Source organism: Amblyomma americanum, chromosome 2 (genome assembly GCF_052857255.1).
Source record: "Amblyomma americanum isolate KBUSLIRL-KWMA chromosome 2, ASM5285725v1, whole genome shotgun sequence".
Classification (NCBI taxonomy): domain Eukaryota; kingdom Metazoa; phylum Arthropoda; class Arachnida; order Ixodida; family Ixodidae; genus Amblyomma; species Amblyomma americanum.
Window position 1 is genome coordinate 141,147,738 of NC_135498.1, and position 144,179 is coordinate 141,291,916.

The 144,179-nt window shown below is 45.0% G+C and overlaps 2 protein-coding genes across 2 annotated transcripts; one reads left to right on the forward strand and one right to left on the reverse strand.

Moving 5' to 3' along the window:
* Positions 1–37,082: 37,082 nt before the first annotated feature.
* Positions 37,083–62,255, reverse strand: LOC144120100 (cholinesterase-like). Its single transcript, XM_077652555.1, has 4 exons — positions 62,234–62,255; positions 54,645–54,881; positions 41,242–41,431; positions 37,083–38,094 (listed from the first exon to the last, which is right to left on the reverse strand). The coding sequence occupies exons 1-4, from the start codon at positions 62,253–62,255 to the stop codon at positions 37,083–37,085; spliced, it is 1,461 nt and encodes a 486-aa protein (XP_077508681.1).
* An 11,642-nt stretch (positions 62,256–73,897) lies between these two features.
* LOC144120101 (cytochrome P450 CYP12A2-like) lies at positions 73,898–98,159 on the forward strand. The gene is made up of 4 exons (XM_077652556.1): positions 73,898–74,028; positions 93,580–93,737; positions 97,069–97,147; positions 97,911–98,159. Exons 2-4 carry the CDS (start codon positions 93,619–93,621, stop codon positions 98,157–98,159), a joined length of 447 nt encoding a protein of 148 aa, XP_077508682.1. The 5' UTR covers positions 73,898–74,028; positions 93,580–93,618.
* Positions 98,160–144,179: the final 46,020 nt, after the last annotated feature.

A 144,179-nucleotide genomic window follows, 5' to 3' on the forward strand; every position in this document is an offset into this window, starting at 1 on the left:
TTCAGAATCGTGCCGCCAGGTTCATCTCATCTGTCTACTCCTATCATACCAGCATCTCAGGTCTGAAATCACGATTGCAGTTGCCTACGCTAGTCACCCGTCGGAACGCAGCACGTCTCTGCTTATTTCATAAGTTCTTTCACAACTTTCCAGAAGCCAACCGATTAATTCCACGTGTGCATCGCATTTCCCGCCATAACCACCCGAACGCTGTTTACCCTGAACGTGCACATACCACCACATTCCAGCAATCATTTTTCTCAAAAACTGCCCGTGAGTAGAATAACCTCTCCGCCGAAGTGGCCACCATCATGAATCATCGACTGTTCAAGACCACTATCGAGAAAGCCTATTCATCAACATAATTTTTTGTCCATTTTTCATTAATGTATAATATCTTTTGCCGTGTTATCCCCACCCCTCATGTAATGTCCCGAAAGGGACCTTTGAGGAAAAAATAAATAAATAAATAAATTAGATCAGTGGTAGATGCACTCAAGCCACGCTCTCTGCTCGTCTAAAGTGCGTTTGCCAATTTCTAGCGATCGCCGTTAAATCAAAAGATGATTTCCCCCTCAGGAAGGTACGACATAGGCGACAGCAGCCAGGCGGCATGGGACATGCGACGCCGGCTGGGCCCCATCGTGGCCGAGCAGCTTCCTGGCCGAAGGGTTCTGGTGCATCTCTTCAGCGCCGACGACATCCGCACTCTGTACCGGGAGGAAGGGCGGATGCCACGTCACGTGGGTTCGCTGCCACTCAAGCTCTACCACCGCAGTCGAACGCCCGAGTTATTTGCCAACGACGGCCTGCTCCACTCGTGCGTACTCTGAAGAATTTTATGGTCTCCTTACTTTTAATACATTTTAATGCCACAACATTAGAAGCCTCAACGGCAAAGTTCGTCGTAAGCTGATTTCGATTATTGGCTGGAGAGAGCTGACATCACCAGACGGAAGGATTTCCTCTGGTTTGAAGTGAATGGCGTTACCAGACGTCAATTCCAGTAAAGCCATTGGTAGCTGCTTGTGCTATCAGATTGGCGACATAAAACGCCATTAGATCTCAGCAATTTCATTAGAAATCAAGCTGAAACGCTTGGTTCTTATTTATAAAAAGGTTTCGCTGTTTCACCACTTTCATCGTGTGTAGCTGTTTCGTAGGCCACGTGCTAACATTTCGTTGTGTTTCGCGTGGCCTTGACAGTGATGCAACAATGCACCGCCATGAATATAGTCTATTCATTATTAGCACAGTGTTTTCTACGCTTATACTTTTTAGCTTTCTATGATTTCTTTATGCTGCTGCTCTTTTTCTAGGCGTTATCACAATCTAAGTTTATGCGGCGCTTGCTTGTGCTAAACTTGATCTGGGTAATTTTTGAAACGTCTCCAATATATAGATTTGGCGACAAGAATATGCCAGTTGTCTCCATTTTATTTTTTGAGTGCAGCTATGGTTTTATATAGCCGCTTTGAAAAGTGGAACAGCGGGAGTGGAACAGTTTTCTCAGTAATAATGAATTTTAGTCGCGTCTGGAAGACGAAAGCTGGTACATTTCCAATTAATCTAAGCTAACGTGTTGGAGAGCGGTGTTTTCGAAAGTTTGCTAAATTAAAAGCTTGCGTAGAACAAAACTTTTGGTGCTTTAATTTCAGACATGCAGACGTAAAACAAAGCAATGCATAATTGCAAGCTTTATGAAGCACATCGTCAAGATTATCAGAATTCTAGTATTGCCCGACACACTCGTCTATGCGACGTAACCGGTTTTATTGATACACGGCGTAATTTCCACGTGTTTGCGTAGCATACGTGGTGGGCTGATGACGCCGCACGCATTGGCTACGTCTTCGTCGTAAATGTTAAGCAGCCTTATTCCAGGTCTCTAAAGGGTTGCAGGGCCGCAAATACGCGAGCAAAAAGGAAGCATTTTGCTGCGACTCCAGGGCTGGTGTGCCCGCGGCTGCATGACGCGTGAGCCTGTGTAGAGAAGCTCGTTTGTGACAACATAATCCCACCGCATGCGGTAATAGTGCATCAGTAGGATTTGCAGATCGTTCTGTGGTGGCATCAATAAGGAATTTGTGCTTGAGATATTTTGTGCCGCACGAAGCGCCATTTTCAGAAATTTTGAATCGAGAAATCGTAACTTGGCATGCTCTGAGAATGATGTATTTTAGTCGTCCTGTTGCTATTCTTCCCCCGAAGAACTAAGAATAGTGCGATAGCAAGCAATACCAAACCAAGATGATACACAGGGTAAAAAAACAAAAAAAAATTTATCAGGACTGTTAAGCATTGTCTCATTAAAGCAATGTACCAGCACCGTATTTTTTCAACATGTAGCCTGTAGCCTTCATAACAGCACGATTTCGCGCCTTCATAACAGCCAGGGCGAAGAGTGGCAACGCCTACGGTCCAAAGTCCATGACGGCGTCTCAGGCCCCCGTACAATACATGCCTATGGCGAGGACCTGGCGAACATTGCGGATGACGTCGTTCTCCTCATCGCAACTTCGGCGCTGGGGAAGTGAAAGACTGCCACACCATTATGCGAAGATCGGCGTTTGAGTGTGAGTTCGCCTCATCGCAACTTCGCGGGACAGCGCTGGGGGAAGTGAAAGACTGCCACACAATTATGCGAAGATGGGCGTTTGAGTGTGAGCGAAGCACTGTCTTTCCCTATCGCTTTTTGGAGTTTCTTAAAGATTCCAAAAAAAAACTGTCGACGAAACTTACGAAATGGAGCTTCTCAGACATCTCAAATCCTTATATGACGAATGCTTGTAGTAAGCTCTAGGATACGGTACTACAACCTCATGTAAAACTGTGTTGATTGCGTATATCTTTCGTTGTGTTTGAAGTTCACCTGCAAGGATATATGGTGGGTTCTTTCCGCCCATAACGTTCTTACAGTTCAGCTGATGCCAAATGAGATGAAACTGGTGGTGTTCTCTCTTGAGAGCACCCCATATCTGTGTCTAAATACTGTTTACGTGCAGGAGATTAGCATTGAGTTTTTCTGCCCATTAACCGTAGAAATCAGACAACAGCTGCACTATCATTCGTTCGATAGCGTTGAGCGACAAGCGGCTCCACTCAGTGTGATGAACAAGATTGACAGCTTACCGGCAATAGGCAGCACACCTCATTATCCACAGAGTGCCGTAAATGAGCCGTGCGGTAGGCTGTGCAGAAAAAAAAACTGATTCAAACGAAGCTGCCACAGACAAAATGCTTGAATCAAGCGTAATAGCAACAGCGTAATTGGAAAAGGTAAAGCGTCAACGAGTGCAGAAATAAACAAATAGAGTGTTTCAAAGATAGACTATGTCGTGTCTCCGGCACATTTAAACGCCACCGGGTGAGCTCAATGAACGTCGAGATGGAGCGAGTGAGTCCAAGAGCACAAAGGGCTTCATCAGAACTCCTCCGAAATTGGAACTTACTGCACTTACTCGATTAGACGGTAACGGGAAGCAGATTTTACGCTTCCTGAAGAAATAGCGAACGGCACGGGACCAGCGCGCAGTATCCGCGTGCTGGATGAACCACGTGAATGGATGCGGGGGAAAACGCGCAGCGGCGAGCGTCCTAAAGAGCGCGCAAATATATTCGGTTGAGTGACTGATGCGTGGCTAATAAGAGCGAGATCTTCGTGCGTACCTAAGTTAATAGGAAAGAATGAACAGCCGCCGTCATCCATGCCTAGCGCGAAGCTAAGAAAAGCGGAGCAAATTAAGTGGTCGGACTGTTTTCGGAAGCCGGGTCCGTCCATTTTTCTTTAAGCCTGCCGTTTCGAGCACGTTATAGTAGCGTGGACAACTGAGCAGCATAGAATTCACGTTTGTGTTGTGTTGTGTTGGGTTTCATGGCACATAGGCAGCTAAGCCCATCATGCGCCAGGCTCAAGGTATAGAATTAGTTTTCTACATAATGTTTCGATTTATGAAAAATCTTCGATGGTGTAGATGGGCTAAAATAATTGTACTGCCTAGTAATAACAGAGAAGGAGAAATCTGGAATTACCTAATGGTAAAAGCCCCAGAGAAGGTGAGGTAGCCTCAGTGGCTATCCTTGGCTGGTCAAGGGTCCTGAGGCTCCCAACCAATCAAATAAGAACCTCAGCCTTCTTCACAGGAACGAGAAAGTGGCTGAGGTGTATCATGCAATAAAGCGAACCAGTGCTTCAAAATTTACAGTTTTTCAAATGACCCTGCTTCTTTTAAAAAGCTAAAAACGTAAGGTATGTTTTAAAATGGCATTATCATCTAAGAGCAGTGCTGGATGAAGGGGAATGCATTCTTTGTAGAACTGAGTGAAATGCTTTTTTCTTAGTGTTTCCAGTTGCACACATAGAAATAAAATGTGATTAACCACAAGATCATCTCCGAATTCGCAAACAGGTCTGTCTTGTTTTGTTAGCAGGAAATGTATCCTAAAGTGAGTGTGGCCTATCCGGAGACGGCATAAAATCACATCATTAAAACGTTCCTGCGCACACATGATTTACATTCACGCAAAACCGGATTTACCAAGTGCAGTTTATTATTCATTTAACCGTTCCATGCCGACTGCCATTTTTCTCCTGATGTACGCTGTACAAAGTTTATGCAATCATTAAAATGTATATTTACTTTTTTATTTCCCTGCCACGAGCTTTAGCTGCGCCGAAATCTGCCTTCTCGTTGCCCCTTATACCGACATGACTGAGAACCCATCAGAATTTTATGTTTTGTCCTCAAGCTCTGGCTGTTACTAAGTTGTGTATGATGTCACCAAGAATCTGAGTGACTGCATTTCCAGAGTGCAGAGCTATAAGTACAGAGAGGGAGTGTGTGAATAATACTTTGGTTAGGCTCTCTCTTTCAATTTTTTCTACGGCAACATACACTGCGTAACATAGTGCAGGGAAAATGGACGAGCACTGAGGAAATCGCACTGTTTTCTCCGACCTCACTGGTACCACTGCTCTTCCTACGTAAACACCCGTTTTTGAACCGTCTGTATGAAACGGCGTAAAACTACTGTATTTTTCTTCGAGTGCAAGGAATTCGTGTATTATAATTAGTTGTGGAGTTTCTTTTTTATGGAACTATGTAAGAGTGAGATCGCAGATTGCAGGAAAACTGTACCAATGAGGCTGTGGATCTCCTTCTCCGAGCAATCTCAGGTAATGTATCGAGTACGCCGACGTTTTGGCACACCTCTCCAAAACGCAGGAGGGTTGGCCTGATAGCTAGCTGTTTGTTGTTGAACAGTGTTCTAGTTGAGCTCTTTGTGACTATTGGGTAACATAGGTGTTTGGGTAGCGAACGGATTTTAAAATGTATGAGCATGTGAGCGTGGTTTTTCTGTCTCTAATTGACGGTTCGTTGATTTCTAAATAAAGACTATTTATGGGCGACGTCCTGTAAGCAGCAAAGAAAAGACGCAAACTTAAATTATTGTTTGGTTCCAGTCGTTTCAGGTTTGAAGATCTCACTGACCCGTAAACTATACATCCGTAGTCTAATGTAGACCGTACCGCGGACCGATAAATTTCTAAAGGACATGTCCTGTCAGCACCCCAACGTTTACGTGACAGTACCTTGAGTATATTTAGAAATCCGGAGGCTTCCTTTTTCGGTGCGTTTATGTGATTCAAGAAAGTGAGTTTTTTGTCAAGAGTTATCCTCAGAAATTTGTGCTCATTTTTGACAGACGGGTATCTGTGTTTCGTTCAGGTCTATGAATGAGCCAGTTGCATGCCTCGTTTCGGCGAGAAAAGGATGGCTACTGTTTTCTGTGCGGAAAACTGGAAACCGTTCTGATCTACCCATGTCAGTACTTTATTCATTGTCAGCTGTATTTGTCTCTCGCATATTGCTACGTTGGCGGATGTGCAGTCTATTTTGAAGATCATCAACGTACACTCAATGCAGGATGGACTTTGGGATTATTTTACTTATGGAATTCGTTTTTGTAATTAACACTGTCGTGCTTAAAATACACACAATTCAGGTTTGAGTGTGGTTATATTGAAACTCGCTTGCCGTGCTGGTCATACATATACACGGCCTCTCTTCAAGGAACCTTTCTTATTAAACGATGCGCGAAGTGTGGCGTATGAATGAGCCAGCGTCTTTCGCCGTAAGCTTACACGAACGCTGCCGGAACCAGACCGTCGTTTCGAATTATCCAGATTTTGTAATCAATGTGGTCCTAATCAGCGCGGTCTCCTGTCAGCTATTAATACTGAATAGAAAAAACATTTACAAGCTCTTGCCTTCAGATAATTACATAGGAGAGCTTGAGAATTGCGGGAATGGCATGCTTTTGAAAGCTAGAGATCAGGAAAATCGAGCTCCCCAACACACCTCTTTCAAATTCACTTCAGCTAAGTTTCAAAACTCGGCTGCAAACACTAAATTAAGCTTCATGAAATCGCTATTGAAACAGGCATCACTTGTGAACACGCACATTCTTCGCGTCATTCTGAGGCTCGTTAGTTCAGGTATGTGATTTCCTCCTTGCCTTAGCAGTCGTACAGTGAAATTGCAGGTAAAACAAGCAATTAAACCTCTTCTCAAAACTTGTGCGCCTCGGCTGAATTTCTGATCTCCCGCCAAAATGTGACATACACGTTGAAACTAGAGCGTTAGTTATCATCCGAAATTTTATCTGTGAGCTCGGTGTTTAGAGAAGTCAACCGCGGTTATTGAAAAGTCAGAGCCTTCGCCAACAGATTCCATATCACACCCGGCATTTAGAACAATTTCCAGCTATTTTTAAGTGCAAGCACGTGAACCGGCGCGAATTAAGGCCGTTGCTTTAATACAAAGGCTGATGATGTCCATGCTGGTTCAAGAGAACCCCTTCAGTGTAATGGCATCTTTTGTGCTTTTTCGCTTCTCTCACAGCAATTGTGTTCCTTACAACCAATAAGAGAATGGGCGTACTGGAAAGCGATCTGAATGCACGCTCTGATAAAGCTTCCTTGATGGAAGCAATCAACGACTTCTTCTCAATGCTCATCATAATGACGAGAAATTTCCCTTCTACCAATACTTCTCAACGCCTTACTATAGACGGTTCATACGGAGCGGAGACGACGTCACCAGGTGAAGCCTTCTTTATTTCTTTTCTCCGTATTCCTTAACAAGCACGCGTGTAAGCAGGGCTCAGGCGAGAGGTTTATTTTCTTTAAAAGAAAGAGGCGTCAAACGGACTAATAATTGTCTAAACTTCTTTTCTGCACTGGGAATATCTGTAAAAATATAAGGTTATTGATGTGACACAGCAGAGTGTAGGCCGATCAACAGTGATACAGAAATTGAGTGGAGATACCGAAAAGAACGGCGCTAGGGGCAAGACGAAGGTTGAAGATCAAGAAAGACGCAGGCGCTGCTCCCTTTGTGGTTCGTAGTGTTCATAGAACAGTTCTTTTAATTAAGCAGTGCCAACTAGCACGACACCTTGCTCTTGCGAGCTGACACGAGAGAACAAGTCGTGCTGTTTTCTTCTCTGTGTCTCGACCCTTGCAGTGTTATTCCACAACGCTGACGCTTCATGTGGTGGATACTTTTGAAAGGCTAGAACTGGTGATTGCGCCAAGAAATGGGCCCCTCCCAAAATGACTTTGGCAAGGAAATGGCTCATATCATTTTTTTCAGTAATAATAGGGAACGCACTAAATATTTAGTCACGTCCTGCGAAAATGGCGCTCTTGCTGCCAGGCAAAAATTTATTTTGGCTTTGCTAATACCAAAGTAACTGCATACAAAGTCGGTTAGAATTTGCCACATTCCGTTTCAACATACCAGTTATGCAAAAAAGTCAGTTGAGTGCAACAGTACACAGCACCGGGCAAGTTTGAAGCTTCTGCTAATATTTTTTAGTGTGATAGCACCCCCGGAGGTTCAGAACCTAGCAAACTCGTTTCACGTATGTGCACCTTGGCAGAATAGAAAAAAAAACAGGCTTAAAAATAATCAGATATATATCTACGGCTTGTACTCGAACCCGCCACGACGCGAAAAGATCAAATGCAAAGACCGCTCAATGACATTTATGATGAAAGAGACTTCCTACCGCCCTTGTTTCTGCTGTTGATGCGACGCATATATTGGCCGCCCTTTTACCCTTGTTGTTTTCTTCCAAGCTACAGTGCAGTGTAGTCGCTAGTTGCTTGCTTAGTAATTAATCTACATATATCCCCTTTCTGTGCTGAAACAGCATCGTGTAGTAAAAAGTATGTTGGAAAAAATACAACAATGAAAAAAATACTTGTCTATCGCCGCAGCCAAACACGGCCAGTGTTAAACTGCACCACCCTCTCGCTCTGCACTGTGCAGAGCGCCGCCTTCATAAACATACATCTGCTCCACCTGGAGGAACAGCCCGCACATCGCCGTCTTTTACGTAGAGCAAATCCGTGCTTTCGCACTGATCGAAATGTGGTAAACATTCTCTGTAGGTTTTTGTGTATATATTTCTTGCATCGCCGCAGCAGCTTCTTGATTTTTCGTGGACAGCAACACATAACAGCTATCACTAATGCTTGCGCCTAATAAGGAGTGTTGCTTGCGCAAATGGTTGCCACATAAGTCTGGCCTGAACGAAAAGTATCTTTGTTGCTACTCGCCAGACCTATTTATTAATTTTGTTTTGTGGTTTAGTAAGTGTATGAGTAGCAAAAATGTGAGTCCTAAATAGGAAACATACATTAAAGGACGAGTAAACATTCGTACTCAAGATTTTCAGGCATGACGCAGTGACTGCTTTCCTCACGTGCACAAATGCATGTATAGAGCAACGTGCAATGAAACCAAAAGTCCATAAAGAAGTTGTTTAAAGAACATTGGCCCGGGACCGCACTATCCTGCTGGTGCCAGATTGACCCACGGCCGCCGAAGCAGCACTCGCAGCTCCAAGTTGTGTTTCCTGCACACGGCCGTCTCATACTTGCTCTGCGCGAGATTACTCATTCACTTGCTATAAGTGAGTGATCCTTTGGGCTCGCCTTGGCAGATGTGCTCCAAAGCTCTGTGGCGTAAATTTTCAGCAAAATTTTTATGTAGCCTAAATGGCTCGTGTAGTGGAGAACACCTGGTGATAGTTATAACGACGTGGATGCTATATAATTATCAGTATTAACAAAAAATTACCCACTGTTTGGGCCGCCCCTGCCTAACACTATAAACTCGTCTTAAATTACCGATGTACAGCTTTTTCCTAGTAAATTAAATCTCCCGTTCAGTGCAGGAACTATACAGTTTGTAGCACAGTGGGCCATCGTAAGACTCGCCACGTGATGAACTCAAGTCGCCACGTTAAGGTGCAGGACCGCATTTTCACGGCCTATGCCCTGAGTACGCCCTGGGCGGGCTCCGTATAAGAGCTTTCGATATAATATTTACCTTCAAACAACCATCCATATTTCTGTGTCCTGTCTAAGGCTCAGGAAAGCTAGTAAAAGGGTGGCCAGAACCTGGCAGCAGGACAATAAATAAATGAACAAATACGCAGCGCGCCAAGACTGGGACGGACAGAACACATATACACACAACGCTAAGTTCATAAAAGGGGTTTTCCGCATAAAAAAGTTGGTTATCGTGGCAGACAGTCGCAATGGGGTAGTCAGTGTAGAAACGAGACTAGGTAAGACCTATTATCTCTGTGATATCCAAGTTGCAGATTATATATTTACTGATATTACCCCTCAGGGCCGGTAGCATTAAAGAGGGGGAGCGGTTGATATACAAAAAATAGAAAGAAAGTACAGTTGGTTACATAAATGTTAAATAGCATCTAAATATACAAAGTTAGCTAGTGCTATAGCTAGCTAATCTTAGCTAGCTAGTGCCAGCACCTTTTGCGGAAGGTGGTTCCAGTAACGTGAGGCTCGCGGCACGATTGGCTTCGAGAATTTCGTGCTGCACGACACAGTTCTGCCTTTGTGATTATGATCAATGCGGCGGGACACATAGACTGGCTGTGGGATGTGGCGACCCCGTAGAGCGGAATGATGATACAGCTTCTAGAACAGGGCGATACGAAACATTTTCCTACGTGATGTTAGCGTTGAGAGACCGAGATTAGACTTATATACTCTCTGTGCGGTTGTAGTTAGCAAGGATGAAACGTACAGATATATTTTGCACCATCTAAAGATAATTAATTACGTTGTCATGAGCAGGATTCCATATAGGTGTTGCGTAGTCAAGTTTGGATCGTATTAGTGTTTTATAAAGCAATAGTATCAGACTCGAAGGAAAATTAGATACTCGGCATGAAGAGGCCAGTTAATATTTATATGACCAGACTGATTGCAACAAAATGTTATTGATGTAGTAGTAGGACAGGCCAGAAGCTTTTCTAGAAACACGCATGACCTTGCATTTGTTAATATTTAGCCTCATTAACCAATGTTCGCGCTAGTTCCCTATTGGGTTGAGGATTGACTGAAGTAATGTAATGTCGTTAGCGTTACATATTTTTCTAAAGATGACGCAAACATCAGCGCGTAGGTGATTATGAGAGTTCAAAAGAGAGGGGAGATCATTAATGCAAATTAGAAAAAGTAGGGGCCCAAGAACTGAGCCTTGTGGAACCCCGGAAGATATTTCGGTAAAACTGGAGATATAACAGTTAGCAAAAACAAATTGTGAGCAATTAAGTGGGAAACATTCAATCCATTCAATAATTTGCAGTCAATATTCAGTTGTTTTAGTTTGTGAAGCAAAAGTTTGTGACATACGCTGTCGAAAACCTTCGAAAAATCTAGAAATACACAGTCAGCCAGTGATGCTAGGTCCAGAATACGATGCAATGCATGTGTAAACAATATGAACTGTGTTTCGCAAGAATAAGGTTTTTGAAAACCATTTTGCGCAGACGTAAAAATTGAGTTCGATTCGAGAAAGTTTTCAAGGCTGCTGGATATTATATGTTCGAGCAGTTTACAACAAGTACTGGTAAGAAATATGGGACAATAATTACTAGGGGATGCTATGCTGCCAGATTCGTAGACTGGAACCACCTTTCCGATTGTGCACTCAGTAGGTAGCGCTGATTGGTCAAGTGATTGCTGGAAAAGTTTGGTTAGTATAATGGAAGAATAAGATGAAGTGTTTTTTAAGAACTTTGGGTTAATGCAGTCATAATCCGGGGCGGAATGAACACGGAGTCCGTAAGTAAGCTTATTGACACCAGGAGTAGCAACAGCTATAGGTGGCATGGCAACATAGTTGAAGTGGTGAGTTTTAGGTATATGTACATCAGACATGGCTATAAAGTTGTCAGTGAATGCGCGCTTAAGAACCGTGGCGCAAATTTCGGAAGGAATCGGGATGCCTGATGGGTTAGATAGGGCGATGCTATCATCCGTGGAATGATTAATGACCCGCCGAAATTTTTTCACATTGGTGGTTAACAAAGAACACAGTACATGTGTGTGTAAGTTCTTTTTAGCGTCTTTGAGAGCCTGAACATACGTGTTGGAAGCCGCCGTATGCGGAGCCCATCGCTCAATAGTGGGCTTATTTTTGCGCTTCTTTTTGTTAGGTAAACGCTTAATGTCATTATTGTACCAGGGAGAGTTTGAGTGGGTGGTAGCTGTGAGGATTCGCCAGTTAGTTTGAACACTGCGGTTATCATGGTGATGAAGGAAAACGTGGATAAAAAGAAATAGTTCATTATTTATCATGTGAAAATGTTCTTTCTTTAGTCCCGTATAATTTTTTTACTACTATTGGGAAGGGTTAGGTTACTGTCAAACTGCATTCGCAAGTGGTCGCTGATGCACGGCAGGTACGTAATAGGTGAGGCTATCTAAAAATGGGTGCCGGTAAGAATGGGTGCAAGGTACCCCCGGCCCGGCGCCCGGCTTCTTCAGGGGTGTGTGATTGGAGGAGGCTCCGCAAGCACCGCTGCGCCTCTTGAGGGGCAAACCAAGTTTAGAACAACTCTGCCTGCAAATATGGTTCGCGTTTCACTCCCAAGTGAAGAGTTCGACTCAAGGCTTGTACGCTATAACTAGCGTCAAATTCACCACTAAGGTCCTTCGTCAGAAGCGATTCAGAGTATCACTGCGGTCCTGGGCAAGTCCGGTTTTTCTGCTGTCCGACTTTGTGAGAAAAAAAAATCGATTTGTCAAGTTGAAATCCAGTGTATTCGCCGTGTGGTCGGTTGTTCGAATTGCTTATGTGCGCATTTGCATTAGAGAGAATTCTGAGCAGAGATCTAAAAATTCGCGACCTTGAGACGAGAACGGGGACATTAAAGGGGAGTCGATAATCCATGTTATTCTCAAAAAATTACAATCGTCGAATAAGAACAGTGGAGTTGATGGAAAGCGTTTTGCGGTGATATTAATAGAATCGTAAAGTTCATTACTTAACGTAGGCGGCGAGGAAGGTGGACAGTAGCATATGCCTATTACTACTCTCTGATGATTAAGCGTGATTGCAGATCACACTATCTCTAGACTTGACTGGACATGTACATACAGTGATGGGTTAATAATGGGAATAACGAGGGGCACTCCGCCGCCTCTCTGCGTGCCATGATCACAGGGATAGAATGAAAAATGATGAGCATCGAAAAATATATTAGTGTCGCTAACATGCGCAGTGAGCCAAGTTTCTGTTAGCACGATGATTTTAGCGGAACAAGTGCCGAAAGCTGATGATGGAGAGACATAGTCGTTAAGAACGCTTGTTGGTCCACAGTATGTGATAAATAAAGTATGTGTGATAAATAAAAAGAACCGATACTGAAGCTGTGGAGGCCTGACCACTACCCCTCTCGCATGCCTAGGATGTGGTATCCGAGCTAGCAACAGAGGCTGAACTGGCATGTGCGCCGCATGCATCTATGTTAATGACGGTCGGTGTGTTTCAATCGTACATGTAACATTTCTTGTTAATAAGTAACTTGTAGCGCATCTTGTAGGCTGGGGCATCAGGTTGGCTTTTCGCAAAATTTATAAGCTTTTTGCGTGCCAGATGTGTTGAAAACAATTTAGCGCGTGATACTGACTGCAAGGTCGCCTCGTTTCTGAATTGATAATTAGCCTGATTATTTGACGTATAAACTTTTTTCTTACCTGCAGAAAACTATCGTTGGAATTTGGCGCTCTGTGCCTGTGTCTTGTATGCTCCCAGCTGTGTCTCGCTACTTATTTCTGTGCATCCTGCCTGAGCCAACCCAAGTGTCTACTGAAGATAATAAGTGCGCTTCATAAACTGCATATCAAATTATAATATACAAACAGGAGGAGTAAGAGCGCAATTATTTGAAAACACCAGCTTTTATAATTTCGCTTCTCAAGGACAAATACTAGTCAAGAAGCTTGTGAAGCACTAGTAAAGTTAATTCTCTGTGTTCATGTTGGTCGTTTTTAAAAGTCGTTGCAATAAAAGAGAATATCTTGTTGCGAGCGCACAGCAATGTCTAAAAGCAATGCATTAGGTAATCTTAAAAACTTTTGAAAGCATTTTATTTATACGCTTTAAGCATAATAAATCGATTTCGACAGGCATCCCTCATGAACGAGAACCGAGCTGTGGGGAAAAGATAATTTCAATTTTTTTTATTATTTGCTGCATTATATGGCAAATCATCTTTTGCAACATCTGTGAAAAATTTACAAGATTCACATGAAAACGAACAACCGCAATGTTAAAGTGCAACTAGCAGAACTATCAAAATTAATGAAGAATTGTAAGCTATGTGAGATTAGGGAATCTAATATGGAGAGAAGTGAATAAGCTAAACCCCTGACATATAGCTTCACGCAACAAAAAAAAAGACATGGACGAAAATATAAAATACAGGAAGACCTTCAGTGGCAAGCTCTAGTCGAGGCAAAGCAGGCAAGGAGGGCAATGTCATTGAAAATATGCATAAGATATTTATATTAACGCTCAACTTCTAGTCGGATTTTTTATTAACTGGATGAAAACGGTTTGTACAGCGCAGGAAATATTATTGCACTAATTATAAGAAGGAAGTAAAAAAAAACCTCCATACTATGGAAAAGATGAAAGGTCCCACAGTGTTGGGAATCAAGTAGCAGCATCCCACCATTGCCACCAGTTGTTAGGATTCAGGTAGCGTGGTCGGGTCGGAGAAGAAACGAGAAGCATCGGAAACGTGGTTAAGAAGGGAACAAGCAAGGAAAACTTTCTTTATACAGAATATTTACATAATGTACAAGTAATGCAACTGAGAATGCCTCTCAGTGAAAGAGAGTCTTAGGAGACGGGTGTCAATCCGCAATCGGGGTCACCGCTAGCAAAGGGTCGCTCCCGTGCCAAACCAGCAGTCGTTAAATACCCTTCGTATTCCCCAGATGCCTGACTGGGGAATGCGGTTCGAATTAAACGTGCAGATGATGACACTCATGGCACACCCGCCCACGGCAGGGGCGGTGCTGACGCTCTCTCAGCTCGGCGATGGAAAGGGTACAAGACAAAGTCAGGTTGTTGCCAACACAGCTGCCAGGTGGGGGCACACGTGGGTCCGGCATGCGCCCACGTGGCACCGGCGTGTGCCCTCATGGCACCCTCGTGGCTCCCACGTGGCACCTTCCTGGCACCCTCGTGGTACCGGCATGCGCCCACGTGTTACAGGAATGTCAAGTCGTTTCCCAGCAGGGGGGTGGTGGGAGGGGTGCAAGACCATGCACTTCCTCGCCTGTTGTCCGAAACGCGGAACCTTTGTCGAAAGCGCCGCTCTCTGCCAGTTGTCCGGCCCAGCGTGACTCCGTTTGTTGACCCGATGGCACGCATGACCACGTGGACACGCGATTGTCGTCGCTGCTTCTACCACTGCTTCACCAAACGCCAGGAAGCAGCGTTTCTTCAGAAGTCTCAATCGCCTTCATGATGGTTTTCTGGAAATCCTGGTCGGGGAGTCCGTGTCTTTGTTCATTTCGGATGGAAGGCGCGCCAGACATAACAACAGGCGAAGGCCAAGCAATTACTTGAAGACCTCTTGAGGGAAGGTAGAAATCATGCTGTGTGTATTGTGATCTTTCTCGAAAAATCAGACATGATCTCGAGTGTACTGAAAACTTGGATAAAGCCTGAGCTCATAATAGTCAACAAGAAATGAGAGGTTAAACGTATAAATGTTTGCCCAGTATCTTACTTTTCTTTCTCAAAGAGATATTCACTAGGCACCCTTTAATAGAATCAGTGCACAGTTAAAGCTGAAGCACCAAAAGAAACAATTTGGTTTTAAAAATTGTGCTCCACAGTGCACAATGCTTAATCTAATAATACTAATAATGTTCTGGCAAAACTGCGATCTGGCTACAGAAGATTTTCTGTTTGAAAATCAGCATATAAAGATGGCGTTTCACTTGCACCAGCGTCCTTTCAAACACGGTGCAGTAAGCAAAGAGCAGAATATTGCCCAGTAAGAAACAAAGATTAGGTACCTGTAAGAAAAAAGTGGCACGACGAGTCTTTCTGATTAGATGCATTGTGCGCTACACTAGACATTTTAGGGAGATCATGCAAAGGCAGCTTTTTGTGGCACGCGTTATTCCTTTTATAAAAATGAAAAACCTAGCCTTTTCTGCGGATTCTGATGAGCTCGAATGGCACATAGAATACTTGTTCTGATGAAACACTGATTGCCAGGGAGAGCGGGCTTCAGTCGGCTTAAACAGCAACTATCGCGTAGACCGAACTAAAGACATATCAAGATTAATGGCCCTTTCGTCTATCAGGGAAGCAAAAGCTTCAGTGATCGCTCAGCTGGGTAGGCTCGCCGCCACATATGCGCACACTACAATTTGCGCTGTTACAATGTAAAAACCTTGATCGTGAGGTTGCATGGAATAGAATTCTAAAGCAGGGTAAATGCAAAGCTTGACGCACGGCCATACTGTAGAACAAACGACACAAAGCGAAAGCACAACGAAAATAGCGAATTGTGAACAGGAAATATTACTTCCGTTTTAAAACCGTCAATCTCTTTCAGCGTGTTATTGAGGACTTTTCTTTTATATCTGTGGAAACTGTCAGTTGTTTCATTTCCTGTTTCTATACTGCCACCTGCTCGTAGAGCAGGGCACACCTGTAGCTATATATCTCTCTTGCTGCGTATCACTTTACGCGTTGTAGCAGAGGTGTAGAGAAACTAGTGCGCCCGGCAGGCTGTCTTGATGATTTTTTGAGCAGAGTGGCAGGCATCGTGCTAAGTCTTGTTTGTAGTTTTGTGTCGATTTGCATTTTTTCGAGTTCGTTTTTGTCTGCGAAAAGATTAAACAGCTAACAAAAGAATTAGTGTTTAAAATTATTCTGCCATGTGTGATTCAACGAGCACCGCGATGGTGACTCACTGGTTTAGAGAGATCTGCTGCTGATCCGGGTGACTTGACTCCAACCCTGGCTTCGGCAGCTGTGCTTCAGTGGAGGCGAAACGCAAAGCGCCCGCGTACTGTGTCAGCTCAGTGGACGTCAAAGAAGACCAGTTCGTATAAATTATTACGAAGCCTTCAACTATGGTGACCGGAAGATCCTATGTCGCTTATGGACGTCAAACACCATACACCATTCCGTAATTCAATAGAGCACTACTTAAACACATTAATAAATCAATAAATATAACGTTCACTTGGGCACGTTGGTAGAGCTGCATCTTTTGTACAACAGCGCGAGCAACGTCGGAAGAGAACAAAAAGGACACGGGACGAGCGCTGACTTCGTTTCGTGGCTGACGACACGAGCGCTTAGTTGAGAGTCCGCGCTCATCCCGTGTCCTTTTTATTCTTGTCCGACGTTGTTCGCGCTGTTTTACAAAAGATTAATGAATCGATTAAAGTTATTGCCCCTGGTATTTACTACGCAATACCCGCCGTCGAAAGTTATTACCACATTTGACGCTGTCGAGAGAGGAAGAGGAGGCGATTGTTAATGGAATTTAATGCCTTAAACTGCATGCGGATAGCGACGAAGGCCCCATTGTAGGTTTCCTGCTTAATTTCGGTCATCTGCACTGGCGGGATCAGCATGCGGCCGCCGCAGTCGGGGTTTGATTGTACGTTTTTGCTGGCTCTACCAGAGCACATTTAAAATAGGGCTCGCCTGGCGCGCTAAAACAGTGCACTTGCAAGGCACATTGACTTATCAAATTTTTCCCGTTCGGCGTTCTGACTTTGGGGTGAGGCATGGCCAGGCTGCAGCGCGCAAGCGAAAACAGGGTCGCAGTTTATTTCTTTGGCTAACGGTAATGAATGATATCATCTGTTGTATACTCCGTTTGTAATTTTTATGTTCTGTAGAAAAATGTATTTGTAAAAAATCGCTTGTTACCTTGCAGATACTTTTTTTCCAGTCGTGATGGCGGCAGCACAGCAAGCACTCAGAGAAGGCAGTCCCAAGAACAATACGCTTCTTGCGTACCTGCAGCGCCTGAGAGGCTTGAACCAAAAGAAATATTTTCATTTATCGCGGATTCCTTCTTTGCATGAAGTGAAGTGGTGAGTGCCCACAAGTAAACTGTAGAAATGTGAGCATAGAGGTGCTGACTATGAACCTTTCATAGACGCACATTATTTTTGTATATCACTTCTGGCTTGCCAATTTACGATGCTCCAGTCATCTGGTGTAGACGTCAGGCTTGATGATCTGCGTATCCGCCTCAAAGGCTCAGTGGTTGGGGCGCTCGGCTACAGAGCCGAAGTACCCAGGTTCAAACCCGACTGCAGCGGCCGCGTTTCGATCAAGACGAAATCCAAAAGGTGCCCTTGTGTGCGATGTCAGTGCACGTTAAACATCGCCAGGTGCTTGAAATTATCCCGGAGCCCTCACCACTGCAAACCATCTCTCTTTCTTGTCTTATTCCCACGTTCATCTCTTTCCTCACGGCACAGTTGAGGTGTCCGCCCAGAAGAGAGGGAGTTACCGCGGCTCTCATTTCTTAGTAACTAATCCTTTACGTTTTTATTAGAGGTGCTTCGTTGAAACCAAATTGGCTTCAAGAATGCATCACTGTGATTCGATTTGTGCCTTTGCCCTTATTCATGCAGATTTTCTTAGGCTTCGTTTTTGATGTTGCAGCCATTTGAATCACTGGGATAGAATGAGAGGTTAAAGGTAAGAGAAAAAGGTGGTAATCGCCTTACTTTCTTTCAGAATTAAGGCGGTTGGAGGCAGGCCAAAACGGTGAAAGAGAGGCACAAAATTATGGGCGTGCAAAGAAGGTCTGGGCAGTGAGACTACTGAAGCGCACTTGCTCGTATTCGCTGTGGACGAATTTGGACTACGGCTTCAGACGGCCTGTACACCGGAAAGAGAGTTTCACATGGTTCATGTGCACCGAAAAGTATGCTTGACCGTACACGTGTCCTCGGTCGGACCTGATGTAGCGTTAATAAGTGCCGAGTGCTGAACAAAATCTTCCGAGTGCTGAATAAAACTCGAAATAGCCTCGACGGCAAACATTGGCTGCACATATCTGCAGCGGTTCTCCTTATCTTAGTGGTTTTGGTTACGTGCAATTATGTTTTGTAATACGAGTGACCGGAAGCACTTCATGCGGCGGGACGAAAAGTTCGACGAAGTGCAGTTGGGGATCCTCAGTGGCTTATTACAAGTAGTCACCACCCGGTTATGTCCAATCGCCCTTGTGGGTGAGTGCTATTTTGTGAGGCAAACAACAGCAACAGCGTCTTATGGTAGTGTGCTTGTTGTGACGCATTTCCGTCCACGACCACCGACCTGTACTGCGAATAAGCACCTTTACGTATGGTGGAGGTGTCTCAGTTCCCGCCGCGGTCCTCATCCAGGAAGTTCGACGCCGAACGTTACACGCCCCAGCCACCATGACAGAAGGTACGAGCGAATCATCGCCGCTTATCCGTACCACCGTCCTCTCTTCCGGGTTTCAGTGCCAGCGTGACTCTTCTCTGTTTAGTGGCACCGACACCCAGGACGTCTACGATTGGCTGGCCTCCTACGAGCGCGTCAGCACTTACAACCGGTGGAACGATTCCGTTAAATTGATAAATGTCCTCTTCTACCTTGCGGATGTTGCTAACCTATGGTTTCGTAACCATGAAGCGGACCTTCAAACCTGGTCCTCATTTAAGACCAGCTTAGCCGAAGTTTTCGGCCGTCCCACCATGCGGAAACTCCGAGCCGAGCAACGTCTCCGTGCTCGAGCTCAGCTCCCGGCCAAAACCTTCACGAGCTATATTCAAGACGTCGTTGACTTATGCAAGCGCGTCAACCCTTCCATGCCCGAGCCAGAGAAAGTTAAGCACATCCTTACGGCCATCATCGATGATGCTTTACAAATGCTCCTGGCGAAGAAACCCACCTCCATCAGTACCGTCATCCAGCTGTGCTCAATCTTACACGAGCTAACAAAGCAACGCGCTTCTACGCGGCAGTCTGGCGCGTATCCCGAGGGTCTTGCTGGCTTCGCCCTTGGCTCCTCATCTACTGAGAAATCTTGGTTCATGCAGCGCGTCAAAGACTTCATCCACGAAGAAGTCGCCCACCATATTTCTCTTCTGCATCACGTCCAAGATGCTGTCTGCCCGACTCCCGACCTAGCGCTTACCCTCACGCCGACTATTGAGGAGCACGTCGCTGCAGTTCTTCCATTCTGTCCCCCGCTTCGTCCTCTAGCAGCAACGCTCACCTATGATGAAGCCGTCACCCGGACAACGTGCTCTCTCGCCCCTCCCGTGTATAGTAGCAGTCTTGTTTATTATTCCCCACACCAGTCTGTACCACCTGCCCCTGCCTCGTTTCCTCGCACCCGACGACACCCTACGAACCGTTGGCCCACCGCCGACAATCGGCCGATATGCTACGCTTGGGGGCTTCCGAGCTACGTCGCAATTTTTTGCCATCAGATTTTACCTTGCTCTGGGGATGATGTCGTCCCGAACGGATACGATCAAGAGCCGCCCTTTCCAAGTGGCTCTTCTGGCTCGTCTCTGCCTCGCCCACAGTTTTGACTCGCCGCTCGCCTACCCCTCGCCAACGTTCAATTTCCTCAGTGCTTTGGCGACTGGACCTCCTCACAGAAGAAAACTGAATGCCACAGTTCCTGAGACAAGCACTGCGTCTTTTGCTAACTCGTTATATCTTCCGTTTTTTCCCGCTGAAGTTATTCGGGGGTTTGTCAGAGCCGTCCCTGTTTTCGCGCTCGTTGACACGGCGCTGCCGTGTGAGTGATTGATGACTCTCTTCGCGCGGAAAATTCTCAAAGTGACGACGCGGCTGTCTGAATTTTCGCTGCGTACGGCAATCTCGCAGTGCACCCAACACATCGCATCCTGCGCGGTACGCGTTTGTGTGCACGACGAAGCATATACCATCGAGTTTGCTGTGTTGCGTCCTACTCTCACGATGTTATCCTCGGGTCCGAGTTCCTTTCGACCCACCCTGCAGTGATCGATTGTGCCTGTACCGAACTTGCGCTTTCTTGTGTAACGTTTCGTTGTGCGACCAGCCTGTACCCTCAGCTAAGCTTCTTGTTGCTACCAACACCCACATACCTTCATTCTCTTCTGCCCTCGTCTGCGCCTACGATTTATCGCCGTTTGACGTCCCTGATATGCTTTCCGAACAACTGAAGGATCCTTGGATCGCCTCACTGCTCACTTTCCTTCCTAATCTCTCGCCGTATTTTTCATCCCGGACCGTTCGTCGCCAAGCCACCATTTTGTCATTCATGATGGGCTTTTATAATGACGTCGCTGTTTACTGCCGAATAGCCCGTTTGACCACCCTTGCGAACTACCTCTCCGACGGGCGGAAATGGCTGTTGTTAATCCCTCGCCACCTCTGTTTTGCTTTCTGCGCCTCTTTTCACGCAGATACAAAATGCGGTATGCCAATATATTGAAAACGTATGCTCGCCTGCGTCTGCGCTACTATACTGGCACGGTATGTACCCCTTCATACATCAGTAAATTCTGCCTTGTCAAGCCTTCCAACGTCGCAAGAACACTCCCCGCCACGACACCGCTCTCTTACAGCCGCTACCCTGCCCTGGCCGCCCTTTTGACCGCTTCGCCATTGATCTTTACGGCCCGCTTTCAACTACCGCGGCTCACAACCGTTGGGTCATCGTGGCAGTTGACAACCTCACTCGTTACGTAGAAACGTCGGCTCTCCCATCTGCCGCTTCACAGGATGCTACTTCTTTCATCCTTCAACGTTAAATTCTTTGTCAAGGCAACCCGGCAGAACTTCTCACTGAACATAGCCGCGTTTTAGCTCGAACGCCGTCGAGGCGCTGCTAAAGCAATGGCAAATCCGTCATCGCTGTACCAGCGCATATCACACCAAAACCAACGGCATGATTGAGCAGATGAACCATAAACTCAGTGATATGCCCGCTATGTACGTTGATATCACCCACTCTAATTGGTACCAAGAACTCCCGCTCGTCACGTACGCGTATAATACGTCTGCGCAGGCAACGACGGGATTCTCCCCGTTCTATCCCTTATATAATACAGAGCCTGCATGTAATACAGAGCCTGCATCCACTATGAACACCATCCTTCTCTGTCGCCCTGAGCCTCCCGAGACCAAACCTTTTTCCGAAGCTCGCGTGTATGCTGAAAAATGCAAGCAACTTGCACGTTCTTTCAACACGGAGCTCCAGTGGCATCAGAAGCCACGCATGGATCCCTCGGACACCCCCACGGAATATCTCTGCGGCGTGCTCGTTTGACTCTGTGTTCCTTCTTACACTACAAGCCTTGCCACGAATCCGCTTTCCCGCTATCACGCACATTACCGCGTTCTACAGTAAACGTCTCCCATGAATTACATAATTGAGCGCTTTGACCCTTCTCCGGATCATCGTAACCCGGGCCGCGAAACGGTACACGTCGGGCTTCTTAAGCCCTACTATAATCCGCCCATTTTTTCCTTCCCGTAGGACGCAGGATGGCTGCTCTTTCGGCATGGAGGTAACTGTAAAGGAAACTACCAGCAGCACTTCAAGCGGCGGGAGGAAGATGTCGACGAAGGGTAATTTGGGAACCTGAGTGACTCCTGGGAGTGCGCTCGTCGTGACGCTCTTCGATCTACGACCACCGACCTGCACTACGAACAAACATGTTTACAATTTATAAATAGCGATGTCTTCGGAGCAAGTTGACGCTCTCTTCCGCATCGGTAAATTTAATCAAAACCCAGGGTTCGGCAAAAGCTCTTTAGGGAAGCGTGCTGGCATGCGTGAAAAAACACTGCATGAAACATGCAATGAAAAACAAGCACGCATAAAAAAAATTCCCCAGGAACAGATCAACTTTCAGGGCTCGTTCGGTTCTTGAAACGTAATGCATCTCAGCACAATTTTCTTTTGAGAAGTTTTTTATCCATGCTCTAAGGTACTACTGGCAAAAATACTTTTACAGGGTGTGTCAATGAAAGTTCATTACACGAAACTCGCACAAACCTGTAGCTCTAATCAATATTTGTCCATACTTCTACTTTTATTTCAAAACTCTCCCTATTCCGCGAAAATTCAATAGTCAGGTTGAATCGCATATACGTAAATTAGTTCATTTTTCATTTTAATAATGCGAACGGTCGTCGATCGCAATGAATTTTCTTTTGAATTTCTTATAGCTGTGACTGCAGGTGAAGCACAGTTTCAAGTTTTGTAAACAATAAAAAGTTATAAGAGATATAAAATACAACACATGCCATATCATGTCATGTCGCGTTTTCTTTTATGTATACCCTCTCTAACTGTAATGCCGCTTCGCACTGTTGGTAAAAAATAAGCAAAAATAAGTAACTAATAACATTAGAGGAGACGCGACAGCTCCATTAGCTGGTGCAGCACGGCACGACTGGATGAAAAGGCAACGCCGCAATAATTTTTTTTTATAACGCAGAAGTAATGAGTGTAATCTCCTTCCAACCCCTTGGTTATTCTCATGTATAATGAAGTGAAGCCTTCGCCCTCCAGATGCACCGGCAACATTGCTACAGCACCAAAATAGCTGCGGGGCCGTTAATCTTCTCTCTGTCAATCCACTTTCTCTCTTTCACTGACAGCCCTCCATTCGTTATTTCCTTTGTCTCTCCTGGGAGCTTTGATCGGTGAACGTGGACGAACGACATCCATCCGATGGCTTTAGTTGTGCTCAGTTACGGAGGAATCAAGTTCAGCGATGCGGCGGGAAAAAGAGCTGCACTACGCAAGCACCGCCTACTAGCCCACGCCCGTTAACCAGGAAGCTGCCGCCTACTTATCCCTACTCTCTATCTACTTCAACATACCTCCAAAGTCCAGAATAATCCTTCCACTTCTGTTCAACTCCGGCTAAGAGCAGAAGCATCAATGCAACCGTCGACAATAATTCCTATTGCCTTTCGAAAAATTGTCGCTTCAGATTAAAGACTCTACCCAAATTTTTTGTGCAACAAAAAAAAGAGCGACTGTACCCTCCCTGGAAGTTTAGCTTTGATTGAAGTGGAACCTCAGGCTCAAGCGTGGGAGCTTACCTTCCAACTTCCACTCCAGAACCAGACTCTTTTCCACCACACCTTAGTAGATAGGGGTTTGCCTAATCACCCATCGCCGCTTTCGATCTAGTGACTCTTCCCACATCGCCCCCATCATCTTCATCATCATCATCATCAACCTAACTGCACCCACTGCAAGGAAAAGGTCTTTCCCATGTCTCCACAGTTCATCCTGTCCTTTGCCATCTGTGCGCACACTATACCTGCCAATTCTCATCCGCCCACTTAAGCTTCTGCTGCCCCCTGCTACGCTTGCCTTCTCTTGGTATCCACTTCGTTACCCTTAAGAACCAGCGGTTATCCTGTCTTCGCATAGCTTGCCCTGCCCAAGCCCATTTCTTTCTCTTAATTTCAACTAAGATGTCATTAACCCGCGTTCGTTCCCTTACCCACTCTGCCCGCTCCAGGTCTCTAAACTGTACACATATCATTTCTCTTTTCATGTCTCCCTGCGTTACCCTCACTATAAGCTGAGGCCTTTTCGTTAGCCTCCACGTTTCTGCTCCGTAGGTGAGTACTGGCAAGATAAAACTTTTGTGCACTTTTCTCTTGAGGAATATTGATAAACTGTCATTCATGATCTGAAAGAACTTGCCATATGCGCTCCACCACATACTTATCCTTCTAGATATGTCCCTCTCATAATCCGGATCAGCTGTCACTACCTGCCCTCAGTAGACGTATTCGTTTACCACTTCGAGCATCTCACTGCCAATTGAGAACTGCTGTTCCATAGCTAGACAGTTGAGCATTACTTTGTTTTTCTGTATATTAATCTTTAAACCCAACTTTCTGTTCTGCCTATATACCTCATTGATCATGATCTGCAGGCCACCTCCTGAGTGACTCAACAATGCAGCGTCATCAGCGAATCGCAGCTTATTTAGGTATTCTCCATTACCTATTATCCCTAACTGTTCCTAATCCAGGCCTCCGTACACCTCCTGTAAACAAGCGGTAAATAGCATTGGCGAGGTCGTGTCTGCTTGCCTGACGTTCTTCTTTGTTGTAATTTTATTGCTGACTTCATTGATTTCGCAATGCCTGTATGACAGCTGAGGTTTTCACTTAGTAGAATGCTTTCTCGTAATCAACGAAGGCTATATATAGAGGATGGTTATATTCTGCGCATTTCCCTATCACCTCACTAATAGTGTGAATACGATATTTTCGGGAATATCCTTTACGAAAGCCTGCCTGATTCTTTCGTTGAATAATGTCAAAGGTTGCCCTGACTCTATTAGCGATTACTTAGTAAATACCTTGTAGGCAACGGAAAGTAAGCAGAAAGGTCCGTAATTTTTCAAGTCCTTGTCGTCTGCTTTCTTAAGAATTAAGATAATATTTGCGTTATTTTGAGCTTCTGGTATGCTCGAGGTCATAAGGCAATTCGTATACAGGGTGGCTAATTTTACTAGCGCAATCCCCCCTCCGTCCTTCAACAGATCTGCTATTGCTTGATCCTCAGCACCTCCCTTTTCCTATTGCAATAGCAATGCGTATAGAGGGTGCCTAATTTTTCTAGCTTATTCCCCCCTCCGTGGTTCCACAGAGCTGCTGTTCCATGAACGTCACCGCCTGCTTTTCTTCTTTGCATTGTCCATAAGGGTTCCTTTACTTCCTCTTGCATTACTGGCGGGATGACGCATTGCTGTTTCCTACCGCCTCTCACATTAACGTTCTGATTACACTGGATATTGTATAGTTTTGTGTATAAACAATCGGCCGGCTACATTAACTATATTCTCCATATTGCAAATGAGATTGCCCTCCTTGTCTCTAAGCGCATAAAACTCGTTTTTGCCTATGCCTAGTTTCCTCTTCGCCACTTTTAGGCTGCCTCCGTTCTTTTGAGCATGCTCGATTTTCTCCATATTAAACTCCCTTATGTTGGCTACCGTGTGCTTATTTATTAACTTCGACAGCTCTGCTAGTGCTATTCTGTCTGGAGGGTAAGACGCCTTCATGCGTTGGAGTTTATTAATCAGTTATTTGGTCTCCTGGGATGGCTTGCCTTTATCTTGTGGAATCATCCTACCGCCTACGTCTACTGCGTACTCCGTAATGATAGCTTTCAGATTATCGTTCATTGTTTGAACATTAAGATTGTCGTCCTCACTTAAAGCTGAATATCTGTCCTGCTGCGATAACCTGAATTCCTCTACTTTATATCTTACCGATAGCATGTCAATGGCCTTGCTGTTTACTAACTTCTTCCGTTCCCTCTACATGTTTAAGCTTAATCGAGACTTTACCATTCTGTGGTCACTAGAACGCGCCTTTCCGATGATTTCCACATCCAGAACTTTGTCAGGTTGAGCGCTTAGTATGAAGTCGATTTCATTTTTAGTCTCGCCATTTGGGCTCCTCCAGCTCTACTTCGTGTTCTCTCCTTTTTGCGGAAGAAGGTATGCATGATCCTTAAATTATTACGATCTGCCAACTCAACTAACAACTCTCCCCTCGTATTCCTAGAACATACCCCATAGCTGTATACCGCGTGGTCGCCAGCCTGCCTGTTGTCCATCTTCCCATTGAAGTCGCCAATCAGCACACTGTCGGGTGATTTAATTTGTTCATTGCCGATACCACGTCTTCATTCAAGCTTTCAATGGTCTGGCCATCATGATTGGATTTTGCCTTGTAGGCCTGCACCACCTTCAACTTGTACCTCCTATTAAGCCTATTTACGATACCTGCCACCCTCTCGTTGATACTATAGAACTCACCTATGCTGTCAGTTATATCCTGAATTATCAGGAATCACATAGTTCTCGTCTATGCGCTAATTCGTGATCACCCACATACGCAGTGTAGAAGAAGCATTGTGCGCCAACGCACTTAACTCTACCCTCCAGAATATCACCCACCACTAACCCCTCTTCATTAGCCCTTCACAAGGCCCTGAACCCGTAGAAGCACGCGTATCAGCACCCTGAAGAAATAATAAAAATATTTATCACACAAACTGTACCTGGTAACAGGGTATCCGTAGTAAAAGCTGCCTCTTGGGCAGCTTTACCTTGCCATATACACCCAGCCTCCCACCCAAAAACACAGACACCCCCAGAGACAGCAGGGATTTGGCAGCAGAAGAGTTGGTCACACTTACAAATTACAATACATATGTGTTAGATAATAATACACAGGATCATGGCAGCTACTTAACGTAAAACGAAATAAAATGAGACATCAAGTAATCAAGTTAATGATATAGTTAGATAAAGAGAGGGGTGAAAGGCAGGGATGTTAACCAGAAATGTTTCTGGTTGGCTACTTTGCACTGGGGAAGAGAATGAGGGGAATAAAATAGGAAGAGAGAAGTAAAAAGAAATACAGTCACAATCTGTCAGCTAAGGAGTCGTTCTTAAAAAACAAGGCAATGCCTTGTAAGCCTTGATGGTAGAAAACTGTTGTGACCATGGACAGATGACCTTGTACTCTGTAAAAGGGTGAGGTTCAAGGCGGTTTTTTTTTAAGTGCTTGCCTGCTAGTGATGCATCTTCATACTTTAATAGGCCGTTCATCGGCGTTTCTTGAGTTGCGTATTTTCTAGCTCGGCTAAGTGTTACACAATTCATGAAATTAAGACGTATCATTATTAACCTCGTCTTTTAAAGCGCGCCATCAAGTAAAATTGCATCGTGTGGTAACCCTAACTATTTCGCATTTATGAAAAAAGTGTTTGCGTGTGGAATCCTCCACGACCATTTTCAACTGCCGTTAAAACTTTTCTGGAAGATCTGCTACTTATGTATGTTTTCTTGTGACATTTTTCCTCATATAATTTGCTGTTACTAAGGCGAGAACTGTACAACGAATTATGCATTGCCAGCATTGATTTTGGTGGCAATAGCTGATGATATTCATCAATTATTTAGTTTGCGAGAGTTTGATGGCAATTAAGTGGATATTTTAAAGTGAACAAGCCGTATACACAATTAGTTCATTTTGAAGATATGCAAAAACCAACCCTTCCTTCAACTTACCCGTAATTCAGAGTGCCATTGTGCATTGGAGTTTTGTGACATCATCGTATGCACTTAAACACCATCAAGCATTCCAACCTTAGGTGCGGCTGAATATTAAGCGTCTTGAGAAGCAAACTTTTTGACCCTCGTCTTCGGCAAACTGGGCTAAATATGCTGAGGGGCTGCGTCGAGGTCAAACGATAATACGACGCAGAAAGTAAAGCAAAATTTGTGAAAACCATGTTCGGCGTCTAAAGTCATCGCTACGTTATGAGTTTAGAACCACTGTGCTGGCCTTCGAAGCTGTCACGGCGAATTATGGGAAGCTGGAAGCTGCATGCGTCACAACGATTCCATTTTTTGATCTCTCGCAAGCCACTCCAGCCGCTGCCATAGAAGTACTCAAAATATCAAGGTTTCGTTCGTTGATGTCCCAGCTTGCGGCTACACAACCATGGATGAAGACAGGAAATAGTCGCCGTGCTTATTAAGCAGATGTGCGGCTGGAGGTGAAGTGGTGAACTCTGGCTCACGATCTCGCTCTTAACAGGGATCGCAGATGTTATGAATATGTTTTGGAGGAACAAGGCATTGAAATCAGACGCAATTTGGAAGCCTCCGTCTTTGTCTCGTGAGCCTATGATTGAGAGTGCACGTGTCTCTAATATTATTTCCGCGTCAAAGGTTTTAGTGACAGAACTTCTTAGTGAGGTGGCGCAGTTACTAAAACTACTTCTTTCGCAATTTCATAACAAGTGAGAGTAGAAAGTTTCTGTCCGTCGCGGACGAATTCAGCAGTGTTGAAGATAGCATTAAAACTCTCATTTTTTTCGCGGTGTAAGACCAATTAATTTCGAAATCTAATTTTTAAAGAAACATTTTCATGACATGTGCATGCTGGAGTTTGACGATTTTGTTCAGTGTTTGGGTGTATAAAAATGACAAAAGCTTTGTTTCATGGAAAAAGCCTTTATTAATATATTCATACAAAAACTCGCATAATTTCTTATTATTAAACGTCCCGGTGATGACATTTGAGGAAAATTAGTTTTAATTAACCACTATATTAAAGATATCTTAAAACAAAACACACTTCTAATCTTATCAAAATTACATATTGAAGAATTTTTGGTTTTATTTCAAGAAGGAATAAAAGCATTTCGTCGCGTCCTTCCATAATTTTTTGAGCAGGCGGCAGTGGGCATGGCTATGGTTCCGATTAGGTCAGGTTCGAGGCCAGGTGAAATTTTGATAAATAATTTAACCAATAACAGCTAACAAATAAAAAGTCACTTTCGCAAGTGTATGAAGTGTATCATGGGGTTGATGGTTGTGATATTTCCTTTAATGCTAGGTTGTTTTATGGTTACAATGAAGTTCAGTTCTATGAACAGCAGCTACTAAGTAATCGTTTTGTAGCGGGGCTGGTCACTTATGGCGCACGAATTTTCATCGGAGGCCGTGAAAGAGAGCGGGGAACTTTCTATTTAATATTATTGTAATACTAAGCGCCTGTGTCCTAGAAAGAAAAGAATATTTGACACGTGAGACGTGTACAGTAAACATAAGCATAAGGAATAAAAGCAATCCAGAGTTAACAAGAAAAACAAGAACGAATAGTTGAAGCTTTGCAATAGTAACTGCAAAAAACTACGCTTCTCTGAAAAGAAAATATATAATACGCATACGAAATATGACCAGAATATCAGGAAAAAACATTTTATTGCCATCTAACTGCTGTTGTGTCTATTATGCTCCTTTAACATTTTCAAGCACTGGACACACTCATCGGACAATCGGAGAGGCGGTTCCAACCTGTTGCTTGGGCGCAATACATTTGTCCCGGAGGTATATTGTTTCAAAGGAACTGAATAAACCAGTCGGCTGTGCCTTGCAGAGTGAAAACACATAGGAAAGGAAGAAAAAGAAACCAACACAGCCATATTGAGGGAGCTGGACTAGCGCCGTTGTGGTATATCTTCGTATTTGGGCTTTTCATTTTTGCTTTATTTCTTCCAAGGGTCTCATCTTTTGGTTGATGAAGCACTTCCATCAAACGTATGTTGTCTGGGTGCCGAACTTTTCTCATTCTCAAATTCTGATACCCTCAAGCAACCCTGGCTTCAGAAGAACTGAAAAAATCAAGGATTAACGAACCCCAGCGCCAAAATATACCAGTTCAGCGCTCCTTCCGTTCCTTCATTCCGTCTGTGTTCAATTTTTCGCGCTTTAGTGTCTTTACAAAATCAGTAGCAACAAGCTCAGCTACAAGCACTTCTCAACTTTATATTGTGTCTCTTAAATATCAGCTGATGTGTGACGCAATTTTAGGCTTTAAAAAGGTTGAAGAATTTTTGCATAGGAACTCGCTCCGATTCTTGGGTAGAAAATTTGAACTGTGTTATACTGGCAGGCATAGAATCGGTGACAACGTATTTGGACTATATAAATGGGACATTAACTGCTATATCGGCATTACAAGCCACACGGAGTGGTTCAGAAGGCAACCACTTGAGCTCTGAACTTCTGACCAAGTGTCTGGAGCGCTCTATTGCTACCACGCATGCAGGCTGGATTTGTCACAGCTCTAGTAAAAGAGGCGTCACCAAGAGATGAGAAGTTGTGCACCAAAGGTTCAGCATACGCAGAATGCTAAGAAGCTTAGGACTCGATGCCACTTTTGCGAATGAGTAGAATGCAGACAGGCACTTAACGCGTTTTAGATCGGCCAGTAAGAGCACGTTCACTTCATGTGTGTCAGTGAGCGCGCGTCTGTTTTTCCCTAAGACATATTGCTCAAATATTGCTCGTCGCTTAATTGCAGTTTTTAGAAGTTCTGAGGATCTCAACGTGACCCCGCTTGTCTTTCATGTAAGCGCAACCATGATCGCCGGCCAGAGTGTGCAATTTATGCTTTATCTATGAGTTAAGGGGCTTTGGTCTCCTCATATTACAGTACTGGGGCCGTGTTCAATAGGCCGTCCATTTTCCGTTGTCCAATGGCAGCCAATGGTAGGGTCCGGCCGCCTATAACAATTCGCTGTTCTATGACAATTTTTCATCATTGCCACGCCGCCGAACGCTATGGCGACCACTACTCAACGTGGCTACGATCCCACTGCAGTGGCGTGGGCTGAAATCGACATTCAACAACCCGAAGACAGGCCTCCACCCATTGAAGATGGACTCTACGCTGATTTCCATGCGTAAGCGGACCCAGCGTTCCAAGATATCCAAGGACGGTACCATGATGGCGTCGCTCAAGCAAACACAGGCAGCTGGGCTCAACGGCTGCCTCTTCTCCGGCAGCGATCGCGCTGCGCTGCCGCTGGAAAACAAGGCTGGTTTATGGCGCCCGAAAGAGACGCCGAAAATGAGCTCAGAAGATATCATCGTGCTTCTCAAGCCAAAGCAAACCATGAAGCTCAACGAAATTTTCCAGCACGGCGAGTTGGGAGCGGCTATTGCCCAGTACGTGGGAGGAGACGCTGGTGCCGCGCTCAGCATATGGCCAGTCTGGACCAAGAACCTCGACGTTTGTGGGACCCAGCACATCGAAGCAGCCAATAAGCTGACTAAAGACTTTGACCTCAATACCGGAGCGGACTCCCATCCATTTTGGGGCCACGTAAAGCTTAATGGTGAGGTGTGCTGAGGTGTGATCAGGGTGCGGGCTGATGAGACGAAGGCTTCCCTCAAGAACAAGGTGAAGTGGCGCGAAGGTGAGATAGAATTTGTGCGCAAACTGGGAAAATCAAATATAGCGGTGCTCACCTTTGTGGGCCGCAAGGTGCCGCGCTACGTGCACTACAATTGCGAATGCACGCTTGTGCGAGAATACAAACGGACGATCTCTGCATGCTTCCGCTGCGGGACCATCGGCCACCGGGCTGACAACTGCCCACACCCGGACGTCGTAAGATGTGGATATGGCGGGCAACATGTGGGCGCCACCGAGCAGCGTCTTAACGAACATGACTGTACCCATGCTGCATGATCTGCGGGCAAGCGCACCTGACTGGCTCCGCTGACTGCAAGGGCAAGTTTCGGCGTCTCCAGCGATCGAGACCGCTAGCCCAGCAGCACCAAGGGGAGCAACCAAACAAGTCAAGCAAGTCCCCTGGGAACAAGACGGGCAAGTCCGGCCAAGCGGCTGGGAAACAAGGCAGCAGGAAACAACCACCTCCCGCTTCCAAAAAGGCGAAATTCGGGGCCGGTGACAAGCCGCCAGCTTATCAAGCCGGGGATTTTCCCCACCTTGGCAACAGCCCAACTTCAACATCAAAGGTAAGCAGCTGGGCGGGCGTCGCCTCTATTTCCTCTCCCTCCCCTTCCCCCCTCGAACTTGAGCTGAGAAAAGAGCTAGCGTTTCTCAAAAACCAAAACGCGCAGTTAGAATCCAAATTGAACGCACTAAAAAACGCTAGGGCAGAGCCACCTCCATCGGAAACAATGGAGGACGCAGATGAATCGGCGTCTGAGTTCTCGAGAGTCGCTCCGTTGTCAGGTGCTCCGCTCACTGCAAACCTGGAAAGCCGCATGACGGATATTGAGCAAAATGTGGCTGATCATATGACCCAACTGCCAGCGATTATTACACAAGCCATCCAAACACAAATGCAGCAGCTGGTAACAACCATTACTCAGCAACTGACTGTGTCCGTTATGCAGCAAGTCACACAAAACATTAAAGCCTGGATACAGGATAACCCAAAATTGCTTAGGCGGGCAGGACCCGTAAGGGAAGTTGGCCGTCCATCCAAAATTTGCCGCGAAACTGTTGAGGAAGAAAATCAGGATAACCCCCTCGCTACCATGCAGTGCACCAGCGCAGTGGGTGGGTTGAGCCAGCCAGCCTCTAGCCTTCATAGTGGCTCAGGGCACTAATAGGACACCTCGTAGAGTTAAACAGGAACCTTTGGGCATAATACAATGGAATTGTAGAGGCTTTCGCGACCGCGCGAAACGAGAACACCTACGCCTTTACCTTGAAACATTGGACTTTCATGCCGCCATGGTCGCGCTTCAAGAACCTGGGGCATCGGCCAAAATTTCTGGATACAACACTTTTCAGAGCGACGCATCCACCTGTATTCTTGTACATAAGTCGTATACAGCACAGGAGGTAGACCTCGACATAGAGATAACATACTCTTACACTATGGTCACCGTGTTACCTCTGCGACGCTCTGACCCCCCTGTACACATATTGAACATATACTGTCCGCCGAAGCTAAAACATATTACTTTCTCAGATATCTTCAGCCGGGCACTGAAGATAGCAGGTCGGGACCCATTTTTGATTGTGGGAGATTTCAATGCCCCAGACAATTATGCGGCTACAAAAAGGGGGACGCGTGAGGTAGAAAGATATCGGAGCTTATCTCTACGCTAGGCATCACCCTCCAGACCGACCCAGCGTATCCCACACGAATGGGAAACTCTGTGACTCGGGACACGTGTCCTGATCTCACACTTTCCAAACACATCCTACACGTGGAATGGAACAACACGGAAGAGACACTAGGCAGTGACCACTGCATCATTAACCCACTTATTCACACGTGGCCCCTCAAAAAGCCCCTCACACCAGCTCGACTCCCAGACTGGCAGGCTTTCAGAAAGCCCCTGCTCTCAGCCAACCTGATTAAAGATGGATACGATCAGTGGGCCCAAACACTTATGACAACACTCAAGCAACACGAAACACAGATACAGACTACGGAAGACTGCCCGGCAGTGGACCACCATCTATTACATATCTGGGAAGCCCGCCGCAGCCTAACCAAACGTTGGAAAAGACAGAAACATAACAGAATACTGAAGAAGCGCATCCTAGATCTCACTCACAAAGCAGCTCAGTATGCCTCGCAGCTTGCTGACGCCAACTGGATAAATCGCTGTAATACGGCTGCCAGACAGATGCCCGGCAAGAACACTTGAAGGCCTTTCCGCAGCCTTATAGACCCAGCGCAGACCCGGGGCGAAAGACAGTGCCAATTACAACGAGCACTCCATAATTTCAAGGGCAGCAAAACACAACTTGCAGGGACACTTAGGGACAAGTATCTCTGCTGCAAACAGGACCCTCGCGGTCAAGAGTATCTTTACGCAGGCAAAGATAATCCTGAGTTGGACCAACCGTTCCAATTATTTGATCTCAAGGCAGCCCTGACCAAAATGAGGAGAGGCACTTCGCCTGGACGGGACAAGGTCACAGTTAAACTGCTGGCCAATCTCCCTGACCAGGCGTATGAGGCCCTTCTGAAATACATCAACACTATATGGAAGAGCGAGAACCCGCTCCCCCTTGATTGGAAAACAGCCCTAGTAACCTTCATCCCCAAGGCGGGAAAGGAAATCAACACAGACAACTTGAGGCCTATCTCGTTCACCTCGTGTGTGGGCAAGCTGATGGAAACCATGGTGCGGGATAGGCTCTCCGAATACTTGGAGCAACGAAACACATTTCTAGACATTATGTTCGGCTTTCGCCCACATAAGTCGGCACAGGACGTACTCCTCCAGCTCAACAGAGACATAATACAACCAGTCGAACACCAACACAATGACAAGGTCGTCCTGGCCTTGGACTTGAAAGAAGCCTTTGACAACATCAAACACAGTGTCATACTGAGACACCTCAATGAAACCAACTGTGGCCGCAACACTTTCAACTATATCAAAGACTTCCTGACCGATCGAGCCGCACTAATCAGAATCCAAGAGGAAGAATTTGGTCCGTATCAAAAGGGTACGTGGGGGACACCACAAGGCGCGGTGCTATCCCCCCTACTCTTTAATTTGGCGATGCTGCATCTCCCAGATAAGTTGAATGGTATCGAAGGCATACGGCATGCGCTGTATGCCGATGATATAACAATATGGGCCACAGAGGGAAACTTAGGGCGCATGAAGGAATGCCTGCAAACAGCCGCTCACGTAGTGGATCGCTACGCAGGGCACTGTGGTCTCCAATGCGCACCCAAGAAGTCTGAATTTCTGCACCTTAGGGCATCCAATAAGGACACTACCCAAATACATCTCTCCTTAACAAGTGGCCCCATACACGAGGTCAAAGAGATTCGAATACTCGGGCTCTTCATCCATAACCAAAGAAGAGTAGACATAACATTGCACAAACTCCGCAAAGTTGGAGACCAAGTAGGCCGTATGGTCCATCGCGTCTCCAACAAGAGATGGGGCTTGCGAAGCAGGGATGCCGTGCGGCTGGCCCATGCTTTCGTAATGAGCCGAATCCTCTATTCGGTCTCTTATCTACCCTTGCGGAAACACGACGAAGACAAAGTTGAGGTAATACTCCGCAAAATGATGAAGAGGGCACTTGACCTTCCTGTGTCCACCTTCAATGCGAGACTTCTTGCATTGGGAGTGGTGAACACTTTTCAGGAACTCAAGGAAGCCCATCTCGCAAATCAATACACGTGGCTAGCCCAAACGAAGTCGGGTCGGCACTTGCCAGCCCGCCTCACATCCAACATGATTTTCACATTCAGGAGCGGGTTCCGAGTGCCCGAACTCTGGAGACGCGCCGTCAGAGTTCGACCCCTCCCCACTAAGATGAACAAGAAGGATCATAATGGTCGTCGTCAGGCTAGGCCGGAAGCCTTAGCGCACCACTATGGCAACAAACATGGTGTCTTTTACGTAGATGTAGCTGGGCCTACCTATGAGGGGTGGTACACGGCCGCGGTCATACATCAAGAAATACAGGTGGATGGGCTTTCCTTTCGAGCCCCAGGCACAACACAAGCTGAAGAGGTTGCCATCGCCCTAGCTGCTTCTGATTGAAAATCCAAACACATAATAACAGACTCACGTTCGGCATGTCGCAATTATGAGGCTGGCTGGATAACTCCACTAGCTGAACGAATACTAAGGAACTGCAGCCGTGATACCGATCCTACACCTCGCTGCTGTGGTTTGGACTCCGGGCCATCAGGGCCTAGCAGGAAACGAAGCTGCAGATGCGGCGGCCTGCGCACTCATTCACCGGGCGTTGCCATTGGATTATGAGCACCTGGAACCTGAAGGTAGCTACTTACTCTCCTTCAAAGCTATCACATCCTATTATAAGGATAGGCATCGCCTCTACCCGGCCCCTGCAAAGGGACTGGGGAAAGCAAACGAACGCGTTCTACTCCGATTATTCACGAACACAATGCTGTGCCCGGCAGTACTAAAACACTTCGATCCCGCGTTCACTGGCAGGTGCAAACACTGTGGGGAGGTGGCTGACACCTACCACATGGTTTGGGCTTGCCAGCGCAACTCAGCTCTCTCCGCCAACCCTACCAGAGAAAAATGGGAGGCGGCCCTGGTTGGTTGTTCGGACCTCAAGTCCCAAAAGGCTTTGGTCAAGAGGGCTAAGCTGGCGGCTTCGACCAATGGGGTCCCGGAATAAGGACTCCACCCATTGCGGGGCTCTTTAAAGAGCCTTACCTCTTTCATTAAATAAAAGCTTTTCACCACCACCACCGCCTGCTGTTGACAGAGCTCTTCAACGTAGCCAGTGGTGAGATCCACTCGCAAACCACCGAATGGTCGCGTCGCTTTACAAGGACACTTGTAATCCACGGGGCTATCTGAGCGACCAAGGACAAATGACCAAATGGACGCTAAATTCACTGCGCAAAAAGTACAACATATAGAAAGCGACCCCTGGTGTCAACATGAACCTCGGCTCCAATTCCAATGCCGAAACCCAGCAGTATACACCGGGCAAGAAAAATGGTTGCTCTCGCTGAACACTGTTCCAGGGACTAGATTGGTATTGGCTGTCCTAATATATTAAAACATTGCCAATATAGGTGACTGTATAGTATTGCCGGAATCCCGCTACTAAAAATTAAGCATTTAAAAATTTCTCGTTTGGCAAGCAGATTTCAGAAAGCAACAATAGTGCCAATCTCAGGTGGTCTGTCGTTTAGCATCTCGGGAGGAACAAATTAGCGACAACACAGACCGTCGGACGGTCAGCTGACACCTGGCGGGAAGAACACTACGTGTTTCTTTCGAGAGTACCGTGAAGCCTACGCTAATATTACAACAGAGAGCTCTAACTAATACTTAAGCACAATATCATTTTTACAGGCAATGAAAATTAAAATGTATTCCATTCATGGCGGAAAACAAATTTAGAATGCTAAATAGTAGAGTACACGGAAAATAAGTTTCATTTTCACAGCTTAATTAAAACAGGGCAAGATATCCAAACACTAGGTGAACTTGAGAAAACCATACAGACCAGAAAAGAAGTCACTCAGAGTTCAATCGTCACAAAATCATGTCACTAAATGATGGCAACGGTTGCTAGAGCACATCGCTGGAGCAATATGGCGTTTTGTCGAATTGGGCACTAAGAATATTGCGCTTATATCTGTATTGCATATTTCGGTGGTTCTTTGGGCTCGAAGAGGCACCATTTAACTACGTTATTCTTTTCGACCGTGCTCACGTTGTTAGTTATTTTTTGTACATATGTGTATCTCGCTTACTTCGTAAAGATATTTTAAAGCACTTCCCTACAACAACCTATAAGTTTTTGTAGTTAAAATGAAAGAATCTAAAACACCCCTCACCTGCCTTTCGCAAAGTTGCTCCATATACTTATGATGTCCCTGCTGAATGGAATGTCTTCCGCGCATCCGCCTTGGCGATCGAAGGCTCTTCCAAATATCAAAGGTACGTCATCTCCATGGGTCATGCCGAACCAGGGTTGTCTTCTATTGCAACGCGACACATGGTTCATCTGGTACACGTGCACGCTGCGTTCAGACTTAGCTTCTGTGTTGGCACTGGCAATTTTTTCAGCGCTTTCAAAAGTACCGCAAACTACAGCGATGTCTCCTTGAGCATCAACCAGGGCTTGCCTCAGTTTGCTGTAATCGAAATCTGTTATTTCTGCCATATAGAGCTGATGAATCAGAATTAACTGCGGAAGCGGGACGCCTTTCCACAATGTTCCTAAATAGTGAATCATTTCTGCTTTGTTGATATTCCTTGATGGGAGGACTTGGGAAAATGTATCTCTGAAAATGTTGTAGACCATGATGCTACCTTCATTGGCAATATTTCCCATCATAACGTCTTTGTCAGAAGGAAACAAAGCGGTTCTCAGGTCAACAGGCAGAAAATGGTCTCCAAATATAGGTTTGAAGTTTCCACTTCCCGCGTCTTTAAATGTTTGTTCCACTGTCGCAATCAATGTAGCGTTTAAGTTGCGTAGGCAGCTTATAGCGTCATCTTTTACTTCACCGCGTTCGTCGTCTTTATAGCACCCAAAAACCCGAGCAAATTCTCGCGTGCTGTTGAGTACTGCACTTTTATCTTGGACACGGCCTTTGTTAATTATACCGGCGCTTTGAAGAATAGCTCTGCGAAACAAATCCTTGCTTCCCGGGGACAAGAGGTGATACCCAATGGAACAGCCGCCTGCGCTGAATCCAAATAACGTGACTTCTCCTGGGTCACCACCAAAGCCTAAAATATTTTCTTGGATCCATTTCAGGGCTAACACTTGGTCAGGAAGTCCTTGATTTCCGGGAGCTTCTTTGGTGCCGCTGTACAGAAAGCCGAACGACTGAAGTCTAATGTAAGGGTGGAAGTAGGGAGGGGGTAGGGAGAAGCAGAAGGGAAACAGTTAGCTTTCGTGCGTTTAAGGCTCAAGTTTCTAGTGAAGTTAAAGCGTTTTCGTAGATAACTGCCTTTCTGTAGACTAAAGGCAGTGCCTAATCTCCGGGTGTACAAAACACAACTTAACGAGAAGTGCTATCAGGAGCGTGTATCACTTCAATGCGCCTTTTCTGCAGTAGTGAAGAAAATGCGGCTGTTATAAATTGAGTCTGCTTTTTCTGAATGTGTAATCAATCTAGAATAAAACTTCGCCCAATCCACAGCTTTTTTCATCTTCTGCCACAAAGCACAGTGTTCACAGCTCCTAAGATTGGTACCTCATTTAAACTAGGACAGGTACCCCAGAAAAAGATATGTTTGTGGCGCAGGTGTTGAGGTTACTTCGATTTACAAATAAGAATTTCTAATAATTGCTCGTTAAGCTAAAAATAGTTTAAAATCAGATCTTTATAATTCACTTTTTAGCATCTAATATGTAGCTATTAACTTGTGGTTTTTGTATACACAATGAAAATTGTTTACTAAATGAAATGTTAAACATTTTTATGGTATGTATAAAATTGGCCTCTGTTTTGACACTTTCCAGACAAAAGAGACACTATAGGTTGGTGGGTGAAGCAAAATAATTTGTTTATGCAAGCTCACTGCCAAAATTCCAATCAAAGCATAAGAAAGGTGGTGTTAATGTTGTTCAGGCATTTAAAGGCTCGAGGTAATGTTTCCAAGATTACTTCCCACTATTTGAAATCACTGCTTGCTTATTCAAAAAGAGGTTTTATAAGGAGTAGAGTGCTGTCCGAACTGCTCGCGGGTTCCTGTCAAGCTTATGAGGGTTCCTAGCAGTCTTCATTGTTACATACGATCGCTAATTCAGGCTAGCAGCCGTAAAAAAAATTACCAAAAATACATGACGTATACGAAAACAGCGTCTTCATGAGAACAATAACTAGGTGATACTTCACAAATTTTTACCTCTTTGGCAGAAACATAACTGCAAGCAGACGCGAAGGAAAGGCAAACATTCGCAGTGAAAAGAAAAAACTGCGTTCCAGATTTTAATTCGCTTTGCATATACCATTTTGAACATCTCGGGTAAAAGTGCACACCATTGTTATTGTACACCTGGATATCGATATCTCGCTAAGAGTGCGAAGAATATCACTTGAAAATGTTAAAGTTTGAATACAGTCCGGCAGCACGTAAAAAAAGAGCCCGCTGAACAGCAATCTGCAGAATGTTTTTTACACATCGTTTCGCTTTAGCTGCTTTTGTGCATAAAACTCAATGTGACTTTGTTCTAAAAGCATTGTCTACCTGAAAATGAAAAAAAAGTAGCGCACAATAAGAGCCACCTTTAGTGGTCGGCTGTTAGTGGGCTTGCAGACCTTTTCTGCTTGCATTATTCAACGGCTGAAGCTTGACTCTCAGCCTCATATTGTATGGTCGATAACTATTCGCGAGTTATACAACTAGGGTGTATTATCGTATGACAAAATTAAATGCGTAGTGCTATAGAAGGGGGATTTTTTGGAACTACTTCTAGCATTCCTGTCAAAAAGGCTGAGATTTGGGCGGGCCTTATCTTCTCGCAAGGAATTTCAAATCACTATTAGGTTGCACGAATTTTTCAGCATGCACAAAAATTAACGAAGTCTGCGTCTTCACATAGATCTTCATACTCGCTCGTAGCTAAATTCCGTCAGCACTTCATATGTTAGCTCCGTTGGAGCAATTCATTTTAATTTCCATTCTTCTGTGGATGACCTTAGCCTAACCCGAAACAACTGCACAAATGGCGTTGGTTCATTGTTTATTTCAAACACTCGTAAACACAATTTATGTAAGGTAAGGACATTTATTCTATGCAAAACTGCTTCCTCATAGTGTTCGTTTTTGCGGCGGCTATGCGCGTAGCACTCTGAATGTTAATGTGACAGCAATAAAAACCTGAGGAAGAAAAAGCCCTGTGTTGTGGTCGTCATTAACTTTGGTGATTAGTCGAGCTGACGCCGTTGTCAGTTATAAAATTCACCGAGCGTTTGTGAGTGCTTTGACGTGATCTGCTCCCATGACGTGCGAATAGCCAAGCTGTCACCAGCCTCCGCCGCCTCTCTTCTTTCTCTTTGTGCAGCCGAGAAAAAATAGTGTTGTGGGCTGCCATAACAGTCACAGATTGGCCGAGACTGCTATGACATCATCAACTCATTTGACGTGGCACCGGTCACGCCTGCTCGCTCCCCCACCACCTCTCTGCACCTTCAAGACGGCCAGCAGAAGCCTCAAATTGAAAAAATTTCCGGAGTTGTGGTTTGTGATTAAATGCGCGTATAGGTCGAACTGGCGTAGTGTTCAGTCATAAAATTACCTGACTGGATTAGACAATTAGGAATTCTTCAGGCCCGCTGAAGTTCCACCTTCAGCCCGCCACCTGAAAAGTTCCGCACCCTCCCCCCCCCCCCCCCCCCCCCCCCGCCCGCTGTCACTATACAGCCCCTTGCATAATCGCAAACGGAAGCCTCAAAGCGTAATGAAATGCAACGTGCGATAGGCCATTAAATTCACTCAATTGAATGTGATCGCATACCTCACACGTAAATTAAATTACCGTGCTTGCAGTTTTAAATCCAGAGTGTTATGAACGCATGTCGCAAAATACCTGACGTTGTCGTCAGCGTCCGTGTCGGCTCGTTGCTCGTAAAATCACAAAATATTCCCAGAGGAGCAACCTAGGGTCACCGAGGTCACGGATCTTGTGACATAATCATAGCCTGCCCTTCGCATTATGAGTAAAGTGGCCACCGTTGCAGGTGGACGTTAATATGAAGTTTGCGCGAGATGAGCAACCTGGGCCTAACAAGCCCAACCGGTGGCAGCACCTGCCGTCGCAGAGCCGTGGTGCATCGTTTAATCGCTGCACCACTGCGCCGAGAGTACTACTCCAAGCTATTAGAAATACAATGTTAAAATTGCACATTCCACATAAAACGGCATTAACTCATGATAGCTATCGCGTAGTACCCTTAAAGTGGAGATTAAGCGTCCCCTAGAGTTTTTTTTATGATTTTGAATGCTGCAGACTATTTGAAACCAATATACCCTACCTGTAAGCAATGGTAACTACGACCACTTCTCCCAAAGCAGCCAAGTTGCTGCCATCTTCCAACGGCATGGCTGCAAAACCGGTTTCAAAGGAACCTCCGTACAACCAGGCCATAACAGGTAGCCGTGCCGAAGTATTCAACGTTGGCGTCCATATGTTCAGGTAAAGACAATCCTCGCTTTTTGGTTGATCTGTAGCAGAACGCAATAGAAAGATCGTAACAAATTACTCAATTAAATTTTACAAAATCAAGGTCACGTTTGGTAGCTAACCTAGAAAGTTGAAAAAAATATCCACAACATCTGCCAATTATTTAACTGTACCACCTGCCCCTTCATTTGGTAGCGGAATCGAGCTACAAAACTTAATTTCTCCCGATTATAATTTCGAGCGCTATTCATAGAAACTCTACAGCAGCCAAGACTGTATAATGCACATATGTAAACGAATTTCACCTTTTTTACGGCTACATTCAATAAGCGCGCAGTGTATGCCTCACCATAGTCTTTGCAGTTGAAGTGGGTATATTGCAAACTTGCGTAGTTGTGCCTGTCACTACTATCGAGAATGAAGACGCACCGGCACAGGAATGAAGACTCGTGACCATAGAATAGAATAAAGAAAATAGCCAAAACACTTCAGAGAGATGAGCAGAATACTTGAGTAGCTGTTCCTTTTTTTTTCTTTTGAGCAGCCATCGAATAGTGCGTTTCAGAACAAGTGCTTGGATTCATAGAACTGGATTGGCTTTTGCGTTAGAAATAGGCATATGCTGATCACAATTACGGCAGCATATAATTACAGATCAATGTAAATATATTAATGGGTTGGCAGAGGGCGCAATGAAGAAACAGCAATCGTCAAAACAGCGCACACAAAAGAGCGCAGCGACAAAACAGCACAGGATAAAAAGCCACAGCGGCACAACGGAAGAGGAAAAGAAAAACATTGCGACAGAACAGCACAGCGAAAAAACAGCACGCGTCAAAATAGCGCACCGGACTAAATGGCACAGCGACAAAACAGCGCAGCAAAAAAAAAAAAAAACAGGATGACAACAGAAGTGCACGGGGAAAAAACAGCACGACGATAAAACAGCTCGTCGGATTACGGTGCCGCGCTGCTGACGTGGTGAACTATCATAGCCGTAACCGCAAACGATTAATCACAACCCATGCAGGCAGCGGCCTCAGGAGCTAGCGAGTGCTCGTTTCACAGAATCGATAAATAAAACTGTAAGGTAAAAATCGCGATCTCAAAATTTTCCTTTTTTATAACCTGTAATGGAATGAATAACGCTGAAGAAGTAGTTCTAGAAGCATTGATTCTGCAGGTTGACCATCTTCGTGCTGAATTACTGCAAATACGCCCGACGCAGAGCTCTGGGTGTACCAGAAATTCTCATTCTTCAAAAGTTTCGCTGTCGTCAACTGAATCCGGCAGTTTTGTTTTTAGCAAGCTACAGTGCCTTCGAACACTCAAAATATTCAGTATACGATGCTTATTTTCAAACAAAGCAGGGTTGCCTGAGCTGACATTTTAAGGTTGTTTGGTGTTGAACCAGTACGCTGCCCACTGGTTTTATGAGGCTGACAGGCGGTTACTTTACTTTGCGAAATGGCCTACACTGCTGACCAGATAATTCATGCATCAACGTAAATTTGTTGGGTGTAATTTCATATTGAGGCCCTTTTTCATTTCCAAAAGAATTATCTTGAAATTTAATTTTCGCAAAACATTGGACCAAAGCGGCTTTTTTGGCTTTGAAGCTAACCATATTAAGGCGTCAATTTTTTACAAATTTGGCTCTTTTGCACAGGAACCGCAAGAGACACCTAACACACACCTAACCTAAAAAACACAGGTGGGAGTCTACTGAAGCAGAGTTGTAGAATGAACGCAGGGAAATTCGTTTCAGACGATGTTTCTTGCCAAATTGAGACTGAATACTGGGAGCGTCCAGCAGAAAAAATAAGAATAATGAATTGTTAATATTCTAACGTTTTCTTCATTCTAAACATCAAGGAAAGCTCGTCATCATTAAAACTATGGGATCTCTCCACCTCTGATAGTAGCAGTAGTAGTAGTAGTAGTAGTAGTAGTGTAGTAGTATAAGAAATTTATTCAGCCAAGAGTTACAGGCTGAACATTTTTCTTGTTGATATTCGTAAAACGGGCTGCCAAGCGCAGGGCATGCTTTAAGAGTACTTAAAAACTACGAATAAAAAAAAGCCGCCTTAACTAAAATACTGGCCTGAGACGTTACTAGCATCATCATATATACTACTACCAAAACCCAGCAACTTCTTGCTATAGTGCCGTTATGTGTTGGAATTGCAGCTATGACGTTCAACCTTCAACCTATTTCATAGTTGCCCAACCCACCCGTGGTCCCAATACAATTGACCTCTTCTTTACATTAGCCTCTGACGCAGTGTGTGACCTAAGTTACGCAGACGGTTTGAGTGACCACAATTTCCTTCAACTGACAATTCACATTCCACTTCCGTTCACTGGCATCACATAACAGAGAAGGTTACAATCGAATAAAAGAAGAACTTCAAGTGTTTTCTGATAATATCCTGATGACCTCTTTTCAAGACAGGTTAGTAGAAGATAACCGGATTCTTCTTAGAGACAAGTTCCCAGAACTTGTAGGCAAACATGTTCCTCTTATCACACTATCAAATGACAAATCTAAACCCTGGGTTACAAGAAAGCATCAACGCATCAGAAACAAGAAAAAAAAACGATTGTACAAAATGCAAAGCACGAATGTATGCCATGCGCGTGCGATAAATACAAAATCTACATAAACCTGTATTGTTCCGCCCATTGTGATGTAAAAAATAAATATTTTTCAAAAGACCTTTCACTGGTACTTAAGAATAATTCAAGCAAGTTCTGGAAAACAATACGTCGGAATAGCGTCACTAATGATATCACAATACATGATGTTAGCAACACCCCCAACTCCGATGCTGACTGTCCTAGAGCATTTAACTCGTTTTTCGCATCTGTTTTCACCGAAGAAGATAATTATAACATCCCGTATGTACCAGACTTTGGTTACCCCTACATGGCACCAGATGACATTACAGTCGATGGCATAGTACACATAAATAAATAACCTTAAAATATCCTCTTCCTCTGGTGTTGATGAAATTAGTTCAAAAATATTTAAAAATACCATTTCTCTCTCTAGCATCATCTTACTTCATATCTTTGAGCAGACAATATGTACAGATGAGCTCCCCGCCGATCGGCAAATCGGAAGGTTGTACCGGTTTTCAAAAGTGGCAACAATCACTCGCACGAAAGCTACCGCCCCATCTCACTTGCCTGCATCTGTTTCAAGATTCCTGAAAACATTTTCGCATCACACATCTAGCATCACCTGGAATTTAATTTTTTTTTCACTAAGCAGCATGGCTTCAGAAAAGGCTTTTCCTGTGAGGCGCAGTTACTTGAGTTTACAACCAACCAACACCTCAACATGAACAGTAACTTACAAACAGATTGCATCTTTTTGGAATTTGCTAATGCATTTCAGGGTACCACATTGCCGACCAATATTTAAACTTTCTGCGCTCAAATTATATTCTTTAACCCTGTCATGGGTCCGAAAATTTCTTTCTAATCGCCAGCAGTTCACCGTTGTCAATAATTATTCCTCTCCTCTCTCCGACGTTACATCGGGCGTGCCGCAAGGAAGCGTCCTCAGTCCATTACTCTTCTTAATTTACATTAATGATCTGCCTGTAAACATCTCATCTTGGATACGCACATTTTCGGACGACTGCATTATTTATCGACTAATAAATAGTACTACTGACCACCTTGCATTTCAAACTGACCTCGATCGCATTAACTACTGGTGTAAAACGTGGCTAATGACTTTAAACGTTTCTAAGTGTAAATTAAGTTATTTTAGTCGAAAATCAGTCAGTTCGGATTTTCTCTACCGCATTAATAACAATACATTGCCTCGGACTAGGCAGTATAAGTATCTAGGCGTCCATCTCACCTAAACCTTCTTGGCCGGAACACATAACCACCATTTTCGCTACGCTTCCCGTTCACTAGGTTTCCTTCGCCGTAACCTGAAATGCACTACCCCTAACGTGAGTAAACAAGCCTACATTACTTTTGTCAGACCGCAGCTAGAGTACGCTTCATCCATATGGTCATGTCATCAAAAATATCTAATAGAGAAGTTGGAAGCTGTCCAGAATAGGGCTTGTCGTTTCATTTCGCAAAACAATAGTTATTAGAGCAGTGCATCCCAACTAAAGATCGAAATTTCGCTCCATCCGTTGCAAATTTTTCGCGACTTTGCCCTTTTATCTATATTTCATAAATACGCTCGTGCCACTGATTTACCGCCAGCACATCTACATCTTCGCTCCTACTTAACACATCGATTGCTTAATAACTGCAGCTATGCCTGCATTTATGGCAACACACATACTTTCAACTTCTCATCTCTCCCGCGTGCCATCCGTCTCTGGAATGAGTTTCCGGACTGCATCGCCCTGCAGGGTAATCATGACACCTTTCGCAAACATCTACTCAAGCACTTCATTGATAACGTTCAGCACGTCATTTACATGCTCACGATTGATGTAGTTTCGTTTTCAGCTGCTTGAGACTATTGCCTGTTTGGTTTTGTTGATGCGCAGCCTTCCTCATGTATGCCTGATAAACTTTCTCTTGCTTTTGTATAACTTTTTGTGCATTTCTTCTTATTTTGTTACATAACGCAGTTGTTTTTTTGGTTTTATCACTTTCTGAGAATTACGATCACGTATCTGAAGTGAGCGCTTTTTTGTATTTTGCTGTATTCTACAAGGTTTTTTTTATTTTTAACCTATTTTGGACAAACTTCTGAATTCGACACCCCTTACACAATGCCTCTCTGGAGGTCTGTAAGGTCTCTGTAAATAAACAAAATATTCTTTCACAGAATGTGCGCAAACTTCTCTAAACACATTGAGCTGAGTGGTTATGGCGCTCGGCTGCTGGCCCGCTAGACACGGGTTCGATCCCGGTCGCGGCGGTCGAATCTCTATAGAGGCGAAATTCTAGAGGCCCTTGTGCTGTGCGATGTCAGTGCACGTTAAACAACCCCAATTGGTCGAAATTTCTGGAGCCCTTCACTACGGCGTCTCTCATAGCCTGAGTCGCTTTGGGACGTTAAACCCCCATAAATTATGAAACATACAGCTAGCGTCATGAAACTTCGCGGCAACAGCAAGTACACTAAAATAAACTACCCGGGGCACTTGACTGCAGAGCGGATGCCCGGGCATGTTATCTCTCTGTTTCCCAGATTCGTCTTACATATAACCCAGAAAGAAATTAGGTCATTGCCAGCGTCATGAACCCCGTGGTAACAGCAAGTGCACTAAGATAAACAAACCGGGACAATTGACCGCAGAGCGGATGCCCGGGCCATGTTATCTCTCAGTTGCTGAGATTCCTCTTAGATATAATACAGAATAAACTGTCTATCATTGAACCCAAGCAAGCGAAGACTACTTAACCACTACTTCTGCCAAATGCCACGTTCAAGCAACGCTATTACTCACCATGCCCAAAGTTGTCCCGTGCGGAAAATTTCGCGTCAAAAATAAATAAATAAGCAACCCTGTTACTCAACGAATGAGCCTGCCCTATTTCTAAATGAACCAACAGAATGAGCGCTCACTAACTCCAAAGATTCCTGTCGCATATTTTGTGATTTACCCTTCGCGGTTAAAGTATGACAGTTGAACCCTCCAGCAGCTGCAACGCACTCCGATGCGCTGTTTGGTCGTTGTGCTGTTTTCTCTCGCGCTCTTCTCTAGTCTGGTGGTTCTTCGGAATCACCTGAAAGCAATAAATTGTTGTGATATACAATTTAGGGGACGAGGGGCACAGATTTCATTTTGCACGCATTGCGTGCAACCGGAGATTGCGTCGCATCCAGAGGCAGCACCGTCCACAGAAACTCGAGATGCTGCGCCAGATCGGTATCAGGCAGCTGTAACATTACTTGCACAAGAGCTTTCTGTGTTGACAAATTTGGTTGTAGAACGACGTAAATTCTACAATCGCGCGCAGCAGCCATATAAGGCGGTCCCAGAAAACCTAGCCGCACTCCGCACTCCGAGGCAAACACGTCCAATTTTGCGTCCCCAGATGAAGCATTGAGAGACAGGCTCGTGACCGGCGTCTCATAGCTACATGTCCGCGAACGACTTTCGTTAGAAGGATCTCGTATCTCCTTCTCCACAGCTGCGAATAATTATCTGCTGTATGAGCAAACGGCTCGCGACGCTCAAGATGTCGCAGCACTAATACAGGAAGCAACATACTTATTGCCTCAAGTTCGTTTACAGCAACAAGCTACACCATCGTTGCCACAAGTTAATCCGCAAATTCAAGGGCAAATTTCGCCTCTTCGTCAAGTTGGTCCCATACGTCAAGAAACCATGCCCCCGTTTCAGAAAACTTATACGCAGGCTTCTACTGCATCTCAAGAGCGGCAATACGCCATGCGTCCACAACGTCCAGGATTTTGAAGACGCCCGGCGCCACAATGCGTCATCGTTACCCCGGTCATCAGAAGCTAGAGCTCGCTTTACCATTTCTTCACGGCCACCAGCTGGGCAATGCATGTCGTCCCACCTCCGCAGTTATGTGAGTGGTATAACAGTGAGCGGGTGTTGATGTGCCTTCTTGCACAAGTGCTCAGTGTTCAAGTGATATATCTGTGGGCAGGCAAAATGTGCCTCCTACCTTGCGTTCCCTGTGTTCAGTGCTGCCTGATGAAAGTGGACCAGCCCCAGCTGTTCCGCGTAGGAACACACGCCGACGGCAGCCTTCGGAACCTGGACTGGGAACGTCTACTAAGGAATCCAGTTTGACACCGGAACGACAGAGAAAGAACGCTCGCCAGCCATAATGGTTCAAGGAATATGTGCCCCAATAACTTGTCTTGCATTCTTCTCCCTCCAACGATATATGAGACAGATACTGCGCCATTTCCTTTCCCCAACAAAACAATTATTATTATTATTATTATTATTATTATTATTATTATTATTATTATTCTCCCTTGGCTATGAAGGGGCATTGCATTGAGATTTCAATTCTTCGGTAATTCTAACTTTCGTCATGATATGTAACCGGGTATTTAATACGCCTTCCATTTCTGTCGTTCGCAGTTTCTCCTTCCCAGTAACTATTATGTGGAAAATGAATGTGATATATTATACCGATATTTTATTGTGACGTGCTTCGATATTTCTTTTATTGGATTCTCAGGATTATTCAGTATAACATTATGAGGTTGCATTTCTCAACAAGAACAATCTTCTAAATTAAATTCTAATATGATAAAAATATTGCTCAACTGTTCAGAAATAAGTGCTGTTTTTCAAGCTACTATACATATCGCAGCGGATGTTCTTGTTGAAGACGATTTGAACGAAGTGTCTCGGAGGTGCGCGCGTTCTGCGCTTGGGTGCTCTGTGCTCTGTGCGGGCCCTGTGCTCTCGGCCTGTCTGCTGTGCCCGGGGCGTTCTTGCGTCGATATTTCCCTTTTCTTCTTGCTGACAGATGCACTTAGAACTGTTTCATGTTAGACATATTGTGAATGCTAATACCAGCAAAATAATTGCATTTCAGTCAGAATCGTATGACTTGTTTGGAACATGACTTGCTGTTCTTTCGTGTGTTTTTTCCGGTCTAGTAAAATTGGTCGATGTTCATGTATGTATATTCCGGTTCAGTAAAGCTCGCAGATATTCTATGGTTGTGTGGATCTTCAGTTTTCATTGAGTAGGGTGTTTCTTCCGGTCAATTAAAACTAGCCGTTTTTATAAGGTAATTTCATTAAAACAACAAGAAGGAGCATTTTATAAGTTACCATTTTATTTGGATGAAGGAATCACGGCTCATAGGGATGCCCATGAGCAGATTCCCTTGGGACGCTCAGGGAATGGACAATTCATCCAGACCTTAATGATATCACGTGAGCTTCAGTGTCTGACGTTATTAGCAGCCTGCTACCCTAGCTGCATATGTTGAGCATACTTGAGCATTTAACTTGCTAGGCATTTAAGACTTCTGATTATTTCTGAAAAAAAGAGGGAAGATGTATTTGGGATACAAATTTTCGGTGCTCTCTATGAAGCGTTCATTATTTTTTTGGTATATTTCGGATATCCTTTGGTTTTAAGGAGTGAATTTCTGCATGAAATGTTAAATATTTTTTTCTTTTTGATAGAGTGAAGTGTTCATTCATTGTTCTTTTGGGAAGAAATAAGAAATTTTGTTTTCCGATTCAAAGTCTACTTAGGAGTAAGCTAATTTCGGTGTTCAGATATTTGTTCATGTTGTATTTCTGCAACTTCGTAATCAAAATTTTCCATTCAATTTAAATTTTTTACCAATGCTTTGCTTTTCCCCGAAGGGAGGGAGTATGTTGTGTCCTGGGTTTCAGTTTCAGTTGGATTCTACTTGGATTGAATTTGGCCTTGATTATGTGGATTTTTACTTCAGTAGTGACTTGTGATTATCGCTTGATTGTTTTACATAAACCCCATCCCGTCATGAATAAAACGACATTCGTCATGCAATTCTGTGTTACGACTCAGTACTTGGGCGGCCCTCCCGGCCGGCTCCGCAGTAAGTAACCTGTGCGCAAGGTAATTATAATTTTGTTAGCGCACGCGCATCGTATTTTGTACAATAATATAAATCGGAGGCCAACCTGTTTAACACCATTCCCTGCGCATCTGGGGCCAAAGTACATAAGGCTCTCATTCATAAGACATACTCAAAGCCATGTTCCAATTGGCTGACTTTGACAACGGTCAAGGCGTAGTCAGGACTGACAAAAAGAACGGATCTTTGAGACTGTTTGCAGGTTGTCATGAGACTGAAGAAATCATAAAATATTGCTCCAGGCTGCTTTTTCCAGATATTTGGCTCAATGAATCTTTTCAGTAATGTACCTTCAAGGCAACAGAAGATTTAGATTCTCAGCCTTATGCTTAGAGAAGTAGAGAACATATCACATCTCACTCAGTATCAAGCATCTGTTAAACGTCTTCGGTTGCCTTATCAAAGTACCGAAGGTACAATCTTGTTGAAATGTCTTAAGGCCAAAGGCTTTTCGCTTCAGCCTCATAACAGAGCTATTACGGCAATTTTAAAGTCCGAATGTCCTTGAAATGCTAATAGAAGGTTTCTTCATGCGGTAGAGAAGCTTGCTCCGGGACTTGTGTTTTTAATGGTCAGCTACACACCGAATACCAGGAGCATTCGTTTCGCTGCAGCTGGATGTTGTGACCTTAAGACTTTTGAGCAAGGCTTTACTTGTTGACATCAGGAGCTTTACCCATAAAGTTTCCTCTCTCCTGCTACACCAAGAGTCTCTACAGGTTGCTTAGAAAAATAACTAAATTGGCACTTTGGCACTCCTACCTTTATTTTCACGAAGTAGTGTTTTTCGTTTTTAAATGACGCATTCAGATACCATTTTTTTTTCATAACTACCTAATTAAAAATTTGTCATCATTGCTAGTCCAAATTCACGAGGCCGACAGCTCAATTTATTCTCAAGTAATAATATTATATTCCGAGATATGTTTTTGGATTTAAGATATGATACGGGCACCTGGATGGCAATTTTATTTGCTCTGAGGTCAGTTCATGAAGCAAATGATGAATTTTACCCCACTATACTGTAGCCAGCAAGAAACCTTCTCTATAACAAAAATCTTTTCTCCTGACATCTCCGCGCTTGTTAGGCTTTGTAAAATAGAACAATGTGTGCGTTTTAAAACGACACCGATGAATTTCTCTGTTTGCTGCCACACTGGCACGTAAAACAAGAAATTACGCACACTTGGTGAAATAATCTCTTCTAGCTCTAGACTCTTGCCTAACAATGTCTGCAGTGCCGTAGAGGACATAGTTGGACAAAACAAATGAGAAAATCCAGTATAACGATAGTAAGAACATTTGATGCGCACTATAATGTTTATAACTACCTCTTCACGCCCTCGCTTTCCTGTAGTATGGCTGCTAGCTGCAAATGTGGCAATGACAAGCACCACTTTGTAGACATTGTGGCAGAAGTATTTGAGTTCTAAAGTACTCGTATGCAAAATTGTTTGATCTTTTCAAAGATCTTCAAACTAAAGACCAAAAAAGTAGTTCTACAAACGTCTGAGACATTGGCAACGAAAAGGATAGTGCTTTAGATGACAATAGTTCGCGACAATACTGTTTCATGAATGTATATATGTACAAAAGACTGTAGTAAATGTATTTAAATATATCCCACCAAAATTTCGAACCATTTATGTGAGATCCTACGGGACCACATAGCCTACTTCGAGCTGTCAGAGAATTGCCCTTTGTTTCGCTGGGTACTTGCATAAAAGCCAGGATAAAATATACTGCAGGTGCTCTGCTGACATCCTGAGCACGCGTACTGCTGCCCATCTGAGAGAAAATATATTCTTTTATATATTATAATTTTTATTCATTTCAAAAGAAACCTGTGTACAAGTGCTTGAATAAAGTGGAAATTCGGTTATTAAGAGGAAAAGTCCCGATATATTTAATATCTGTCCCATATGCCCACTCTTTCTGAGAGATACGCTAAGGCTTCCAAACGGCCAAGCAAGCGCATATCTTATTATGTGGCGATGCTTCGTAATCTTCATTCGGTTTGAAACAGGAAACAAATTGAACAAGGGGCATGCAAGGACCGTAAGTGTCCCCACAATCGCTTTGGGGAGTTTACGGAGAGTTTGGACGGGAAGAGCACCCTGGGTCAGACAATTCTCTTTGGCGGCAGCACCTGCCATAGGAGAACATTGGCGCGCCGCTTAACGGCAGCACCTCAGCGCCAGTAGATGTATCAGGACTCGCAGTGATCTATCATTGTAAAGTAGGTAACGACCAATTGCGCAGAAATTAGCATTAAACCACCAATGTTTTTGTATCACACCCTTGATGTGAAGCTTAAGCTTCCGCTCGAGTGGTTGCGCGTCGGCACTAAGGCCACCACTCTCCGATTTCACCTGTCTTTGTCTGAAGCCTGCTCGACCTTGAAAATTGAGCCTCGAAACGAAACCGAAGTGAAAATAATAATGCTAGCCTACCTAATTCGCATTTCGCCCAATCACGTTAAATAGGCTGTCATTTTTTTTTAAATAGACGCTGACATCGTAGCTCGCAGCTGCGTACCAAATCTCGCTCCCAGTAAAATATCTAGTAAACGGAGCCGACATTCTGTCCAACAACCTCTTATCCACCAGCCAAGCCAAGAACCAGTCAACCCTGCGCGACGGTAAAAGGACTCAGATTGTGCTTTTCAAGTACTTTTTTTTTGTTCGTATCTTTATGTTTACCCTCACAGCGCAACTCTGCTAGATATGCTTAACGTCTGTGTTCTCTGTAATGTCAGTATATGCTAATGAACCCTAGATTTTTAAAACTAATTTTGATGCCCTCCAATATGAGCCCCTTATACACCGTTTGTTTTTTTTATTTTTTTTTTGAGGGGACGCTGATTTCCAGAATCTAAACTAAACAGGCGGCAAACGAAAGAAACAAAATGCGCATAGGTTAGGCTATCGTGTGTAAGGTGCATTGAATAACGTGAAATGGAAGTGTATTGGTTCGGTTCATCCAGTTTGACGTCCCAAAGCGACTCAGGCTATGAGGGAGGCTGCAGTGGAGGGCGGCAGATAATTTCGACCACCTGAAGTTCTTTTAACGTGAGCTAACAGCGAAGAGTACGCGGGCCTTTAGCATTTCACCCCGACCGAAATGCGACCACTGCGGCCGGGTTCAAATCCACCTCTTTCGGTTGAACAGCACAGCACCTTAACCACTTAGCCACCAGGGCGGCAGCTGGGCGCGAAGAGGTGTGGCATCATGGCAATGTGCACAGAGCTCTTCCAAGTGGCGAATAGTTGACACACGTTGAGATGCCCTATCGTGAAGTCCCTATGCAAGCGCTCAAAGCGTTCAAGTTGTTGTAGCATATATTTTGGCTCGAACCACAGACAGCCCCACAAGGAGCTCGAGTGGCCGAACGGCCTCCCGCCAAGAAGCGCAGGTAATCGGCCCAATATTGGAAATGTATTGGCAAGTGTTTTCTGCACTTCCCGGGCGGCTCAGCAGCGCGCGTGGATGGTCTGGGCGGGGCTGAATGTTCCAGTAAAAGCTTCCGTAGCCGCTTTAGATGTTCACGTGAAGCGCAGGCTTCACCTGGCGGCGGCGACGCTCGATCTGGCCGCTACGCAGATCAGCATTAAGCTGGATGCCTCGATTCTGAGCGCGCGAGGACCGACAGCCACCGCTGCTGTTTCAACTTTTTCCTCCGGCTGCAGCTGCTGCAGCTTCAATTCTGTGATGGCCATCTTCGAGAAACTATACCCCGTATGAGTGCGCCTCGCTAATCCTACGCTGATTTCGTGTGGAATGGTCACCTACGTCCGCCATAGTGGCAACCCGTAGCGATAGTGCAGAAATAGTGGCGGAGCTATGAGTGGTTCCTTTCTGGAATGACTCCTGCAAAAAGCTTTCGCTCTAAAAAGCCTAGAGCATCACGCCCTGCTTCTAGCACAGCTCTGCTGCACTTCAGGAGCCTCTTCCTTCACTCTCACACAAAAGCTTCGATATTATAAAATATTTTTGCTGTTGATAAGGGCGCCTCTAATTGCAATGAATAACTGCTCTGAATAAATGACCACTGTATCAGATTGTTGCAGTGATAGTACATGCACCGTTTTTTCACTTGCACTCTCTTAGTCCGCGCTACTGTCTTTAACAAGTCTACAGTGCAGGTTATAAAAAGAAAAAAAAATCTATAGTTAATTTTTTCTCGAATATCAGCTCACTTCACATCCCGCGTCTTGGGCTTTTCTTTGTGTAAAATACCTCTCTTCGTAGGAATAAAGTTTCTAATGAAATCAATTGTCTTTAAATTATAACAGCACATGGGAGAAGATGACGCACTTGTGTCTTCCTGTTCCCTAGAAAACCGGCTATGAGGGACCTGTTGATGAAGGCCATGTCGGTCTTTACTTTAGGCAAAAAAAGCATTCCTTAAACAGTCTTGGGATGGCGAGGCGAGTGAGTTGAACATACAGACTGCATTCAGACCAAACAAAAAGTGTGATATAAAACCGGAGCTTGAAAATTCATTTGCGGATTCTTTCATTAGACCAAGACATCTGAACAGTAAAAGCGATTAGTGCTTGCGGTATTAGGTAACGCAGATTTTAGCCCTCAGTGATACCGTAAGCTATAAGCGTATTTGGAGAGAAAACAGCAGAGACCAATTAAAAAAATACATATAGATGATGCACCAAACGCTACAAGGGCTACTCTGATACTCTCCATATGGAACCCACAGTAAGAGTCTCGGTTGGAATACGCTGATCTGCATGCACGAAGGAGGCATCTGGGTTGCGTCGCGTACATTGTTACCCCATGGCTTCACAGGTTGCGGCTTCTTGTAGCGCAAGTCTCCTATCGGTGGCTGGGCAAACGGGATTCCGGTGAAGACGTGGACATTGATGCCATCGGCGGCCGTGATTGTTGCGCCGCGTATCTTGCCATCAGCTACGGAAATCACGGGATCACTCTCAGCAGCGTGTCCAGTATTGCCCGGGTTTTTTGTAGGATTAAAGAAGACAAGAAGAGTGAAGGCAGCAAAACACGAAATTAGGCGTGCAATTGCTGACATTGTTTAGAACGAATAGTGCGGTGGAACTGCTGAGGCTGAGTAAGAAGGCGAATCCAAATGTTAAAAAGGCATCATAGCAGGAAAGACGGCACCTGCGTTAAGAGTGGTTGACCAAGAAGAGTGATGTTTTACTATTGAGTTTTTTCTTTGCTCAGAATTTCCTATTGAACTTTGTTCTGTCGAAAGCTTCATGCTTGTTTTAAAGTTTACAGCGCTTTTTTTACCCACAACATGCCTGTAACAGCAGCTCCCACGCGCTCGTGACTTAAACCCTCACTGATCTGGCCTGCCCCAGAGGCCGCTGTTGTAAGCAGTCGAAACATAAATCCCATTGCTGTATTTCGTAAAGCACCAAAGCTTCTTTCGAAGATAAAGGTGAACAGATGTTAAAACGAGTGCAATTTGAGTTTCATATGCTCTGCATAATAAGCTGAAAAGCATTGTCCTGAAGACGATCAATGAATGGAACTTACATATATTTTACAGTCTTTACTAAGGCTGTGAAATGCCTAGTATTTACGTTCCTGGGGCAATTCTGAAAAGAAGAGCTGGCAGGTTCTCTCATAACTGGAAATCGCGTCGGCGCGCACTATGGCGCGCACAACACAAATTTTTTCATGGTTGAACGCTTAATTTATGGCTATTAGAAATAGTTTAAAAACGCGAAGAAACCAGCGTTTGTAATGTGTTCTTGCGAGAAAAAAGTAAAAGATAATTCCTTTTACTGAACGTAATTAATGAAAGCTTACACTCGAGTGACGCACATTGGACAAGTGCACTCATGTACCAGCTAACCTCACATGACGAAGCTTGCGGCCAAGACTGCCGGAGGTTACGTGCTACAAAGCTATGAACCGATAAAGAGAAAAACATCAGCCGATTAGGAAATTAGGCGAAACGCGGGTATGTGCTCTAGCATGACGTGAGTTGTCGGTTGGAGCTACGGTCTACTGGGTGATACCAGGCTGCCTGCTAATTATCACCCAACGTTCTTCTGTTTAGCTATTGTGCGGGATAAATCGAATCACGGACTCCTCTAAACCGCTGCTGTTTATTCCGCTTAGCTGAGCTCAGTGCGCTTAGGGGCGGTGCAGCCTAATTAGCGGCCGAAGTTCTCGCCCGGTTACCACCACCTACACCTCGTGAAGTAAGCCACCCGTTAGGCAGGTGAGCAGTGGCGCAGTGGCAAAAGGCAGGTGCTATGGCAGGTGTTGCCATCGGTGGCACTTGGGTTGCGACTCAGGTTGCTCTCCCCGAGCAGCCTCTCAATATTAAACGGGCTGCAGCCTGACGCGGTGCCCAGGTTGCCCACCGTCAGGTCTAAAAGGTAAGCAGCCTGCTACCAAACCGGCTTCAAAAAGACAGACAGGCACAATGCTAAAATGCGGGGAATTGGCACTGTAAAGGCTAGCGCAATAAAACAATAGCGCGGTACTACAGACAAGTATCTTTTCTCGTTTCGACTTTATGCCTTGTGGTTCTAGTGTCTCTGCGGAGTGGCCGGTAATTTTCGGTAGCCGCGTTCCCCAGAATTCGGGGCCACAATTTGCTTTCACTTCAGGCACGGCTCGCTTAAGCCTGTAAATTCACACTTAAGCGCCAGGCGCACAAATATAGGCCGTCGGATGCGTCACGTGTAAACTACAGGTGTTGCTGTAGTAGCAAAGAACCGAAAATGAAGAAAAAAAGAAAAATAACAAGACTCACAAAACAGTAACGTGACGAAAGGAGAAGAGAAAATTAGTGAGAGAGGAACTATAACAATTAAAGAAAAGGAAGAAGAGGAGGAGCAAAAAATGTGTACATAAGTCCGCTTAGGTGCAGCAATGCGAAATAATTTCTCTTACAGCGCATCCGCAATCTGGCTTCTGACATCTCGCCTACGGGCATGGATGGAAGGCTGGAAGGTAGGAGCGTCCCCTTTGAAACAGGGTGGTAGCATTTGCCACTGTTGTCGGCTTTTTTCTTTATAATTGTTTATATGCGTTGTAAATTGTTAATAAATTTCGGCATTTTCTTTATATCGAGCCTACGCGAGCGCCATCTGCTGGACCAGCGCCGTATATATCGAGATGGTTTTCAGTGAGTGCCGCAATATGGCACTACGACTGCACCCCAAGCACGGATGAAATTTATCGGAAAGGTACATCTGTAATTTATATGCTCATAATTGCTCGTGTGCGCATGAGTACATATCTCAAAGATACATTTTGCAAACATCTGCGCAGTCACTAGACTTCATTATTTTTTATACAGTTCGACCAGACACGCTTTGTTCACAACTTCCATCCAGAGCGCCTTTCCACAGCTTCCGGTGACGCAACTCATGAGCCAAGAAATGCTTTCGAATCAAAAGTGTAGACGATCAATGCAATTGATGCTCTACTTCATACTCTACCATTAATACTCTCAAGACAGACCAACAGCTAATGGGATTCCAGTTTGCTAGCGGTTGGCGTGATCCAGCCCATCATTCAGCGTATGACAGGCCTACCGCCTCTTCAATGTCCCGATCTAATGCAGCGTAGCGCCTCTTCACTCTCCGCACGCATCGACTCTGACTGGACCCCGGTGCCCCTCTCGCCACCCGTCAAATCCCGCCCTGCCGTCCTTTTCTTCCTCCGACTTTCTCCCTCCTCTCCACTGAGAGTGGATGCAGATACTTCCTTTTCTTTTTTTGCCTCCTGCCAGCGGAAGCTTCCCGTGACAAAGTCCCCGCCGCACACTTTATGCGATATTGGCGTTTTAAGGCCAACGCATTCAAGATATTTAGCAGGTACTCGCTGCACCGAAGCATCCTGATGTAAAATGTAGTGTGGAGGCTGCTTGAATGAGATTGACCACAAAAAAAGAAGAATAGTTGGGTAGGCTAACTCTATGCTGCACTAGTTGCTAATCTTAGAAGGGGAAATGTTAAGGGCGACTGGTTTTTATACTTAAAGCCTTTTTATTCGTCTTTTAATCGCTTACTTCAAAGGTAATGTCTATGTCTTATTAACCGTTACAAGGCATGCTATAAACACAAGAACCATTAGGAACAAAAATCGCCTGCTTGGGAACTAGGTTCTGGCGTTTCCTCAGTTTTCCTCAGTAGAGTACAGAAGACTACAAATTTAGTGCGCACTGATGTTCGCAAAACCGTGAATGAAAGACCTGAACAAAGAAAGCGAAGAAGTCACAGATGCTTATTGCATACCGTGGTGAGCGTTGTTAAATGCTCCAACAATACTTTGTCACCCGTGCACTAAACGCTTCAATAGCAATGCAACAGGGACATGCTATTCTTTTATCTTCATTGCCCCGTTCCTAACAATTTGAATAACTTAGAAAGGACTAAACAAGAGAACAAAAAAAATTGCAGGTGGTTTAGATCTGGTTAACTCTGGTCGAAAGCAATGAGCTGCATCTCCCTGGCTACGTTTGTGGTCGAGCGACTGGCGTTTTCCATATATAGCTATACTGGCACACACACAGTACTATGCATTTGTTTTATTCGTTAAACATCTTGCTTTCTTAGAAACGACATTAAAGGCGCTTACACAAGATAGCATATATTTATTATAGCCTCGATGATATTTAGAATTATATTATTGCTCACTGTATGCGGAGATATTGAACCAAATCCGTGTCCAAACGCCGCGCAAACCCTGCAGGTTTTTTCAAAATGCCAAATTGAAAAAGAAAATGTTTTTTGGCGGGGAAAAGGAAATGGCGCAGAGTGAGACAGGCGTCATTTCTTTTTCTTAAAACCAACTTAAAACCAACTTTAATGAGACAGGCGTCATTTCTTTGTTTGACCTCTAGCTTCAATCAACGTCAAGCTCGCGGCCCCGCTGATGGCTCAAAAAGCTGGCCTAGTGAAGCTTTTCTCTTCAAAAAGGAAACTAGAAGCGTGCATTCGTCACCTTTTTATAAGAATCCACTTCTTTTTATGGTTTCACTATAAGTGCCAGCAATGCACACAAATTCTTTGATAGTTAATGCTAAACCGCTCTATGGAAGCACTAAATGACGAAGGTTTTATATAACACGAGGAGGCGAGACGACGAGTTTGTGAAAGAGGTATGCTGAACAGCTTTATAATACATGAGAATAAAGAGGAATGCACTGCTGATCATACGATATCACGCGAGAAGTCTTCGTTAGCACTATATTGGATGCACATTTAGCATCACATTGACCACCTTCCAATTCGGCGACGCTTTTTTGTTCGGCTTTTGTGGGTGACGGCTAGAGGATGGTGGGAATAGATGACTGTGCGGATGAAGGGTGATAGTCCAGGGTGAAGGTGGATTATGTGCATGTGTACATACCGATTGGTGTACCGAAGGGAACCTCCGTTCACACACCCACATACGTGCTCCCACACCCACACTTGCAGGCGTGCGAAGACAGACGCGTGTGCTCATGCACGCAAGAGCACACATACACGCACATTCTTGGCTTTTTCGCCGCGAGACCGCCACTCAGCTTAACTAGCTAAAATGCTTGAGACCACTTATCTGTTGCCCTGCTTAATTCCCGAACGTCCGTACATACACACTATAGTCCTTAATGCAGCTGCAAAAATAAGGAATAATAGTCTGAATGCATGTGTTTGAAAAGCCGAACTATTCAATAACCAGTAACATGAAGGCCATGCGTGTCATCATTATCATCAGCCTGACTACGCCCCTGCAGGGCCAAGGCCTCTCTCATGTCCCCCCTCCAATTAATCCTGTCATTTGCCAACGGCGGCCACTGTATGCCTGCAAACTTTTTAATCTCATCCGCCCATATAACTTACTGCCACCCCCTGCTACGCCTGCCTTGTGTTGTATTAAACTCCGTTGCCCTTAAGGACCAACGCTTATCTTTAACTCGCATCACACGCCCTGCCCAAGCCCATTTCTCCCTGTTGATTTCGACTAGGGTGTCGTTAACCGGCGTTTGTTCCCTCAATTACTCTGCGCGCTTCCGGTTCCTGATCGTTATGCCTATCATTTTTTTTTTACCATAGACCGGTGCCTTGTCCTTAACTTAAGCTCAACACATTTCGTTAGCCGGCGCATTTGTGCCCCGTAGGTGAGCACCAGTAATATACGGTTGTAACTTTCCTCGTGAGGGATATTGGTGAACTGCCATTCATGATCTGGGAGAACCTGCCTTATGCGCTTCACAACATTAGTATTTTTGTGGTTATTTCCCTCTCATCATCCGGATCAGCTGTCGCGACCTGCCCTAAGGAGACGTATCCTCTTACCACTTACAGCGCCTCGCTACCAATTGTGAACTGCTCTTCGCTTGCGAGACTATTGAATAATACTTTGGTGTTCTGCATATTTATTTTCACACCCACCGTTCTGCTCTGCTAGTCTAACTGATTCATAGTGATTTGGAGTTCTTCTCCTGAGCGACTTAGAAAAATAATCTGGTCAGTGAATCGGAAATTACTTGGGTATTCTCCATTAACTCTTATCCCTAACTTTCCGCAATTTATGCCTCACTACACCTCCGGTAACCAGGCGGTATATAGCATTGGTGACATCGTGTCTTTCTACATTAAAAACTTACTTATTTGTGTTTTATTGCTGAGTTCATGGAGGACTATAGCTGTTCTACAATAGTTATAGGTAGCTTCCAGTATTGTCACGTAAGACTTCTACAACGTGATTTTGCAATGCCTGCTTGACTCCAGATGTTTCCACTGAGTATAATGGTTTCTCGTAATAAATGAAAGCTGTATTTAGGGGTTACTTGTCTGCTAATTTCGGTATAACCTTAGTGATAGCGTGATTGTGGTTTTATTCCAGCATCCTTTACGAAAGCCTGTCTGATTGTCAAGATATCGTGGGCGGCTGTGGTATTGGTTGGCGCCGAAGTTACAATTAATCGGGCCAACCTACCCACCACTGCACTCTCCGTAAGTTCGGAGGGGGAGGAGCGACAAACTTCTCCACCCCGCGTGCGAAAGATTGTGATTCGACTGCTGACCGGCGATAGGGGCCACGCCTGATTAGTCGTTGACCGGAGGCATGAGGCGTAGGCAAGTTCCGTAGCGAATTAATTTAATTAGGAAAACAACAACACAGTATTACAATATGCCCTACAAAGTAGCGCCGTACACTGACGTGACGCAAATAACACAAGCACCAATTAAGCACGTTAAATCAACAATTAACACAAAGGAAGAAACATCAGGGCGATTACTATACAAAAAATGTTACGAGACGGTAATACAGTACAAAGGATTACATCGAGAAACACAGAAAGCAAAAATACAAAGATAAAAGAGTTGAAGTGAGTGGTGAGAAACGATGGCTTAGCTGCGGAGTGGCAAGGTCCGGTCGCAGGGAGCGTCGGGCTGCGGTTGCTCATCGCGGGGCTGATGGGGGCTTGCGGATACGGGCAATCTTAGGCCTCGCGTCTTCGGGACCACCGTCGCCGCACTCTACGCTTCAGATCTCCGCCTAGGCTCCTTGCCGACCACTTCCCTGGCTGACCTCACTCACGACCGCACGCACCGAAATCTCCAGACCAACTGCCAGCGCGCGGCGTTCCCGTCGCCCCCGTCGCATGGCAAAGAATGAAAAAAAAAACAACACAGGGAAAAAAAGACTCTTCATGAGCCACGCACAGAGGAATGCCGCTCCCGAAAAGGAAAGAGGAACACATGAAGGAATGTCGAAAGAATTCGGCACAATGCCTTAATCCCACGAGGAGTCATTGGGGGCCGCGAACAGTGCCGGGGCATTCAATCCGCTTCTGCTGTTCCCAACGCGTGCAAGCGCTTGCCACCTGTATGGCAACAATGCTAGGAGGGGGGGGGGGGGAGCAGTTTTGAGTGACCTCTCCAGCGCTATGATGAGAATGCCGTTCCCCCGCGGGGGAGGGGGAAAAAGTCGTCGACGCCGCTCCGCGACATGTTTCTGGGAAACAAAGGTCAAAGCTGGACAGGGCAGACATGAACTTTGTGACACTGATCAACTGGTCGATTTCATCCTAAGGTTCTCTTCATTCTATTAGCGATAAGCTAGCAAATACCTTGTAGGCAACGGAGTGTAAGCTACGCGGTCTGTAATATTTCAAATCATTGGCATCCCCTTTCTTGTAATTAAGAAAAAGTTAGCGTTCCTCCAAGTTTCTTTTACGCTCGATTTCATAAGGCATTGTGTATACAGGACGGCTAGTTTTTCTAGCACAATCTTCCTTTTGTCCTTCAACAGATCTGCTGCTACCGAATGCTCACCTGCTGCTTTCTCCATTTGCATTGCTCCTAAGGCTTTCTTTACTTCCTCTTTCGTTACTGGCGGTATGTACCTTGTATTCGTGCTACTGGCTCTCTCATGAACTTCCCGATTGCATTGCTGCTGTATAGATTTGTGAAAAACAGTTAGGCTACTTGAACTATATTATTCATATTGCCAATGACATTGCCCTTTTTGTCTCTTAACGCATACGTCTCATTTTACCCATGCCTAGTTTCCTGTTCACCGCTTTTAGGCTTGATCCGTTTTTTATTGCATACTGAATTCTTTCTATATTGAACTCCCTAATGCCGGCTACCTTGCACTTACTTATATTCTTTCACTGCTCTGCCAGCTCTACTCTGTTCCTGGCAGAGTTCTAATCTCTCTGTAAGGTTAGGCGCGACTGCAAGCGCGTATTGCAAGAGTAATGTTCGCACGTCGCGGACGCACAGCTCATATGATCTCCCTAAGAATGCTTGTCACGTTGCACGCAGATATCAACTGCTCCTGACTCAGCCGAGACAAACTCAGGAGTGGCCACAGTTGCTGGTAAAACACTGGGCAGAGGCGTGTCAGCTCAGAACCATACCACATTGCTGACCACGCGCAGTAGCAGAGGCTGGTCTAAGCTGGGCAACTCTTATTGTAGCCTGATTCCTGTAATCATATATACGTCTACGGTGGTACGTCTCCGTTTGCGAAATACTCTCTGATGTACACGCCATCACGATATTTCCTCGCCGAGACACATTCTGAAACGGTTTCAGCAGCTGCAAGGCCTGAAGTCGTTGGATGACAAGGTACTGGACACAACCGAGACGCCGCTTCCAGAATGCGTATTAGCGCATTCTAGGTATGAACAGACATTTGCTTGCGGTCTCACACGGCATTACAATATACTTTGCGACGTTTTGCGAGCAGGAAATTAGCCCTTCAGCACTGTGAGAACACTTACAGAATTTTGGACTTCAACCATGTTTGCTACAAGTACTAGAATCGAAACGACGACGAGAATGTGTCTGAGCAGCGCCTACTTTAATTAAATTTTTCCTTGCGGAAGGCAATGGACCTACTTTAGAATATATATATATATATATATATATATATATATATATATATATATATATATATATATATATATATATATATATATATATATATATATATATATATATATATATATATATATAGTAGTGAAGAAGGTGCTGAGAACCAAATTTATAGGTTTAATAAGTGGGCTAACACAAGCTTAAAACACACCAAGGGTTTGCTGGTGTTTTAACAGAGCACCAGTTTTCATTACAGTGCTACATGATTGTTCCAGGCCAGTGTTTATAGGGGTTGTGAAAAGGCTGTTGCATTGCTCAGTTCAACGCCGCAATGAGAGAAATCAACCTGGTACAAAAATGCACATCCTTTTCCATGGATATCTATGAATGTCCATGGATCCATGGATGTCTAGTGGCCGCAATCCGGGCGCAGCAAAGAAAGACCGGAACGCACAAGCGAGCCCACAAACACATTTCATTCGAGTGGAGTTTCCAAAAAGTTCATTGGTCGCGGCACGTGATGGCTTTGTAAGGAGATGTATTCTTGATCCGACAGAGGCTTACTTTGATGGAAGGAAGGACATGCGTCACACAGATAGGAACTCGGACCAGGAAATCTGAGTGTATTTGGCTGGTCTTTTGCCTGGGAACGAAATTTCAGTTGTGTAGGTAATTGGAAGGGGGATAGCGATCTATGAGCCTGAAGTAATGTTGGAGGCTGTTCATGAAGTTCATTTATCTCCCTTCATCTGATAATGGGTTTGAAATGATATTTTATTCCTTCCCACCATCATCATGATCACCTACTCCCCTGCACGGGAAAGGCCTCTCCAATGCCTTTTCAATTAATACTGTTTCGTGCCAACTGCGGCCACCGTATACTCGCAAACGTTTTAATCTAATCCGCCTATTTTTCGGCCGCCCCCTGCTGCGCTTGCCTTCCCTCGGCAACCAATCCGTTACCCTTAAGGACCAGGTGTTGTCTTGCCTTCGCATTACATGCCCTGCCCAAGCCCATTTCTTCCTCTTGATTTCTACTAAGATGTCATTAACCCGCGTTTGTTCCCTCACCCACTTTGCCCGCTTCCGATCTCTTAGCGTTACACCTATCATTTTTCTTTCCATGGCTCGCTGCGTTGTCCTTAACCTAAGCTGAACTCTTTTCGTTAGCCTCCACGTTTCTGCCCCGTAGGTGAGTACCGGTAAGATTATGCTGTTGTACACTTTTCTCTTGAGGGATATTGCTAAACTACAATTCATCATCCGAGAGAACCTGCAATATGCGCTCCACTCTATTCTTATCCTTCTAGTTATTTCCCTCTCATAATCCGGATCAGCTGTCACTACCAGCCCTAAGGAATATTCCTTTAACACTTCCAGCTGCTAGTTGTGAACTGCTTTTTCCTTGCTAGTCTCTTGGACATTACTTTGGTTTTCTGCATGTTAATGTCAAGTCCAACCATTCTGCTCTCCCTGTCTAACTCATTGATCAAGATTTCCAGTTCGCCTCCTGAGTGACTCAGCAAGGTAATGTCATCGGCGAATCGCAGATTATTTGGGTATTCTAATCACTGAAGTCACGGTTGGCACCGAAACTACCTGAATGTTTAAACATGCCTTTTCCAATGCTGGAGACGTTGTAATTTAAAATGAATATATTTTGGCTCTGCCCGGGAGAAATCGCTCAAGTTATCTGTGTTTCTCACGTACATATGCGTGTCTGCTTTCTGACTGCATCTTGCCTTGGCGGAACACTGACACATCAAAATTCTCTACCTGAAGCAAAATTTCCTCGTATTGTTTTCTTCAACAAGAACAGGGGAAGAGAATTTTGACCTAGATAGAGGGGCGAAAAAAAGGGAGCGATGTGAACCAGGTTAGCCTTTTTCTGCTACCTGGAGCGGCAAAATGTGGCTATCGTAAGGTGAGTCTGAACGAAGCCAGATGTCGAGTACATATCCCCCCCCCCCCCCCCTTGTCCATCACACTTGCCCACACATATAAAAAACCTGAGGAGTTGTATAGCCCGCATACAGAGGCAATGACATATTTCCGAGACCGTTCCATACAGCTGAGCAACAGCTGCCCACAATTGTTGACGATCGCCGAACATCCAAACGTTAGGCGTCGCTGCTCCACTTAAAAGCGCACTTTGCCTTTTTGGGGGGTTCTACTACATGACGGCGACTATTCCTTCATAAGACACCAGCTGGTATGCATGCCTTCGCTGCAAAAGAGTGAGCCAGTGCTGTTTTTTCACATCTACTGGTAAGCCTTTGACATCTCTGCACGACTGAGCCCGCTGCGGTGTTACAGTCAGATAATCAGCGGAAGAAGAGTGTTTGGTGGAGCTGGGAGGGAGTTGATCTAGAGCGTACAAGAGCGTACAAGTAAGCGATTTGTGAGATAGTTTTAGCATAGTGTCACTCCGATCCAATCCCACCTTTGGTTTCGCAGCTAACCAGCTCCGGCCGCGAAGTGGCCTGTCTGCACCTCTCGGCGTCAACTCATGCACAGGTAGCTCCCCACGGAAGCGAATCGAGCTACGCTGAAGCTGTCTTTAATAAGGCGTCATGCAGACGCAGACTTCAGGTTGAATCCGCCGATTTTAGCTGAAGAGTTCAGACTGCTGCACAGTGCTGTTACGGGTCGTCGACTGATGAGGAAATGGTATTTCAACAAAATGCTCGCGATCTCTATTTGCCTGTGGAATATCCTTCTCAAAGAGCAGAAATATTGTCCTCTTCGTGCTGCCAATCTCAGATTAAAATTCACCAGTAAAAATAGAAGTGCCGAGCAGCGAAGCGACATTGTATTTTGGGTACATTTTTTATTGACTATAGGCTTGCGTTACAATATTTCCCTCTCGCGAGAACGAATGGAGACAAGCCCATAATCCAGGCAGCATATTACCTTACAGAATCAAGGTTCTTGTTTATAACACCCTATTTTTCTCTACACTTTATTACTGTCTGCTCGTGTGGGGTACCACATCACGTACGAATCTAGAAAAGATACATATACTTCAGAAAAAGTTTTTGCGAGTACTATTTAACACGCCTTACAATGCCCACACATCAGACTTATTTCCGAAAGCAAATATAATACCCGTGTTTAACCTTTATAATTACAAGTTAAGTCAAGCTTTCAAACGGGAGGTAAAAGAGAATTTACAGTTCCTTCATGAGTTTTCTAATCTCACCAGGAACACACATTCTTACATCACAAGATGTACGGAACAGTGGAAGGTAGTCACTCCGCGTGCCAATTATTCTACACAAAAGATATCATACACTCTACCAACACTTTTAAATTTGTTTCTGAAATCAAGTCTTGATATTCATATAACTGATGTACGAGCTTTACGTCAACACTTTGTCACTCAATCTTTCTTAAATAATTGAAGAGCGTTTTTCAGGTAATTTGTGTTTTTGCGTTTATCTTTTGTGCAAATTTCACATGTGATCAATTGCTATGTATATCTCCTGCTCAATCGCTGTTTGCCTTGTAAAGGAGGCTGCGGGCTCTAATCAAGTCGCTTGCCTCTAAAGCGACCTTTACTTGCAGTCTCCTCCATCACAGATGGAAATAAAGTTAATATTATTATATTAGAATAATCGTGCACTAGTGGTTGTTCCGGTGGCTCTGGCCACCACCGTAATGCCCTTTGAGTCCATGTTGGGGTGATCATACAGCAGAAGTTACAGCATAGCAGTTGCGCCACATATATGTGCACATTGGAAAGCGCATTTACTACGCATGGCGTCACAAAAACCAGGCTGGTAAAGCAAAGCGCCAGAAACACTCGCATATATCCTACGGCTAACTCGTGTGGTTAATCGAGACTGCGCCTGACGCCCTCTATATACCATGAAGGTGTTAAAGAGACATCGACGAAAAAATGAATTACATCTTTAGCACTAAACCACCATGTTAAAATGCCTAACACCAACTTCTAATTGGAGCATCGTCTTTCTGAGGTATAAAATGACCTAGAACTACTGAAATATAAATACCGACACTCTAACACGTTTATGGAGGGAAAACGCTAAGGCGCCCGTGTGCTGTGCGATGTCAGTGCACGTTAAAGATCCCCAGGTGGTCGAAATTATTCTGGAGCCCTCCACTACGGCACCTCTCTCTTCGCCACGTTAAGCTGCAGGACGGCATTTGGACGGTCTAACGGTCTATGCCCTGAGTCCGCCTTGGAGCTGCTATAGGGAGTCCGCCCTGGGCGGACTCCGTATAATAGCTTTCGATGTAATATTTATCTTCAAACAACCATCCATATTTCTGTGTCCTGTCTAAGGCTCAGAATCGCTAGTAATAGAGTGCGCAGAAGCTGGCAGCAGGACAACAAATTAAATGAACAAATAGGCAGCGCGACCAAGATAGGGACAGACAGAACACATAAACACAGCGCTAATTCAGAAAAAGGTTTATTCCGCATAAAAAATTTGGTTATCGTGGCAGAGTCGCAATGGGATAGTCAGTGTAGAAACGAGACTAGGAAAGAATTATTATCGCTGTGATACCCAAGCTCCTAAGAAAACAAACTAGCGCATGAGACTGACTGCAAGCTCGCCTCGTTTCTGAACTGATAATCACACTGTGAGTATTTTACATATAAACTATTTTTCTTGTGTGCAGTTAAATATAGTGGGAATTTGACGCTGTGTGCGTCCGTCTTGTATGTTTCCAGCTGTGTCCCGCTTATTATTGCTGCGCATCCTTCCTCAGCCAGCTTAAGTGTGTACTCAAGATAATAAATGCGATTCATAAACCCCGTATCAAATTATCTTTTAATATACATACAGGAGCAGTAGGAGTGCAATTATCTGAAAACACTAGGTTTTGTTAATTCCGCTTCTGAAGCACGAATATTCGTCAAGAAGTTTGTTAAGCACTAGTAATGTTAAATCTGTGTGTTCATGTTATACCTTTTTAAAATTCGTTGCAATAAAAGCCAATATTTCCTTACGAGCGCTCAGAAATATGTGAAAGCAATGTATTAGGCCATTTTAGAATTTTCGAAAGCATTTTATTTATCCGCTTTAAAGGGAAGCTGAAGCACTTCTCGAAAAAATTGAGTTCCAGGCGGCATTTTATAGTTTTTAGACAGCTGAAAAAGAATATCGCATTCGAAAAGGGCGGAAATAAACACAAAAAGCTGCTTTTTGGAAGAAAACGGGCACCAGCGTCTCAGGGCGCCGAGCGAACACCGCGAATGGCCGGGATCATCGTGACGTCATCTACGGGGATCTCCGGCCAGCACCGACTGTGCTGCTGCGTAGCGTGTTGCTTCAGCTGAATTGGGAACTGCGTTTTGCAGATTATGGATCCGTCGTTCTCCGAAACGCGGGCCGAAAAGCAGCAAGCAAAGCAGGATGGCCGGCAGACTTCCCGTGAATGGCGTCACTTCCGCCAGTTCCTTCCCCGCATTCGGCGCTTCCGGAAGCGAAGAGGGCGTGTCGGCGGCGGGTTTTTAACAAGCGATTGCGGCTCATTATGCGAAAAGAATAGAGAAAAAATTTACACACATGATTTTCAAGGTCCCTTCTTCCCAACCACAGCGTTTCATGCGATTTGAAAACAGTTAAACTTCCCTTTAAGCGTAATGAATCTATGCCGACAGACATCCCTGACGAAAGAGAACCGTGCTGCGGCGAAAAGAATAAGTTGAATTTTTTTCTTGAGAATATTTGCTGCACTCTATGGCAAATCTTTTTTTCCAACTTCTTGCAGAATCTGACAAGTGCTAAATGAAAGCGAACACCCGCATTGTTAAAGTGGAGTTAACAGAACTATTAAAATTAATCAAGAATGGTAAACTATGTGAGATTAGGAAGTATAGTATGGAGAGAACTGAGCAGGCTATGCCCCGGAGATGTAGCTTCACGCAGCAAATAAAAAATGGATGGAACAAAATATACCACGCAGAAAGACGTTCTGCGGCAAGGTCTAGTTGAGGCAGGCCAAACAAGGACGGCAAGGTCATTGAGAATATATAAGATAATTCTATTAACGCTCATATTTTAGTCAGATTTTAAGATTAGCTAGATAAAAGAGGTTTTTAAAACGCAGTAAATATTATTGCACTAATTATAAGAAGGAAGTAAAACACAACCTCCATACCAAAAAAAAAAAAATGAAAGGCTCCAAAGGCGAACGCCAAGTAATTGCAGACCTCTTCAAGGAAGGAAGAAATCTTGCCATGTCTACTGTGATCTTCCTCAATAAATCAGCAATGATCTCGAGTGTACCGAAATCCTGGATAATGTCTGAGCTCGTAATAATCAACAAGAAAGGAGAGGTTAAAAGTATAAATGTTTGCCCCCTACTTTTCCTTCTAAACGAGATATTCACTAGGTACCCTTTAATAGAATCAGTGCATAATTAAAGCCAAATCAGTGAAGGAAACACATTGGTTTTATAAACGATACTCCGAAGTACATAATGCTTAATATAATAATACTAATAATATTCTTACAAAACTGCGATCTGGCTCCAGAACATTTCCTGTTTGGAGATAAGCATCTAAAGCTGGCACGTCACTTGCACCAGCGTCCTTTCAAACACGGTGCGGTATGCTGCATTTGCCGCGCTGCCGTATCAAAACCAGCGCGAACCACGTCATCTGGGCCGGCGCAAACCTTTTAAAACAGCGCGCCACAGATTTGGAAGCGCTCTAGGGCAATCTCGTCAGCACCAGTCATGTTTGTTTAGAAACGTATAAATCTTGTATATAGACTACATAAACTACAAACACCATTTCTTTCTTTCTGTAGACACATCAGGCGATATGTAGACATTGCGAACCACAGCACAGCAGTGTTAAGAAAAGTCACAAGGACATATATCTGAAGACCAAACAACACTGACGATCTTGTTTTAAAAGTTCAGTAGCGAAGGGTGTCAAGCAAGGCGACACTTTATTTGCTGAGCTACCAACAGCCTGTTTACGCAAGGTATTCAGAAGACTGGGCGTTAAAGAGCAGCGGATAAACTTGGAGTACGCCTTCGTTACTTCCTATTTACTGCTGACCTTGCCATTCCAATTGCGCTTTGGAGGAAGTCCTAAACCTATGGGGCAGAAAGGTGGGGCAAAGATTATTTTTATGCCCTGAATTTTTCGCCTATAAAGCAGGTCGAGGATAGCGGCCAATGTAAAAGCAACGTACATGAACATTTCTCGGAAGACAGCAGGGTGAGAGTATAAAGCGGTTTTTTTGGGAAGCCAGCTAAGCAAACATTCCTTGATCCTAACAGAAAGCGTTTCAGAGGGAACCCACACTAAGACACTTCACACGGAGGCGACCGGGTCAGCCTCCGTGTGGGTCGTGTCAAAAGGAAGGGTTAAATAGCAAATAGCATGTGATTTCTTTCGCCAGTTGCTCCTTACGCATCTGAGTTCATTTTTTCCAGCTCAGAAATTGAATGCTCCGCTCTCACACGGCCGCTGAAGAAAATTTTTCCGTACTTGCGCAAGCACCCTTTTAGTGTAGGAAACAATAAATAACTTGCTCCCGAGGCAGGCGAATTCGGCAAGTGCTCGATTAAATTACAAGAAAACGGCACCACCATTGTATTTGCATCTATCAAGCCATTCCAAAACGCTGAGTTTCTGTCCCGTGGAACTGTTTTGTGTTGCCCAATGGAGCTCCAGGCTGTGTCAGTGCTTGCGTGCTTCTTTGAGTACAGAGCGAATTAAAATCTGGCTTGGACGTGAAATCATATCTGCCAGGGCGAGACAGCGCGAGAACATGTTCAAAAATAAGGAACTAAGCGGGTGCTGAACCTCCTAAAAATTTATTTAGAGAAGCATACTGCTTTGAACATTGTTAGCGATGAAGGAAGAAAAATCAACAAAACGGTCGAAAGAGAGGACCAAAACAAACAAATGCGGGTTGTGAAAATCTCCCTGCTCCCCCACCGCGGGCTTAAAAAAGTTCACCTGCACTCACGCTCACCACTAGGGCAGCTGTATTCGTGATATAACGGCAACCAACAAAACACGAAAGGTTAAACACCAAGGACACCAAGCGCTCTGCGAAAAAAAAATCAAAGAAAAGATGACTTAGAGAAAAATGACTTATGCACCAAACAAGAATAAAGCTTATCAACAGTACACATAGCAAGTCAGAAATAACGCAAAAGAAGTCTGAAATACGGAAAAACAGCTTTCTCACAACGGGAAAGAAGGAGCCGTTGCTTGTCAAGCGGGATAGAAACTCTATATATACAAGTATCCAGGACACATCCTAAATATGTGTCTACATATCACAATCAGCTGTTTACAAGCATTCTAGTGTACAGCAAGCACAGGCTGAATACGCCAGACCAGGACAAATACCGGCTCAGGGTTGCTACTGAGCTCAAACTTTCAGCAAGAACTTTCAGCAAGAAAATCAACAAAGCTTGTATGCATAGAGCAACTCAAAAGGCACTGCCACATGCTATTAAGCACAAAAAGCTGCTTGCACCGCTGCTCACCCTTAGCCCCTTCTGAAACAGCTGTAACGACGCGTTCTGTGCCCCCTGAGAAATCAAAGCAACCGCTCTCTTCTTGAAGAGGCGATTTTATTTGAGTGGGTGAGCCCTTTGCAAAGAGTGAGTGAGTCCTTTGAAAAGTTCTCTATAGCGCGGAGTATTGTCTTCAACTTACCCTATAAAAATAACGAGCGCATCTAATTTCATGAAGCAAAGAGCAGGATATTGCACATTATCAAACAAAGATTAGGTACCTGTAAAAAACAAGTGGCACGACTTGTCTTTATGATTAGATGCATTGTGCGCTACACTATGCATTTTTAGAGAGGTAATGCAAATACACCTTTTTCTGGCACGCATTATCTCATTTATAAAAAATTAAAAATCCAGCCTTTTCTGCGGATTCTGATGAGCTCGAATAGCGGACAGAAAAAGACTTGTCCATATGAAATAACGATTCCCAGGGAACGCGAACTTCACTCGGTTAACACAGCAACTATCACATAGATCAAAATAAAGACATATCAAGATTAATGGCCTTTTCGTCTATCAGGGAAGCAAAAGCTTCAGTGATCTCTTAGTTGAGTAGACTCGCGGCCACATATGCGCACACTACAATTAGTGCTGTTGCAATGTAAAATCCTTGAGAGTGAGGTTGCTTAGAATAGAATTCTGAAACAGGGTGGATGCAGGGCTCGATGCATGGCCAAACTGTCGAACAAAGGGCACAACGCAAAAGCCCAACCATGCGATCGAATTCTGAACAGGAAATAATATTTCTGTTTTAAAACCATCAATCTCTTTCAGCGTGTTATTCAGTACTTTGCTTTTATCTCTCTCTGGAAACTGTCAGTTATTTGCTTTCGTGTTTCCATACTGCCAGCTGCTCGTAGATCAGCGCACACCTCTAGCTATATGCCTCTTTTGCTGCGTATCGCTTTACGCGTTGTAGCAGTGGTGTACAGAAACTAGTGCGCCCGACAGGCTGTCTTGCCGATTTTTGCAGCAGGGTGGCATGCATCGTGTTTAGTCTTGTTTGTAGTTTTATGTCGATTGGGCTTTTCGGAGTTCTTTTTTGTCTGCGATAACATTAAACAGTACACAAAAGAATTAGTGTTTAAAATTATTCTGCCATGTGTGATTAAACGAGCACCGCCACGGTGACTCATTAATTTAGGGAGCTCTGCTGCTGATCCCGATGACTTGGCTCCAACCCTGGCTTCGGCAGCCGCGCTTCAGTGGAGGCGAAACGCAATGCGCCCGCGTACTAAGTCAGCTCAGAGGACGTTAAAAAAAAACCAGTTGGTCTAAATTAATGCGAAGCCTTCAGCTACGGCGTCCGGAAGATCCTATGTCGCTTATGAACGTTAAACGCCATATACTATTCCGTAAATCAATAAAGCCCAACTTTGACGCATTAATAAATCGTTGAGTAGAACGTTCAGATGGGCAAGCTGGTACAGCAGCATCTTTTGTAAAACAGCACGAACAACGTCGGAAGAGAACAAGAAGGACACGGGACGAGCGCTTAGTTGAGAGTCCGCGCTCGTCCCGTGACCATCTTGTTCTTGTCCGACGTTGTTAGCGCCGATGGTATTTACTACGCAACACCCGCCGTCGAAATTTATCAGCAAATTTGACGCTATCGAGAGAGGAAGAGGAGGGGATTGTTAATGAAATTTAATGCCTTAAACCTGCATGCGGATAGCGACGAAGGCCCCAGTGGAGGTTTCTCGATTAATTTCGATCATCAGGACTGGTGGGATCAGCATGCGGCCGCCGCAGTCGGGGTTTGATTGTACGTTTTTTGGTGGCTCTACCTGAGCACCTTTACATTTGGGCTAGCCTGGCGCAAACCGGCTATTCGTCTGTTTAAACCTCCCTACCTTTCCTCCTCCTCCTTCTCCTGCCGTTCGGCGTGCTGAATTTGAGGTGAGGCATGGCCAGGCTGCAGCGCGCAAGCGAAAACAGGGTCGCCGTTTACTTCTCTTGGTAACGATAATGATTGATAACATCTGTTGTATACTCCATTCATTTGTAATTTTTATGTTCTGTAGAAAAATGTATTTGCAAAAAAGCGCTTGTTACCTTGCAGATACTTTTTTCCACTCGTGATGGCGGCAGCACAGGAAGCGCTCAGAGAAGGCAGTCCGAAGAACAATACGCTTCTTGCGAACCTGCAGCGCTTGGGAGGCTTAAACCAAAAAGAAATATTTACAGTTACCGCGGACTTCATCTTCGCTGGAAGTGAAACGGTGAGTGCGCACTAGTAAAAAGCAGGAATGTGAGCATAGAGGCGATGACTAAAGATTACAAGAGCCTTTCATAGACGCACATTATTTTTCTATAACTCGGCATATTACCTCAGGCTTGCCAATTTACGATACGCCAGTCACCTGGAGTAGACGTCAGGCTTGATGATCAGCGTATCCGCCGCAAAGGCTCAGTGGTTGTGGTGCTCGGCTACAGAGCCGAAGTGCCCAGGTTCGAACCGGACAGCAGCGGCCGCGTTTCTATCAAGACGAAACGAAAAAGGTGCCTGTGTGCTGTGCGACGTCAGTTCACGTTAAACATCGCCAAGTTTTTGAAATTATCCCGGAGCCCTCCCCACCGGCAACCCTCTCCTTTTCTTGTCTCACTCCCACATTCATCTCTTACCTTACGGCGTAGTTGAGGTGTGCGCTGAGAAGTGAGAAAGTTACTGCACCTCTCATTTCCTTGTAACTAATCATTTACGGCTTTATTAGAGGCGGTTCGTTAAAACCAGATTGGTTTTAAAAATGCTGTACGGTGAATCAATTTGTGCCTTTGCCTTTATACACGCAGATTTTCCAACGCTTCCTTTTTGATGATGCAGCCATTTCAACCCCGGGGATAGAATGAGAGGTTAAAGGTACGGGAAAAAAGGTGGTAATTGCATTACTTTGTGAAAACACCTTAATTATGACGTTGGCGGCAGATCAGAACGGTGAAAGAAAGGCAGAAAATGAAGCGCGTGCAAAGAAGGTCTGGGCAGTTAGTCTACCGAAACGCACTCGTTCGCATTCGCTGTGGACGAATTCGGACTACAGCTGCAGACGGCATGTACTCCAGAAAGAGAGGTTCACATGGTTCAAGAACACCGAAAAGTCTGCTGGACCGTACACATGTCCTCGGTCGGACCTGCTGTTGCGTTAATATGTGCCGAGAGCTGAACAAAATCTGCAATAGCCTCGATGGCAAACTTTGGCTGCTTCTCCGCTTGGGTTCGCCTTACTATAGTGGTTTCGGTTACCTGGGTTTATGTTTGTAATAGGAGCGACCGGAAGCACTTCATGGGGAGGGACGAAGAGGTCGACGAAGAGCAGTTGGGGATCTTGAATGGCTCAATGCAAGTAGTCACCGCCTGGTTATGGCCAATCCTCTTTGTGGGTGTGTGCCATTTTGTGAGGCAAACAACAACAAGAGCGTCTTATGGGAGTGTACTCGTTGTGACACCCTTCGGTCCACGACCACCGACCTGCACTGCGGTTACACACCTTTACAGTTGGTGCAGGTGTCTCGGTTCCTGTCCCTGTCCTCATCTTGGAACTTCGAAGCCGAACGTTACTCGCCCCGGCCACCACGCCAGAAGGTACCAGCGAATCATCCCCGCTTATCCGTACCACCGCCCTTTGTTCCGGGTTGCAGTGCCAGCGGGGTCCTGGTCATCTGTTTAGTGGCACCGATGATCAGGACGTCGACGATTGGCTGGCCTCCTACGAGAGCGTCAGGAGTTACAATCGGTGGAACGATTATGTTAAATTGATCAACGTCGTCTTCTACCTCGCGGACGTTGCTAACTTATGGTTTCGTAACCAAGAAGCCGACCATCCCACCTGGTCCTCATTTAAGCCATCTTCGCCGACGTTTTCGGCCATCCTGCCGTGCGGAAATTCAGAGCCGAGCTACGTTTTCCCTGCTCGAGCTCAGCTCCCGGTCAAAACCTTCACGAGCTATATTGAAGACATCGTTGGCTTATGCAAACGCATCAAACATTCCATGCCCAAGCCAGGCAAATTTAACCACATCCTTAAGAGAATCATCGATGAATCTTTGCAAATGCTCCTGGTGAAGTACTCCACCACCGTCAGTACCGTCATCCAGCTGTGCTAAATCTTGACGAGCTACCAAAGCAATGCGCTTCTACAGGGCAGTCTGGCGCGTCTCCCGAGGGTCTTGCTGGCTTATCCCTGGGTCCCTCATCTACTGAGCAATCTCGGTTCATGATGCGCGTCAAACACTTTATCGACGAAGAAGTCGCCCGCTATATTTATCTTCTGCATCACGTTCAAGATCCTGTGTGCCCTCCTCTCTACCTAGCGCCCCCACCCACGCCGCCTATTAAGAAGGAGCACATCGCTGCAGTTTTTCCATTCTTCCTCCCGCTTCCTCCTCATGCAGCACCGCTCAACTATGCTGAAACCGTCACCCGGCCTTCGTGCTCGCTCGCTCCTCCCGTGTATAGTAGCAGTCTTGCTTATTATGCTCCACAGCCGTCTTTACTACATCCGCCTGCCTCGTTTCCTCGCACCCGATGACACCCAACGAACCCTTGGCGCATAGCCGACAATCGGCCCATTTGCTACGCTTGTGGGCTTCTGCGCTACGTGGAAATTATTTGCCGTCAGATTTTACCTCATTCTGGGCATGATGTGCTCCCGTACGGATACGACCAAGAGCCGCCCTCTCCCAGTGGCTCTTCTGGCTCGTCTCTGCCTCGCGCACAGTATTCGACTCGCCGCTCGCCTTCCCCTCGCCAGCGTTCAATTTCCCCAGTCCTCTGGCGACCGGACCTGCTCTCAGAGGAAAACTGAATGCCGCAGTTGCGGAGACAGGAACTGTGTCTTTTGAGAACTTGTTAAGTCTTCCGTTTCTCCCCCGCTGACGTGATTCGGCTGTTTGTCGGAGGCGTCCCTATTTTCGCGCTCGTTGACGCGGGCGCTGTTATCTAAGTGACCAATGACTCTCTTCGCCGCAAAATTCGCAAGGTGTCGACGCGACTGTGACTTTTCGCTCCGTACGGCGAGCTCGCAGTGAATCCAACACATCGCATCCTATACGGTACGCGTTTGTATCGATGAAGTAGAATATACCATCGAGTTTGCTGTGCTGCGTCGTGCTCTCACGATGTTATCCTCGGATGCGACTTTCTGTCGACCCACCTAGCAGCGAGTGATTGTGCCCGCGTTGAGCTTGCACTTTCTTCCTTGTGTAACGTTTCGTTGTGCGACCAGCCTGTGCGCTCAGCTAAGCTTCCTGTTGCGGCCGACACCCACATACCTCCCTTTTCTTCTGCCCTCGTCTGTGCCCCCGATTTCTCGCCGTTTGACGTCCCTGATATGCTCTCCGAACAACTGAAGGATCCTTGGATCACCTCGCTGCTCACCTTCCTTTCTAATCCCTCGCCGTATTCTATGCGTTGCATATTTCAATCACTCAGTTCAGCCCTTGGGAGCGGCCGGGCAGCCACCAAACCACGTGACGTGACGTCACGACAGCCGGAGGAAAAGCTGGGCCCCAACTCGCGCGGTCGCGCGCGGCCGCAGTCACCATCAGACTCCCGCTCCTCCCGCTAGGGGCGCTGCGCCGGCGCGTGACGTCACGGAGGAAAAGCTGGGCCCCAACTGGCGCGGTCGCGCGCGGCCGCAGCCACCACCTGACTCCCGCTCCTCCCGCTAGGGGCGCTGCGCTATGATTGACGTCACGGCATATGTATAAAAGAGCTGAGCTCCTTCGCCGGGACAAGTCTTATACCCCTGTCACACGGGCATTTCTAGGGCCCTCGAACCGATAGTCTATCGACTCAAAGGCGATCGAGCGCTGCTACACGGGCAGTTTCAATGGCGATCGAGTCATAGCCTATCGAGTCAACGGAGCAGCACGGAACTCCATCGAGATATGCAACGCATTCTTGGCTTAACCAAGCTAAGCCTGGCCTTTTTTTCATCCCGGACCGTTCGTCGCCTAGCCCACCATTTTGCCATTCATGATGGCCTTTTATAATGATGTCGCTACCTACTCCCAATTAGCCCGTTTGACCAATCTTTCAAATTACCTCTCCGACGGGCGGCAATGGATCTTGGTAATCCCTTACCACCTCTGTTTTGCCATCTGGGCCTCTTTCCATGCAGATCCAAAATGCGGTACGCCGATGTATTGAAATCGTATGCTCGCCTGCGTCTGCGATACTATACTGGCGCGGTGTGTGCCGCTTCATACGCCCGTACATTCGACTCTGTCAAGCCTGCCAACGCCGTTAGAACACTCTCCGCCTCCACACCGCTCTGTTACAGCCGCTACCCTGGCCTGGCCGCCCCTTTGACCCCGTCGGCATTGATTTTTGCGGCCCGTTTCCGACCACTTCCGCTCACAACCACTGGCTCACCGTGGCGGTTCACCATTTCACTCGTTACGTAGAAACGTCGGATCTTCCATCTGCCGCTGCACAGGATGCCGCTTCTTTCATCCTTCAGCATCTTGTACTTCGTCACGGCCCCCCGGCCGAACTACTCAGTGACCGCGACCGTGTTTTAGCTCGGACGCCGTCGAAGCGCAGCTAAAGCAATGCCAAATGGTCCATCGCTGTACCAGCGCCTATCATCTCCAGACCAACGGTATGACTGAGCAGTTCAACCGCGCACTCAGTGACATGCTCTCCATATACGTTGATACCGCCCACTCTAATTGGCATTAAGTACTCCCTTTCGTCACGTACGCGTATAATACGGCTCCGAAGGCAACGACGGGATTCTCCCCATTCTATCCCTTATATTTTTATTTGTAACATTCTTTCAGACACAGACGGTCTAGTATGACAGAGCAAAAGGCAAATGATCTGTGCCTGACGAGGGCCCTGCCACCCGTACAGTGCACAGAAACATACAAAGGATTACAACATTATACAAGTGCTAATGCAATAACAAAAAAATAACATCCAAAATAAAGTTTAGTTGGTTTTCAAAACATGGACGTTTAAAGCTTTGAGTGGGACAGTATGTGCATTTTGAAGGCATTTTTGAACGTTTTCAGTGCTCTACACTGCTGTGATATGTCAAGAAGAGGTGGGTGTGTATTTATAAATTTGGGGATTAAATACGACAGTGTTTGTGTATCATAGCTCGTTCTTATGGCGGGTAGTCTAAAGAAGTTTTTTCGAGAGTTATACCGTGTATTACTGGGCTGGCTCAGGTTAGTTAACACTGATGGATTTCGCATGATTTCGTTCCTAATATGAGTAGCAAGGTGCAGCTCATATAACTGGTTTATTTTTAGGACGTCATGTTTTAGGAACACCGGTGCCGTGTGTTCTAGCCGCTCAAGATTTTCGATGCATTGCACAGCTCGTTTTTGAAGACGGAACAATTTGTCAAGGTTAGACTTGGTAGTAGAGCCCCAGATTAGTAAGCAGTAATTGAAATGTGATTGAACAAGGGCGTGGTATAACCGGCGCTTAAGCCAGGCAGGAAGCAGGTACCTAATTTTGTTCCGCACGCCAACAGATCTGCATGCACTAGCATGTATCTTGTATACTTGAGGCGTCCAGCTCAAGTGCTCTTCAAAGTAAACGCGCATGAATTTAAAACTGGAAACCCTGGCTATTACAGAGTCATTATATTTAACAATGATGTTTTCGTCATCAGATTTATTTCCTGTTTTGAATATAGCGTATTTTGTTTCACTAACATTTAATTGCAGTTGATTTACCCTCAGCCATGTGTACAATTCATTTAGCCACGTGTTAGTTCGGCATGCAACATAGCCCAAGTTATTGTCATGGAAAAAGAAGGTAGTGTCATCAGCGTGGATAATTGCGTGAGGGGTATGTGGAATGCGTGTGAAGTCGTTAATGTAGATAATAAACAACCAGGGTCCCAGTATAGAACCCTGCGGAACACCATGTTATCTCTTAGCTCAGAACAAAAAACATTAAGGTGTCTGTATTGCAATTTTCCAGATAAATGCGTTCGAATCAATCTGAGTGCTTCTCCTCGGTGCAGTTTTCGGTACAGAATATTATGCTTAATTGATTCGAAAGCCTTCCTGAATTCTAAGAACAATCCAATAGTAAATAGTTTATTCTCGAAATTACTCAACAGCTTTTCTTTAGCATTCAGTGATGCCATTTCTGTAGAGTAATTTTCACGAAAACCGTATTGATCTTCGGCGAAGGCTTTCTTCTCTTCAAGAAAGCTCGTTAAACGAATTTTCAGGAGACGCTCTTAAATTTTTGAGAACACAGGCAACATTGAAATAGGGCAATAATTATTTATATCATCATGCCGATCTCCTTTATGTATAACTACGACTTTGGCTATCTTCATGTGCACCCGCCGCGGTGGCTCAGTGGTTAGGGCGCTCGACTACTGATCCGGAGTTCCTGGGTTCGAACCCGACCGCGGCGGCTGCGTTTTTATGGAGGAAAAACGCTAAGGCGCCGCCCGTGTGCTGTGCGATGTCAGTGCACGTTAAAGATCCCCAGATGGTCGAAATTATTCCGGAGCCCTCCACTACGGCACCTCTCTCTTCCTTTCTTCTTTCAGTCCCTCCTTTATCCCTTCCCTTACGGCGCGGTTCAGGTGCCCAACGATATATGAGACAGATACTGCGCCATTTCCTTTCCCGCCCAAAAAAACAATTATTATTATTATCTTCATGTTAACAGGGAGAACACCACTAGTTAAAGCTTCATTACAAATATGACGTAAAGGAGCACATAAAATATCGGCAACAGCTATGATCTCCTCGACTTTGATGTCGTCAACCCCAACTGTTGTGTTTCTTTTTAAGGACGCAAGGAAGGAGAAAATTTCAGTTTCCGTGCAGGGGCTTAAAAAAATCGAATTTCAGCTTTCAGCACACATATTTTTCTATTCCCACTTCAGTGCCACTAGAGTGTGAGCATGCACCAGCGTTCAAAAAATGATCATTAAATTTTTGCGCTAGCGAAGTATTGCAGTATTCAGTACCATTAAGCATTAGTGTGCTAGGGATAGTATTATTGTGGCTTCCAAATTTTAGTATATTAGATATTGAAGTGAATTTTCTTTTGTAATAATTAGTCTTGGCTTCCTTAAGGTCGGAGTTCAACTTGTTTCGACATTTCATGTACTCCAATAGTTTGTCTATGTCTCTCGAGCGAATAAACGTGTTACACAATTTATCTCTATCTCTAATTTTCATGTATAACTAGGAAGTGACCCATGGCTTCTTGATTTTTTTTTGTTTTCTGAGCTGTACTGATGGAAATTCTTTATCATAGCACTCTTTAATTCTGCGTAAAAAGATGTCGTAAAACAAGCTGGGACTTTTTTCCTTATACACGCAATTCCAATGCACTGCTTCTATCAAGGCCCGAAAATCAGCAATGGTGTCTGGATTAAATTTCCGGCAAACAACAGAAGGCGCACGGCTGCAGTTATTTCTCTTTTGTACACATGGCAAAAAACAGAATATTGGCAAATGATCGCTCAATTCAAAGTCAAGAATTCCCGAGAAAATATTGTCTTGGACATGGCTGGTGACACACAAGTCAATCGGTGTTTCACTATGTGGTGTTATTCTCGTTGGTAAATGGATAACATTAGTACACTGAAATGATTCGATCACAACAAGGAACCGTTCTGTCTGTGGACTTCGTACTGCCAGATTCATGTTAAAGTCTCCAACCAGGACAATTCGCAAACATAATACAGACGCGTATGCAAGATGACTGCTGATGAATGAATTCTTTAAGATTATCCGAAGGTGGGCGATGAGCTGTGGCAATTATTGACCCCGAACATTTGACAGTCAACGACTCATGATCGGTTATTTGTGGGAATTTTGGTATAACATCATACTGCAGCTTGTTATTTAGATAAAATAAAATTCCCCCACCTCTCCGGTCATTTCTGAAAACACATTCAGACTAATAACTTTTGATGTTAACTGTATCATGTACACTACAGAACCACGTCTCCGTAAAAGCAAGCATATCAAAACTATGATTCAGTGAATCTAGAGCTGTAGCAATGTCAAATTGTTTTTTCTTCAAACTTCTCATGTTGACATGAAAAATGGACACACTATCATTACGGTTAAAAGGAAGACTGCGAAGGACAGAGTTGAAGGACACGCTATCGTGAGATACAGGTCGTCGCAATGGCTAGCCGTCAGAGTGCAAAGGGAAGATAAACAGATGGCAAGTTTGAAAAGGTGCTGCAGCTCATACTATCAGATCATGGTCCTCATCGTGCTGAAGCGGATGACCCGTGCGCCTGACACCTTGCGCGCAAACAGCGTGCAGCCCCTTTGCCAAGCGTACTGATAACCTTTATCTTTTGCTCTAACCTTAATAGTCCATACAGTCTCTTATTTTCAGCTTTAAGATTGTCCAGAAAGAACACTTCGAAATTTTTGTCCTGCAGAACACCCCTATTTGATATTCAGTAGTCTCGCATGACACGTGAGACGAAGCGAACAAGAACTACAGGTTTTTCACCTTTCTTTTCTGGAAGCCTATGAAGGCCTTCAAAATCAGTGTTTGTCAGTTCGTCAACACCCATTTCCTTAGCCAGATCATTGACTTTATGGAGCAAATTTTCATTATCCCTTGAGGGCAAACCAAGAATTTCCAGCTTCTGACTTCCGCTGCACTGTTCCAAGCTGTTCACTTGTTGCCGCAAGCTGTGGACTTCCTGTTTAGTATGGTAGCTCTCAATTTACTCGACTATATTCTTTAGGTCAGCAATCTCGCTTGTGTGTCTTTTCATTTATGCGAGCACGTCATCGTAACAATCTGATAGATGCAGAACGGACTGCTCTATTTTGTCAACTGTGACCCTCATCTACAGCAATGCCTCCACCTTGCCCTTAATAAATGAGAATTCTCATATCACGCGACTCATTTGTTCGAGCACTCCTTCAAGACCCTGTGCGTCCTCATGTTTCTGTTTCTGTGCAACACTGGCACTTCTAGCGGCCAGAATGACACAGGTTTGACACTTCCAGCTCTTTTTGTCAGCCTCATTCCAGCCTTTACACGCTGATTTTGTGACTCCCGAACAGGACCCAAGGCGGTACCCATAGCAGCATTCTGAGCATGCAACACACATGCCATTGTCCGGAAGTGTCTCGCTGCAGGCAAGGCAGCCATCACTCTCTGACATCCTAGACGGAGTGCAAACGGTACTACCTCTAAAGATGAAGACAAAAGCAGTGGTACTCACAAGTTCGCTGCACTTCTAGACGAGCCCGTCGTCTAGTAGCGGCTCATTTTAGGACTGATGTGGCAGCCACAACCAGCAGTCCAACAGATGCATATACTCGTCCACAACCCTTCGCTAGCACTCAGAACTTACAAATAAAATCACGGAACACAACAAAAGCACATCACACAAATATGGGGGCAAAGGCGGTAGTACTAACGCAGCGTTAGAGACGGAAATAAAGAATTTTACAAACCTCCAGATGGGAAAAGAGAAAAAAATTTCAAGATAAGGAGAGCGTCCTTCCCCCACCGCCGCCACCGCCCGTGTGAGCCGTTTAAGTTCCTTCGCAAAGAGCGCGAACACGATTTTTCGTAGTCGGTGACGTCAAGCAGGGCGCAAAGTTCCAGTGACACGGCAGCAGTTTGAAGGTCTAGGGATGAAGAAAGAGGACTTTGAAGAACACTTTTCTGCAGGAGACAGTCGCAGGCCCAAGGACTGCAGCAAGACACCAAACAATGTATCACGGCCCTCCCAAAAGCCAGAAACCAACCTGCAGATGCGAAAAGAGAAAAAAAATTCAAGATAAGGAGAGTGTCCTTCCCCACCGCCGCCGCCACCGCCCGTGTGAGCACTTTCAGTTCTTCCGCCAGAAGCGCGAACACTATTTTGCGTTGTCGGTGACGACAAGCAGGGCGCAAAGTTCCAGTGACACGGCAGCAGTTTGAAGGTCTGCAGATGCGAAAAGAGAAAAAAAATTTAAGGTGCGCGTCCTTCCACCACCGCCGCCACCGCCCTTGGCGGCTGTGGTGCCTACGTTTAGTACAGAGCCTATACATCCACTATGGACACCATCCTTCTCTATCGCCCTGAGACTTCCAAGACCAAAGCCTTTTCCGGAGCTCGCATGTATGCCGAAAAATGCAAGCAAATTGCGCGTTCTTTCACCACGCAGCTCCAGTGGCATCAGAAGCACTGTCGGGATCCCTCGGGCTCTCCCGCGAAATATCACTGCGGCGTGCTCGTTTGGATCGGGGTTCCTTCCTCCACTATGATAGGCTCCATGATGATAAGCCTTGCCACGAAACTGCTTTCCCGCTATCACGCACATTATCGCGTTCTACAGTAAACGTCTCCCATGAATTACATTACTGAGTCCTTTGACTCTTATCCGGATAGTCGTAACCCGGGCCGCGAAACGGTACATGTCGGGCTTCTTAAGCCCTACTATGATCCGCCCATTTTTTCCTTCCCGTAGGACGCAGGATGGCTCCTCTTTCGGCGTGGAGGTAACTGTAATGGTAACGGCCAGCGGCACTTCAAGCGGCGGGACGAAGATATCGACGAAGTGCAATTTGGGACGAACCCGAACGCGGCGGCTGCATTTTTATGGAGGAAAAACGCTTAGGCGCCCGTGTGCTGTGCGATATCAGTGCACGTTAAAGATCCCCAGCTGATTGAAATTATTCCGGAGCCCTCCACTACGGCACCTCTCTCTTCCTTTCTTCTTTCACTCCCTTTTTTACCCTTCCCTTACGGCGCGGTTCAGGTGTCCAACGATATATGAGACAGATATTGCGCCATTTCCTTTCCCCCCAATACCAATTATTATTATTACTATCCTGAGTGACACCTGGGAGTGTGCTCGTCGTGACGCTCCTCTATGGAAAAATCTGCAGAGGTTTGAATAGGTCAGCATATAGGATTATGGCACATTTGGTTTGGCTTTATAGGATTAACGTCCCAAAGCAACTCAGGCTTTGCGGGACGCCTTGGAGATAGACTCCTGATAGTTTCGACCAGTCGTGGTTAATTAACGTGCGCTTACGTCATACAGCATCGAAGGTCGCATTTCGATGAAAGAAAAATGTTAGGAAATCCGCGTCGTGTGCAGTGTCAGTGCACGTTAACAACCTCATGTGGTCGGAATTATCAAGAGCCTTTTGCCAAGCCGTCCCGCAAAGCCTGAGTCGCTTTGGAACGTTAATCCTATAGAGCCAAACCAAATATGCCATAATCCTATATGCTGACCCTTTCAAACCTATATACACTTTTCTTCGGTTTACGACCACCGACCTGCACTGCGAACAAATACGTTTACAATTTATAAATTGCGATGTCTTCGAAGCAAGCTGACGCTGTCTTCCGCATCGCTAAATTTAATCAAATCCCAGGGTTCGGCGAAAGCTTTTCAGGAAAGCATGCCATCATGCGTGAAAAAAACACTGCATGAAACATGCAATGAAAAACAAGCACGCATTAAAAAAATGTCCAGGAACAGATCAACTTTCAGGACTCGTTCCGTTCCTAAAAAGTAACGCATATCAGCACAATATTTTTTGAGAAGTTTCTTATTTCTGCTCTAAGGTACTACTGGCCAAATACTTTTAAGGGTGTGCGAATGAAAGTTCATTACACAAAACTCACATAAACCTGTAGCTGTAATCATTATTTGTCCGTACTTGTACTTCTATTTCGAAACTCTCCCTATTCCGCGAAGATTCATGCGTCAGTTTGAATCGCATAATCGAAAATTAGTTGATTTTTCATTTTTAATTGCGACAGGTCGTCGGTGGCTTCGAATTTTCTTTTGAATCTTATATAGCCGTGACTGCTGGTGAAGCAGTTTCAAATTGTGTTAATATAAAAAGTAATAAGATATATAAAATACACCACAAGCGATGTCATGTTGTCATGTCATGTTTTCTTTTATGTGTACCCTCTCCAACTGTAATGCCGTTTTTCACTGTGGGTGAAAAATAAACAAAAATATGTAACAAATAACATTAGAGGGGACGCGATAGCTCTATTACCTGGTGCAACACGACACGACTGCATGAAGAGGCAACGCCGCACAAAATTTTTTATATCAAAAGTAATGCGAGTGATCTCCCCCCCCCCCCCCCCCTTGTTAATCTGATGTATAATGAAGTGAAGCGTTCATTCTCCAGACGCACCGGCAACATCGCTACAGCACCAACATAGCTGCGGGGCCATCAATCCACTTTCTCTCTTTTATTGCCAGCCATCCATTCGTTATTTCCTTTGTCTCTCCTGGGAGCTTTGATCGGTGAACGTGGACGAAAGTCATCCACCCGACGGCTTGAGTTGGGCTCAGTTATGGAGGAATCAAGTTCAGCGATGTGGCGGGAAAACGAGCTGCTCAATGCAAGCACCGCCTACTAGCCCACGCCCGTTAGCCAGGAAGCTGCCGCCCACTTATAGTCACTATCTACTCCAACAAACGTCCAAAGTCCAGGAAAATATTGCTACTTCTGTTAAGACTCGGCTTAGAGCAGAAGCATCAATTCAATCATCGAGTGTAAATCCAGTTGCCCTTCGAATAATTGTCGCATCCGATAACAGGCTGTACCCAAATTTTTTCTGCAACAAAAAATAGGAACTGTACCTTCTCCGCAAGTTTCGTGTTGGTTGAAGTGGAACCTCCGGCTCAAGCGTGGGAGCTCACCTTCCAACTTCCACTCCACAACCAGACTCTCTTCCACCACACCTTAGTAGATAGGCGGTTACCTAATCCCCATTGCCGCCTTCGATGTAGTCACTCAACCCGCATCGCCCACATCATCATCATCATCATCATCATCATCATCATCATCATCATCATCATCAGCCTCACTGCACCCACTGCAGGGCAAAGGCCTTTCCCATGTCTCTCCAATTATTCCAGTCCTTTGCCAGCTGCGCCCATACTATCCCTGGAAACTCCTTAAACTCATCCGCCCACCTAAGCTTCTGCCGGCCCTGCTCCGCTTGCCTTCTTTTAGAATCCACTCCGTTACCCTTAAGGACCACCGGCTATCTTGCCCTCGCTTAACTTGCCCTGCCCAAGCCCATTTCTTTCTCTTGATTTCGGCTAAGATGTCATTAACCCGCGTTTGTTCCTTCACCCACTCTGCGCGCTTCAGATCTCTTAACGTTAGACATATCATTTCTCTTTCCATGGCTCGCTGCGTGGTCCTCACTATAAGCTGAACCCTTTTCGTTACCCCTTATGTTTCTGATCCGCAGCTGAGTACCGGCAAGATAAAACTGTTGTACACTGTTGTCTTGAGGGATATTGGTAAACTGCCATTCATAATCTGAGAGAATATACCGTATCCGCTCCACCCCATTCTTATCCTTCTAGATATTTCCCTCCCATGATCCGGATCAGCTGTTACTACCTGCCCTCAGCAGACGTATTCCTTCACCACTTCAAGCATCTCGCTGCCAATTGTGAACTGCTGTTCCCTATTTAACCAGTTGAATATTACTTTAGTTTTCTGCATATCAACTTTTAGACCCAACTTTCTGCTCTACATGTCTACCTCATTGATCATGATTTGCAACTCAACTCTTGAGTGACTCAGCAATGCAGTGTCATCAGTGAATCGCAGATTATTTAGGTATTCTCCATTAACTCTTATCCCCAACTTTTCCTAATCCAGGCCTCCGTACACCTCCTGTAAACAAGCGGTGAATAGCATTGGTCAGAGTGTGTCTCCTTGCCGGACGCCCTTCCTTGTTGTAATTTTATTGCTGATTTTATTGAGGACAATGGTAGCTGTGTAATTGCTACATATATCTTCTAGTTATTGATATAAGGCTCTTCTACACCCTGATTCCGCAATGCCTCTATGACAGCTGAGGTTCCCACTTAGTCGAATGCTTTCTCGTAATCAATGAAGGCTTTATATGGAGGCTGGTGATATTCTACGCATTTCCCTATCACCTGATCGATAGTGTGCATAAAATATTTTCAGGAATATCCGTTACGAAAGTGTGCCTGATGATTTCTTTGATTAATGTCAAAGGTTGCCCTGACTGTATTAGCGATTACATAGTAAATACCTTGAAGGCAACGGAGAATAAGCTGTTCGATCTGTAATTTTTCAAGCCCTTGTCGTCTTCTTTCTTATAAATTAAGATATCATTTGTGTTGTTCTGAGCTTCTGGTACGGTCCAGGTCATAAGGCAATGCGTATACAGGGTGGCTAATTTTTCTAGCATAATCCTGCCTCCGTCCTTCAACAGATCTGCTGTTGCTTGATCCGCACCACCTGCCAAGATTTTCTGTACTTCCTCTTCCGTTACTTGCGGGATGACGCATTGCTGTTCGCTACCTTCTCTCTCATTAACGCTCTGATTGCACTGGCTATTGTATAGTTTTTGTGTAAAAATAATCGGCTGCAATAACTAGCTTATCCATATTGCTAATGAGATTGCCCTTCTTGTCTCTTAACGCATACATTTGGTTTTTACCTGTGCCTAGTTTCCTCTTCGACGCGTTTAGGCTACCTCCGTTCTTTTGAGCATGCTCGATTCTCTCCATAATAAACTCCCTTTCTCTTATGTTGGCAACCCTGCGCTTATTTATTAAGTTCGATAGCACTGCTAGTTCTATTCTGTCTGGAGGGTTAGACGCCCTCATGCTTTGACGTTTCTTTGTCAGATATTTTGTCTCATGATATGGCTTGCCGCTATCTTGTCGAACCGTCCTACCGCCTACTTCTACTGCGCGCTCCGTGATGATAGCTTTCAGATTATTGTTCATTGTATGAACATTAAGATTGCGTTCCTCAGTCAAAGCTGAATATCTGTTCTGCGGCGACCACCTGAATTTCTTTACTTTCCATCTTACCGCTAGCTCGTTAATGGCCTTGCTGTTTACTAGCTTCTTCCGTTCTCTCTACATGTCTAAGCTTAATCGAGAGTTTACCATTCTGTGGTCGCTACAGCGTACCTTTCCGATAATTTCTACATCCTGAACGATGCCAGGCTGAGCGCTTAGTATGAAGTCGATTTCATTTTGGTCTCACCATTGGGGCTCTTCCAGCTCTACTTCCTGTTCTCTTGTTTGCGGAAGAAGGTATGCAAGATCCGTAAATTATTTCGATCTGCGAACTCAACTAACAACTCTCCCCTGCTATTCCTAGATCCTATTCCATAGCTGTCTACCGCCTGGTCGCCAGCCTGCTTCTTGCCCACCTTCGCATTGAAGTCGCCTATCAGTACAATGTACTCTGATTTTACTTTGTTCATTACCGATTCCACGTCTTCATACAAGCTTTCAACGGTCTCGCCATCATGGCTGGATGTTGCCGCGTATGCCTGCACCACCTGCAGATTGTACGTCCTATTAAGCCTATTTACGATACCTGCCACCCTCTCGTTGATACTATAGAACTCATCTATGCTGTCAGCTATATCCTTAATTAGGAGGAATCCCACACCTAGTTCTTGTCTATGCGCTAATTCGTGATCGCCCACATACGCACTGTAGAAGCAGCATTATGCGCCAACGCACTTAACTCTACCCTCCAGAATAGCGCCCACCACTAACCCCTTTTTATTAACTCTTCACAAGGCCTTGAACCCGTAGAAGCTAGCGTAGCAGCACACTGAAGAAATAATAAAGATATCTATAACACAACCTGTACCTGGCAACAGGGCGCCCGTAGTAAAAGCTGCCTCATGGACAGCTTGACGTGGTCATATACACCCAGCCTCCCACCCAGAAACCCAGACACCCCCATAGTCACCAAGGCTTTGACAGCAGAAGAGTTGGTCACACTTACAAATTACAATACATAAGTGGTAGATGATATTACACATAATCATGGCAGTTATTTAATGCAAAAAGAAATAAAAGGAGACATCAATTAATCAAGTTGTAGATATAGTCAGGTAAAGAGAAGGGGGAAAGGCAGGGATGTTAACGAGCAAGGTTTCTGGTTTGCTACTTTGCACTGGGGAAGAGAATGAGGGGATTAAAAAAGAAAGAGAGAAGTAACGGGAAATACAGTCACAATCTGTCAATCTAGCAGTCGTTCGTAAAACGCAAGACTGTGTCTTGTAAGCCTTGATGGCACTAGACTGTTGTGGCCAGGACAGAGAACTTTGTCCTCTGTGAACGAGCGAGGTCCAAGGCGGTTTGTTCTCAAGTGCTTGCCAGCCAGATATGCATCTGTATACTTTAATATGCCCTTCATTGGCGTTTCTTGTGTTGTGTACTTCGTAGCTTAGCTAAGTGTTACACAGTTCATGAACAAAAGATGTATTATTTGTAATCTTGTTTTTAAAGTGTGGCATAAAAAAAATTGTATCTTTTGGTGATCCCAACTGTTTCGTGGTTATGAAAAAGTGCGTGTGCAATGCTATACGAACGTTTTCAACTGCCGTTAAAAACTTTTCTGGAAGTTGTGCTACTTATTTATGTTTTCATCTGACATTTTCCCTCATACTAATTTATTGTTATTGAGGCGAGAACTGAGCAACGAATGATGTACTGCAAGCATTGCTTTTGGTGGCAATAGCTGACAATATTCATAAATAAATTATTTTCCGAGAGTTTGATTGCTATTAAGTGGATATGTTAAAATGAACAATTAGTCCATTTCGAAGATATGCATAAACCAACCATTGCCTTCAAATCACCTGTACTTCAGAGTGCCATTCTGCATTGGAGTTTTGTGACGTCATCCTATGCACTTAAAACACCATCAAGCAATCCAACCTTAGCTACCGTAGAATATTAAGCGTCTTGAGAAGAAAATTTTGAAACCCTCGTCTTTGCCGAAATAGACTGAATATGCTCAGGGGCATCGTCTAGCGCGAACGATAATACGAAGCAGAAAGTAAAGCAAAATTTGTGAAACCCTTGTTTCCCCACTAAAGCCATCGCTACGCTACGAGCTTAGAAGCACTGTGATGGCCTTCGAAGCTGTCTAGGCGAAGTTTGGAAAGCTGGAAGCTGCATGCTTCACAACGATTCCATTTCTTGATCGCTCGCCAGCCACTCCAGCCACTGCCATAGAAGTGCTCAAAATATCATGGTTAAATTAGTTGATGTCCAAGCTTGCGGCTAAACAACCATGGATGCAGACAGAAAATAGACGCCGTGCTTTTTAAGCAGATGTGCGACTGTAGAAAAGGTGGTGAGCTCTGGCTCATGATCTCGCTCCCAACAGGGATCGCAGATGTTTTGGATTTGTTTTGGAGGAACAACGCCTTAAAATGAGACGCTGTGTCACTGTGGAGAAAGATTGAAGGCCTCCGTCTTTGTCTCGTTAGCGCATGATCGAGAGTGCATGCGTCTCTGTTATGATTTCTGCGTCAAAGATTTCAGTGACAGAAGTGCTTAGTGAGGTGGTGCAGTTACTCACGCTACTTCTTTCGCAATTTCATAACAAGTGAGAGTAGAAAATTTCTGACCGTCGCGGATGAATTCAGCTGTCTTGAAGATAGCGTTAAAACTCAATTTTTCTGGGTGTAACACCAATAAATTTTGATATCCATTTTTTAAACATTTTCATGACATATGCATGCTGGAGTTTGACTTTTTTTGTTCAGAGTTTTGGGTGTATAAAAATGACAAAAGCTTTCTTACATGGAGCAAGCCTTTGTGAATATATTCATATACAAACTCGCATACTTTCTCATTATTAACGCAATGATGGTGACATGAGAAGAAATTTAGTTCTAATTACCCACTGTCTATAAAGATACCTTAAAACAAAATAAATTTCTTTTAATGTTATCAAAAATACATATTGAAGAAATTTTGGTTTTATTTCAAGAAGGAATAAAGCATTTCGTCGCGTCCCTCCATAAATTCTTGAGCAAGCGGCAGTGGACCATGGCTATGGTCCCGATTAGGTCATGTTCGAGGCCACCTGAAATTTTCATAGATGTTTTAACCAATAATGGCTAACAAATAAAAAATCACTTTCGCAAGTGTATGAGAGTGTATGCTGGGGTTGGTAGTTGTGAGATTTTATTTAATGTTAGGTTGTTTTATGGTTACGATGAGGTTAAGTTTTAAAAAGAGCAGCTAATAAGTAATCGTTTTGTAACGGAACTGGGCACTTATAGCGCACAAACTTTCACAGAAAACTATGAAAGAGAGCGGGGAACTTTCTATTTAATAATAATGTAATACTGGGCACCTGTGCCCTCGAAAGAAACGAGTAATTGACACGTGAGACGTGTACAGTAAACATATGCATCATGAATAAAAGCAATCCAGAGTAAACACGAACAAACAAAAATAAATAGTTGAAGCTTTGCAATAGTAACTGCAAAACTACGCTTCTCTGAAAAGGAAACATATAATACGCATACGAAATATGACCAAAATATCAGGAAAAAAAATTTTATTGCCATCTAACTGCTGTTGTGTCTCTTATGCTCCTTTAACATTTTCAAGCACTGGATACACTCATCGGACAATCGGAGAGGCGGTTCCAACCTGTTGTTTAGGCGCAATACTTCTGTCCCGGAGGTATATTGTTCCAATAGAAATGAATAAACCAGTCGGTTGTGCCTTGCAGAGTGAAAACAGATAGGACAGCAAAAAGAAAAAACAACAGACATATTAAGTGAGCTGGACGAGCGCTATTGTGGCACATGTCCGAGTTCAGGTTTTTCATCTTTGCTTCCATTATTTCTTCCAAATGTCTCATCACTTCGTTGATGAAGCACTTCCATTAAAAGTATGTTGTTCTGGGCGGCGATCTTCTCGCATTCTGAATTTCTGATATCCTCAAGCTATTTCTGGCATTAGAAGAACTGAAGAAATCGAAGAATAAGGAACCCCAGCACCAAAATGTACCAGTTCAGCGCTCCTCCCGTTCCTTCATTGCGTCTGTATTCAATTTTTCCCGCTTTTATGTCTTTCCAAAATCCGCAGCAACAAGCTGAGCTACGAGCGCTTCTCAGTCTTATATTGCGTCTCTTAAATATCAGCTGATGTGTGACGCAATTTTAGGCTTTAATAAGGTTGAAGATTTTTTCTATAGGAACTCACTCCGATTCTTGGGTAGAAATTTTGAACTATGCAATACAGGCAGGCATAGAATCGATGCGAACATATTTGGACTATATAAATGGGACAGCTAGCCACTGAATTCTTTCTGTGAATGTTTTTTGCTAGGGAAGGGGTCTGAGATCATGCGAGCTTGTTCCGGCTTAGATCGTATTTCAGAAGTTTTTGCTATATATATTTAAGCGTGCACATTGTGGTTCGTTGTAATTCGAAATATTTCAGGCTTTGTGGAGGATTCGCGTAGCTAAGTGACACGAACCGGTTAGTCATAGTGCGACTTAGAGTACGAACCCTCCTGGTACGATTGAGCCGTCTCACGCACTTGGTCGCCTCGCAACTGGCTGTCTTCTTTACCATGAATTACAAATGCTCCGCAAACAGCGCCAATTGTAAAGGTCAATTGTGCGTTTGCCTCAGCCATGGTTTCGAACAATGTCGTTGAACTTAGGAGGAAGCAGAGAAGGCATCATTCAGACAAAAAAAAAGGCTTGTTTCATTCTGAGTAGCGCGCACACCGCTTATTTGTTTTTCCTTGGCGTTGACTCAGCCCTTTCTATAACATGTCTAGATACATATCACGATTCTTAGAGCACTTTTCTATGCATAGCATCTTTCTCAAGTAGAACTTAATACGGCAGGATTGTTTACGGGATAAATAGCAGTAGTTGGAATTTTGTATATTTGTTTAATATTTCAAAAGCATTAGAAAACACCTATGGCTGCACACGGCAATCCAAGATACTACCAATTTCTCTATCTGCGTTTCGTTGCAGACAGCAGCGGCCGCTACTTATTGCTTTTACTGCCTAGCAATGAACTCAGAAGCTCAGGAAAGGGCAAGGAAAGAGGTATTCTTGGCTATGGCTGAACGGGGAAACAGGAGATACAGTCGATTACCTTACGTAAGAGCCTGTATAAAGGAAGCATTGAGGTAAGTTCATAGGCATTCATGTGCATTCTATTGATATTTTACGAAAAAAATCTTTTTATCACGCCGCAATAAAGGGTTATTTTGTCTTTGAGATAGACAGCCCCCTTCCATTACAGGTATGGGAGAGGCATCCAGATCTTTCTGGTCTCGATATACCGCCTGTCCCTTTGAGAACAAAATTTTCTCCGGTTTTAATGGTAGTCTGACCGAAGCTACCTCGAGGTTTTCCTTTAGTCTTTGTCTTAGTGATGAAGAGTAAATTTAGTCGCATTAGCGAACCTCTCATAAGATAACGCAGCTGTAAATTTTGAGCTTGGACATCCAGTCAGAGCAGTTATAATAGAGAGGCTCCGGTACATATGTTGAGTTATATTGATTCTCCACCGGCCACTGTTCGTCAGTTAGGATCAATTCAGAGTATGTTCTGGCGTATTATAGCGTTAATTATTGTTATACTTGCCACTTTATTTAGTAACTTTTGTTGCAGAAATGAATTGAATTACATAGTTAAATATCTAAAATATTTGCAAATTTTGACCTAATTACGTCTCGGGTATGAAGAGAGAATTGTTTTTAAAAGCACTAAAACAAATATAATTGTGTGATTGGCGATTGCCGCACACAAATATACGTCTGAGAAAAATATAGGAGAAAAGATCTTATCGCCCTACCCGCCCCTGTGCGTGCCTCATATTTGACGCAGCCTCCGCGAGCACTCCCACTGAGCATAGCTTAAATCCTTCATAAGATTTTACTAAAATTGTTTGTCTCGCTGCAAGCCTTGGAGCTTTTAAAGGTCGATTTGCACTCAGCATCACCCTCACTGAGGAGAACCCTCACCCGCACGATTATGTCTCTTTAAGAAAAATTTCCATCTCGAGGAACGAATGCGACCTTCAGTGAAAAACACCCTTTGAGTTGGCGCCCAATAATTGTGCGGTTCTTGCCCGAATTTAGTGTGTGCGTAAAAATACTCTTCCTGTGTTGAAGAATTGCTAGTATAACAGTGTGACAGGCTTGCTTGTTTTCATTTTTTATTTGTTGTGCCAGTGAGTAACTTTTCATGTACGTGACAAATAACTGCTAAAACAAGTCGTATAGAACGGTTGACATACATGAATAAACATTTAAATGATGTGCAGAGAATCTACTAAAAACGGAAACAGCAATTTCCACTAGTTTTCGCATCTTGACGCCCTCTTAGTAAAGACGAGCACGGGAGATGCGCATACAACGTGTACAGTGTTTATATGAACGCCCCATAGCCTTTTTATAGTGTGCGTATAAAGGAAGGTAGTGGACATACGGTTTATGGTTTATGGTTTATGGGGGTTTAATGTCCCAAAGCGACTAAGGCTACGAAAGACGCCGTAGTCAAGGGCTCCGGAAATTTCGACAACCTGGGGTTCTTCGAGGTGCAATGACATCGTACAGTACTACGTCACCAATTTTCGCAGCTTGGAATACATATTTCGTGCACAAAATGGTTATGTATACCGAGTTTTCCAAAATTTAATTTTCAACGTAAACAATTCCATTGCGCGGCATTGCATTGCCAGGGTTTTCGGACCCGAAAACACCTGTGAATCATCTCAAACAGTAAACTAGTTAATTACGTTTAAATAATTAACTTCTTATCTATTAGAGTGAGGCGCCTGATCGCCATCAGAGGCTTGGAGCCGGTCGTTAGTAACCGCCATACCAATTTTTAGAATTTCGAATACGCGATCACTGTCGGCGCTGCGCCTCGACAAAATTTGGCTGTAGAAGCTTGGGCAAGTTGGTGTGACATTGTTTTTCAGCAGCGCAGGGGACAAAATCAAAACAAGTGCACAGACGATCAGCGCCGTGTCTGTGCACTTGTCTCATCCTTTGTCCCCTGCGCCGCTGAAAAAGAAATTGCTATTTAGGCCAGTTACGTGCACAGAAGGTGTTGCTTTGCCTGCATGCTATTCGAATGGCCAGATATCTTGGAACGATGCAGCCAGCAACGACCCCGTTCCCAGGAATGACTCGTGCATCAGGCAGGGAGGTGCCGTCAGATGCGCGTCCTACCTGGCGCATGTGCACTTGAATTTCTCAAAAAGTTTTGTGCCCATGTTTATTGTTTTGCGTCATGCATAAAGTACAAGACGCATGCCTCCAATCGAATTAAAGTCTTTTAAATTGCTCGTTTTGCACGCGTCTCCAAACATAATTTTTGCTTTCTACAACTGCTCACCTGATCTTCCCGCAAAACAAATCTTCATAGTTCGAATTAGATACCTCGCCTCCATACCCTGCCTCAAAATGACAGCCAATTCTTATCGCTGCCCGTTTCTTCTCGACATGTTTGGAAAATTCATATTCAATGGTTGTAACGCGCACAGGTGCGGACAGAAGTGAACGAAGCAGGCTGCTTTCGTCTAAGATTTTGCAGGCCCTGTTTAACTTAAACGGTCTATTACGGTCCACTCTTGCGTATAGTAGACGCTAACGCGCGCTTTGATGGACAAACTACGTTTCTTCATTTCCAGAAGGCCAGGCGTGATTACACTTAGAAAAATTTTTGCTTGCTTTTGATGCGGTTTAACGTCTCAAAACGACAGTTACAAAAATTTCCTTAGACAGTCTATAGACTGTCCATGAATTCCTGCCTATATAGTCTAGAGACTCTCTATTGACTGAGTCTGGAGAACAGTTCATAGGCAATACAAATGCTAGAGACAGTCTGTACACACTGTATAGATTTATGTCCCTACAGTTTTATTAGACTTTTTCTTCTGATAGTCTATACACTATGAATAGACAAAAAGACATATATATATATATATATATATATATATATATATATATATATATATATATATATGAAGGCAATAGTCTATAAGAAGTCTATAGATTGTCTTTAGACCATTACTGTAAAGGCACACAAGCTATGAAGGACAAAAAGACAAAAAGAGATATCTATAAGAAGGTAATAGAGTCTATAAGAAGTCTATAGACTGCCCTTAGACCATTGTTGTAAGGGGACACAGGCTATGAGGGACGCGGTAGGGGAGAGCTCCGAATAATATCAACGACTCGGGTTCTTTTGAACGTGTACTGACATCGCACAGTACACGTGCCTCTAGCATTTCGCTTCCATCTAAAAAGCAACCAGCGCGGCCGGAACTGAAGCCGTATCTTTCGGATCAGTAGCCGAGCACTATAGCCACTGAGCTACCGCACCGGCCACTTAAAAATGTATAGCATTGTTCGTTTACAAATGACTTGCGTGTTCTAGAGGAAAAAACGAAAACAATCTTAGACTGCAAAGGCTATTAATAGTAAATGCATTCATTTTTTTCAGGTTCTATCCTCCCGTATCGGCTGTCCACCGTAAACTCGACCACGATGTTGTGATGTCTGGCTACGTAATTCCAAAAAATGTATGCGCATATTCTTTATTCATCTGTTGACATGGGTGCATACACATGCTGAACCATATGAATCAATTCAAACAGGATCCGTGCTTCAATGATTGCGGTTCTCGCTGAAGACATTCGTTGTCGGAAAAAGATGCACGCGAAAGCGCTTTGTCGACCTTCTCTTGCATAATTTATAATGGCTGAAACGTATTTAGCGTTATAAGAATAAGAGAAAAAGAAAGGAAAGCACTGATAGCATGCGGAGCTGGGTTTTGAAATTTCGTGTTGCCAGATGTAGTTTGGAATAAGCCAAGCACTTATTTAAATTCAGTTATGAATCTCCAACTAGCCCCTGTCTCTTCCGAGCGACTTTCTACTTCAACAGCGTGTACTATCAGTTGTTTTAATTATCCAGACATCGCAATCGCTTCCGTGACGTCAGATTGAGCGCTCGATTTATTTCGCGGTGACTGCACGCTGTCTCGCTGCGAGTGCTCTGTCTCCTTCTTGGCTCTCTCTACTTCCTACCTTGTTACCGGCGGGATGTTCAACTTCTCTGCAAGATTGACTTCGTCGTTAGCATCCTTATAATATCGACTGCTCTGCAGCTAAGAATGTGTACACAAGGTTTCGGTACTGCGCAGTTTGAAGTGCTGCACTATAAACGTTGCTTTTGAAGTGGCACTTAATATAGGCCGCTTTCCCTTTTAAGTCCACCGATGTGATTTTGCGCACCCTGTGTGACATGCAGTGCCCTTTTTTACGCTGTACTATTATTGCCCAGACCGTGCTTCGCAATGAGTTGTTCGTGTCCGGACGTCTAGAGGAAAACTTCACGAGGGCCTCCGAGTTCCTCCCGGAGCGTTGGATCCGGTCCGGACGACAGGACGCTGAGCCGTGGACCCTTCACCCGTTCGCCTCGCTGCCCTTCAGCACTGGTCCGCGCATGTGCATCGGACGGAGGATCGCAGAGATGGAGCTTAGCACGCTCATCGCGCGGGTCACAAATCAAAACTATTGCGACTTTGACTAGATCTATTTTGACTAAACGGTGATGGTGGAATCCTAAATGTTTCTGCTTTTGTGCCGGCGTTTAGGAAGATTTCGACTCTTGAACGCATCAGAACTAAAATAGCGATGAATTGAATATTATAAGGCTTAGAACCCGCCGTGGTGGCTCTGTAGTCGTGTCGAACGGCTTCTTTTTGAGAGGTGTGTGTTAAATCCCGGCAGTGATGGCCGCGTTTCTACGGTCTTGAACCGAAAGTAGCCCAAGTACTCAATGATGGTATAGCAGGTAAAGAATTCCATGTGCCAAGAAATTAATCCCGAACTCTCGATTACGGCACCACTAAGCCCTTGCGTCAATTTTTTGATACATCAGAAATGCAACGTTTCAAGAAAAGTGAGCTCTCTATTCAGACTTTTTTTTCTGTGTGGGCAGCCATTATATCTCACGCACTGCCATCATCGGCTGCAGTACTTCAGCTTCGCTGCTAGGAGTGCCTGCCTTTCTACAATGCGAAAATTTTCCATACTCAGTGGTCATTGAAACCCGTAGCTTATTAGATAGAGCATGCAGTCAGAGTGGGTAGAAATTGGAAAGATGATGCCAGTAAAACGTTGTAACCGAGTCTCTTCTGTGGGTTCGCGGTTCTAATGTGTACATTACAAGCATATGCACGGAATACGCTGTGGCGTGGATGACAATAATTAAAAGATGTTTGAATTCAATGGCTAACGTAAAACATCACCTCAAAAAATTCAATATATCTGATAGTTTGCGTGCGCAGCCTTTAAGCTTTGAACAATGATATTGCACACCTTCAGATGCATATCCAGCTAGAAACATGGTTTAACTGGATTTTCAGAATATATGTTGGTGGTGCAAGAATGAAGATAAATCTGGCTTAGCCACCTCTGCCTCTTAATTTTTATGGTGGTCAGCTGCTGACGTAAAAGACGTGGGTTCGATCCCAGCCTTGTGGTTGCAATGAAGGCGAAATGTTACAGACCGGAGTAGTGCGCGACGTCGCTGAGTGTTAAATAATCCCAGATGGTCGAAATTATGCTAACCCTTCAATACGCCATCCATCGAAGATGGGTCTCTTTGGGAAATTAAACGCCATTAAATAGAAATCTGAATCGTGTTTCACCGAAAAAAACAGCCTCAAAAAGCATGCGATTCTTTTTAATCGCTACAGCTATTAAAAAATAGCGCTGATTGTCACAAGAGGTGCTCCACCTAGAGTGTCTTGGGCGCAGCTGACAATTAAAAACGAGATAGGAGACAAAACTTGAGAGAAGTCAGGTGAAGCGTTTATTCGCTTTTTAATCATTCAAGTTATGCTGCATTTCACAATCGCAATTTTGAATATTGTTGATTTGCGACTATTTCAGAGTACAGAACTTTGCGAAACCCAATAACTCTTAAAATAGTCACCTTTCTTCCTCCATTTTCGAAGCAAGCGAAAAGTTCTGGGGCCAATTACACAAAGTTTTCTTAACGAGGTGCGGTCTACATCTGAAGACTTATTCACTTTGAATAATTCTCTTACCTATTTTAGTCTCAAATCACTCGAAAGGAATTGCCGAAAAATTTAGCCTTAAATCAATACATTGTAAAATATTGCCATAATAAATAGCAGCATAGAGAGAATAAACAATGAATGCTCAATCTTTAACGACAAGAAAAATCGGGACAGCTATCATTAGCTTGTGGCAGTCGCCCTGCGCACACTAGGTGAAGGCAGCATCTGCGACATCATGTGCGTCCTAAATGTTGTATTTTGTTAGGCTCCACCGGTAGCGAATGAGTACAAACTGCGGGAACACGACGGGACGTTAGGCGCGCAAAAGGACAGAGCGCAGTCTGTCTCTTGTGTGCCGTACATTCCGTCTTGTTCGCGCAGTTTGCACTCATTCGCTTCATCATGAACCAACTAGCCCGCCAGTACGTCCTTCTCCGCCGCTAGCTTTAAATTAGGACTAACGGGAGAGGATTGGAGATAGCGGTAGAGACAGCAGAAGAGTATGAGATAAGTTATAATTGGGGACTATTAGGAAAAGAAACCAAGAGCTATTTCGGCCACAATAACGATGATGATGATCGCGTGAATTGAAGTTTTATGTGCAACGCTGTGGTACTTCACAGGAGAACTTCCTAAACACTAAAAAGGTAGTTGGAAATGTTTTTATCACTGAAAAAAGGCTGGGAGATCATGCCGACTTGTATTAGAGAATAATGACCGAATTATGCGACAAGCGATATTAGGAGCTCATATTTCCTTTTTCTCCGGTAGGTGCTGGTAAACTACCGGGTTGAAAACTACCACGAAGACATTGGCTTCCAGTTGCAGCTTACTGGTCGGCCGAAAAGACCAGCTAGGTTCCGGTTTACGGAGCTCGAAGCTGCAGAGAGACCACAACGAAGCCACTCAAGCGATGATCACTGAATAGCTAAAATTAAAGATCAAAACAGGTTTCCCTGGTTTCATTGATTTCCGAAGATGAGTAATAAAAAAGTACGGAGAGAACTTTAGGCTACGTGCGTAATTTGAAAAGGAAAGCTTTTATATATATTTGCCTTCCGTTCTTACGACCCACATCCTCATGAGCACACTGCCGTAAGGCGGCGTATGCATTATGTTTACCAATATTCGTCAAGAATCATCACGTTTTCGGGCCAATGAATTGCGTGCTCGGTCCTAATGTTCTTAGTTGAACTGCCCGCACCTTTTCAGGATATTTTTTTCTTTCCTAATGACGTCTTTTGATTTTTTGTGGACCAGTTTTCCTGAACGCCGTCGCCGCCGGGTTCTGTTGCTAATGGGAGATATAAGGCTTTAAAATTGAAATTGTAGCTCGCATGCACCGAGTTCTTTGGGTGTAAGGAATTCTCAGACACCTCAGAATGATGCAAGCCCCTAAAAATAAATCCCACAAAGCTACCTGATGTTTCGGTTTTCGCAGATGCTAGGTGGTTTTCAGTGGCCTTTAAAGGATATTGGCAGTTATTTGGTCCTGAAGCGCTGTTGAAGTTAGTATCCTCACCTACTAGCCGACAATAAGCAAAGACCTTCAAAAGTCGCGTACAACACATTGAAAACTGAATGGTGCAGAAATCACCACAATGCAAACAGCAGCAAACTGCATGTGGGAGCCGTCTACAGTGCTGTATAGCCTACACAACAGTGACCTGCAATCTCATACAGCAAGATGTCTAATTTCTGCATTGTTGGCTTTCTATGCATTTAAATGTTTTCGCCAGAATGATAAACCTCAAGATAGTAAATGTTTTTTGTGTCTTTTTGGGTCCGCTTGTCCTAACCACCCGCTATCCACCTTTGCAACGCTTTTAAGCATTTCTTTAGTTCTCTTTCCTTTACCTAAGTCATGTACAATACCTCCGTATCAACTTCTATATAAATAGTTTCCTCATTATATCAGCTACTGTAGAGATGTGCGCAGAATTCTTCGGCTATTTTACATATCTTATCGAGATTAAAAGTGATATTGCCTTCTTTCTCAATGTAAACGACAGCTGATTTCTGCATCTAATTTCATCGCGAAAGCTTTTAGGATTCCTCCACTGGTTAGCGCCCGCTGAAAACTCTCCATGTTAGCCTTCCTTATATCATTTACCTTACGCTTATTGGCTAACTTGGCCCTCTATTCTGCGCTCTCTAATAATAGTCGTGAGGCTTTCGTACTACCTTGAAGCGGATTATCAATTCTACAGCGGGATCTTAAAATTCCTATTCCAATCTTACCGGCAATACGCTGGTGTGCTTCAGGCTTACTGCTTTTGACCATTCACCTTTCATATCTGGACACATCTTGAGGCCTCGCTACAATGTATTCTATTAATCTCAACTCGTGGAGCTTCTCCCCATCTTGCATTATCCCAGGCTAAAGCTGAAAATTTCTTTTAGCTCTCGTTCCCGGCGCGCCGAGGGGAGTCTTGAATTTAGAAGGGCGGAAGAAAATACCCGCGTCTTTGCTGCCACAACAGAGGCACTGCACGGAGGCGAACCTAAAAGAACTTACGTGAAAATTTGTCAGCGCTTTAGCGTCTACTTACTATGCTGCTACCAGAGCATCGCAAGCTTCGACAAGAGCGTCTTCCTAATACCATACTAGGAGTAGGAAGACGCTGTTTCGTGCTTACATGTGCTATCAGGAACGAATGAAACGCACACAAGGCATTTCAAAGAAGAGGAGAAAAAATTATAAATGCTTTAGATCATGAAGCTCAATAGTAGGGCAGGCTCTGATCACTTCGAGAGGGCGAAGGCTGCCCCTAATAAGTGTTAATCCACCTAACATTTTCTTTTCCAGGAACAGATATGTTTGTGTTTTTGTGTTGGCATTTCATTTCTCATGTTCGCGTTTCATTCGTTGTTGATATTACCCTCTAATGCATGAGAAAGCTCCCTTTCTTTAATATGCCACCCATAGCGACCCAGGCAATGAGGAACGCCGTAGCGGAGGGCCCAGAATAACTTCAACCACTTGGTGTTCTTTAACTTGCACGGGATTCCAGAATTCCACCTCCATTGAAATGCGACCGCCAAGCCCAAGATCAAACCAGCGTCTTTTGGGTCAGCAGCCGAGTGCCATAACCGCTCTGCCACATCGACGGCGAAGCGATCTTCAAGACATGGGTGAAGGAGTGGCCACGCCTAGGTGGCAGGGGGTCATCTAGGCCATGTAAGGCTTTGGCGCCGTCATAACCTAGCCAAATGATTGCGAGAAATCTGTCCACCGTGGCAAGTGGTAGCTCAGTTAATGATTAGCGGTGAGAGGTTGCTCTTGAATTGCAGCGTGGGTCTCACAAGTCACACCACGGGCACCACTTGCCTTCGCAAGGTGGTGGCGCATCGCCTGCAGCAATGCATAAATACAAAGAAAAGAACGAACAATTCTGGAGACATGGCTATTAATCTGTCAACACCGTCGGGACATAACGCTAACGGGGACCCTAAGTATCCCATCCAGTTTTGGTGGGCTAGCCCGAAGGCCCCCAATCTGCGATATCACCGATCATTGTCAAACACCTGCCTGACATTGAACACTAAGCCTAGACCCTAAATTAAGTTAAAATCGAAGCGACAGTGCTATAAAATGCCCATCCTTCTTTCCCTCAAATAATACCATGCTAGCGTTAAAGGCCCCACGTAGCAGAGCAGACGCCTTCGGCGTTAACCGACCGAGTGGCCGAAAAAGACGGAATCTACTGAGTCATGACGTCACAACCACATGCCTTTGCACGGGAAATTCAAACAGCCCAGTGCATTTACAAAATTCCTTCTCGTAGATATATGCTGCTCCGACAGCGAGCAAAACCGCTACGGTGAAGGACACAGATTGTTGCTAGCGTGCTCGTATTGTTTGCAAACGTCTTTAGGACGTTTATGTATGTAAATTAATTGCGCAAAATTTTTATTGGGGTCAGTAATATGGGTATCGAACAGACAGCTCTTGGACTGCGAGACAGGCATGCTGCCCATTGGCCACGAGCGCTCCTCTCTTTAAGCGGTGTAGAGATTGAGCTGATGAATACGTGGTCGTTTTTGACTTCGCATGGTGTCTTACGGTAATGTGCTGGTGAGTGCATAGTTGATTATTACTGCGATAATTACTGATTCAGGTCTGAAACCAGATTAATTCGGTTTCTGGCGTTGTTCTTCCTTCTTGAATGGTATATTGTATGTGATGTATCGACGCGTAAGGTGCGATTCGGGCTTCCGTAATCGGGGAAAGAGAAAGATGTGTAAACCTGGCACGGGGCCGCTGAGTGTGCCGATGCTACTTTCACATTAGATCTTATCTATCTGGAGGAAAGGTTTCATCTATCGCGGACTCCGCTGAGGGGCGCTGCGATCGGTCGCCTGGGAAAAAAGCCTAGCACCCGCTCCTTCCGCGGCTTAAGTTAGCAGGTGCCGATTAGCGATGGGTACGATAATGATATCGCTTTCTACTCTTAAATGCAAATCTTCAGCACCCATCAAAATTTTTAGTCTTGCCTTTAGGGCCCTTCCATGTCCACTTCCGGTTGTTGCTTTTGGGGAGAAAGGTATTCGTGATCACTAAAGTATTTTGTACTGCGAATCAACTTACAAATTCTCCTGGCTGTTCTTAGAGCCCATGCCGCAGTTGTACAGCCTAATCGCCTTCCTTTTCCTTGGCAACCGCGGCATTGAAGGCACCCATCAGACCGGTGTGCTGCGCTTCTTACTCTGCTCAACACCGATTCAAGGTCTTTGTTTGAGCATTCTAGGGTCTCGTATCACGAATTATTACAGGTGCGTAGTTTTTTACAGTATTCCGCTAGTACCACTTGTCAGTCTGTGTTACGATAACTGCCACCTTTGCCATATGCGGCAAAATTCCTCAAAAGCGCCAGATATCCTGTCTCAAGGGTCTCCTGGGCCTAGTCAAGCTCATAGCTTTTAGCTCAGGAAACCTTTCCAATTTCTGGAACAAATAAAATATGTATGTATGTATGTATGTATGTATGTATGTATGTATGTATGTATGTATGTATGTATGTATGTATGTATGTATGTATGTATGTATGTATGTATGTATGTATGTATGTATGTATGTATGTATGTATGTATGTATGTATGTATGTATGTATGTATGTATGTGTGTGTGTATGTATGTATGTATGTATGTATGTATGTATGTATGTATGTATGTAGGTATGTATGTATGTATGTATGTATGTATGTATGTATGTATGTATGTATGTATGTATGTATGTATGTATGTATGTATGTATGTATGTATGTATGTATGTATGTATGTATGTATGTATGTATACATTCTGGTACAAATCTCTTTGCTACTTCTTCTCTGTCTGCTGAACCGCTAAGGCACAGTACGTGCACGTCTTTTATGATAGTATATTAAAGCGAAAGACTCTTATGGCTCATACTCGCAGCGTCTCACCGTCCGTACGTCCGTGCCCTGGAACGGTGCCAGCTGTGGTCTCTCCCCCTCACACACTCTAAGCAATCACGTGATGGTACAGCGGCGCACACCAACAGTTGCACCGCCGCAGCTGTGGCCTCTCCCCCTTAAACTCCCACAGTAATCACGCGATGGCACAGCGGCGCTCGCGGCAACGCTCCATCGTCAAACGTCTAGTTGCAGCAGTCAGGTTAGTCGGATGGCTCCCAAGCGGCCTGATGATGACTGCACGGCAAGCGGTACGGAGAAGCGCCCCAAGAATGTGGATTCCCCCGATACCAAACACTAGAAGAAGAATGAGAAGAATGCGCATGCGGCGGGCTAACATGTCAAAGGACACCAAGGCCAGGGAACCGGAAAAGACATGGCATAGTCAGTCGAATGGGCACAGGATTTCGCCGAACACAGTTCGGAATTTACAAAGTGTCCTTTAGTTTTTTTTTTCCGTGGTGGTGAGGGCAGTCCGGTGGTCAAGAATGCAGCGAAAATGAATTTCAACGAAAATTTCTAGTATGATCCGGGCCCAAAAAGAGCCGATTTGCTTGGCGGTGGCGTTAGCAACAAGCGTGTTTGGCGGTCATCGAACAGAGGGCGTGCCGTTTTCGGCCATGCCAAATTTAAAACAGGCAATGAACCATAGATATACGACACCAAAGGAACTACAGTAATGAGGAGTAACGTGCAAGCAGCTCCTCGTGGTTGAGATCTCACGACTTAGGTCAGTTGGCAATTGGCGCTAAAAACCGAGTGATAAAGCCTAGCGTCGGCTGCTTTGAGCGTGCACAAACAAAGAGGAGAAAAATTCGCAGAATTCCCTGAAGATAGAGCAGACGCTTGGAAGCAAAAAGAAGCGTGAAACACACAGAAAGGATAAATAATTACTGATAATGCAAACACTGACATTATAGCGCAAAACCAGGCTGCTGGCGCACATGTAAAACTTCTGTGTGAGCGCGGCGCCGCTAAGACACTAGACAACTCTAGTATACCATGTACCGCATAACCGTTAGCGTTACCGAAGTACCGGGAGCCCGCACACTGCCAATGTGCATGTGCAAATCGACTTCACAGCGCCACCTGGCGCCGGGTGCCCGGGGGCTTCGCGTGCGCCTGCATCGGTACCAATCAGAGCGCGTTCACCGGTAGTGGGAGGGCTCCCGGTATTTCGATCACGGGAATGGTAGCACGGTACTCTAGTGGTGTCTACTGTCGCTTCGTCGGGGCCTACTTCGTATTCAAGCTCTCCAATTTGGCGAACGATTCTGTACAGCTCAAAATAACGGTGCAGAAGCTTTTAATTCTGTCTGCAGCGGCGAATGGGTTTGCGCACCCAAAAGCGGTCGCCGAACTTATATGCCGTGTGCGGTTCGCGTGATTGTAACTACTGGAGGAGAAAAAACAAGTCGCGCTTTTTAATTTAAGCTGGCGAGGAGCCATCGAAATAATGTGCCAAAGAATAGAGCAGTCAGGAACAATGAGCAAGCTGTTCGTGGATGCGATCACTCGAGATATGTCTGGTCGCATCTCGCGTCACAAACAAAATGATGCAGCCCAGTGCCGGTGGATTCGAGCGTGAACCAACAATAGTACAAATATTAGCGGTAATATGCTTCATCTGCCCATTTAACCGCATTAATCTTTCTTGCATCCCTTTATATACTATCTCGGCCCTTGAGAGCACAGCTGGGATGGCTTCACTGAATGAATGAATGTTAGCATTTGGTGGCAACAATAGCGGCTTGTCCGGAGCCAGGCACTAAAGAATAGCATAGCGCGTAACGCCACTGCTGTCGTTTAGTATGCACAAGGCGCCAGCAGTGCTCACGTGCTTATCTGCTCAAGAAGTATGAATATAGCTGGGCGAGTTAGTAAACTTTCATCAGTAAAAACCGTCCACAATGTATAAGCCAGCCTTCGTTGTTGACGAAGAGATTCTGTTCCTAGGTAACTCATGATCTTAACTTGAGCTAAATTCGGGAGGGAAGGGAGGGCTGGTTTTGAAAGGACTTCACCGCGTGTCAATTGATTGATTAGCTAAAAAGCCACACCTTGGAAGTTCCCGTGCAAGTGCTTTAGACTATGTTAACGTGACATGAATTTTAAGCATAAATTTTGTGTTCTATTCAATAAAACTTTTCTTGCGAGTCAGCGCTCGTCTTTGGTGTCTCTTTCGTGCTTTCGTCTGTTTTCGCGCTGTACCTCTCACAATGAACTAATCTGCTCAGAGGTGGGAGGCGTGCACGCAGCTTGCGGGATGTGTTGCCATCCGGCGCGCTCACATTTATCTGCCCTTGATCTGCACGCTATCCTGAAAGTCTATTATTAATACCTCATATTTCAGCACGTACAAAAAGAGAGTAAATTTGAAAGCCCATCTCGTATGCTCGGTGCAAGAAATTAAGCATCGAGAAGCAAAATTTGTTTTCAGTGCTTTGCCAGCTAGACTGAAAGACGGTCACGCTGTGCAGTGAGTCTCCTAAGAAAATTTTCGAGCAATACATTCCAAAGACATTCCTATAACTTCAGGCTATCGAGACCGTCAGAAGGAACTCGTGTTCCCTAGTGCAGCAGTCAAAGTAAAGTCAAACACCTCAGGGGCCTCTATCAGGATGTGCTAATACCCTCGTGTAGGACGAATGGTTTTCGATTTGTTTATCGAGAGAACGTGCCCAGATTTTCCTCTGTGAAACGTTTCAATATTTTTACAACTTCATCGAAGGATTAAGTACACTAGGCTTAGCGCTATTGGATCATGTAAATTCGAGGATTGATATTAACTCATGTGAAGAAAATTATGCATCTTGACACAAGACCCATTTATTGCTGTTACTACTGGTTTTCATTATTTTGCAGGCCAAAGCGGTGGCGCAGCATAGATGAAATTTAAGCCGTAACTATCCAGCCAAACGATTTAAACATTAACATCAGCAAAAACTACTGCTTCCGTGCCAGTTTTCAGAAACCTTGAATTTATTATCATCTTAATTAGTCGAAAATGTCGGCTGAAGAGAAAACGCCTGTCCCGCTAAACTATAAGAGCAATTTGGCAATGGGAAGGTGGTGCAGAAGATGGTCAAAGCAGTTAAAAGGGCTTCCTTGCAAACTATAGAAATTGTATTGGTGCAAAACAAACTAAAACTTGCTCTAAGCTGTTAATCATTGCCTTCTCATGTCAAGAGTTTTTTGCAAGCCTATTGCCACATGGATAAACTAGAGAGGTGACCAGGATGAGAGACGTGTGCGTATTTGTAGCACCAGATAGGCCATGCTTTTCGCCACAGGAGGAAGGAAGCATTCAGCAGTAATTTGGATGGAAATGGTGGTAGCTATAATGAATAAATTAAGAGAGTGCACCACTTCGTCTATGTGGAATTCGCTTACAGATCAGAGTATTCGCAATTTTAATTTTTATTGTATACTTCAAAATACGTTTAAAAAATTGGATGTGGTTTAGCTCTGGTAAACCCCAGTTGAAGTGCGAAAGCTTCGTTTCGTCTCATTCTGACGCTCTCCTAAACTCAAAGCGGTCTCGTCCGCAGTTGGAGTCATTCCGGGACGTGGCACGACTTCTAGCCGCATCCTTGTTACAACGTTTCTCGAGTCGTGCGGAGCGTTCTTCTCGCGTCTCTTCAGCGCGTTGTCTCTTCCTCGCTTCGTTCTGTCGTTCTAGATCAGGTGTCGCCAAAGTCGCGGCAACATTGCGAGCATGCATGATACTTGTAGATGCACCCAGATCAAAAGATGTTGAACGCATTCGCCTGGCTGCAGAATATGCACGCCGTTTAGCTAAACGTTGTTCCCGCTCTTCATCCGTTTCTTCCGCACGCCGCCGCTTCTTAGCTGCAGCACATCGTTGCAGCTTCACCTTATACACATCATCCGACATACCTTGGAGGATTCGCTGGGACGACTGCGACGAGCCGAGTGGGGGGGCCGCTTTTCCGCAGCTGGCATGACGTCACGTACAGCGAGCGCCTCCCCCACGGCAGCGGCGCGTGGAGGATTCGCTGGGACGATCGCGACGAATCGAGTTGGGGGGGGGGGGGGGGCGCTTTTCTACAGCTGGCATGACGTCACGTACAGCGAGCGCCCCTCGCAGCAGCGGCGCGCAGCTGCAGCATGGAGGATTCGCTGGGACGATCGCGACGAGCCGAGTTAGGGCCCCGCTTTTGCACAGCTGGTATGACGTCACACATAGGTCACGCTAAAAGGTCAATGGTGGATTCTCCGGGACGACGGCCAAGAGCGGAAACCTCGAGCAGTATTGCTTTCGCAATAAAAACCTTTTTTTGACGTCAAAAAACCAGCGTTCGGAACATGCAGCTCGCATTAGTGTACAAATTATTATTAAAAAGAAAAACATCATTAGTTTGCCTGGTGACGAAACCTAACAGAAGAGCGTAGTCTTCCACGCTCATATGCGTATCCTCTTCTCGGGGCTTCTCACAGCCTTCGCTGAACGCTCAGCGATCCTGGTGTCATTCTTGGTGCAATGTTTTGGCGTACGGCACTCGTCAACACGAAATAAAAACAATATTTCTCACGAGGTTAGACTGAATGAAAAAGATAAAATGAAGGTAGTGATGTGAACGATCCAGTACCCGGGGCGGCGATATGTGGATATCATAAAGGGCTTCGAATAAAGCCATATGTGCCGCAAATGCACCCCCCTCCCCCCGGGCGAAACCGCGAGCAGTGTTATCGTCCTCATACAGCCGCAATAACACGTTTCAGGGGCCGTTTTGCACAGAACAGAAACAGCTGCGTACTTGTGAGGATGTCGAGGAACATGCAGATGTTCGACGCAGCTGCTGCCCTGAACAGTGCGCTCAGCCCACTTCTCTAGTACAGTTGTACTGGACGAATGCGACTATTCGCACATAAGGCGCAAGCTGGTATGTCTACATACCGCTGTAAAGTCATGAGCCGTTGCAATTTTTTCGCATCTACCGCTATGCTGGCGCCACCTGTTTAGGACTGAGATTGCCGCCGCGTTTCGGTTATTTGCTTATAAGCGGAGGAGTGGGTATGACGGAAACGTGGTGGGACTTGGGGTATAGTGAACAACAGCGTGAAGACAAGGGGCTTGTCAGCGGCTGCGTAAAGAACGCTGCGTTCCCAGCGTTATCCTGTATGCGCCGGAGAACAGATAGTTTAGAATAGCGCTACTTTATGTCCGCTACCGCGATGCGTTTACGCAGCAAACCCGCTGCGCCTGGGAAATTTCAATACTGCGCCTCTTGTGAACAGCTAATGTACCAAGAGATCCCCGCGGAAGCCGATCGCGCTAAGATAAAGGCCTCTAATGACGTGCCGGCAGAACGCACGCCGCATAAGAAAAGGCGTCACGCAAGAGCAGACTTCCGGTAGACTACCGCCGATTTCGGTGGAGGAGTTCGGATTGCTTCACAGTCCTGATGTGGCTCGTCGACGCCTCATAATCTGGCATTATAGTAACCAGGTCGCGATCTCGGACTGCGAATAGAATTCGCCAGGAAAAATAGAAGTGGCGAGCAGTAATTCGAAAAGATCACCAGGGATGGGCCTGGTAGTAGTATTTTCCTGCGCCTATAAAAGACGGGCTGAAACTCCTGGCGGAAGAGCACTTTCTTCCAGCTGAGCTCTCCCTCCGCTGCGCTGGCTGGCGATCATGGTCGAGAATCAAGAGGAAGTATCTAGGCTGTTAAAGAACTAGAAAGCACCTCATAAGGGCTTACAGCTTTGTGAATATATTATTTCTCGATTTCAATATTTGTTTCTGATATTTCGCACTTGCGAGAACTAAAGAAGGCGAAGAAGGAGGAAAAGAGGCAAAGGCAGTGAGGTTAACCGGCAGAATAACCTGTTTGCTACCCTGCACGGTGGAAAGGGGTAAGGGAATAAAAAGATGGAGAAAAGGAAGTAGCAGGAAATTGAAGTTACTATAAAAAGTCACAGGGTTCGGTAAAGTCACATCCTATCGTACAGGCCAGAAGATTTCAGCAAACAGGAATGTGCTTTGGTGGCCTTGACAGCCGACGATAGCCGCGGCCAGTGGCCGAGAATGTTCATTTCCTTCAGTGGGCGTCGATCTAGACGCTCCAGCGACGGCAGAGAGACAGCCTTTCGGAGCTGCAGGAAGGAAATTTACAAAGATTGTGGGCTATAGTGTCGTAACACCCGCAGATGGCACATGCAGGGCTATCAGCCATACCGATTTTGAACGAGTAATGTTTGGTGAAAGCTACACAACGTAAGCCACAGGTGACACAGCAAAGTTGCTTCACGTCGTGGTAGGACGAATGGAAGCCGGAGCTTCAGATCTTGGTCCAAGGATTTTAAACGCGAATTCTAAAATTGGCCTGAATCCTACGGGTAGCGTGATATCCCGCGGCATTGGTCTTAGCCCGCCCGCTGTGTCCACTCTCGAGATAGTAATGGACACACAGTCGCCCTCATGGGGACAAGTTAGCGCGGCCTCGTCCGCGTAGTTGCCAGCGATGCCGCTGTGTCCTGGAAGCCATTGGTAAAAAATATCGTGCCCTTTATTAATGACGTTGTGATGATGCTCTCAGATTTCCGCGACCAGTTTTTCATGAGAGCCATGACGAAGAGCAGGTTGTAAGGCTTGGAGGGCTGCCTTGGAATCAGTGAAAAGAGATCATTTCTGGGGCGTTTTTTTCACTGGTGTGATCAATGGCGACACGAATAGCAGTAAGTTCTGCACCAGTCGGTGATCTCCGGTGTGATGAGTTCACTTTATTAACCATGGTCCTTACGGGGATGACCATGGAGCCCGAGGAACTGGAAGGGGTCACTAAGCTATCGGTGTGTACTGTGCTGTCGGTGTCCATGCTTCTCATGCAAATATTATAGAGTGGCCTGTTTTAGTGCTGTCGACGATAAATCAGCCTTCTTTTTGATGCTCGATATGGAAAGAAGCAGACAAGATTGGTGCAGACTGCATAACGGAGAAGGTGGTCTAGGGCTGGTGTAAATTGAAATAGTAGAAAGTCGTGATGGGCATCAATACTTTGCACAAAGGATCTACGCGGCTGGTTAGCGGGAAGACTGGCAAGATGGTGAGCGGGAATCCAAGAGAGGCGACAAATATGCGCTACCAAGGCTTCGATTGTTACATAGACAGTCACTGGATTCTCCTGAGAGATGAGAACTGTTGCGGCTGTAGACACGCATTTTGGCAGTCCTAGGCACGTCCGGAGAGCTAGAGCTTGATCACTTTGTAGATACCGTATATTCCTTTTCCTAAGGTTTTCTAGTAAAGGGATACTGTACCGAAGGAATCCCATGATTAATGCGGTGTACAGCTGGATCATTGACTGCACTGATGCTCTGTACGACTTCCCCCCTTTAAATGAGAGAACGTGAACGATCGATGTCAGTCGCGTCAGTCGCCTTTTCATGTACGAGATATGCGGGCTCCATGTGGGGTTACGATCCTTGAATGCTCCTAGGAAGCGATGCCTTCTTTCGTAGGATATTGTTGACCCATTTAGGCATACGGGGTAATGAGACATGCTGTGGCATGCAGCGGCCACAAGGAAACATTTTTCAGTAGAAATCTTCAGTCCTTGAAAGCGTAGGTACGCCTTAAGATTACTTGCCGCCTTTTCAAGCCTTGCTCTAACTTGTGGTAAAGGAACTCTTGATGTCGAGATACAAATATCTTTAGTATAGACTGAGATTTGCTTCGACTGTGGTAATACGTCGATAAAGCCGACAACCGCAACACTGAAAGGCGTTGGGCTAAGTACTACACCCGGTGGGACCGCGTGGGAAATGAAATGTGAAGATTTTGGTTCGTTCTCAGTCTGCAAGAATAGTGACCTGTTGGAAACATAACTGCGTATTAAGCAGAATATGCGACAAGTTTGCATGTTTCAGAGTCCAAAACAGCGTGATGAGTGACGTTATTATACACCCCTTTAACATCCAGCAATAACACCGCGGTCAAGTGCTTCATATGCTTCTTATGTCGCACTGATGACACAAGGTCAATAACGCGATAAGTAGACGAACGACCACGCTGAAACCCGGACATATTATCTGGGTATATTTGGTAGCGCCCCAGATAACACTCAATTCATGTAAGTACCATGCTTTCCATGAGTTTGCGCACGCAACTAGATAATGCAATTGGGCGGTAGTATGCTAGAGAAAGCAGCGATTTTCTGAGTTTAAGGATTGGAACCAGACGACCAAATTTCCACGCGTCCGGTACTGCACCCGCACACCATGATGAGTTGTTGTCAAAAAGAGCACGTCGAACCTCCTGACCAAGGTTTGCAAGTGCAGAGTATGTTACCCCATCGGGCTCCGGTGATGAAGACAGTCTGCAACGAGTTCTGCAACCATTTCTTCCCTGGAGAAAAGAACGTCGATTCGCGAATCCCAGGATCTAGGCACTTCGTAGCAATTCAGAGTTGTGAATTGGTTCCTGGGGCCTGCTATTCTTGCGCAAAAGTCTTCTACAATCTTCGCTTCGCTACATCCTTGGTGAAGTACGAACGACCTGAATATTTAGAGCTGCTAAGATGTTCGTATACCACGCACCACATTCCAGATGCGTGAGAAGGGCGTTCGAGGATCCATTGTTTCGCAGCCTGCCTTGCAACGATCAGACTGCAAGATTTCAATTCTGCGCTAGAATTTCTTCTGCGTGCGCTTTGCACCTGTTATACTTTGTGCGCCTGTATCTTCTCTGCTGCTCCATATCGAAGTCTGTGAACTTCGGCATTAAAGTGTAGAAGCATATCGCGTTTTCTATAGCCTCCTTGATGCGCTCTTCAATACCTGTTTTAATGTCTTTTCTGCAGGCATCTTCTATATGCTTTTAAACATAGACAAGTCTATGCGTTGCAAACGTTTGTGAGATCAGTATCCAGCGAGACCAGGTACGATAATATATGTGGGGATGTGGTCATGTCCGTGCGTTTCGACATCGGCAAACCACCGGAAGCATCTCGCAAGACACCGAGACACAAATGCGAAGTCGAGACAGCTCCTGTAAGACAGCCCGCGAATGTACGTTGGAGAACCGTCGTTAAGGCATTGTATGTCGCGGTCAGAGCCGAAACAGACAAGACTTCTTCCCTTAGAATTCATCTGGAAGCCTCCCCAGACGGCGTGATCAGCACTAAAGTCAGCAGTGACAACCCAAGGCTCATTTGTTACAGCCAGCAAGTATCTTAGTCTATCGGCGTCAAACCGTGTTGTTGGAGAAAAGTACGTGCCCACAAGCGTAAACGTCCGGTTGCGCCTTTTCACCGTTAGACAGACGTACTGGTTATGGTTGTGAGGGGGAGCTATACGGTGTACATAAGCAAGCCCCCTTCGAATGTAGACGATGTCCTTGTCGCTTCCTCTGTGCGTGGAGAATGCAAACGCTTCGTAGTCAGCAATTGGGATAGGCTTTTGTAAATACTTCTCAAAGATCACAAGGATTAAATATCTGTATTTATAGACGTATTTGCGAAGATCCGAAATGCTGCAATTGAGTCCATGGGAATTCCTCAAGAAAATGAATTCTTCTCTCACTTGACTTTCAAATGGAAATGCAAGGAAAGCCATTGTTTGGTCATTAAAAGCTGCAAGGAGTGGATTTAGCGCATTCAGTACCTGCAATGCATTCCGCGCTGCAGGCCAGTGAGGGCTAAATAGCATCACATGCATGGCGTTCATAAGGAACCTCAAGATGGCGAACACGTGCACTTCCTCTCCTAGGACGGGATCTCTGCCGTGCGTTCGCTCAGCCGTAGGCGTAGGACAGTGGGGGCGTGGTACCTGCTCACACACCGAGGTCGAGCGTGGCTGCGGCAGTGGTGGCCATGTCACCTCTGAAGCACTCGTCCAGGCTTCATCAGTCACCGGACTTACATTGCTTGGTGGAGGGGGAGGACAAGAAGCAGGAGCGATGGGGGATTCTCTGCCGCTGTCAGCCGCTTGTCTAGTAGATCGTCGGCGACGACAACAGCGCCAACGCACCGTAGCTGCGGGCTCTCTGTGCGTTGAAGGCTCTCGCAACATTTGCTTCAAAACCGCGCGTTCTTTCTTCAGGCGGGAAGAGACTTTTGAAGACGCGTCATGAGGGCCACGGCAGTTGGCGCACTTCAAGACAGTAGTGCGACAAATGTCACCGCTATGTGGCTCAGAGCAACGCGGGCACGCTGTGGTGTTATTACAAACACCACTGACACGCCCAATTATGATGCACTGCCGACGTTGAAGAGGCTTCGGGAAGAATGGGCGAGCTGCATGTGGAAAGTGGCCAACCTTGACATGCTTGGAATACAGTCGCCCTTAAAAGTGAGCTTGACGCACTTCGACTTGCCGAGGCGTTGAACTTTGGTTATTTTGATGCTATTGGTCGCTCGTTTAATGAGTATCAGCAGGTCGGAGTCAGAGATGGTCGAGTCGACGTCGTAAATGATGTATGCGGTTCGGCCATAGTCTTCAAGTGCAAGAGAGCGGACGGAGATGTCTCCGGTCTTTTTGGTGGTGGCTGGACTTTCCAAGGCGCTCCGCTCCGTTACATCTATGGCAAGGAGGTTCCTTCGGCTGTTGATACTGATGTCCTTGATCACTCCCGGGGCGCGAGCCTCGAGGAACACCGATATAGCTTGTCTGTTCAGCAGGTTGAGTTTGTCTGGTCGCCTTTCTGGCACCAAACAGGACTGTATGTGCCGATGCACCATGCGTCGTAATGATGGTAGGTGTGCTCGATGAGAACAAGACCTCACTCTTACGCAGTCTCCTCTTGGCTTTCTTGCTTACCACTGGGACGAACCCTTCGTCCGCCGATGACTATTCGCTTGTAGCCGAGTACACCATTGTGGCCGGACGGCTTGCCTCGCTCGATTGGTAGAAGCGCTTCTTCTGTGCTGCTCCCGCCGACACCAGCGGTTTCCAGAGGAGGCCTAACGTTCTCTTCTTCCATTGCCGTCACGAAGAGAAAGCGGCACCTCCCTTATTTCGCGAAAAAACGAAAAAAAAACTTCAGAGACAAAGAGAGCGTGCTGTTCTGGAACGACTTCCTCTTCGGCATTATAATGATCAAGGTAGCATAGTAGAATAATCCTGCGCCCGTCATTGTTCCGCTGCCACTGGGAAACAATGGAAATTCTCTTGAATCCATGTAGCAATAATCCTACAGTAAGACACTACCCGAAGCAGTAGCCGCCCGCGTCGTCAAAGGCGCCAACGTAGTAACATGACGGACTAAAAATCAGTGAAATATATCCAATAGCCAATAAGTGCATGTTACTCGCGGCTACGACGGACGTTCGGCATATATCACGAATACATTAAAGGGACTTTAAAGAAAAAGCAAATTGGCTCTTCATGAATACATTAGCATCTTAAAATGGCAGCCACCTCTCACAATGAAAACAGAGGCTTTCTCAGGTCGGCGCCGAATAATTTCCGCCATGGATGGACCCGACCAGTCGGGTTTCCGTTAAATCCTGGATTTCATAAGTTTTAAAAAATGGGCGCACTGCTAACCCCCCGCGGTGGCTCAGTGGTTACGGCACTCGGCTACTGATCAGGAGTTCCCGGGTTCGGACCCGACCGCGGTGGCTGCGTTTTTATGGAGGCTAAACGCTAAGGCGCCCGTGTGCTGTGCGATGTCAGTGCACGTTGAAGAACCCAAGTGGTCGAAATTATTCCGGAGCCCTCCACTACTGCATCTCTTTCTTCCTTTCTTCTTTCACTCCCTCATTTATCCCTTCCTTTACGGCACGGTTCAGGTGTCCAACGATATATGAGACAGATACTGCGCCATTTCCTTCCCCCCGAAAATAATTATTAGTTATACAAAAAATGGACAGAAATGAAGCACAGTTACTTCAATTATAACTTGTTTTCGCAAGTAAACCTTAATTATGCTAGATGAGCGTCACGACACGCAGGTATTTCTGTGGCCAGGCAAAGCAGCCATCCACTTCCTGTAAGTGATACGGAGACTCTTCTGGTTATGACGTCATCAGTTCGATTCGACTGTAGGTACAAGTGTTCCTCTTTTAAATTTTGTTTTCTCAGCAAAAAAGACATGGTAATCTTCTGAGCAAACCTCAACATATGCAGACAACCATATGTTTAATTTTAAAAAATTGGAGTACACTTAAGCTTCGCCTTTAAGAGTGGAACGCGATAGCATGTTGCAGCACTGCCAAGGAGTCCAGGAAACGCCATCGGCTATTCGGCGCGACGCGTTGGTCGTTGGATAATTTAAGGAAAGTACGCCTGTCTCACATATCACGCTGGATACCCGAACTGGGTCGTAAGGGGACGAAAATGAAATAAAAATTGCTTTTAAGAAAAGAAAATAATAATAATAATAATTGGTTTTTTTGGGGAAAGGAAATGGCGCAGTACCTGTCTCATATATCGTTGGACACCTGAACCGCGCCGTAAGGGAAGGGTAAAGCAGGGAGTGAAAGAAGAAAGGAAGAGAGAGGTGCCGTCGTGGAGGGCTCCGGAATAATTTCGACCACTTGGGGATCTTTAAAGTGCACTGACATCGCACAGCACACGGGCGCCTTAGCGTTTTTCCTCCATAAAAACGCAGCCGCCGCGGTCGGGTTCGAACCCCGGAACTCCTGTCTCACATTTCTCGCTGAACACCCGGACCACGCCGTAAGGGAATAAAAAGACATTCCGAGGAGGAGGAAGAGAGATTTTTCCCTCACGGCCGACGCTGAAGACACCGGTTTTTCTGCAACACTAGCTCCTTAACGCTGTCGCCTTAATGCGAAATAAAGTTGCAAAGAATTTCCGTCCTTTCAAGGGACACTCATGCACAGACCACTTGTTTAAAAAATGCCTCTGTCATAATTAGGTACACCAGTGTATAGGATTAGAAAGAAAAGACCCTCTGCGAATTACTTTCGGAAAGCTTGGAAATTTTCCCCTTTAAGCGTCTTGGAACAGAGGTTGACACAGAAGCGTGTTGGTACAGAAGTTGAAAAACACTTCTTAACTTTGAGCCGCTTATAGTGCACCCTTGCAGTCGCTTTAATTAAATTTTGGACTACTAATAGCTTCACTAAAAACCTCTGTTTCAAACGTGCACACTACAGATAGCTGAACTTTTTCCCGTACGTCATTTCTCATGCGGCGCCATTTTAAAAAAAAAATATATTGAACAATAAAGCTTCGCAAAAGTAACGGAAGTGTAGGTCAAGAACCTGTTGGCCAGGTGTGCAATATAAAAAAAACGCGAATAGCAGCTTGAATATCTACCCGGCCTCACGAGCTCTGTCATGTCTGCTTTCCAGCCACAGAGCGCCGGGAATGCACTCGTTGGGTATTTCATTCACATTAGGCATGTCACCTGGAAAACGCTGACCTGCGACGAAGCATACATGGGGCTGTATTTGAGTAGCTGTGCACTACAGCGCCCCAATGTGCTGCGTAGGCTGAATATTCGTGCCCGGCGACTCTTATTCACCTGCAACCTTTTAAGAGCAGAGTACGCAGCATCTTCAAAACCATTCCATGAGATTTCGAAGATTCCAGCTCTGCCTCTGATCGGAAGTTCATGGATCTATTTTCCGCTTGTGGGTGAGTCACCTAGCTTTGGATTAAGTTTCTATTAGCGTATAAAAGGAACAAAGCGTTTCAATATTCAGTCTGACATTGCATAGAAAACAAGTAAATTGACGGTTACCACTGGTTAACACGAGAGCCAGTGACAGCTGTCAAGGTCACAACATATATTTAACGATATGTTGAGGTACAGAATATATTAGAGACCTTATATCTAGCTTAGTTCTTCACACATACTTGTTTTTCGATTAGGTCTGTTCTCCAGTCTGCCGCTGTAGAACCGTAGCGCCGCTGATAATTTTCTCCTCGGCGGCTCGTTTCTCAGCTGCTGTTGCATATGGGCTGTTCTAGATTCCTCCACTCTTGCCGTACACTTCCGCTTCAGGAATTCTACAGCAACTACGTTCCGGATGGTTACCGTAACACGCCTTCCTACACTCTCGCAATAACTTCCTCCTCCCACCGTACCCTTCTTCAGCGGCAAATGTCCTTCTCCTTCTAGGTAACTAACCTCCCGTTGAATTCCATTAGAACCCTGTATCAGTTGCGCCTTAACACGTGTTTACCTCACCCTCCTCCTTCCACGGCAACGATCCTCCGGCTGGAGTTTTCAGCCGCTTTCGCCACTTCCACCTCCTTTAACGGTAGCCGCCTTCCGGGTGACTACCTTTCTAACCATGCCCTGTTTATGCCTGCCAACGCTCTTGCCACAAAGCCTGCTTCCATGGTAACTCTCTTAGACCTTCGAGGGTAATTACCCTAAGGGCGGTTTCTGTTATATGCACCAACCGGTTGCGCCTTCTTACACTCTCGCCATACTCTCCTTCTGGGATAGCCGCATTGCGGATGGCGATTCCTCAGCTCTGCCTATATCAGCTGCTTCCACGGCAACAACTCTCCGGATGGCTCGTGTGATAACCACCACCAGTTACGCACTTGTCTACACACGGGATACCCTTCTCATTGCAAGGCAACCACTCTCCAAGTGTTCTTTATAGAAACGCAACCACCGGCTACATCGACAATGACAGACAACGACACCGTACTCATACGCGAAACCTAGGAACGAGCACATAACAGCTGTCGCTGCTAAAAAAATCTGTTTAAAGGGACAATGAGAAACAGTCAGGCAGGTTCCTTCCTCCCTCCTCTATTTTGTTTTCCTCTCCTCCCGATTCAGCCCGAGCACACCAAACATTCCGATTACACAGTACTTAATTTATTCACATCTATTCTCGACTGCCGTGACACAACTCTGCCGTCGGGATGCGGCCTCTTGTCTCGGCATCCACGACCCGTCTGTCCCGTCCTTCTTGGTCGTCTCTCCTCTCTTCCCGGTCCTCCTTTCCAGCTTGCCCTCTCTCGTCCTCGCATCCCCGCTGCTCCCTTCGTTCGGCTCCCTGGGAAGGCATCTTGAGATGGTTCTCGTCGTTACGGAGCCGGCGCGCAGACCTTGGTCTTATCGGCTGATGCCCTCGTAACAGGGGGGGGGGGGGGGGGGGGGGCTCTCGTCCGTCGCCGCTCAGCGGCAAGCACTCACATAGAAACACAAAGCGCGGGCTGTTTCTTGGGCGCGCCGAATCGCCCGCGCGTACACGCACATAACCCCGGCGGCCGTTTCTTCCGGCTACGTTCGGCTGCGATAAGGTCTAGAAGCAGCCGAAATGAAAATTACTGCAGGCCAGACGTTGAAGGCCTCTATCAGCCGTCGTCCATTAGTTTAGGTTCGCACCAACGTTACGATGGATGCCGTTCACGATTCCGACAACGAAGTTCTCGCAAAGACCTGTGGCCTTCATTCAGCGACCTCATCGTCACACAGTGTGCAATGCTTTTGAGTGCTGAGTGGAAGGGCCTGGCAAAGGAAGTCCTAGCGCCCAGGAGTCAGCAGCGTCGTGGTTCCCGCCGAGCCATCGCCATGACTGATGTGTACCGACTGGTACGTGGGGCATATCAAAACTGTGTAATAAAGTTCTCGTAGGACGGGTTTTGCAGCCAAGCGTTCTTGGTAGGTAAACGAAGCGAACGCACCTAGCGGTGCGTTTGGTAACGTGGTGATCCGGTGAACATTAAATATACACAGCTGTTTTTCCTTGTAGCAGTTGCGTGCCGTTGCACGAGCTTCGTCCGAGGAGCAGTTAGACATTTGGAGGTCATCTGCTGTTCGCTCTTGTAAATCGAGGCGCATAACAGACCCATGCGGGCATGCAGAGCCCATAGCCGCGAAGCACCCCAAAATATACCGAAATTCAGCTGGCCGCTGTTGCGCTGCCAATTGCTGGTTTTCCCAGTATTTCAACATTCAGGTTGTCTTTTTCTCGTCTTCGTCGGGTGATAAAAGTACACTGGTGATTTGAAAACAAAACTTATGCACTTCAATATCGCTCAAACACGTGACCTTCATTAATGTTTGTAAGCCTTAGAGATCTGTAGAGACTTTTCTTTCATTTTATCATCACGCTTGTGCTTGCGAGATTGGCCCGTGGCGGCGATGCCTGCAGTTTAGTTGTTGGTCTTTTCAACCTTACAAAAGCTTTGTTTTCCGAAAGAGTGAAAGAGTAATGTTTTTGTGTTTAGGAGCTGGTATTTTTAATTGGAGAGGCATCGAAGAGGCCTTTGCCCTGCAGTGGGCGTAGTCAAGCTGATGATGATGGTCATGATTCTATCGATGCATGACAAATTCAATTCCTTCTCATTGTTCCTTTGATTTCCGCAGGAACGGAGTTGATGAAATGCATGTTTATAAGCGAAAACTGCCAAGGGCCTGTCCTGCAGTTTGTGCCATAACCGTAGTAATAGCTGTAATAGTATTCTGTTGTCTTCGCCATTTTTAATAATTCAAAGCGTTGCCATGAAGACATCTAGGAGGGTGGTTACCTTGAAGGATTAAAGTATGACAAGATCAGAGCAGTGCGCAACAGACAGGTGGCTACCACTGGAACTATCCGGAAGGCGGTTACCGGGCAAGGAGGCGGTTGTGGTGAGAGCGCAGGAATACTCAACTGGAGGATGGTTACTGTGAAAAGAAAAACGCCGAAGTGGTTCAGTGCTTAAGGTGCTTGGTTACTCTCCCGAAAGTCACTGGTTTCATCCGAGCCTCACTGGTCGGATTCTGATGGAGATGGAATGCCTGAGTCCTGTGTACAGTGTGATGTACTTGCAAGTTAAAAAGCTTCAGGTGGCTTACATTTCCCGTAGTGCTCCACTACGGCGTGCCTCATAGCCTGATTCGCTTTGGGGCATTAAACCAGATAAATTAAACCTCGAAGGGAAACGAGTATGGCGACGGCACAAGAAGGCAGAACGGCTTCGTCGTTGCCATGACAACGACTTGGAGGATAGTTATCCAGGATGGAGGAGGGTATGGCGGAAGAGTAGGAAGGGGTAATTGATGGATGGTTGCCATGCGACCCATCCGGAATGTCTTTACCGTGGAAGGAGAAAGCTATGTCAAGAACCTAAGAAGGCGCTACTGGTGGGTGGTTCTCACGGGAGCACTTGGGTATGGCACTTATCCCGAAATGAAGAATAGGGTTACAGTGGAAGGAGAAAGGTTTGTCGAGACCGTAGAATTGCGTTAACACGGGGTGGTTACTTTAGAAGGAAGAAGGTATGGAGAGAACGCTAAACGCAAGCGGTGGGTGGTTGCTATGTGAGCCATATTGAGGGTCGGTATCCTGGTAGACGGAAGAGGAGGAATACTGTGGAACGAAGAAGGCGTGGAGAGAGCGTAGGAGTGCGTAACCAGAGGGTAGACACCATGGCAATCATTTGGTGGGTTGATAACGGGGACAGTATGCAAAAGCACAAGGCGCAAGAGTGCGGTGGTTGCCAGCTTGGGAACCACCAGTCGGGAGGGTAATAATCGTGAATGTAAGAAGATGGTTATCATGAAACCACGCGGTTATGACGCGCGTGCGTGGGAAAGTGCAATAGATGAGTAGTTACCACTGGAACCGACCAGAAGGTAGCTACCGCTGAAGGAAGGCGACGTGGTGACAGCAGAACAATGTCCAAACAGAAAGATGTTTGCCGTTCAAGAAGAAGGGCGTGAGAAGACCATAAAAGAGCATAACCAGAGGACAGTTATCGTACAAGGAGGAAGGTAAGGAAAAAGGGTAAGGCACAAACGGAAGGTGCTGGCTACGGAAATTACCCGGAGGCTGGTCACCCTGGAAGGAGAAGGAGAGTTACCATTTAAGAAGTACATTGTGGCTAGTACGTAATAATGCGTTACCAGATTGTGGATACTGGGAACTGGTCACTTAAGAAGCAGGATGAAGAGTATGACGAGGGTGGAGGAATGAAGCAGTGTCCGTGTGCGGCAGCTGCTGAGGATTACGCCGCCGGATAAGTCGCTCATCGGTTGCGTCGCGTGCCTCAAGCGGCGGACCAGAAAGGAGAGCTAGTAGAAAAAAAAAGAAAGTGGGGAAACAATAAAGAGCGTCTCTAGCTATAAAGATAAGAAATTTTTCTCAAATTCTTGACCTCAACATACAGTAAAATAAAGTACATCGACATCTGTCGCTGAATCTTCTCTTACAATGTGGAAACCGTGCTGTAACTCTTCTTGCTGTTTTTCCAAAACGCGTCTTTCGTGAGTAGTCGTCCTTAAACAGTAGTTTAGATACTTTGCATATGTAGTCCTCGGCGAACATATTTCTGAGGGCCATAGGGCTATCCTGGACTTCACTTTCTTCCACCCAAATGCGTCATATGGCACTCAATTTTGGTACCTGAGCTTTTAATTGCATATTATTCTTTATGTGCCAGTCTATGTAACATCGGCGCTACAAATACATTTAAAATAAAATTTCATCATTCTTGTATATTAGTAGACAGGCTATTGCCTGAATCGCTCAAGACATAAAACAACACCCCCCCGCACACCTCATTGTCTGATTCTTGTTTTGCGCAGTCTTCAGGGCTGGCACGCATTGGGCGGTGGGCGCTTCAAAGTTTCTTTGTTCCGCAAAGTAACAGTTATTTTCCTTTATTTCTTGCTTGCCTCCAGTACACTTTGAGAGTTTATCGACCGTTGAGAAGTAGAAATAATCGTGTGTTTCTGCTTCAGGCCAACGAAGAACGAATCGCAGTCAAATGGAGTACGTCCATGTTATGGATCAGATATTTTCATTATCCCTGTGTTATAAGATACACATTGTTTTGTAAGAGTTTATTCAGTGGGAGTCAACGTTACTTGCACGTCCCGTGCTTGTCTCTCCTAATGTGTACCGCAAAGAGAGCGGCAGCGGGTTGTGTTCTATAGACATAGCCACTAAAACGTAGCCTCGGAGGTTTAAAACACAAAACGTTGCATCAGACCAGTACTGGAGTCACTCTGATGGCAGCAAACAGGCGGAGAGGACTCTCGGATGAGACAGCCTGGTCCCTTTATGTACACATTTCCTCTGTGAGCTGTCAAGCAATGTGACCGAGCCGTGACAGCAAGACAAGCGCACGGATATTATCGTCCTGGCATTTGTAAGCAAGGTATACTGTCATCATGAAATTAGAGAGGCTCGGCAAACGCATGCAGGTTCTCATGAAGCAGAGACCTAGGCATGGAGGTATCAGAAAATGTACTATGTACGGGTAACCGTGCGTAGAGATACGAGAAATACGAAAGTGAGAAAGAAAACTATGGGCGCTAATATGGCAAGCAAGCATCGTAATTAAAGTTATGATGAGTGGACTGAAAAACTACGCAGAAAAAACAGCTAACCATTCTCCTCCTTCTTCCATGGTACACGTGCAGTAGCAAAAGTGGATGTGTGCCCGCATAGTGTCCTCTTTTGTGGTATGACGATGTAACGCTTACCGGGTCAGAGCAGCAGATTTTTTTTTCCAGACACTCCAAAACACTAAATCGTGCTTTCCGCTATTGCCCTGGCACTGAGTGTTGTTGACAGAATAAGTTGATAGGATTGCACATTTGTCTTGCTGGTATTGTTGCCTTTGTCTTGCCTCCTCATTACATGTTCTGTCTGTGCCTAACTCTTGTTCTAATTCTGACTGGAACAAAGTTCGGGTTCTTTCCCTGAAGCACCCTGCTCTGTTGCTGTATATTAATGTTGTACCTGTTATTTTTGTTTGCGTATCTCACTGTGGTGTCCTCAATATACTTTTAACCCTTTTTGTTAGTCTCCTCTGACCAGCCCCATAGATGAGTGCAGGCGAAATACAGCTGTTCATTTCCGGCGACTGCCACTTGTGATCTTTCAGTGTTTCGAGTGAAGGTTTTCTCTGCAGCCGGCATTGTAAATGATACGGCAGCCGACGATGGTTCTTGCCGTCACAAGAAACGTTTGAGTATCACGGTCGCTGCTGGCGGGAGGAGCACCACGCTCTCAGTTTAAATTTCATATTGAAGGATAAAGATTTCACCCAGCGCTGTCAAACTTCGAAAATAAAATAATGGTTCTAAGTGTTATGTACCTCTGTATCAACATTGCAAGCAGTCAGATGACCATGTCATGTCCCTTTTAACTAACGACTGAGACCGATTGCGATATCCCACTAAGTGCAGAATTGTCTGGACCAGCTAGCGACACATATCAGAATCTTTGAAGTATCTTCTGTAGTGCTCGCTCTTTCTTCGTCAATCTGCCTACGTTGCGGAGCTTGGCCTATGTATAATACATGATCAACATTTTCAAAGAGCGATCAGTGAACATTGTCTCTCTCTTTTCACGTGACTACATCGGACACTTTTACGGAGAAATCTGCGATTGGAACAGCAACCATTGCATAGCTTCTCTGTGCCCCCTATTCCAACCCCATTCACCTTAACCTTGATGAGGTCAAATGGGGCGCACGTTTCTCTACGCCTGTAGCGGTGGTTGTGGTAACGCAGGTATACGCGATCAACAGCCGTGCGCCCTAACTCTTGACTACCAGCAGAACACGAATTGGGGGCTGTATGACTGCAGGCGTGTACCCAATTCCTCGCAACATCCACTGTACCTTGAACTTCTAAGAACGCTAACATAGCCTCCAAAAAAAGCATTGTCAAATGTTTCAAAAATTTAGAAAGACACTTAAGCGAAGGTTAAGAGAATGACGCGATAACGTAATTTGTCTTGAAATGTCCATAAATGCGGAATTGGTCTTTCCCGACTTTGCATTTATAGATCCCTGGGAGTCGTAATACCACTCCTCGCGTAGTGGTGGAACGATTAAGTGATGCGTCACTTCCCTGCCATGGCAGATTCTGACACGTGTGGGATTTGGGCGACCTAGGTTGCTAGTCCTGAGTGACCATAATTTTACTACCACCTGCCAGTCTCGTCAGTTTTCTCAAAATACGGTCAGTATGTGATGATGTCACAAGATTAGATGACCTAGGTGACCTCGCCGGCTGCTTCTTCAGGGATATTTCGGTCACAACGCCGGCGGATTTTCCGCACTTTCTCCAGAACGGGAGACTTCACGCTCTTGCGTTAAAACTACCGCTTAAAATTCTTTGCTTCTTGGAATTTACTGTAGCAGTCGTCAAAAGCTTAAGAGCAAATTTAACCTAAGTCAACCATAGGAGCAGAATGCCTTTCAGGAAGGCTAACCAACAGTAGGCCACATTCACAGATCGAATCACGTGATGGAAAAGCCACAAGTAAAGCCAACCACTAATATTTAATTTCTTTCAAACTTTAGGGCAAAATATTTCGCGCTCTTGAAACCTGAACAGTCTTGAAGGCATTGTGTAACCAGAGCATTAAAAAGTCACTTATAATAGCAGTAGACAGTATACATTGCCGTTTCACAACGACCACACAACTGAAGAAGAAAAGTGAGAAAAAATGGTAGCTGATACTTAAGCTCCGCCACAAATCTATGAGGCGATTGCGCTAATAGGTTAATCATTTTTATCCATTTCCAGTACTGCTAGCCTCAAGAAGGGACCGTGGCAGGGTGCTCATGTATGCGTTCATATACGGAATGGGTCATTCTCCGCATTCATAGATCCCTGGGCGTCCTCGTACCAGTGCTAGGCCCAGTTGTATGACGTGGTCCAAGGGTTAAGCGATGCATCACTATCTTGCGATGGCAGGTGCTGCCATCGGTGGAGCTTGTTGGTCACCGGTTACTCTTCCCCAGCAACCTCTTGTGACCTATCGTTCATTTCACTTCAACCTGCAACTCGAGGAGCCTGCTCACACTCCGATGGAAAGGTTGTGATGACGCCGTAAAGGCTGCACTGGGTGGATAAGGTAGCCACTTGGGCCACCCTACCCCGGTCAATATTTCTCTCTCAATGTCCACTACAACGACGACGCCGGATTTTGTGGAGAACAGGAGCGTTAATGCAATCGCCTTTATACTAGAAAAAAAAATGTCAGGCACAAGGACACAGTCTCTTTAAGGGGTCCAATGCACAGGACCGCGTTGCTAAGTGCGGTGAGAGCAGTCGAACTGAACGTCTGAAGATACGAACGCAGCCACAGGCGGTGGTCACATTGCAGTACTCTAAAGTGTGAAGCGAGTGAACAGGATGGCATGTGCAACGGTACGAGCGGCGAAGGGCCGGCGATCGGGTGGTGCGTCTAAGACAAGTGACCAATGGTAGGCGTTAATGCAGCCAAGAAATCAGCAACGTAGGTCAGCTCACTGTCTTGATCGCAGAACCAACGCATATTAGATTGGAAAGAATGTGCGTGATCAGAATTTGTCGGGATGTGGTAAAGGGTGAGAAAACAACTGCCAATTTCATTGGACGCTGCAATCGTATCCGTATTTTGTCTCTTGTATCGGTAGCGGAGGCAAAGTAAACCTCCCCGTCTACTCTAGGGACCCCAGCTGGGGCGTCTGTCATGTAATACCCTCGGCTGCCGCCAGCTAGGCTGATATCAACCTCTCCTGAGCAAATATTATCCGTGTCAAAGTATCTCTCTCGCATGTTTCAGTAGATAATTTAGTGCAGCGGCTTTCTCCATATTGATTGAACTGCGCGTTCAAAGTATGCAAGCAGAAAAAACAATCTTACACAGGGGAGCAGTGTAGCAACGCAATTTCTGGAGCTGATGGCTTTAGCAAATAGCGCAAGCATGTGACTGTGTTCTGCTAAAGGACAGCCGGCCGCTGGTGACCAAATATGCGTCTTCATAGTCATCGTAAAATATTTAGAACTGATAAGCGGTGATTTTAATGTAAGTTCTGTCTTAACGCACATGCCGTGACGAGATCTCTGCTATGTGTAAAGATGTAGTTTCATCTAAGATATTACACAATTTTTAAAAATAAGCTATTTGATTTAGAAACACACTTTTTTCGGCAAAACATTGCCACCGGCTTACTTCATCAGAATCCAGCGAAGACGTGCTAAATTTCAGGCTGGTTAACTAATATTCGATAATTAACGTTCTAGATATTACTGCTAGGTTCCTTAATTGTTTATAGGTGTGTTGTCCGGGCCAATTATTGTACATATTAGTTTTTGGAATTTGGAAAACGTGGTACACCCTCGGTTCTGTGGCCCTTCCAATTTTTTAGCTTTTTCAATAAGTTACCTATAACTCATAATTTTCCTATAAGCGGCTCGAAACGCATGTAATTTGGAGCATATTTGAACAGCGCAAAAAAACAACGGGACACAACGAAGAAAGGACACCACAAGCGCTTCGTTGTGGGCTTGTTTCTTCGTTGTGTCCCGTTGTTTTATTGCGCTGTTCAAATATGAATCAATACCAACTCGCCCAGTTCGCAGCTTTAATGAATGTAATTTGGAGCGATGTAGCCAAAATTTCTGAGCCCATAGCGGCGATAATAGCAGCATTTTCGAAACTCTAAAAACTGACACGGATATTAGTTACGGTAAGCTACATTCCTCTCAATAAGTAAAGACCCCAATAATAGTTAAAATGTTACCTATTCACTTTTAGTTAACCAGCCTACAAGTCAGCGAATCTTAGCTGCAGTGTGCTGTAGTACACTTCTGACAATGCTGTGCCGAAAAAGAGCTCTTCTAACCCGAAAAGCCTAATTATGAAGTTTTAAGAGCGTTAGCTCTTACTCACCACGTTTCGAGATTTCGTGGGGTCTGCTACCACCATGAGATCTCAGCGCCATCTGTGGCAGCAACTAGCAAACAGCGCATCTCTCATTGAGACTTGTAGCGCCATCTACAATAGCATTGTAGAAACAACCACCTGCCGCGTGCCAATGATGACGTCATGGTCTATTATGGTGGATAGAGGTGGAACTATCTATGGCGTCAGGGGACGAAATGACGGCATAGTTTCGCTTTCTATAATTCTAAATGGCGGCCATTAAAATTGATTTATCCCTCCCATTCCTCTTCACCGCCCTTACCAAAAGTATCCTAAAGCACGAAGGAAAACCGTCTCTTTACACAACCGCTCTACATGTATAAATTCTTTCCGCTATAATTCGACAAGGGGCACCCGTCTGGCGACAGTTGAATAACGAATTTTGTAGGCAAGTGAAACCCTATGGTTAGTGGTAGAGAAATAAAACTACAATCATATAATAGGTAAACGTTGTACACATGCAATTACCAAATGAAGCGTTAGCATATCGCACCGCAAGCCGAATTATAAGCCCACCTTGACCCCCCCCCCCCACCCATTGAAGCAAGTTTCGTTTCGGACGTACCATGAGGTGGTACACCTCGACAACGGGTAGACGTGGATCGTAATCTCTCTGATAGATGGCGCTAGGCAGCGTGTGTGCACGCGTAGCCGAGCATGTTGGCAACCCACCTCGTTTCAAAGGGTGTTACATTCCGTTTCTCGACACCAGCGGGGCGTTCTTCTTCGGTTTCTTCATCTCATAAACCAAACAGCTAACGCTAGGTACTTCAAAGTTTTCCAGACGGTGGCGGCCTTTCTTTTTAAATCTTAGGTGAAAGACCCCGTGTATATCATACGTACATTGGGTAAGATGTGCTTCCGATCAAAGCGCTGATATAATTAAATTGAAGCCTCTGTCACCAGCTATGACAGAAAAAGTTAAAACAATTATCGCAAGGCTTTATTTTCATCGTCCTTTCTCTTGCCGACATTTTAAAATTTATTTTGTTCGTTTAAATCAGAACTAACAAAAGCGCATTAGGCCTAAACACTGTATGTCACGCGGAGGAACAGTGCGCTTACACCCAACATCAGGAGCTCAGGTTGCACGCATTCTACCAGCGGCTCATATAGAAGGTGCTAATGCTGCAGAGTGGAAAAGCTCGCAGGTGCAGAGTCAGCTTGCAAGGTCACAACACCCTTCTACCTCGCTCTCTTTGTCAAACAGCCCAGCAAAGAAAATCTTAAAAGGTGAATTAAATTTATTTTAGACGTTTTAGTCGCGTGGGTAAGAAACGCGACAAAAGACCCTACGACCCAAGAAAGGCAAACGCATGGCTTTCTTATGGGCCAATATTACAAGACCATACTTTTGGAAAGGAAAGTAGAGCTTGAGCCCTCGTTTATGCTAGAGCAGTCAGGCTACTATCTGTTGACCCTGGGCTTAAAAGGCAAAATCTCCACACGCGCATCCCAAACACTTTCATCCACAATAGTATATAGGTTGGGTTTAATTTTTTGACCTAACGCACTGTAGAGGTGCTTCCTTTCCTTCTCGCTGTTGTTTCGTAGCGAGGTCTGGCCCTCTCGTTGCCATTAAGGCCGATTCTTCTGATTGGCATTTGCGCGAAGAATGATGGAGACGACATAAATTGGAAAACGAATAAATTATATATATATATTACACGCAATAAACATACTCACAAGAGCAACAGATTGGACCGCCGTCGCCCTAGCTCAGTTGGTAGAGCACCGGACGCGATATTCGGAGGTAGTGGGTTCGGATCCTACCGGCGGCATGGTTGTTTTTCTGCTGATTTACAAGTAGTTTTCTTTAAATAAAAAGTATAATTGAAGTATTTTCCTCCCACTAATCCGCACTATAAATAAATTAAAAAAATCATTCCCCAATCCACTTTGGTTTCGGTGACTGTTGGCTTCCTTTATGTATTTGTCAAACGAGCAGCCCTCATTTCCCTTAACTTGTCTGCTAATATATATATATATATATATATATATATATATATATATATATATATATATATATATATATATATATATATATATATATATATAGTGGAAGCAGTCAGGGTTGCTCAACGTGTCAGTGAAAAGGTCACAACTGGTTCGATTATCTAGGTTTATTCACCAACGGTTTCAGACGGTGGACCGTCCTCCATCAGGGTTAAGTCGAATGAATGCACAGATGTGCGCGTTTACGGTCCTAAATGCAGAGGGAGAGGAGGCACTTTCTCTCTCCTTCTGCGTCGGCGTCTACAAAGGGGAAAGGAGAATGGATGTGAAACTAGTTAAAAAAACCTAGTTAAAATACAAAGGTGACAGACATGCAGCAGAGCTTAGAGGGTTGGATTTTCGCCGAGAAGACTTAAGCAAGAAAGGTTTCCTTCTGCGGAAGCGAGGGGTTCGAGCACAAGGGGAAAATAACGAAAACACGGAAAACAAGAAAAGAACATAAAGGAAAACACCAGAATACACTGAAACAAAACACAAAGGCGCACATAGCATGATCCGCTCCGCAGCGGTGCAGATGTTAAGAACTCTTGTAATGTAATTTACTGTCAGCCGTCAAGGCCGCATCATTTCGCCTTGTTCAAGAGGCACCAGTGACCGTTACGAGGGCAGCGTGTCGCCACGAGCTTTCCGAATAGCGTCTTCCACGATGGAAGCGGGATATTTTTTCAGTAAGAGATTTGTCTTTAGTTGTTCAGCATGGCGGTCAAAGTCATCGAGCTCAGAGCATATCCGTCGGTATCTATGAGCCTGAGAGTAAGGTATGCTCGTCTTGCAGTGGTGCGGGTGGCTGCTCTTAAAATGTAGATACTGCGGCCGGTCGGTGGGCTTTCTGTAGAGCCTTGTCTTAAGTACGTTTCCTTTTTTCTGTATTCTCACGTCCAAGAAGTTTATAGATGTTTTGGAGATGGTGTGGGTGAACGATATCGATGGGTGAAATTTCTGGTAGTTTCCTATAAATGTTAATAGGCTAGCTTCATCTTGAGGCCAGATGAGGAAGATATCGTCCAGAAAATGCTTGTAGAGGAGTGGCTTTGAAGGTTTAGTGCCCAGAAATTGTGTTTCGAGATCTGCCATGAATACATTGGCATAAGCAGGTGCCATCTTGGTACCCATCGCCGTACCGTTCACCTGAAGAAAGTGCCTTCCCTCAAATTCAAAGTGGTTGTAATTTAGTACTAAACCCAGAATAGTTGCGAGAGTTCCCCATCCAGGTGAACTGGAAAATCCGTCCGCAGGTATGCATCCACCGCCGCGCGTATGCCGTCTGAGTGCGGGATATTTGTACATAAAGACGTCACGTCCATTGTGACCAATAAGCTCTCATCGGGAATTTCAATGTTAGACACCACTCTGAGGAAGTGATTAGTGTCTTGAACGTAGGCGGGGATAGCTGGTATAATGTCCTTGAGTAAAAAGTCGAGAACGCCAGAAATTTTTTCGGTGAGTGTGCCATTACTTGAGACAATGGGACGACCGGGACGGTTTAGTATGTGAATTTTCGGGAGGAGGCAGAACCGCCTAGGGGCTGGTTTGACCGGCTTCATTTATTTAAACATGTCCTGGAATATCTTTTGTGTTTGGAGGAGAGATTTTATCTCACTGTTAATTTCGACTTCGAGGTCTCCTGTGGGGTCGCTGGTGAGTTCGGTGTAAAATTGTTTATTTTCCGATTGTCGGAAACCTCCCTTTAAGTATTCGGTATTGTCCATAACGACGATAGCGCCATATAATATATATATATATATATATATATATATATATATATATATATATATATATATATATATATATATATATATATATATATATTTATGAAGGGAGCCAACATTCACCGAAACCTATTCATTGTTCCCTATTTCTTATTTCTTTTTACAAATTTTATTTAGCAGACGGCCCCTCAAATGCTCTCGGGGCGCGGCCCTGCTGTAATTTGCTGATTCCTCGATGCGTCATATGGTGACGTCTCATCGTTTCGTCATATATATATATATATATATATATATATTAAGGAAGCTAACAGTCACCGAAACGAAGGTGCATAGGGGAATGTTTCTATTTTTAAAAATTTTTTTTAAATATCTAGTGCCAATCAATTAGTTTTTTTTAAAGAAAATTACTTATAAAGCAGCAGAAAAAACAATCATGCCACCGGTGGGATCCGAACCCACGACATCCGAATATCGCGTCCGGTGCTCTTACCAACTGAGCTACGGCGACGGCTGTGTAATCTGCTGCTTTCGTGGGTATTTATGCTTTGCGCATAAGCGAACCTTGAGAGTTTTCACCAGCGCCCTATGCACCTTGATTTCGGTGACTGCTGCCTTCCTTAATATGTTTGTCAAACGAGCCCCTCACTTCATTGGCCTTGTCTGCTAATAGCTTAAAGGGGGTCTCGGTTCTGGCAGTCTTGATGCCATAGGTAGCATAAGAGGGCTCTCGCACAGTTTCCGCCCTCGCTGTTAGATGACGTTCTACGTCACACTTGCGGTATTACAGGACGTGCTACGTCCACCGCTATGAACGAGGGTGGCGCTGGTGAACACTCTCAAGGTTCGCTTATACGCAAAACATAAATACCCACGGAAGCAGCAGATTGGACAGCCGTCGCCGTAGTTCAGTTGGTAAGAGCACCGGACGCGATATTCGGAGGTCGTGGGTTTGGATCCCACCGGTGGCATGGTTGTTATTTCTGCTGCTTTATAAGTAATTTAAAAAAAAACTAATTGATTGGCACTAGATATAGAAAAAAGAAGCATTCCCCTATGCACCTTGATTTCGGTGAATGTTGGCTTCCTTAATATATATATATATATATATATATATATATATATATATATATATATATATATATATATATATATATATATATATATATATATATAATATAAAACCGCCAATAATTGAAGAAACATAACAGGATTTATGTTATCCTGTTATGATTCTTCAATTTTTGGTGATTTTATATTCATCATCATCATCATCATCATCATCAGCCCTACTACACCCACTGCAGGGCAAAGGCCTCTCCCATGTCTCTCCAATTAACCCTATCCTTTGCCAGCTGCATCCACCCTTTGCCTGCAAACTTCTTAATCTCATCCGCCCATCTAACCTTCTGCCGCCCCCTGCTACGCTTACTTTCTCTTGGAACCCACTCCGTTACCCTTAAAGACCAGCGGTTATCTTGCCTTCGCATTACATGCCCTGCCCAAGCCCATTTCTTTCTCTTGATTTCGACTAGGATGTCATTAACCCGTGTTTGTTCCCTCACCCACTCTGCCCGCTTCCGATCTCTTAACGTTACACCTATCATTTTTCTTTCCATGGCTCGCTGCGTTGTCCTTAACTTAAGCTGAACTCTTTTCGTTAGCCTCCACGTTTCTGCCCCGTAGGTGAGTACCGGTAAGATTATGCTGTTGTACACTTTCCTCTTGTGGGAAATTGGTAAACTGCCACTCATGATCTGCGAGAATTTGCCATATGCGCTCCACCCCATTCTTATCCTTATAGTTATCTCCCTCTCATGATCCGGATCAGCTGTCACTACCTGCCCTAAGTAGACGTATTCCGGCACAATTTCTAGGCTCTCGCTGCCAATTGTGAACTGTTGTTCCCTTGCTAGGCTGTTGAACATTACCTTGGTTTTCAGCATGTTAATTTTTAGACCCATCGATCTGCTCTGCCTGTCTAACTCGTTGATCATGATTTGCAGTTCACCTCCTGAGTGACTCAGCAAGGCAATGTCATCAGCAAATCTCAGATTATTTAGGTATTCTCCATTTATTCTTATTCCCAACTGTTCCCAATTCAGGCCTCGAAATACCTCCTGCAAACATGCGGTGAACAGCATTGGCGAGATCGTGTCTCCTTGCCTGACGCCCTTCCTTATTGGAATTTATTGCTGACTTTATGGAGCACTATAGTAGCTGTGCAGTTGCTATATATATCTTCCAGTATTTTGACATAAGGCTCTTCTACCCCCTGATTACGCAATGCCTGTATGACTGCTGAGGTTTCCACTGAGTCGAATGCTTTCTCGTAATCAATGAAAGCTATATATAGAGGTTGGTTATATTCTGCGCATTTCTCTATCACCTGATTGATAGTGTGAATATGATCTATTGTAGAATATCCTTTACGAAAGCCTGCCTGATCATTTGGTTGATTAAAGTCTAACGTTGCCCTGACTCTATTAGCGATTACCTTAGTAAATACTTTGTAGGCAACGGATAGTAAGCTGATCGGCCTGTAATTTTTCAAGTCCTTGGCGTCTCCCTTCTTATGAATTAAGATAATGTTTGCATTCTTCCAAGCTTCTGGTACAGTTGAGGTCATAAGGCATTGCGTATACAGGGTGGCTAGTTTTTCTAGCACGATGTCCCCTCCATCCTTCAACAGATCTGCTGTTACCTGATCCTCCCCAGCTGCTTTTTTTCTAGCACGATGTACCCTCCATCCTTCAACAGATCTGCTGTTACCTGATCCTCCCCAGCTGCTTTTCCCCTTTTCATTGCTTCTAAGGCTTTCTTTACTTCATCTTTCGTTGCTGGCGGGATGACGCATTGCTGTGCACTGCTGTCTTTCTCATTAGCGTTCTGATTACATTGGCTACTGTACAGGTCTGTGTTGAACTCTTCGGCTACGTTAAATATCTTATCCATATTGCTAATGACATTGCCCTGCTTGTCTCTTAATGCATACATCTGGTTTTTACCTATGCCTAGTTTCCTCTTCACTGTTTTTAGGCTACCTCCGTTCTTTATAGCATGCTCGATTCTCTCCATATTAAACTTCCTTATGTCGGCTACCTTGCGCTTATTTATTAACTTTGATAGCTCCGTTAGTTCTATTCTATCGGTAGTGTTAGATGCCTTCATGTTTTGGCGCTTTTTAGTCAGATCTTTCGTCCCCTGAGATAGCTTCCCGGTATCTTTTCGAACTGTCCTACCGCCTACTTCTACTGCGCACTCCGTAATTATTGATGTCAGGTTATCGTGTATTGAATGAACATCAAGATCATCTTCCTCAGTTAAAGCCGAGTATCTGTTTTGCAGCGCTATCCTAAACTCCTGTGCTTTCCCTCTTACGGCTAACTCGTTAATGGTCTTCTTCTTTGCTAGCTTCTTCCGTTCCCTCTTCAAGTCTAAGCTAATTCTAGACCTTACCATTCTATGGTCGCTGCAACGCACTCTTCCGAGGACGGCCACATCCTGAATGATGCCAGGTTTAGCGCATAGTATGAAGTCGATTTCATTTTTAATCTCACCATTGGGGCTCTTCCAGGTCCACTTCCTGTTTTCTCGTTTGCGGAAGAAGGTATTCATGATCCGTAAATTATTTCTATCCGCGAATTCGACTAATAACTCTCCCCTGCTATTTCTAGAGCCTATCCCATAGTCACCTACCGCGTGGTCGTCAGCCTGCTTCTTGCCCACCTTCGCATTGAAGTCGCCCATCAGTACAGTGTACTGCGATTTTACTCTATTCATTGCTGATTCTACGTCCTCATAGAAGCTTTCAACGGTCTGGTCATCATGGCTGGATGTGGGTGCGTAGGCCTGCACCACTTTCAGCTCGTACCTCCTATTCAGCCTGATTACTATAGCTGCTACCCTCTCGTTAATACTGTAGAGCTCCTCTACGTTGCCAGCTATATCCTTATTAATGAGGAAACCCACACCTAGTTCTCGTCTATCCTCTAACCCGCGATAGCACAGTATGTGTCCGTCTTTTAGTACTGTATACGCCTCACCTGTCCTCCTAACTTCGCTAAGCCCTATCACATCCCATTTAATTCCCGCTAGTTCCTCGAACAGCACTGCAAGGCTAGCCTCACTAGCTAAAGTTCTAGCGTTAAACGTTGCCAGGTTCAGATTCCAATGGCGGCCTATTGACCTAATCAGCTGCCAGAAATCACTTTTGATATATATATATATATATATATATATATATATATATATATATATATATATATATATATATATATATATATATATATATATATATATATATATATATATACAGTATAGTGCGTTTTTATCGCTGACACTCAAAAATTTCTCCGCCTCAACCGCTTGCTCGTTTGCGGTGAAACTGCACACAGAGCTTGCACATTATGGTAACTTTTGTATCGTAGCAAGTTTGACAATGCTACTCACTTAGTTCAGGCGCACATGATGCGAAAACGTAAGCGTCTACGAGAGGTCAGCGAGCCAAAACCCGCAGACGACGCTTTTTTGCTGAAGGGCGGCAGTGGCGCCATCTGTTTGCGGTAGCGGAAAGCGTCACGACTAGGTTGCCGAGGCGAACGTTGCAAGGAGCGCGGGACCTTTGAATATGCCGTTCGGCATTTGCGTCTGCTTCAACTGAAGCGCTTACAACATTTTCGGCTAATTGAGCGGAAAAATATCAAAACAACTGATTTAAAGAGGCGAGCCCGCTCTCCTTGCAACGCTCGCCTCGGCGGCCTAGTTGTGACGCTTTCCGCTACCGCAAAAAGATGGCGCCACTGCCGCCCTTCCGCGAAAAAGCGTGGTCTGCGGGTTTTGGCTCGCCGATCTCTCGTAGACGCTTACGTTTTCGCATCATGTGCGCCTGAACTAAGTAAGTACCATTGTCAAACTTGCTACGATACAAAAGTTACCATAATACGCAACCTCTGTGTGCAGTTTCACCGCAAATGAGCCATCGGTTGACGCGGGGAAATTTTTGAATATGTCAGCAATAAAAACGCACAATACTGTATATACGGCAGACGGCAGTCAAAGGCGCGATGAAGGAGGGCAAAAGTACTTCTAAAAGAAAACTGTTTATTAGGCTGACTTGCGCCCACAATGGACTGAATCATTCGGCGACGGCGCAGCGACAAGCGTGCTCGGCGGTCGTCGAACAGAATGGTCGCCGCTGTCGGCCCTGCTCAGGCTAAAGCTGATAGCGAACTTTCTGAATAAAGCGTGCAAAGTTACTGGAACATTCCGGGACAACGTAAAACCACCTCTGCCTGGCTGCGATGAATCGAGTAAAATTTAGACGCCTCTTGCGTCGCGAACAAAGCGATAAAGTGGCGTGGCGGCAGATTTGAAGAAGGAACAAACACTGGAAAGATTCGCGGCGTTACTCCCCTCTCAAAGAAGCATCGACCCGAAGCATAGAAACAAATAAAATGGACCGTGCGAAAATATACACAGTGTGGAAATGCAGCGTCCTTTAGCGCGCATAATACGGCTTCAGACGGACGACATGGACAAGTTCTGGTAGTACGCGGCGTCGCTGGGATGCAGTCATTGCGTCTCGGATGCCTTCATAGACCAGTTCACCTAGCCGACGAATAAACTTGTACGGGCCGAAACAGCGGCGCAAAAGCTTTTCACTGAACCCATGGCGCCGAATGGGCGTCCAAACCCAGACTTGGCCTCCTGGGGCCAGATTACGCAACTGTCAATTATGAAAATTGTCAGAAACTTGTTACAACGGTCTCAATATTCCTCGCTGCCATTGGTCGCTCGTGGCCGGCGGCCATTTTGCTTTTTTTTGAGTCATGGGTGGCTGCAGATTACTTCACGGATGTGGCATAAGTATTGACGTTGCACACCTAATTATGAAGCCGCTAATTGACAGTTTTTTCTCACAGTTTCGAGGCCGTCAATCTGACCGTTGCGTTTGTGACAGAAAATGGCGGCGGTGTACGCGGCCATACAACTGAGGCGGCTGCGCTGTCGCGAGCAACGGCGAAGGAGGGCGCCCGAAGACGCGTTTGACTTGCCGGACGATCTGTTTCGACGCCTTTTTCGACTGGAGAAGCAGACTGTGGAGTAGCTGTGCGACGAACTCTCCGATGAACTTGGAGGTTTGCGTGCGTTCGCGGTGTCGGTGCGGCGGCAGGTGCTGTGTGCACTGCGGTTCTTTGCTACCAGCGGCTTTCAAGCTGCCGTTGGTTACGAGCCGCACGTCGGCATCGCACAACCGATGGCAAGCAAATACGTGCGGCTGCTGTTGGAGGCAATATGCAATATGAGCCCGCATAATGCGTAGGTTCCCGCGGTCACCTCTGTGCCACAGATATGCCAATAAAACACGCTTATGCTGGCAGAGCACTTTATTTTTTCCAGCAAATGGCACTTCGTGGCCGTCTTCTCTTTCACAAGGGGAAAGAAACAACCACTCGTCACATACTCCAACACCTCACCTTTTGGCATTTTTGTCATCGATCGAAAGAGCCGAACAACACAGACTTCAACAAGCTGTCTTCGTCGATTTCGTTCCGTGCGCACCTTGCAAGTTCGCTCGGTAGGCACGTAGCCTTCACTGCATTCGTTCACATTTTTCGACGCACTTAGGTAAACCGCACAGTAGCTTAATTTCTGGCGCCGCGCAAAAACAAAACAAAACAAAAATACGCCGTGGAATCGGCTGCTTTCGTGCAAAGCGGTTTGACGTTTTACCTCTATCAGCGCTTCCCCGTGGCAGCAAAAGTTATCCACCAGCAAATTTAATAGCCCATTATCAAACCCTTTTTGTTTTTCTTAAAATTTTCGAACTTTAGACGCAATGTTTTGCCAAAATAAAATATTAGTTATTTTGATCGCTGCGTATTTATTAAGCCTTTTTACAAAAGTTTTAGCGAACGGCCTCTCCCCGTGCAAATAAATGCTCTCAAGGCGCCGCCCTGCTGCAACTGGCTGATTTCTCGTTGCGTAAAACGGTGACGTCCCTTCGTTTCGCAGTTTTGACGTCCCTGTGAACAACGTTTGGCAGAATTTGTGACAGTTGCGTAATCCGGCCCCAGAATTACCACGTAGAAGTGCGGCTGCAAATTCCTCTGCCAAGCACGCAATAGGTTTTTCCTTGCGCATTGCAAGAGCTTCAAAACGCTTCCAAGGGAGAGATTCTCTAGCAAGGCTGTCAATAACTCGCTATATTCTCGTCATCGGTGAGAACGCAGTCAAACTAGCGCAGAATGAGGCCCATTGCCACCTGTAGAGCTTGTCCTAGCTTGCTGTCACAATTTGTCACTCAATCCAGTCGCTCTCAAGTAGGCAAAGAGTGCCTTGTATGCCTTGAGGGCAGTCGACTGCTGTGGCCGCGGACCGAGGATCTTTTGCTCTGTTAATGGGCGAGGATCGAAACGGTGTGTGTGTGTTATGCCTTTTTCCCCTTCTCTCTTCCTCCTTTTAGCCCCCTAATCCCTCTTCCCCAGTGCAGGGTAGCCAACCGGAACTCCTTTCTGGTTAACATCCCTGTCTTTTCCTCCTCCTATCTATCTATCTATCTATCTATCTATCTATCTATCTATCTATCTATCTATCTATCTATCTATCTATCTATCTATCTATCTATCTATCTATCTATCTATCTATCTATCTATCTATCTATCTATCTATCTATCTATCTATCTATCTATCTATCTATCTATCTATCTATCTATCTATCTATCTATCTATCTATCTATCTATCTATCTATCTATCTATCTATCTATCTATCTATCTATCTATCTATCTATCTATCTATCTATCTATCTATCTATCTATCTATCTATCTATCTATCTATCTATCTATCTATCTATCTATCTATCTATCTATCTATCTATCTATCTATCTATCTATCTATCTATCTATCTATCTATCTATCTATCTATCTATCTATCTATCTATCTATCTATCTATCTATCTATCTATCTATCTATCTATCTATCTATCTATCTATCTATCTATCTATCTATCTATCTATCTATCTATCTATCTATCTATCTATCTATCTATCTATCTATCTATCTATCTATCTATCTATCTATCTATCTATCTATCTATCTATCTATCTATCTATCTATCTATCTATCTATCTATCTATCTATCTATCTATCTATCTATCTATCTATCTATCTATCTATCTATCTATCTATCTATCTATCTATCTATCTATCTATCTATCTATCTATCTATCTATCTATCTATCTATCTATCTATCTATCTATCTATCTATCTATCTATCTATCTATCTATCTATCTATCTATCTATCTATCTATCTATCTATCTATCTATCTATCTATCTATCTATCTATCTATCTATCTATCTATCTATCTATCTATCTATCTATCTATCTATCTATCTATCTATCTATCTATCTATCTATCTATCTATCTATCTATCTATCTATCTATCTATCTATCTATCTATCTATCTATCTATCTATCTATCTATCTATCTATCTATCTATCTATCTATCTATCTATCTATCTATCTATCTATCTATCTATCTATCTATCTATCTATCTATCTATCTATCTATCTATCTATCTATCTATCTATCTATCTATCTATCTATCTATCTATCTATCTATCTATCTATCTATCTATCTATCTATCTATCTATCTATCTATCTATCTATCTATCTATCTATCTATCTATCTATCTATCTATCTATCTATCTATCTATCTATCTATCTATCTATCTATCTATCTATCTATCCTAGCTTGTTCGCCCTTCTTTTCGCTGGGCAAAGGTTCCTGAGTTTTAAATCCGGGGCCGGAAAATGATCATGTGACTTGACCGCCGCCGTTGCGGCTTCTTCACATCTATACACGTCTATCTGACACATATATAACGGATCGAAAATAGAGGCATCAATTTAGGCGCTACGTGCCCACGGTTGCTATGTAATGTAGTGTGGTCACGCGGTAACTGCTTTGATCAATTTGCCCTGCACTGCAGACAGACGCGTCCTTGGCAACCGTAATTAGCAAGAGCTAATTCTCTTTTTGTCATTTTCATTAACAATAAAGGAGAGGTTGGTGCCGCATAGGGGCTCCGGCTTCTCCTCTTCACCAATTCGAAGAAACCACACTGTCCGACGATATACAGTTGAACATAACACTTACTCACAGCGAGGTAAGGGCGCTAACGCTGTTAAAAGCCTGCGTTGAAGTAACCTTGCGCTATTGTCTACCGGTGCTTCAAAGATTATCTCCAATAGGCAAGATAATTCAGGCCGCACGGAACAACTGTCTTCGGATATAACTTGGCCTCCCAGACGGCTCCTCTGCTTAAGGAACAGTAGCGGAAGCAGGCTGTCTCCAGCTAGACGTGATTGCCATCCAGAAAACTATGCGCTCTCATTTCTGCCATGTCCTCCAAGGCGAGGAGCACTTCATGCACCGTTTCCACTTAACTCAAACTTTGGTTTGGTTTGGTTTATGTTGTTTTAACGTCCTAAAGAGACTCAGGCTATGAGGGCAGCCGTAGTGAAGGCCTCTAGAGATTTCGACCTCCTTGGGATCTTTAACGTGCAATGACATCGCACGGTACACGGGCCTCTAATACTTCGCCTCCATCAAAATTAGAATGCCGTGGCAGGGATCGAAACCACGCTTTTCGGGTCAGTAGCCGAGGGCCATAACCACCGAGCCACCACGGCGGCCTCAAACTTTGGGTTTGGACAAACTGTGCTGCTCCTGCCTCCTCCCCCTTCCCCCCCCCACCCCGCCTACTAATTATCAGCTGCAGAAACTACTACCACTGAACTTTCCCCTCTGGACACTAACCTCTAAAGATGAAAAGGTTTGTTCTACGCGTGCATGGAAATAGTTGCATGTCACAGGTGGCGCTTCTGCAAGCTACTGTTGCCTACTTAACCAAGAAATATGACGAACACACCCTTATCTTAAACGACCGTTCAACTACTCAAGAAACTTCTTCATGTGGCTTTTATATGCCCTCAACAAGCCATGTGCTTTCTTACTGCTGCAACGGAAGACATCCTCTACGACAGCTAAGCTTCACGGCATTATAGAAGCTGTTTCCTATACCCTGCGCCGAACCCCCAGCAGATGGGTTATATTTACCGACTCTAAAGCATCTCCACAGATCCTGTGCAACCTACTGAAGAAAAGCAATCATTAGCTCGTTTACCTTGACATCGGGTATTTACATCATTTGGCTATTGCCACAGGCCACTGGATAACATTTCAGTAGATACCAGCACAATGTGACATCTTGGCCAAGGAAAAAGCAAATGAAGCTGCCCGTAAAGCCCACCAGCATCGGAGATACATTCAGACTTTCTTCACGAAATCTAATGCGGCCCAAATAGCTAAAAGATTTACTTCCGAAGAAACTTATCCGCGCTGTAGCTTGCCCACACATCACTACCAATTTCTTTACTCATTCGAACTACACCTCAGATCAAGACTCTCATCCAGAATTACTCGCCATCTGGAAACACTTTGTCACCAACTTCGCCTTAACGCTACATTTACTAACGGTTTTCGATAACCGTTTCGGTCAAATGCGGTGTCCACTTTGCGACATCTGCGGCTCGATCGAAACTGTGGAACATATCCTGCTTGAGTGTCCTTTGTACGCTGAGAAGCGTGGACAGTGTTTTAATCAATCAATCAATCAATCAATCAATCAATCAATCAATCAATCAATCAATCAATCAATCAATCAATCAATCAATCAATCAATCAATCAATCAATCAAACAATAAAGCAAGCAATGAATAAATAAATAAATAAATCAACCAATCGATCGGTCGATCAATCAGTCCATTCATCAATTTATTTTCCTATCTTACAATACAGATGGAAGGGTTGTAGAAAAAAGCTGCCAATGAGCAGCTTGACGAGTCTTAAAGCCTATTGTTCAGCAGGGAGGCAGAACTGAAAGTTACACAATTATAAAACGAAGACGAAGACATCAAGGAATCACCAAAGATCATACAAAACAGCAATGTGTACGCAGAAGTAAAATTAAGCCATGTTATTTACATACAATGTGTGAAGTTCTCGGCGCGAACAGGAAAACAAATCCACCCTAATAAGAGCATAACTGTCAAGAAGAGATGGAAAAGAGTAATGAACGCATTGTTTTCCTAGATTGAGTAGAGGTTTCGGCACTATCCATTCCTCGCCATGTCTTGTTGACTAGCCTGATGCTTTTTTGCTTAGTTGAGCTAATTTCCTCAGGTCGATTGTATTGTTCATAATTTGTGTTTTAAAGATGACACTAAGGCGATATTTACACAGAACACGCATTTTTATCCATTTATAACGACTATAGAAGGCTGCGCTCGGATGTGGGTACTATGAACTAGGTCCCTTGTACTGCCTGAGTCAACAGAGACATGCAATGAACTTTTTGTTTGCATATTTAAACGACACTGGACGCTTTGACAAGCTCTAATTTCACAGTGCATGTTATCCTCATGCATTCTTCAAGAAGTAAAATTTGTCAGCCCATTTTTCGAACTAAGCACACTTCATCATTTCATATGTACCATCATTACTCGCCAGTGCACCTTACTAGGCATTTAATGACCGCATTTTTTCTTCTCCCCTTTTTATTTAATTTATTTTACCTTTTTTCGCACCGCTCTTATTCCGTCATCTCCCGAATTCCGTTCGCAATGCAGAGTAGCGTGCCAGCGATTTTTAAACGCCGGCTAAATTTTAAGTTTTTTTT

Excerpts from the sequence above, each read along its gene's own strand:
- LOC144120100 (XM_077652555.1), bottom strand. The coding sequence starts at position 62,255 with ATGCAAATGGAGAAAGCAGCAG. Across the intron at positions 54,882-62,233 it reads GCAAATGGAGAAAGCAGCAG|CTGATGGCAAGATACGCGGC; the intron begins GTGAGCATTCGG and ends TGATTTCCGTAG. Across the intron at positions 41,432-54,644 it reads TCCATATGGAGAGTATCAGA|ATCAACCAAAAAGCGAGGAT; the intron begins GTAGCCCTTGTA and ends GTTCTGCTACAG.
- LOC144120101 (XM_077652556.1), top strand. The coding sequence starts at position 93,619 with ATGAACTCAGAAGCTCAGGAAAGGGCAAGGAAAGAGGTATTCTTGGCT. Across the intron at positions 93,738-97,068 it reads TGTATAAAGGAAGCATTGAG|GTTCTATCCTCCCGTATCGG; the intron begins GTAAGTTCATAG and ends CATTTTTTTCAG. Across the intron at positions 97,148-97,910 it reads GCTACGTAATTCCAAAAAAT|ACCGTGCTTCGCAATGAGTT; the intron begins GTATGCGCATAT and ends ATTATTGCCCAG.